At 42.0% G+C, this 144,179-nt stretch overlaps 1 protein-coding gene across 1 annotated transcript; it reads left to right on the forward strand.

The window, feature by feature from the left end:
- The first annotated feature begins 29,014 nt into the window (after positions 1-29,014).
- gfra3 (GDNF family receptor alpha 3) lies at positions 29,015-109,136 on the forward strand. Its single transcript, XM_085467791.1, has 8 exons — positions 29,015-29,540; positions 69,777-70,073; positions 79,202-79,273; positions 84,274-84,628; positions 90,563-90,672; positions 93,303-93,437; positions 94,499-94,635; positions 108,645-109,136. The coding sequence occupies exons 1-8, from the start codon at positions 29,477-29,479 to the stop codon at positions 108,864-108,866; spliced, it is 1,392 nt and encodes a 463-aa protein (XP_085323917.1). The 5' UTR covers positions 29,015-29,476; the 3' UTR covers positions 108,867-109,136.
- Positions 109,137-144,179: the final 35,043 nt, after the last annotated feature.

Below are 144,179 nucleotides of genomic sequence, written 5' to 3' on the forward strand. Positions count from 1 at the left end.
TGGTTATTCCTTCTTAACGGGTCAGAATTTTACTGGCCTGAGGAATACACAGGCCTGTGAAAAAAAATAAAATAAAGACAAACAAACAAAAACACCACTGCTTTAATTTTACATTTTAAAATATTATGTGAGGGCATCCAAAACAGTGTAGAGCAAACCACGGAAGCCCCAGAAAAGTGCAATCAAACGTTGAGTTTATTAAATGGTAAATATAAATGGTCTGTATTTATATAACGCTTTTCTAGTCCCTAAGGACCCCAAAGCGCTTTACACAACCAGTCCTCCACCCATTCACACACACATTCACACACTGGTGATGGCAGCTACATTGTAGCCACAGCCACCCTGGGGCGCACAGCTCAGCCGGCAAGGCTGCCGGACACTGGCGCCACCGGGCCCTCTGACCACCACCAGTAGGCAACGGGTGAAGTGTCTTGCCCAAGGACACAACGACCGGGACTGTCCAAGCCAGGGCTCGAACCGGCAACCTTCCAATTACAAGGCGAACTCCCAACTCTTGAGCCACGATCGCCCTACACACAGGAGAAAACATCAACATACGTCCTCTGACCAAAATACATGTTGTGGATACTTATAAAGCAGTGGGGTACACGCCCCCCCCCATGGCGTCAATTACAGATTAAAATAGGTTCCAGACATTAGTCACCATTAATCGTACATTTTTAATAGCTATAAGCAGACGTAGAACTTCTCTTTTCTATAACACCTTCCATTGCAGTTATCCTTCTATGCACTAGTCCTTTCACAATAGACTGTCTGGACTCGCGCCAGACAGAGCTTGAGACCCTCTGTAGACTGATGCAACAACTCTCAATGAGCACAAATATTTATGCAATGTGTATAAAATACTTCTGGCTGTACCTGTAATAAAAGTAAACATAATAAAAGGATCCTTAAATGAAGATCTTCAATAAACAACTTTAATGCAATCTCAATACTGTGAGAAATATTATTAAATGGAATAATGCTGTAAAGAATGTTATTAATGCAGGTATAATGATGCAGATTATATGGCAGCAATAAAAGAATTTCTGTATCTCCACAATATTGAAGCACCCGGAAAAGATCTCAAGATTCCTGTATTTGGCTAATAACTGGTGTCATAGCCCATCACCACTGTTCAGTGATGGTCATTTGCAGTGGACATAGATAGCCTCCTTTACCGCTCCTATGTCTTCTTGGTCCAGAAAGAGTGTCCTTTGTCTTTTAAGTGCAGGTGTACAGCTGAGTCTTGTCCCGTGAAGGTGGCTCTCTTGTGCTTTGCCATGAACTTTGGCACAGCACAAGGTCTGGGCACTCTGACCAGCCCAAGTATGATAATCCAGTTTAGACTTAAGAACAGCCTTAGACAAAAACTGGTTCATCCCGAGGCCAGAACTCCTAACAGCGTTAGGAGCGTTAGGAAACAGCGTTCCCTTTGCCTCCTTGCATTTTGCACATATGCCCATTATATTTTTATTATAAAAAAGAGTTACTTTTGTTAGTATGAGGTGAACTGGACTAATTTGTAAAAACCTTTCAGAGACCTTTCTAACGTGTAAATCAATAATTGTCTTTCTTAGATCTTCATTAAATTCCTCCATTTGTTGTTCTAGTGGTTAATACAATGAGTGCAATGAAAGTCCTGAAATAAATCCAAACTTGTGCACCCAATTCTTTTTCAAAGTGCATACAGATATATAGACAGTATGCTCTACAATAGTCCCACTTTGGACTTTCAATGATTTCTTGAAACAGTTCCTTTTCCAAAGTTACTATGACATTCATGCCCATGTATGTAAGCTTCACAACTGTATACACAATGGATCACACAAAAACTTTTTAAATGAATTATTAACTATATTAATTGAGAAATGTTGTTGCATAGCTGCTTCCCTAAACAGACTCAGCTCCCTTACCGTTTGCCACGACCCCCGTAAGTCCAATATGCCTTCATGTGTCTACCTGCACTGACATGCAAACACCACACAGATGTTGGAGTAAGAGGAAGCCCATCTTTTGGTGCTTCCTCTTCTGAGGAGCTCCGAGGAATTGATGGGGGAAAACCATTTTATGGGCTGGACACAAACCCTGACATCGAGTCAGTCAAGTGTTTTAAATCATGTGAAGTTGTTGATTTTTTTTATGTTTGTTTTTTGGTAGATTCTGTTTTTTAATTACGATTCAAGATCTCTAAATAGACTAGCCTGTGCCATCAGTTACCACAGGCCAGTCTATGATGAACCTGGCTATTAAGGGCAGTTCACTTGAAGCACCTAACACCTAGCCCATGATTAACCTGTGTTGGGTTCATAATGTGCAACATGAGCAATAGCAAGTCCTCAAAAATACCATGCATCTGTTGCTCTGTGTCATTGTTGTAGGTACATCTGATAGAAGCATGAGAAATCATTTAAAATTAATCTATTTCAAAAAGATCAGAGTCCAGTCACCGAACACATTGGTGAGGCAAGAAAAAATAACCGTTGTTCATCTTATAATGGGTCTTGTTGGAGACTTTCAGTTTATCCAATACAGAGTCTTCAGATTTTTGACTCCTCTTGCCTTCCTCTTAAATTTAATTTCTTACAACTTGCTACCTTTCATTAAAAGAAGGTATGAACAGCAGGTGGATGGGGTGCTTTGATTCAGTTCAGTTACATTCAGTTCTATTTATATAACGGCAATTCACAACAACAGCTGCCTTGAGGTTTTTTAATTGGGTAAGGTAAAGACCTTACAACAATGAGTATGACGGCTGAGAAAGTGCACGTTGGAAAAAGGTTTGAAAACATTGCAAACGTTTGCAATGAAAAATATTTTTTCCCTTTCGCTTCCAAATCCAGGCCTGATTTTAGGGAAATATTACATGCAATACTTAAAAAAAACCACATGAATATATGTGATGTAATACTTCAAAACAATGTTTAAAAAAATACAATAAAAACAGCGGTTCCACTGGCTCCTGGCATACTGATCTAACTAAGAACCCTTCATTGGGTTCTTTTGTTTCTTTGTAATGTACTGTTATGTTAAATCTTTTAAAATACAATTAAGCATCAGGAGCCATGTGCACACCTCGGTGTTCCTCCTCGTTAATGATTTATGGGCGATCGTGGCTCAAGAGTTGGGAGTTCGCCTTGTAATCGGAAGGTTGCCGGTTCGAGCCCCGGCTTGGACAGTCTCGGTCGTTGTGTCCTTGGGCAAGACACTTCACCCGTTGCCTACTGGTGGTGGTCAGAGGGCCAGGTGGCGCCAGTGTCCGGCAGCCTCGCCTCTGTCAGTGCGCCCCAGGGTGGCTGTGGCTGCAATGTAGCTGCCATCACCAGTGTGTGAATGTGTGGATGACTGGATATGTAAAGCGCTTTGGGGTCCTTAGGGACTAGAAAAGCGCTATACAAATACAGGCCATTTACCATTTATCAATTTCTTCTGCTGTCATTTGAACAAAAACATATACCTGCTCCCCTTGTGTTTTACTTAAGCTTATTAATCAGTAAAGGTAAACATATGGTATATTGTAAGAATGTGTCTTTATGGTTTCACCATAACAAACTATATTTGTTTCATATTTCTTCATTCTCATCTTCGCCTTTGCCTGCTTGATTTCAGAGATCTTCCTTCCTTCGTTTAGTCATCCGTGCACCGAGTTATTTGTCTCTTACTGAGACACGTCTTGCTCTATTCCATTAGCAACATTAATGAACTCAGTAAATCCACTGAAGGGACTCGTTGTGAATAACAAAACCTTTAACACACTCTGCATTTTGATGTGAATGAAGTTCTTCTTCAACCACATCAACATCAAACTGTGGGGACAATTACTTTTTACTACATCATGCTATGGGACAGTGCAAATTCTGTTTAGGGATGATTTGCCAGTTGTTTTTAATTCCACCTACAATAAAGGAGTATAGGTGTTCCACTAGCTGTTTACCTTATCATGCCAGTGATCGCTGATACTCCTGACAAAGGCTCTAACCATGACCCTAAACTAGATAAGTAGTTATGAAAGTGGGTTGGATGTTAGATTTAAATGCTTCTGTTCCACTGGAAAGATGAAATGATGTAGAAAATGTAACAATGTCCATGTCGATACATGAAACTACTATTTCCAACCTACTTATTTTCAGGGTTTCACTTGTGCTCATTTTGTGTGTGTGCGTGTATTTTGTGTGTGTTGTGTTGTGCTGTGCTGTATGTAGTGCCGACGCGTGACAGTTTCTAATTTCATTGTACTATGACTGTGCAATGACAGTAAAGAGCTATAACAGACAGAGCAATGTTTCGTACGGAGCAACCGATTGAGACAGTGGTCATAAAAAGACAAGGAGCTCAACATAATCAGAACGGTCCTCTGCATGAATGTTGACGTCCCCAACAGTGATGATCTTGCCCAACTTGTCTTCTCCTCCAGAAATCTGAGGTGTTGAGAGAAAAGAACAGTCTGCAAAATCCAGCTTCTCTGTACAGAACAAGTCATTTCAAATATATAAGACTTGTTTGCAATTGAGTGAGCATTAATTATCACCATTTTAACGTTGAGACCCACTGGGAAAGGTGTCTCAATGTGAAGGGCCTGGAACAGAACCCAGACTGAGGAGCAGGTTGCACAGCAAATCAGAGTTCCTGCTGGGATGAGCACTGGCTTTACAGACTTTCAGATGACAGGTAAACACAAGCGGACATGGAGATCAGTCTCAGGCGAATCTACCCGCCAGCAGCCCAGGAATGAAGCTCCTGCAGATCTGTTTCTCTCTGAAGCCAATAAAGCAGTTCAAGAAAACCAGCTCTCCTCCCCTGATTCCTCCGATGAGTGTTTTTTGTTTTTGTGTTGAATTAAAATTAAAAGTTTGATTAAAAAATTAAATAAAAGCAAGAATGCCTGCTTTTGTAACAGAACAAATACACAGGCAGTTATAAGGCTTCTCATAAAAAGGGTTTATCAACACACACAGCATTCATATTTGCCAAGTAAAGCTAAAATATGAGACGATAAATGATAATAAATTAAGAGCCATTTGGGAGTCAAAAGAGCAAGCTCTTCTTTGGGAGCCGTGGCACTAGCTCCCAAAGTGCCAAGAGCTAAACTTCCCATCACTAGTGCCGGGAGGCCCCTGTTTTCACTCTAGCGAGCCTTTACCTCCCGGTCTGCTATCGAGCTGGTGGGGCAGCCGACGTCTCTGAAAACGTCAGAGCACTTTTGCACATGTGATGGCATTCACCAAGGAGCAAATACAGAATTTGGTGCTACTGCTCATTAAGTGTGGCCCACTTATTAACCATTTAAAATGGCAGAAAGTTGTGTCCCAGGTGCAGGGAGCTTCAATGTAGAAATGGTTATTTATTTACTTATTTTTTTATCTTGAATGGCTAGATGATGATGTCATATGACATGAAAGTCCTCTTTTCTAAGTCTTGCTATCTCTGACCCTCCCCAAATGGAAATAAACAACGTTTGACACACAACAGAAGCCACATATATGTCTCTCCTGCCAGCTGCAGCATCTATATTTAAAACTTGTATTCACCCCAGTCTCCACCTCCCTCTGGGGTGTTGTGTGGGTGATCAGTCTGACAGACGGTGGCTAATTCACCAGGTGATAAGACATGTCATTGGGTTTTTGTGCTCCATGGCCGTTGCTACCGTGCATAATCTGACCTCCTGCATGTTGCCATGAGTGCTGCTGGTCAATATTAGCTCTGCAGTCGCTGACTCACAAGGACATGTTTGTTCACCCTACACCCCCCTCCCCACCCCCACCACCACAGAAAACAAATACACATGGTGGTGAGGGTTCTGATAGTAGCGTTGAAACAGTCACTCACAACACCTGTGGAAGCAATAAAACACAGTAGCAGCAGATGTTTGACAAAAGAAAAGTAGTGTTGGAGTCAACTGTCTCTCTCTCTGTCATACATGTGTGTTTGTTGTTATAATGTGTGCATTAAGAAAACAAATTTCATATGAGAATTTAGGAAGCTGGAAGGGGTGGGCTGGGTGAGTGTTTCAGCTCATATCCTGTTTGTGCAGTTCTACAAGGGCAGCAAAGTAGCAGCTCGCTGGCTTTAGATTGTTTGTCATTTGACATCTCAAGTGGAACTAACAAGCCCATAAAACGGTAACAAGAGGAAGATGGAAAGGGGTGGGGGGGGGCAACCTGGGAATCAGAGGGAGACACTGGTGGAGCTGACACTGGTGGATGGCTGGGTAGAACCAAAAAATATGAGAGAAAATTAGATGTGTAGGTGTGAGATATAAGACGTGGCTGAGTGGGAGTGGGAGGGAGGGAGGGAGGAGGAGAAATCTGTTAAATTGTTTTCTGAGATTTAGTAGCAATATCGGCATGAAACAACCAGATATTATTCTGATCATTTTGTCCCTTTCTCTTACCACAGCAGCAATAGAAAACAGATAGAGCAGGTGTGTTGAAATGAACACTGACCACTTAGTGTTTGCTTCAGTAGGGGAGACGGGGGTAGTTGTAACATTTTTGACATTTCTGTCTGTAAATTGGAGCTCTTTTAAGGTAGTGGATTCAAAATGTAATCCAAAGTATTTACATGTCTCTGCTATTAAATAGTGCAGCTATTTTCTCTGCAGCACAATTACCCATTGCATGGTATGGCCTCAAACACAAAGAGTGAAATGTTACAATTAACCCCATAGTCTGGGTTAGTTGTAACATATCCTGGGGTGAAATGTAACACAATGAAATAAGGGTACTAACGAAACATTAACATGTAATCTTTGTTTATTCAACACATGAATGCACTTACATCCATTTATGTAGCTGTGTGTGTGTGTGTGTGTGTGTGTGTGTGTGTGTGTGTGTGTGTGTGTGTGTGTGTGTGAGACAGAATGCAGAAATCTAGCTTTTGAACATATTCCAACCCCCCCAAAAAAGACAAATTATAAAATTTTCTGCAACTGAATATTTCCTTAATTTTGGTTGGTCTTCCTTGAGTTTGGCCTCATTGGCTCAGTGGGCATTATAACCTACAACTCTTGCACCGATTTTAAACATAACAATGAAGCTGAAAAAATGTAGCTGTTCACCAGCATCGCAATTCCATTACTTTTTATCCTGGCTTACCTTGGTGTGGTTTGCAGAGTGCTTCAGAAAGATGAGGAAATCTGTTTCTTGCACCCATCCTGATTTATTTCCACTACCAGTACTTCCTACTGGTCCATCTCTGACACAGTGGTCAGCATAATGTATGTGTGGGAACACAAACAGTGGAGGAATTGTGTTGCCAATGGCATTAACCGCATATACAAATGCGACCAGTGAACCTCTCTCTGCTGATGTCGTTGCCCCAACTTGTTTAATATAAGTTAAAGTAATAGTGTGGTAAGTTGTAACATCTGCATTATTGTTACAACTAACCCAGACTGTTGCTGTTACAACTGACCCAGACTCCTATAGCCATGAACTAGCTAACATTACAGCCAACGGCTAAACATTAGCACTAAAGACCTACACAGAATATATCCCCATAGACATACAAATAACATAATTTAAGTTTGATGAGTTTAAGTGCAAAGCAGATAATGCTATTAGAAATTGAAATAAAGTAGAAAAACTTACTTTTTTTCGTGTTAAATTGTCTGTGTTTGACAAAATGTGCTGATTTTTCACATGTGATAGCAGAACTGAGTTGGGCATGCACAGGATGAGTCACATCATTTGAAACTTAGCCCTGATTGGAGAAATTGGAAGTGTTACAACTGACCCACGTTACAACTATCCCCGGTCTCCCCTACATCAGCTGTAGTTTTTATGTAGTTCCACAACTTCCATGAAGCCCTGAGACCCTGTGTGGATCACAACTTTACCACGTTCTACCAAAGTGGACATAATAGTGTGAAACACTATTACTAATGCTCTATTAAAAATATTTAAGCAGTAGTTTGATATTAAGAGCATTACATCAGATCCATGCATTTTAAATGGTGGATCCAGGTGTGTGGTTTTGTGCAGGTTTATGCCTCTTGGCACATTGTTTGGATTGCAGTGTATGACTGCATTGAGTCCTGTCTCCCTACAATCGGTGAGATTTCTCTCTAACTCTGAAGGTATGAAGTCTCCAGTGAGCTTAGCTTAACAGTGGTCAAGACTAAACACATATCACTGATCTCTCTCTTTTTTGTAAATGTGTAAGCTTTCTTTTTCAATGTCAAGTTTATATTATTGTATGCTTAAATACTGGACTTCACAGTTTTGGATGTGTCTGTCCCAAATTACACATCTCGATTAATTTTCACAAGAAAGAAAGTCTGGTGAAAATTCCAAGCAAATATTATCTTTAACAGTTTTTGTGATAGTCATGTTCAAACAGTGTGTAAGGAAGAATGGCATGAAAGTGGATGAACTGTGTAGAAAAAACTGAATATCTAAAACCACGTTTGATATATGAAACTTAAATTAACAGTAATTATCATATATTCTATGTTCAAAATTTGGACCACAAAATATTAATGAGCAGAAAAATGTTTTCTTATGATTTTCTGATTTAAGGTGGATAGACTCAGTTGTTGGAAGTTTCCAAGTTATAATTGAAGAACCATCTGGAAACTCCAGAATTTTGTTTTATGTGGGTATGTACTGATATTTCTGTTTTTATGGTTTATGCTTGTCATGTTTACTCAATCCAGCATGTGGCTCCATCGGGCCCCTTCGGGGGGGTGCCCTCAACCTCTGGGCCTGGGGTTCGGTCCACTCTGGCACATCTGGCTACCGGCGGAGCTCACGGGCACGTTACTGCAACCTCCTCTGGCTTCTGCTCCGTGGCTGCTTGGTGACCCTCATCTGGGGCTCTCCTCAGCTCTTTCCGGGAGGGTGGCACAGCTGCCCCTCCGCTGGTCTTCCTTGGACTCTTGTGCTCTGGGGGTCTCTGGATGTCTGGAGCCTAATCTCCTTCTTAGCTGCTTCATGGACAGGCTATGGCTCGCACACCCTCTAGCAGATCATTACATGAAGGAACCTTTTTTAAATACAAGCGTGCTCATGCTCACAGGTGTACACACGGGTGCTCACACACACAAACCCTCTAGCAGATCTTCTACCGTGTTACTTATAACAGAGATGCATCTCTGCTTGTGGTGCAGCGGGTTGGGTTACGGTCTGATATTCTTTGGTTTTTCTATAGTCTCAGGTGGAATGGTTGGCTGGCTTCCCTTACTGGGCTCGCCTCAGGTGGTGTCCCCCATGATTTCATCCTTTCTAAACCTGCTTTTTACAGTTGAGTGCTGGGCTGCAGTGGTTCTTTGTCAGATCATTGTTGGCAATGAAATCATGGCAATTGGAAAATCCCTCATCAGGAGCATCTGGCAACTCCCAACCAAGGCTGCTTCTTTCTTCATCCAGCTTGTCAAAGGAAGGATTTCCCCTCCTCACCAGCCTGCACACTCTCTTCTTGGAACTCTCATGGATTTTTAGTGCGCCACCAGCCAGCCACACACTCCCTCCACCCCTTCTGTTGCATGCAAATCAAGTACGACTGACTTTGTAAATTCCATCTCTCTTTGCCAGCACAGTATCTCTACTGGACATCTGTTAATTCTGTTTCTTCTTTGGCAGCGCTCCTATGTCTGCATAACCTCGCCTTTGCTTACCCACTAGTCACTTTCCATTCCCTCATTGTAAATAAACAATGACAGGGGACTTGATCCTTGAGCTGTACCAGTTTTTGGCACAGCGTGTTTTGGGGTTTGAAAGTCACAGAGACACCATGTTTAGTGTTTCCTCATGTGTCAGGAGTATCGGAAGAGCTGAGACTGATTTTCTCTCAAGGTTTTCACTTGGGCAGCAGTTGTCCTTCTCTCCTGGATCGTGCAGAGCTTTTTTTAGGAGCCTTCCCAGCTTTGACAAATGTTCAGCTGGGATCACCACATTTACTCAGGGGTTTCTTGATATGAGCTTCTGTCAAGAAGCCAATATGATAACCTTATGTGGAGGTCCAGCTTTTCAGATCCAATCCAAATCAAATCACTCAAAGAGATCCTGGAAAAGAGTAGGATTCTTAAAACAGAGTTTATTATACAGTGTCATACAGGGCCTTGCAGAGACGTTTAAACGGGCGGGTGCTCAAGCTCCTCTGCAGGTGCCTGGTGTCATATGAACAGCAAAAACAGTACAAACACAGTGAGACAACACATAGCAAGCAAGCATAGCAAAGTGAACCCCGGGGTGTAGAGCCTTTAAGCACAAACAGCAGAGACACACAAAATGACAGACAGGAAAGTGCCGGTCGGGGCATATCTGACCCTCCTCCTGCTGCTGGGTAACTTTCCATTCCTTGCTTTTTACTTGGACGGTATTAATTTTAAACTAATAAGTATTTTCTCAACTCTACAAATGTCAATATTATCTCAATTATCCATGCAATATGTTTGTCAATACTTTCCCCAATCAGTTATCAATCCTGCTTGCGCTTTGATCCTTTCTTAATCTCCAACACTTGTGCTACTACTCCATAACTTTCCAGGCGCTATTCCCAGCATCCATCATTTTAATTGGGTCCCTTTCACAGTTTTATGGTCAGAGCAACTCCAAGAGTCCGCAAAACTACAGACATCAAACCGACTGCAGAGCAAAAACATTTAATCCCCCTGCCAACTTTGTCAGGTTTGCTCTCAGCGGTCGGCTACTGTATCCGTCAAGGAAGGGTTTTTCACAACTTTGGGCAACGGAGAGCGCCAGGTGCAACCTTCTGGCAGCAAAGACGGGCGGAGAGGCTCCCAGGTGCATCTTAGCAGGGCCACGTTTATTTAACCCTGTGTTTGGACTTGTCACCATTGGCCATAACACAATCAAAGGTTACTTATTATTATCTTACTATTCATCTCTGATTGAAGAAAACAAGAACAACTCTCTTCAGCACTGTAGACAGCTTAAGAAAAGGTCAGAGCTCCGTTGAGCCAAACATTCCTTTAACCTTGAGTAGTAATCTCTTCACAGTGCTTCTGTATCACTATATACATATGAACAAACAGAAAAAATATATGTATCATATGTGTATGAGTTCAGGGTGGTCATGGCTTTTGGGAAGAAAGTGTTCTTGATTCTGCTGTGCCTCCTGAAGTCAACAATCACCTCTTCGGTTTTGTTAGTGTTCAGCACCAGGTTGTTCTCTGAACACCAGGCTGCCAACTTCAGGACCTCCTCTCTGTAGTCTTCCTCGTCTCCCTTTGAGATGAGTCCGAGTACCGTGGTATCATGAGTAAACTTGATGATGAGATTATTGTTGTGGGTCGAACTGCAGTCGTGGGTGTAGAGAGGATACAGGAGGGGGCTCAGCACACAGCTGTGTGGGGAGCCGTGCACAGTGTGCAAGTGGAGGAGAGATGAGGGCCGAGTCTTACAGTCTGGGGCTGGTTTGTGAGAAAGTCCTTTATCCAGGCACATGTGAGAGGGGGGAGGCCAAAAGTGACCAGTTTGGTGATGAGGATGCCCGGAATGATTGTGCTGATGGCTGAGCTGTAGTCCACAAAGAGCATTCGGACGTAGCTTTGCCACTATTCCAGGTGGCTCAGCACAGAGTGGAGGGCTATGGCGATGGCGTCTTGTGTGGATCTGTTCATGCGATATACAAACTGGTGGGGGTCAAGGTCTCGGGGGAGGTAGTCCTTGATGTGCTGGAGGAATAGTCTCTCGAAGCATTTCATGATTACTGGTGTGAGGGCCACAGGGCGGTAATCATTCAGGCTACTGATGGGAGACGTCTTCGGCACTGGGATGATTGTGGCTGATTTTAGACAGGATGGGATGGCTGCCTGATCCAGTGAGAGGTTGAAGATGAGGGTGAGCTGGTGTGTGCATGCTCTTAGTAGCTTGCTAGGTACTCCGTCTGGACTGGAAGCCTTCCTGGGGTATCACACACTGACATCGTGTTCTGTTACAGCCATGTACCACAGGCCTTCAAGCTGGCATTAATTAAACCATCACTTAAATAATCAGAATCAGATACTTTATTGATCCCCAGGGGAAATTATGTTGGTTACAGTGCTCCAATACAAACAGTAAGAAAATCAGACAATACAAGAAGTATGAAATAGAACAATATATACATATAAGTCACTTACTAATAAATGTCTGAATATGAAAGAATTACAGTTTACAGTGTGTTAGGTGGATGAGTTGTACAGGGAGATGGCCGTACAGTACAGTGGTGCTTTTTGGTCATCTCCATGGCTAGCCAGCACGTGATGGAGTGGGTGGGAGGTATTATCCAACACTGTCTTTATCCTGGACAACATTCGCCTCTCTGACACCACCCTAAGAGAGTCCAGCTCCGTGATCAAATGATCTTCTAATGTCCTCTGGTCGTGGACTCATCTCTGTGCTTGTCCAGCGTTCGATACTGTTGACTGTTGAAATGGTAAATAAACTGGTTCTTATATAGAGCTTTTCTACTCTATCGGAGAACTCAAAGCTGTTTAATGCAATTTGCCTCATTCACCCTGTTGTGATATTTTGATATCATGGTAGCATTTACAGGATATTGTTTTATAGTGATATTATACAGGAAAACTGTTACTCAATAAGGCCCATTTACTAGTTGTTTTTCTCTTTCTCTGTGATCCAAGAATTAATGTGTAAGAATCACAGGCTGGTACCAAGGTCGAAAATACCACAGAGACCACTTCCTTATTCCCATCCTCCCTTCTTTATCTCTTAGAAAAAGGCTTGTTAAAGGCCAGGTGGTTTGTTTCAGAATTCACTAATGAAAGAACTCTGTATTCTATGTCTAGGAGTGTATTTTGCTGGGATAATCATAAATTGTAGCTGAACTGATAAACTATACAAAGGATACTTCTTTGCTCAGAGGGCAGGAAGACGCTTCCTTATTTGGTCTGTACCGGTTTGAACTGAGAATCTGCTGACACACGAACCTTTTTCCTCTATATAAGCTGTTGTCTGATGAATAAACCTTTGAGTTGATTTTGGGAAAGCAACCTGAAGCAGTCTGTGTTTCCTTGTTCTCCCAAGCTACTCCCGACGCTGTAACTAACCTGCTGAACGGCATACTTGAGTGTTACTTTGAATAATTTTGAATCTTATAGGGTAAAGACTGTTAGGATGCCTGGGTCGTCGACCCAGGGTTTTTGAGTTTATGATATTATTTAAACTGTCTAGTTTTTGGTTTCTTTGAGTTCTGTCTTATGGCTTAGGTCTCTGTCTTCTTTAGTTGCTCTGTCTCCCCTATCACCTGCATCCCCTTGTCTAGTTCGCGTCTATGTGTATCTTAAGTTCCTATATCCCCGTGTTCAGTCAGTGTTTGTGTCTGCCCTGATCCCACGTCTCTGTTCCCTCTGTAGTGCCTGCATGTGAGTCTGTGTCTTTGTTCAGTCTGTGTTATGTGTTTCCTGTTTTACTTTGAAGGTCTCCGTCTTTTCTCAGTGTGTTCAGTTTACGCTTCTTTGGTCTCGTCAGTTCTGATTTGCCCCAGCTGTGCTTCCCTCCTGTTACTCATTTCCTGATTGCTCCCTCTGTGTATTTAAGCCCTGTGTTTCTTAGTGTCTGTGTCGTGATCTACCGTTTATTTTGCTGTGTGTTTTGTCAATCCGCCGGTGTTAGTTTATTTTGGACCTTTTTTCCCCAGTTATGTTATGTTTGAGTTCAGCATTAAAGCTGTTTTGGTTTAAGTTCTGTCTCCGGAGTCTGCACCTTGGGTCCTATTCCTGTCTGCACACAGCCACACCTAACAGAAGATCGCGACCAGAACATGGACCCAGCAGACTCCGTGTGGTATCAGCGACCCGCAGTTTCTGCCTTCCTCAAGGAGATCGTGAGGGAGGAAGCTGAGCATGCCCAGGAGCTCCAGTCACCCTTCTATGGGTCACGTTTGGCTTTGGGAGGGCCCCGCAGCCTCCAAACTGCCATGGCTACGGCCGAGCCAGCGTCTATGCCTCGGGCGATCAGGTTGAGCACGTGCTCCTTCTCTCCAGTCGCTACACCTCCGCCTTCACCCCTGGATTACCAGTCCGACAAGAGAGTTAAGCGGCGGAGGAAGAGAGATTATGTGACACCGGACGTTAGACTCACTCCGCTGCAGTCCTTCGCTCTGTTTTTGGGTCTGCCGCGTTCTGAGCTTCACAAACTCTCTGCTTCCTCATCGCAGCCCGGTCCTTTGGAGGATTTGCAGCCCAGTTCGCCACCTCCCACTTCCCGGAGGAGGCGACGCTCACACCGTCACCACTCTTTTTCTGCGGAGCAACGCCCGGTGGTGAGTTGTGATTGCTGTCGTTCCTCGGAGCCGGAAAAAAAACAATCATATGAACACTGCTAAGACTGAGACTATTAAGACTGTTAGACGTGGTGGTGGTAGGAAGTTAAAAAACGTTTTAGAAGAGTCTGTGTTTGCTGAGCCTGCTCCTTCGCACCATTGTGTTCCTGCTCCCAGGGCAGCTCAGGCCCAGCATTCCCCTGCACCTGTTTCAGTGCTTCAGGTGAGGGAGGCTGAGGTCCAGCTGGTCCCTGCTCAGGTGTCTAGGCTGGCTGAGCCTCTGCCTGTCGCTGCACCCGTACCAGCTCCTCGGGTGGGGACTGCAGCTGCCCAGCCGTTGACTGTGCCTGTCCCGGCTCCCAGGGTGAGGATGACCGGGAACCAGTTAGCTCCTGCACCCGTACCTTCTCCTCGGGTGGGAGTGGCTGGTGTCCGGCAGGTACTTGCACCTGTTTCTGTCCTCGCTGGAGGCTCGGGTGAGCCGAGGAGCCCGTTCAGCCTCACGCCTCGTCAGCTGGAGGGCCCGAGGAGCCCGTTCAGCCACCACCGGCTCCACCGCCTGGTCCGGCCTCCGAGTCTGCAGCTCCGCCTGGTCCGGCCTCAGCCTCTGCAGCTCCGCCTGGTCCGGCCTCCGAGTGTTCAGCTTCGTCTGCTCCTGAGGTCTCCATGCTGTCTGTTCCTGCACGTCCTGTCCGGCCTGCACGTCCTGTCCGGCCTGCACGTCCTGTCCGGCCTGCACGTCCTGCACATCTTGCCCGGCCTGCACGTCCTGCTCGTCCCGTCCGGTCTGCTCGTCCTGCACGTCCTGCTCGTCCTGCACGGCCTGCTCGTCCCGCACGTCCTGCTCGTCCCGTCCGGCCTGCTCGTCCTGCACGTCCTGTCCGGCCGATGACTGGACGTCATTGCTGTCATGGACGGCCCCCTGAACTACGTCGCCGTCGGTGCCTCCCACCCGGCCGGCCTCCTGACCTGTTTTCTGGGCTCTTGGACCATCAGCCTCCGGGCTGCCCCCCTGACCTGCCCGGGTTTGGACTGTTGTGCCGTTAGCCTCCGGGCCGGCCCCCCTGAACTTTTTTGAGACTATTGCCTGGGCCTCTGCGCTTTTCGTGAGCTCTTTTGTTTGTTTGCTTTTGGACTATGCCTGGGCCTTGGTGCTGTTGTTTTGGACTTTGTTCCTGTGTTTTCTTCTGTTGCTTTCCAGGCTCCGTTGTTTGTTCTTTCTTTTTTTGTTTTGGCTCCTTGTTTTGTTTCCACGCCTCGGAGGAAACCCGATCCACGGAGAAACCCGGGACGGAGATTTCTTTCACACCCTTTCACACCCATTTGGACAAGCACTTCTTTCTATGCTCTTTCTATGTAAGTGCTTTCTATCTAAGCGGTATTCATACTCCTATGGTTAGATATGAGAGCCACCTTAGCATCTTGCCCAAGCAGTAGTAAGCGACCTGCTCTACCACCTGAGCTACATCAACCCGTATTGAAGTATTGAAGGTACTGCACTGCAGTGGTTTGAAATGTATCTATCTAAATAGACTCCAGTTAGTGTGTTAGGAGGTGTCTCCATTTACGTTAGTGTCATGGTCCTGTGGCCATGACTGAGTGACTTTATGTTTATGTTCTTTATTGTTATTACTTTCATTATTATTCGTGGCTGTTTTGGGATGGTTTGTGTTTTGGGATTTTAGATACTGGGTTCTGGGTTTGTGCTCCCTCTATTGGTCCCTGGTGTTAGTGTTCCCCTGTCTCGTCAGGTTAATCAGGTCCAGCTGTTTCCCCCACCTGTGTGTGATTTCCCAGTGTCTCTCTGTGTACTTATAGTGTGTGATTTCCTCTGCTCCTCGTCGCGTCGTCTGTGTTCATACCCTGTGAAATCCCCTGCGTGCTCTCTCTGCTGTTCTCCCTTCATGTTCAGGTTTGCCACTCCTTTGTGTAGTTTATCCCAGTTTAGTTCGTCCTTAGTTCTGTTTGCCATCTCCACTTTATGTTCAGTATTGTCAATAAATCACCTTCACATCTAAGGAAGCGCTGCGTTTGAGTCCTCCTTTCCACTCTTCACACGGCCGCTGCCCTGAGCCGTGACAGTTAGCGTCATTTATGGAGATCCACAGGTTTCCACACTAGGACCAATTCTCTTTATATTATACATGCAGGGTATGTATAATATAAACAGGGTATGCATTGATTATGCAGTGTGGGTAGACATAGCATACATTTTCACTGATATGCCCTGTCTACCCAACTTTATCTGTCCATGAAGCCAGGTAACACACACCAGTTAGTTAAACTGCAGACCCGTCTTTGCTGCCAGAAGGTTGCACCTGGCACTCTCCGACCAGGACTTAAAGACCTGGACGACCTCTAATTTTCTACTTCTAAATTCAGATAAGTTACTGTACTCATACCTAAAAATCGTAGAAATATGGTTTTTATCCAAAAGCTTACTCTGGATGAAATCACCTTGTCCTGCAGTAAAATTCTGAGAAAGCTTCAAGTCATTTTTGACCAGGATATGTCCTTCAGTGCATATATTAAACAATTTGTATTACAGCTTTCTTTCATTTGCATAATATCTCCAAAATTAGAAAACATCCCAACATCAAAAACAACAGAGCGATGCTGCAAAAGTACTGACAGGGACTAGAAAGAGAGAGCAGATTTCTCCCAGAATGGTTTCCCGTAATTTGGTTAAATCCAGAATCAAATTTAAAATCCTGCTCCTCACATGCAAGGTCTTGAATGATCAGCCCCCATCTTGTCTTAATGACCTTATAGCACCATATCACCCCATTAGAGCACTTCGCTCTCAGACTGTGGGCTTACTTGTTCTTCCTAGAGTATTTAAAAGTAGAATGGGAGGCAGAGCCTTCAGCTTTCAGGCTTGTCTTCTACAACAGTGTTTCCCAACCACTGTGCCTCGGTGTGCCATGAGATATGATCAGGTGTGCTGTGAGAAATCGAATTGAGCCAATTCCACTATACCTGGTGTGTGGGGAAAATGATCAATATTCTTTTTGTAACATTTTTGTTTGGTTGTGTGCCGTGTAATTTTTCTAATGTTAAATATATGATGTGGCTCCAAAAGGTTGGGAAACACTGGTCTCCATAACCAGCTGCCAGTTTGGATTTAGGAGACAGACACCCTCTCTACGTTTGAGATTAGGCTTAAAATGTTCCTTTTCCCTAAAGCATACAGTTAGGGCTGGACCAGATGGACCTGAACCAGGGTTTGCTGGAGATTTCTTCCTGTTAAAAGGGAGTTTTTCCTTCCCACTGTCACCAGAGCACTTGCTCAAAAGGGGTCATATGATTGTTGGGGGATTGATGGGGTTTGCTCTGTTTGCCTTGTATTATTGTAGGGTTTTTACCTACCAATATAAAGTACCTTGAAGCAACTGTGGTTGTGATTTGGCAATATATAAATACAACTGAACTGAATTAAACCTATCTGAATTAAACTGAAACCAAAAACCATAGAGAAGGTCAGAGTTTCACTGTGTTTGTAGATCTAGAGAAAGCATGTGATAGGGTGCCAAGAGAGGAAATCTGGGTATTGTTCATTAGTGGAGCTGAGTGTCACGGGTGATTTGTGACAGAAGAATAGAAACAAGAGTGAATGAGTAGGCTTTGTAAGATGGTTGTGAGATGTGCTGTAGATGGTGAAACTGACAAGAAGACAGGAAGCGGAGCATGTTCACTTTGTGCAGAGGTGAAGATGAAGATGAAGATTTTCATTGGAATGGAGAAAATAATTTTTCTGCTGCCAACCCTTCCAAAAAAGCCAGACCTGTTCAGCATCTTTCTAACTGCACTGTGTTTTTGCAAATCCTTTGAGCACTCCACAGTGTGACCTGGGGGGAAGTTGCTAAGACGTCCACTCCTGGGAAGATTGTAGCACACAGCTGAATGCTGCAGACCAGGACACAGGCAGAACTTATTGGAAGCAATAAGGATATACTTAGTTTTTTTATATATATATATTATAAATACTACAGTGACTGATGCTTAATTGCCATTATAAATTATTATGTAAGTGTTTAGAGTTTAGCAGTATCAGTACTTTAGTGTTTAGTGATAAACCACTTTAAATGAACATTAACAAGTAGGCCAAAGTGGTTTTGTTATCCCTCGTACCACAGTCAAGTTGATACAGATGAAGTTACAGTAAGATTGTTCTTATCTTAAAAAATAATCCACTATCCAACTAATAATCCACTTCGTGAAACACAGACTCCTCAGAGATTAGTAACACCTGGACTATGGAGTCTTAAACTAAAGCATTTAGGATTAACTTAAAACCACTAGTGCTAGTGTGGTTTAACCAAACTGTGGAATCAAAATAGCTTACATTTCTATGAAACTGGAGAAGAAAATCCAACTGTACCAATGGCAGCAGAAAAGAGACAGCGGTCAAACAACCTCACTGAGGATGAGAAAACTCTTTTGAAGACAAAAGTCTCCAGATTTTGTAGAACAATGTAAAAAATGTGTAAAAAAAGATTGTTGCAGAAGCCAGAAGGAGGGGTTGACAACTGGTGAAGGACCTGCAAACAAGGACTCGGAGCAGTTGGATGAATTTCTGACAGGAATAATGGAGAACCAACCACCAACAACCTTTAGAGAACATATCAGACGATGACCATCTAGACAGTTCAGGCGAGGGATCACGCACACCTGAAGTGAGCATATTAAGCCCTGATTTAGCCTTTCTCTCATTTCAGACTACTGTTTGTCACCAACAGCTCTCCCATGTGTTCATTTGATCATATGAACTGTTCTTGTCTGTAGATGGAATTCAAATGGACAGAACGGCAGAGTTAGAAGACAGTTTACCCTCCACACCCTCAGAAGCTATGATGTCTGCCAGCACTGCTCACAGGAACAGAAGACTCACAATGAAAAGCTGGCAACTGAATTTCATGAAGCTGAAGTATCTAAAGGACGAGCATGAAATGAAAATTAAGATGCTCAAAGTAGAAAGTAGCAATCTAGATGAAGTAGAGCAAGATGCAACGGTCTCATTATAACAGCAATGAATAAATTCTTTTCAGTACATCATATTGTGTGACTCATTAATATACCAGACACAAATACACTTTAGAATAATTTGATCATGACTTGTGAAACTGTATATTCCAGTGGAACAATGAAAATGTAAAATGAAAAAATTACACAATGCAAAAGTTTCTCTGTAAGTAAGTCTTCTCTGCGGTTTACATGAGGGAACATCTGGATTGTCATCTTCTAGTATTGGAGGGTCTGGGCATTCATGCTGTTTGAGGTAGTTATGAAGAACAGCTGTTGCATTAATGACAATGCAGCAGCTTCTTGGCGTGAATCGAAGTGTACTCTGAAAAAGTCTCTTCCAAACACCAAACATGTGCTCCACTAGACTCCTAGTGTGCATATGAGCTTGGTTGTAGCACCTTTGCTCAGGTGTAATTGGGTGCAAGTGTGGTGTAAACAAAAAAGCAAACCCACTGTCACCGAGCAATAATCCAGTATGATCTCCTCACACGAGTCACATGAACTGAGCATACAGTGATGAGTTAAGTAAAACCTGTGTGTCAACTTTCAGCATTTACTTTATGCACTCCAGAACCGATGTGGGCAAGACTGTAGCACTTCTGTTTGTGAGTGTGTGTAAAACGGTATTCCTGATTGCGGGTTGTAAGTGAAGCTGTTAAAGCTGTTGATATCTGAAGAGGAGCAGCGTTCTGTCATTGTCTTCTTGGCCTCAACATTCAGTTCAATTGAATTCAATTCAGCTTCATTTACACAGCACCAAATCACAAAAAGATTTGCCTCAAGGTGCTTCATATTGGTATGTAAAGACCCCGTACAATAATACAAAGAAGATAGAGAAACCCCTCTAAGCAAGCGCTTTGTCAAAAGCTTTTGAATGAACACTTTGCAGAAGCTTTTCCCTGAAATCAGGGTGCCTCATCAGTTTCTTTCATAAAATCAATTATGGGAATTGCATGTGAAGATATGTAAGCACACATGGTGGCAGACCATCTGCATGCATGTGTACATGAAAATGTCTCCTTTACTTCCCACTACTGAATTAGGAACATAGAACTGTGGTAAGGACCAGAACAGTCACAGCACTCGTCTCTGCACCAGGTAGTCATTTACATTTAGTGCTGAAACTACAAAAAAACAATATATGTAATAGACAAGCACTAGTCCAGTGCTCAGCTCAGAAATGAACACTTCTCCAAACCCATCGATGTGTTAAACAATTTTTACCATTTATATTATTAACACTTTTCTTCCACTTTTAAACATTTTTTTCCTGCTGTTAAAAAATTTACATGCTTCCTGATTTTTTAGTTTTTGTGCATATTTGTCACACTTCCATATTACAGATGATTAAACAAATTTTAATATCAGACCGAGATATAGAGTCAAAATGTTTGGAGCCAGAACAGCAACATCTGGTTTTGAAACAAAGAAAAATGGCAATGACAACCAACCATAGATATAAAAAAAATGTGGTCATTGAAAAATTAAATAAGCTGGCCTCTAACTCCGAAGAAAAGTCAGCTAGCTAACACAAGTTATCAAACACGAGTGCAACTAATAAGGTACGAGTGAACTGCTTTAAACCTATATGAATCCTCGTGCTGACGAGCAAGACCAAAGAAAAATCCTTACATGATTTTAAGGACCTCAACCTGAACCTGACATGCACTCCACCAGGTCCTGTGCCCGGTAACGTCCAGATGAGAAAACAGTAGAAAGTCTTCCAGCTCCTTTGAGACTATAATCCAATATATGGCATGATGTGTTTCTTTCTGAGATCTTTTATCCTCGTTCACACTCTCAGACAGGTTCTGACTGGTGACTTCGTGATTCAACAGATTGAGTGTGGGCTAGCGACATTGAAATCAGCTTTCCACAGGGGGAGAGGTTATTCCCCCCTAATAATTAAATAATCATGTAACAACAGAGTTTTATATTTACTCAGTTGTGTTTGTGTCTCATTAGAATTTATTTGAAGATCTGAACAGATATGCATATATACGACATGTATACAAAAATTAAATCAGCAACGGAACAAATTTATAATTAATTTATTATATTAATATTAATTTACAGCAGTGTACTTCACAGAACCCTGGACTGAAAGTACATTGCTGGTCAATAAATAAGCCCATAGCTGGTAAGCTCATAATTGAAATCAATTACTTTACAAATTGTAAAACGCATTTTCTAAAATAAAAAAACACGTCATCAGCATTGCCCTTAGATATAATAATTTTGACTGATATTCTGATATCAGAGTACTATTGTAATTTGTAGTTTGACCTGATGATAGCAGTGTTGTCTCATTTAAATTTCCTAAATTCAGATGGACACAATACAGAAACGTATCTATTTTCTTACTGAAAGTGTAATGTGATAATGCTGTATTTAAGTGCAATTTTATTTGGGAACCCAATTTTCCTCTAATTTTCCCATTTGACTCCAATGAGGACCATAATGTAAAAATCCTCATCAGGCCACATATAAGAGGACTTAAAATTAGCAACTGAGATCATAATCTTATCAGGAAAGCATTACTGAGGCACAAGGAAGCAACAATAGAAGTGTGTGTGTGTGTTTATAATAGGGCTGCAACTAAAGATTATTTTGGTTGTCGACTAATCTGCCAGTTTTTCTTTCATTAGTTGATTAGTCTTGTGCCACAGCAAATTAAAATAATGACCCAATAAATAATCAAATGTATTTCAATATTACTCAATAGGACTATCAGAATAAAAATGAAATAAATACAAACATTAAGTAATACCAATTAAAATGCTGGTAGTATTTAAACAAAAAACAATAATGTGAAAATATCAAACTTAAAATGGCTTCTGTCCTTAAATTCAAAATAAATCAAAAAGATTTTATTTTACAATCCAAAATAACAAGTTTCCAAAGTTTACACATGATTCAGTCCATAAATTCACAATTGCAATGGCCATCATTAGCAGCCTTTAGCAGATGATAGAGGTGATATTGTCCCTATAGCGTCCTGTAGTGCATTGCAGTTACAAAAACACATTTACGTGGTATATAACGGGTCGACAATAATGCTCTGCACTGAATTTTTATAGTTGACATCATTGAAAAACAAGCTACAAAGCTACACAGAATAAAAATAGCTTGATCCTACAGAAGGAAGTGCTTGCAACTGAAAACTGCAGTCAGTTATATTGGTTAAGAACGGAGCCATATACTATGAAGGGAATTCAGCATACTTATGGTAGTTTTGAGTTATCTGGATTCACTTATCCAAACACTGGCGATCAGGATAAGCAGTCACATGAAGCTGGTTATCAACTCACCAAGTGAAGCAGGGTTTCTCCTGCACCTTCACACGATAGGGGTGGTGTTGGCAGCATCTGATTAGCCGCAAATAGACATTTCACAGATCATACGACTTTTCTTACACAGAAAATGATTGCTATACTCCAGAGATGCAATCAAATGGTGACAAAAATTGCTGCAGGACCAGCACCTCAGTACAGGAAGTCTGGGTTCGGCTCTCTGTTTAAAAAGTCCTAATCTCTGATACTATGAGTGTTACCCAGCAGACAATGCAGAGTTCAGATGGAGGACTCACCCAGTTCTAATTGCCTCAAGATCCAGGTGTCTTCCCTGATCCCTCTGATAAGAAAAAAGACTGAATGCCTTAGGTCCAATCTCTCATTTCACAGGACAAAACAGAAGAATCCTGCATCACTTCTTCACTTAACTTTTATACCTGCTCAGCCTTTCTTCCCTCTCCATCACTGGAGGTCACATCTTCTGAGATGACATCTGGCCTCACGCGTTGTGACATCCAATCATGTTAACACATTTCTGTGTTGTTCATAACAACAGTCACAGCTGGAGAACTTGGTTTAAATAAGAGATCATTTGTAAGTGATTTGTTGAGCTATGGAATCATTCTTTTATTTGTTTTATTTTATTGTTACAATAAGTGATCGCGTGAAACAACTGGTTTTGGTTACTCCACTTCCTGCTGTGCCTAGCAGGAGGTTTTATTATGAAGATCTACAGGAAGTTGTTCATTAACATTTGTTGTTAGGAGTAACTAAAAACAAAAAACCTCCAAAAACCAAAAATAAGCCTTTTGCTTGATTAGTCTCTGTTACTGAAGCAAAGCTTAATAAAAGTTGTTTAAAACAAACAAACAAACAAACAAACAAACAAACAAACAAACAAACAAACAAACAAACAAACAAACAAACAAACAAACACAATTCCAGACATTATCAGGTGAAGTCACAACAGTGAGATGAATGTTAGGCAGAGCTGCCAAAATCCGGCTAAATTAAAGTTGTTCCACGCGTCTCCACTGCAAACTTACCCTCTGTGTAAAATGTTTGCAGCGAGAGTGATTACTTATTGTACTCATGTTCATTTTCTTCATGGGTTATAGATGTTTACTTTTGAGGATGCTAATCACAGTATTTGATGCATAAAATATTGTTTTATTAATTGCTTGCTCATCACGCTAAGTCACAATTTTGTCATGATTTATGTTCAGTGGGTGAGAGTTAGTGTTATGAGAACACAAACATAATTTACTGAAGAGTACTGCACATTATCAGGATGTTTAATAATTCCAAATTGTAGTTGTTGTTTAATTGTTGAATTTTATGATTCACTTGAATGCTTGAAAGGGAATCTAAAATAAAACCTAGAAATGTGTGAGAGTACGGTAATAGTTCAGATACTTCTGAGTTTTAGAATCATTATCTTTTATATTTTCTTTTTTGTTATGTTGGTTAAACTTAGACATACTTATATTTATATACTTGATTATATTTTGATCAGCATTAAGCATAACTGACTGTCAGGAAAATATGAATTATTGTTTTGTGTTCAACACTTGAATGCTTAATATCATTACTCTTATTCAAAATCATGTATAATGATGGGTTGGCGACACATCTTCTCCATCCCTGCACTTTATTTCTTATTTAACATATTAATCAGACTTATATTTTGATTACATGTTTGATTAAGAATAAACACAATTTACTATCAGCAAACAGAAAGAGAAAATTCTTCAGTAAATCTGGTCATTCAGCACACACAATAAACATTTAAACTCCAGTTAAAAGTTTTTGCCCTGAGCAGATTTTGCTGTTTATTTCTAAGGTAATGGCTGCACATTAGAGCTCTGAAACTTTAAACGGGATCTAGTTAAACATTAAAGCTTATTGTCCCATAGGCTAATAAAGGAGACATGGACATTCCTTCAATATTGTTATAAATAAGAGTGAAATTCATTGCATTGATTGAACTGGTATTCCTGGGGTTTGTTCTGTGTTTCTAGCAGAGTAAAAGAGACTTTACAGCAGATTGGTTTTTTGTTTATTTATTTTTTATCTGAAAGTTAATTCAGATCCTCAAAGACTGGTAGCTTTAGTGGGTTAGTTGGTTAGTGCAAAATCTGTTATGGGTCTTGGCCTAGTTATGGCAGCAATACTTGACTCTACAATCATGTACATGCATAAATATATATTTGAATCATACATAATTTATAGGAGCAAATGGTTTGACTTTTATCTTAGGGTGCCTCATTTACCACTGGGTAAATTTATCTATAATAACACAATATTATATGTGATGAACTCCATCCATCCATCCACCCATCCATCCATCCATCCATCCATCCATCCATCTGTCCACCCATCCATACATACATCCATACATCCCCTTATTCAATTCAGGGTTGGGTTTGAAGCAGCAACTTCTGGTCCAGGTTGTTCTTCCCCAAGACACGTGGGAAGGGTCTTCTTTACCTGGGCGTGGCATTGTGGGTCTAGGTGAGATCGGTGGTGATATGGCTGCCTGGAAACCTGAAGGTGTTGATGGATTTCATCCATTCTCCATTTATAATGAGAGAAGAGTGAACCTGTCTGCACCTCCTTATGTCACGGCCCAGCGGCACGAGGGAACAAAGATGGACACAGGTGCAGAAACCAACCCGGAAGCGAGACGGTAGGGAACAAATGATTTATTTCCGCCCACAGGCAAACAAAAGCAAAAGCAAAGCGGCGCCACCACACTCGTGGCGCGTAGGATTATCTACGATAATGAGGGCGACCTAGACACCTCTAGGAGACGGCTGAACAGCAGAGGCAGCGGGGAGGTAGAAACAGGACTAGGTAGGGGCCGGGGCACTGGAATAAGAGGAGATCACGGTCAGTGGGATCCAGCAGACAATCAACTATCCTCCACAGTTGAATTGAGTTGCCTTACTTGGTTTCAGGTGGAGGTGACAGGTGGGGCGGAAGCCCGGAAGCGGTCGAAGCGTGGGGAGGCAGGCAAGTGAGTGGTGGGCCGGCAGGCCACGTCGTGTTAGCAGCAGGCGGCCCAGGTCCAGGAAGGCGGGAGTGAGGGAGACAAGATCTCCACTCCAGGTGCTACCTCTGAGGACAAGAAAAACAAGTAAGACATCACACAGCGTCTGACAGAGTTATGATGCTCCACTCGACTGACATGGGGATAGCAGATACTCAGGCGATGAATGGTTGAGAGCGCAGGTCTGATATACTGCTGGCATGATTGCTCACAGGTGGTCAGCCAGGGAGGAGCAACCGAACTCCGCCCAAAGGAGGAGGGGCCGCTGTCGGAGACCTGCAGGTGCCCACCCAGACCATGACACCTTAAGTCCATGGTGAGTTCTTTTGTTTTGAGGGCATTCAGTTTCAGGTTATTTTCTGAGTGCGACAGTGGGACAGATTCTCTACCTCTGCCCTGTAAGCTGTCTTGTCTCCATCAGAGATGAGACCAGTCAAAGTGGTATCACTGGCATACTTACCGATGATTGATTGATTGATTGATTGGTAATTTTATTTCAACATGTGAACAATATACAAGTACATTTAGATGATGATGGTTGAGTGGGATGGTGTACAGTATGAGAGTGGAGCTGAGAGATGGGTGCCGAGCTTAATGGATTGAGGCCGGTTTGTGAAGAAATCTTTGATCCTTTGAGGCGGTTGCGAGGGGATCTGAAGGTGATCTACAGGGTGGGCCATTTATATGGATACACCGTAATAAAGTCCTGTTTGTGGCACATTAGTATATGTGAGGGGGCAAACTCCTCAAGATGGGCGGTGACCATGGTGGCCATTTAGAAGTCGGCCATCTTGGATACAACTTTTGTTTTTTCAATAGGAAGAGGGTCATGTGACACATCAGACTTATTGGTAATGTCACAAGAACAACAATGGTGTGCTTGGTTTCAACGTAACTTTATTCTTTCATGAGTTATTTGCAAGTTTCTGACCACTCATAAAATGTGTTCAATGTGCTGCCCATTGTGTTGGATTGTCAATGCAACCCTCTTCTCCCACTCTTCACACACTGATAGCAACACCGCAGGAGAAATGCCAGCACAGGCATCCAGTATCCGTAGTTTCAGGTGCTTCACACCATAGACAATTGCCTTCAGATGACCGGTGCAGGCGAAGCTCTGCAGTTAATGGCCCGGAAAATGGCCAGTGATTGTGTGGTGTGGTAGAAAAGTGTGAAGATGCAGACTGTGCAGGCGCGCTGGCCTCTGACCTCTGCCAGAGGTGCGCTGGCGGAAATTGCTGTTAATAAATTTACTAACAGCAATTAGTAAATTTAATAAGTTTTGGTGTGTTGTTTGCCAGTCGTTTGTTTAGTTGTATTGTATCTGCGACGCTCTCTCCAGTTAGCATAGGGGAGTGCCTAGCTGAGCGTAAGCTCCTCCTTCAGGCATTCATTTTTTATTTAACAGAATTGGTAAAAGTACTCACCTGTCCTGGTTGCTTCTTGCAGAATGTGGAGCTAAAGAGTAAGAGCAGCTCAATCACCTGCTTGTGAGCTCCTGGAGCAGACCAGTGTGCCCAGGTTAGGGGAGTATGGTTAAGAAGGGTTTTAATTTACATAGAAATGGCTGAAGCTTATGTTATTGATTTGTTTATAGTATGTGTTGGAAATATGTATATGTTTGTTATGTGCTCTAATGTTGTTGTATGTTTGTTTGTGTGGAGAGTTGTGTTTTCGCTTTCATTAGTTAGTCTGGATGCTCACCTGAATAGGTAGAGTATAAAGCTTTTTTTTGCTTTTAGCTGGTGTTGGTGTTTGGGCTGTGTTAACATATATCTTCTTTAATAATGTTTTCTAGTCCATGGATACATTTTATTCCAGTTTTGCGTCATATTATTGGAAGGGACCTATGACCGCTGGCCAAAACTGACACCTGACATTAGACTGACATCTGGGGCTGAAACCAGCATAGGACCACCAGTGTTTCTGCAACTGGCCTTGTGCTGGCCCATGTGTGGGCCACCTCTGGCAAACCAGATCTGGGCCACCAAAGGGCCGTCATTCTTTGCGGTATGTGGGCCATGTGTAAGCACATTGTGTGGGCCAGATCTAGGCCATACCAATTTTGCTATGTGGGAAGTAGAAGCTAAGAACTAAAACACTAGAAATGGACAATAACTTGAACCTGGTATTCAATATCATGACACAATCCACTTCGTATTGGCTCTGTCCTGTTTTTGTTTATCGTACATTTAGTATTGTATAGTTATCATTATAGTATTGTATAGTTAGTCATTAGTACCTTTGTGTCTGTTAATTTTACTGAAATTTGGCATGTTATTTATTTGTAATTTCTAGTTTTATATCTCTTGGAGATATATATTTTATATACTTATAAATGCACCATGGGGAGCTTAGGGTGAAACAGAATTCCGGCACATTGTATACTGTGTATACTGCTGTATACATGTATGTATGTAACAGAAACACTAGGAAAGAAGGCGCACAGAACTAGGAATGATGGAAATCAAAAACAGAAAACTTCATGGTGTGTGAATTAAGAATCTAAGTGTAAGTGTAAGAATTGAACCGAAACAATAATAATCGAAACAGCACAAATAGTGAAAAAGAACATAAACATAATACAGAATAATACCAAAAAAACTCAACATCCTGGGGCAAAAAGGGCCAGAACTGGGACAAATAAAGGCTAAGAGAAACCCTGAGGGAGGAGGAACTAATATCGCTGAGAACTTAAGAAACAAAGATAACCAGAACCAGAAATAACAAAAGTCAAAAATATGAATTAACCAACAAATGCAAAACACTGGGTCACAGATCCAGTACCATGGCAGGTGTGGATCAAGAACAGCTGGTGGGTGAAGAAGGTTTTTTTATTGCTTGTTTGTTTTGTTTTGTTTACATTTAAATTCTTTTCTTTTAACATTTTCTTTAAAACTGTAAGACCCAGCACTGGCTTTGGCGATTAATTTTCTCTCTCTAGTCTATAGATTGTTGCTACCACGGCACTGAGGCTGTTAGTGTTGTGATGATGTCCTTGTAGTCATTACAGGATGCAAAACCGTTTCCGTGATCTAATTCTACAGAACTAATTCTGATGGTCGAAAGTTGCATCAATTGTCTTTTTTTTTGTTTTTTTGGTGTGTAGATATTCTAGCATCCAAATTATTAAACGGTCGAATATTTGACTACTTCAGTGATGTTAGTGTAAATGCGCATGTTTGTGATTTTATAATTAGAACTGAGAATAAATGTCGCTGGGCCAAAGTGAGTTGAGGCTGTGCGCAGTGTTTGGTGGTTACAGAAATAGGAAAAGCAGTTTACAGCGTGACTACCCTCTTTACAATGACCTAAGTAAAGGACTGTTTTCATCCGCCAGTTCCTAAAGGTGGTGGTGGTGATGATGATGATGATGATCTCAGGGGGTGTAGGAGGAGGGATATCACCAGTTTATAACCCCAACATCCGCCGTTTGTCAGCATTGTGATCGCAGAATGCACCGGGACCAAACGAAGCCGCGTTATGACTGTCTGTGTGCACAGCTGTAGCCCAGTCACATTTGCTCCATCCAGTTGAATTCTCCGAGCAGAGCTGCGTGAAAGCGAACCTTTGGCACAACAGCAGTCACAATCTCCCTCTCGGAGCGTTCTCGCTGGCGCGTACTTTGCACCGAGACCTTCCTCCGAGGCTTCTCCTTTCTTTTCTCTGGAGACTGAAACTTAAAGGACTTTCTCGTCGCAGGGCAGAGAACAGGGGACGCACGGATAGTGTCAGTGCGGTAAATGTAGCAGCGGGCTGTGTGTCTTACTGAGCGGTGCTGTTGGACTAGCCGAGAACGCACCACGGACTAGCCGAGAACGCACCGCGTCCCGTCCCACATCCTCCTTTTTAATTCCCCCCTCCCCGTCCGCCAATGGGTGGCCCGAACAAGACCACCATGATTCTGAACGGATTTGCGCTCGTTCTTTACCTCTCAGGTAGGTCCAGTGGTTTAATTATTGTCACAAGAGAGAGAACTCTTCAGGGAAACACCTGAAGAAAAACACAACAGTCTTTGTCTAGATGCTCTTTGTCACCAAAGTGAAATGGAGAAGAGAATGGAGAGTGAAAAGTCATTTCATAGCCTCACATTTTGGTTCGGCGAGCCTCTGTTGTTTTGTTTTAATGATTATTATGCATTTGCATAACTTCGATGCGAAGATTTGGGTTCGCTTGGTCAGGTTCATTGTTTTGAACATCAGCGATGGAAAGACTGTCTGAATATGGATGCGGATGCTGCCCACTACTTAATCCTCAATACTAGTTCGCTTTTATTTTTCTTAAAAAACTCAGTTTTTGGCTTTGTTTCTGTTCTCTTAGCTCAAGCAAGAAATTGAAGTTTCATAGAGGCGTTTTGAAAGGCAAAAAATACCTGATAGTCACAGTATTGACCCGTAAACCCACAGACTGATATACATCAGACTCCTATAAGGATCAAATTAGAATGAAATTTATTTATATTATAAGAGATATAGAGGTTCAAATTATAGTGTCATATTAAATCTTATATATGTAAGATTTTAAAGTTGGTCTTTAGTTTTTAGCTTTGGATATTGTGATATACTTTTATCAAAATGAAAAAAGCCATAGATAGCACATAATGAATAATTTAACTACATTTTACACAAATGCATCCAGCAGAAACTATGCGTGTAGGTAAAGTTAAAATCACATGTAGCTAAACAGTAGTTTAGTTTAGGGAAAGCGGAGAAGCCTGCATAGAACAAAGGTGTAAATACACTGCCTGTCTTCACTGGGTAACAGTGCAGAAGAGCTTTCTAAACACGTTCTATATCATGCTTTTTGTATAGAACTTGGTTGTTGTTTCATCAGATTGTGAAAATGTGAACTTCTGTGAGCACCTCCGTGTGAATGAGCCCATATTTGGCTGTTAGCGGGACAAGATTTGAACAGTTAATTGCTGTAAGATAACACTAAAGGTGGGAAATTCCTGACATCATCTAGAAGGTAACAGGATGACGAATCAGTTTCAGTTAGACGTTAGAGTTCAGTTGAATTTCACCTCACAGTGTAAAATGCTTTAATTGGCTCTATAAATAAAAACTGCTTAAACTGAACTGAGCATTCTGCTGAACTGCTTCAATGAATGAAGGTCCAATATGCACAAATAATTTGAAGCTTTAGTTTGTGTATCTTTCCAGTCACATTTTAAAATTTCTTAACATTTTTTGCAGGATAGTTGCATTTCTGGCTATATGAGTGGTTTCTATTCATATTTTTGTCATAGTAATCCATAGTTTTAAATAGTTGTTGTTTACATAGTTGTTATATATAGTCAATATATATGTCAGAAATGCGCATATGTGTGTGTGCACCCAGATATGTGTGTTTGTGTGCATTTTATTTTTTTTAATAGTAGGAGGGTGTATGACAGGGCCCACATACACTGCTGGTATGTTTTTTCTTGAAGGCATAAACTGATACGGATACTTTTTTTAAATGAAGCTCTCATCAGGAAATACTTGGAGAATTTTTAACCCCTCGATACTGCAGAACAACAGGGCTTTGTGCTGCTTTAGAATATCTTACATTTGTAGGCGGTGCTAGATTACTGCTGTATCAAACGGAAATACTGAATGTTTATAACCTTTTGCACATGGTGTGGACATATAATGATTTTAGTCAACCTCTGTAATGTTATAATCTTTTGTTTTCACAAAGTTTTCACAAAATTCATCAGAATATCTTTGTGGAATATTATCCCTGTAAGACTCAACCCATCAAAAAATAGCCTGAAAATTCAGATTTTTTGGAACTGAGATGTTTATTAACCTTTAATAACAAAATCCACATTTTTTGTTGCTATATTATGTTGTGTATGATATATTTTTATTATATATTTATTATATAATTTGTGTATCGCATTTGATACATTTTGTATTTTTGGCAACTTTTATTTAACAACAATGTTAATTTTAGACAAAAAAAAAAAAGAGTTTAGTCCATAAAATTTTGAAATGATGGAAAGTATTGATCATGCTGATGAAACAGGTCTCAGAAACTCGTGTATCAAATATGATACTGAGGGTATTATAGGGTTAGAAACACATTTGAAGAGGGTGTCCTTTCAGATATGAGAAATGTCAAGTTATTTTATTTATATCAATTATAAATAAAATTACTTGTTATTATGTCGAGTTATGTTTTTTTTAAATCAGTTTAGTGCAGGAAAGATGAGCGAGCGATGGAGTTATGTAGAGAAAATATATCTCAGTTGTTTTAGGATGAAGTGATTGGTAGTGTACACGTATATACACTAAATGTTTGAACACACCTTCTCATTTAATGGTTTTTCTTTACTTTCATGGCATCATTATAGATTCTCACTGAAGGCATCAAAACTATGAATGGACAAATATGGAATTATGCAGCAAACATAAAAGTGTGAAATAACTTTTATATTTTAGATTCTTCGTAGCAGCCCCCTTTGCTTTGATTGCTGCTTTGCACACTCTTGGCATTTTCTCCATGAGCTTCATGAGGTCGTCACCTGAAATGGCTTTCCAGCAGTCTCGATGGAGTTCCCAGAGATGCTGAGCACTGGTTGGTACTTTTGCCTTCACTCTGTGGTCCATCTCATCCCAAAACTATCTCAGTTGGATTTAAGTCAGGTGACTTTGGAGGTCTGGCCATCTGGTGCAGCACTCCATCACTCTCCTTCTTGATCAAATAGCCCTTACACAGCCTGGAGGTATGTTTGTGACTCTTGGACTTCCTTTCCGGGGGCGGTCCTCATGTGAGCCAGTTTCATTATATCACTTGATGGTGTTTGCGGCTGCACATTCAAAGTTTCAGCAATTTTCCAGACTGACTGACCTTCAGTTCCTAAAGTAATGATGGAGTGTTGTTGTCTTCTTAATAGGGTTGATGCTCCCAATCTCATTAGGAAGGCAAGAAATTCCACAAATGAACCCTGACACCTTCACACCTGTGAAGTGAAACCATTTCAGGTGACTACATCATCAAGCTCATTGAGAGAAGGCCGAGGGTCACTAACAGCACTGTCAACCAAGCAAAGTGTGGCTACTTTCACGAATCTAAAATATAAGACCTACTTACAACTATTTATCATTTTTCTCTGCTACATAATTCCATATTTTTGTAGTATTTTCAGTGTTGTAAGGAACAATACATTATTATTGTTATTTTATTTTTAAAAAATTAAGGATTTCATTAATTTGCATAGGTTATATTTAAAAATCACGAGCTGTAGCACAATCAACATATCACAGATGTTACAGGCCATGGAGAAGAAGGGTTTTAAGAAGAGGTTTAAAAACCGACAAGACTTGTAAAAAGCTCGATTTAATCAGGGCCATGATCTGACTCTCAAACTGAAGTTCAGCGTCCACTTTAACCCCATGGTTTGTGACAGTTGGCTTCATGTACTGAGACCCCAGATCAACAAATGGGGTCTGACTGTTATCACCACACACCATCACCTTTTCTCATCAACATTTAAAACTTAAAAAAACATGGTTTAAATAATAATACTTTCACTGGGTAAACTATTTTCAGTCAGTTATGTGTGAGTTTGATCCACACAATTTGTTAACTCCAGTAGATGACAGTAGGCACTTTCCCAAGCAGAGAGCAGAGAGCAGTGGCAGCTGGCGCAAAACCTAAAGCAATGTACTTCTGTGGCGCCCCGAAGTAACCTAAAAGAGTCATCATGACTTGAGCACTGTATATAAGACATTTTCACTTCTTGATCTGCTTCTTTTTAACAAGGAAGTGAAGCTGCTACAGTTCACCAGACTTAATTGACAAAAACACCAACTTTACGTTGCAAAACAGGGGAGTTGTTTCTTTACTGTTGCCTCGTTGGGTTGCTTAGTTTGTGTTATTGGACTGTACAAAAACAAAACAAAACAAACATTCATTAGTTTCTTTCCCTCCTTTAGCTGTCACATCACATAGCACCACTATGGAGGGGCAGGCACACAGCCCCCCCCCCCACTAGCAGTTAAAGATTTGACCAGTAGTTGATGTTCAGAACACTTAGCAAGACTTTACTGAACTGTCAAAACACCTCATAAAGGCTCATTCCATCTCAGATCACCAGGAGCTTTACGCTCCACCGTCCCCAAGGTTTGTGACAGTCGACTCTACGTACTGAACAAAGGAACCCAGGTTGAGTGTTATCACCAAACACCATCACTTCTGACTTTTTCTCATTAAAATTTTAAAAGTTGAGAGCCATCCAGGCCTTTATGTTTTCAAGACACTTGAGCAGCAATCTAGCAGAATATGCTTCTTTCTTTTTAAGAAGGACAAAAATCTGGGTTCATGAAAATAATCAAACTGAGCCCTGAAAAGGAGTGGAGGAGTATTTGTAGTCACCAAGGCGACCACAGAAAGTTCAATCTGCTAAGTCGGATCTAAATAACTCCAGGGCTATGCCCTTGATGTTCATGCACTGGTTCAATTCAATTCAATTTTATTTATACAGCCCAACAAAAACCCAACAATCATATGACCCCCTATGAGCAGCACTTTGGTGACAGTGGGAAGGAAAAACTCCCTTTTAACAGGAAGAAACCTCCAGCAGAACCAGGCTCAGGGAGGGGCGGGGCCATCTGCTGTGATTGGTTGGGGTGAGAGAAGGAAGACAGGATAAAAGACATGCTGTGGAAGAGAGACAGAGGTTAATAACAGATATGATTCAATGCAGAGAGGTCTGTTAATACATAGTGAGTGAAGAAGAAACAGCCAGTGCATCATGGGAATCCCCCGGCAGCCTACACCTATTGCAGCATAACTAAGGGAGGATTCAGGGTCACCTGGTCCAGCCCTAACTATATGCTTTAGCAAAAAGGAAAGTTTGAAGCCTAATCTTGAAAGTAGAGATAGTGTCTGTCTCCTGAATCCAAACTGGAAGCTGGTTCCACAGAAGAGGGGCCTGAAAACTGAAGGCTCTGCCTCCCATTCTACTTTTAAATACTCTAGGAACAACAAGTAGGCCTGCAGAGCGAGAGCGAAGTGCTCTAATAGGGTGATATGGTACTACAAGGTCATTAAGATAAGATGGGGCCTGATTATTTAAGACCTTGTATGTGAGGAGCAGGATTTTGAATTCTGGATTTAACAGGAAGCCAAAACAGGAGAAATCTGCTCTCGCTTTCTAGTCCCTGTCAGGACTCTTGCTGCAGCATTTTGGATTAGCTGAAGGCTTTTCAGGGAGTTTTTAGGACTTCCTGATAATAATGATCTGGTCCCAACAAGAGAGTAAAATTTCAAGATCCACTGTGTCAAATGCAACAGTTAAATTTAAAAGGTTAAGAACAACACAATCGCCAGAGTCAGTAGCAGTTGTTAAAACTCGTAAAAGAGCGGTTTCAGTGCTGTATTAAGTTCTGAAACCAGAGTGGAAAACCTCTAGAATGTTATTCCAAAAAGGCAGACTGCTATTGACCACTGCTAGAACAGACGGCCCTACAGTGGGAAACACCTCTTTAAATAGATAAGAAGGTACAGCATCATTTAATGAACCGAATGGTTTCAAGTGATCATCAATCTCCTGTAAAGAGAACGAAGTCACAGGCTTAAACTTGTTGATAACAACAGGACAGGGGACAGACACTGAGGGGTCATCAGCAGATGATCTGAGTCTTTGTGGAAATGACTTCACCAATAAAAAAAGAGAAGCTTTCACAAACAGCAGGAGAGGATTCAATGCAAACTCTCCGTGAGGCATTCGTCTTAAATAAAACGTGAGGTTTGTCACAGTTTGACAGAATAATAGCAGATAACTATTTTCTTTTGCCATCTTTCACTGGTTGCTGATAATGATTTCAGCAATCCCTTTGAAGTGACACCTGCAGATTGTCCTTTTTGTACTTGCACTCAGCTCTGCGGCACTCGTGTCTGACAGCCAGGGTTCAGATTTAGTTTCAGGCCTCCTGGTTTTCAGCGGAGCCACAGTGTGGCAGTTGGAGTGAAAACATGAGCTAAGCTCCTCAGTGAGATTGCACATAGACAGAGGAATGACACAGTTCTGACTGAAAATGGCAGAAAACTGAGCGGGTTAATAGGGCATTTCTGATTGTTGGCTAACTTCCCCCCATGCTGTTTTGCTCTTGGCCTCTAGTCTTCTTCTCCATGGAGGGTCCTGCTCTTTGTGGCTGTTCATCCTGTAGCCAACCATGTCAACGACTACTCTTGCCGTGGTGTAGATCAGCTGGTTGGTTGGTTTGATTTTTGCAGTACAGACTGTCTGTAATGCTGCATTCACTAGTAGATTTTCAGCAGTTACTTCACGTAGTATGGTAGTCGTGTATCCAGACTTTGAACACTAATTTTTTATGCCAAATGGAGGTTTAACAAAAAATCTTCTAAAAATTTGATTTGATGATTTGAGATATCCTAGTGCTTGAAAGCGAAAAATCTGCACATATTTAATAACAATTATTTTCTATTTTCTAATTAGAGTGCCATGTAGAAAGTCCAGAATTTAGTTTTATTTGGATTTGACAATCTATTAATATTTTTCTTGTTATGCAATTTATCCTATATCCTTAATCCAGCATTGAAGTTGAATGAAAATAGCTTTTTCTTTATTTATGTTACTAAGAAATTAATGTTGAAAAGTATTCTACATGCTTTATTTTGCATCATTGTGAAATATAACTACATACAATTCAGAAATTGCCAGTAGCTGTCTTTTCCAATGTGAAATGCGTATTGTTTTTTTTGTAGGAGGGCTTGAAGGATTTCCCCTCATATTTTAACTAGCAAATATGAGGAAAAATAATTCGTATTTGTTTGTTGCACCTGTACCAAATCAATTCGTTAACAATTTCAGGGTTTTAACTAATATTTTGATATACAAAAGAATGATTTGAAAGTGAGTCAACGGACCATTTTTTCAAAAGGAAAAAAAAAATCTCTATATATATACAGCACTGTGCAAAATTTTTAGGCAGGTGTGAAAAAATGCTGTAAACAAAGAAAGCTTTCACAAATATAAATGATTGTTTATTGGGCCCAAATGTACGACCCCAAACACACAGCCAAAGTCATTAAGAACTATCTTCAGCATAAAGAAGTACTGGAAGTGATGGTTTGGCTCCCACACAGCCCTGATTTCAACATCATTGAGTGTGTCTGGGATTAAGTGAAGAGACCGAAGGATGTGAGGAAGCCTACATCCACATTCAGGAAAAGGACTAGATGTTGTAGTCCCTGACAATGCTTTGCTTTACATGGTGAGAATCTTGAGGGATGGTTGTTATGAGGAAAGGCAGCCCGGAAACTTTACCAGCAGCGCACATCATGGTGTGCCTCAACGTTGGGTCTTTTACCCAAGCTCATCTGCCATTTTTTGGGGGGATTAGAGATCTGATCTAGGTTATCATATTAACATTTGGGACACATCATCAGTAGTGGACCTTGGATTCATCGGGTGTTTTGGCCATTATCACCAGACACCCTCATCCAAGGAGGCTCTGCCAGGGTTGATCAGGCCCTGGAGTGTGTCACTGGTTTATCTTAGATTGTTATTTCTCTTATTCTTTCTAATCTATTCACTGCAACTGAGAAATAATACTCACCCCTTTAGCATTTATGGAGCCTCACTTCCTCAAAGGGACAGAAAAGGTGACAGAGAGAAGTAAGACAAGAGGGACAAGATAGAAGAGCGCAGAGCCGGAAGGGGGGCGCCCGATCCGGCTTCCCACACCTCCCCCACTGCCTCCCAGAAAAGGGAAGAAGAGCAGAGCAGAGAAGAGCAGAATATTTTCTTTTTTCTCGCGGTTAGCTGACTGCCGTAGCTGCCCAAGTGATGTCAGCCATTTTTAACCATAGCCAGTGACTGGTCCTCTCAGCAGTGTTAGCTAGTTCTCTTATAGCCTGCCGTTGCGCCTGTCCTCTGATCCCATTCTCTCTAAGCAGTTCTGCTGTTGTACTGGCAACAAAGCCCCTGCACCCCACTTCCACCGGGCCCACCCTCTGCCAGCCAATTTGAGGCAGAAATTGTTTCCTCCTATGGTACCACCAGCTCAACGACACAGAGGATCTGTGGATAGGACACTTCCACTTTTGAAAGCGTTCTTTGTTTACAGCAGTTTTTCCCCTCACCTGCCTAAAACTTTTGCACACATTTGTTATGTGAAGCGAATATTTTACAGTGCTATTTCACAGCGCTCATATGTACGCTTTTTATGTAGGTCCGAGCAGAAAATGTGCTAAAGATGTTACAAATGGTCTAATTTCAGATGAAACCCCTATTTCAATAGCATTGAAGTTTTAAACAACTATCATAAATGTTAACCTGCCTGTTGAACACGTAACTTTAACCAGTTAGCATTTATCAACTAAAACGTGCAATTTGTGGAGGAATTGCAGCAGGATTTTTCTACCGACTCGCTGTTGGTGGCAGTAAAAAGTTGCAGGTAAACAGGTTGTTGCTGTAGAGTGAAAACAGGTGTACCTAATAAAGTGTTGACCATTGATGTCTTTATGTTACTCATAATGTTAGTTCATATTGAGAAGAATGTCATGGTACACAAACTGGCGACCTTCAGCAGACAACAGTAACAGATGGTCAGAGTAACTGTGTCACTGAGCCAGTAAATGACACGAAGTAATTGCTTCTAAACCCCCTTAAAAACAATAGAGCCATCACAGAGCATAAACTTTAGACATGTCAAAATTATCCTAAGTTCAGCAATTTCTTCACATGCAACTAAAAAGTGTACTTAATACAATGGCAGAGACTGTGAATGTTACCCATACTGTATGATCATACTGAGAAACAGAGAAAGACAGTAAAAATTATGTGAACATAAGAGTTGAAGCATGTAAGAAACCTAAACCGGCAGCCTGCAGTCTGATTAGGTTCAGCAAAAAGTTTGTTACTGTAGAATGAATACAGCTGTACCTAATGAAGTGGCAGTGCACTGTCACTGTAAGTAACATTACTGTAGTATCATTTCATACAGCACATATCCCAAAAGGTTGATTCTGTTCATCTGGACGTTTTCAGTGGGAGAAACATTTCATCATCATCCAGGTGACGTCTTCAGTCTCAGCTGACTGCAGGTTTCCAACCTTATAAACAGGACATTTGCACAATACCTAAACCTCACCCACCGAATGGACAATGGTCTGGGAGGTCAGTTCCTTGATCATTAATGTGCTGTGTCACTGTAGCAGCAAAAAAAGTGGAAGATTTCAGAAACTGTACAAAATTTAAAAAATCAGAATCGAAGCACAATCAAGATGGTTGTTTTGCCTCGCAGCTGTGGTTCAGAATACCACACTAATATTAATGGAGTAGGTAGGCAGTAAATATTATCATTCCTGCCTGTCTGTAATATTAATAGACAGGGTTAAGAGGATAATACAGTTTTTGTGTATTTTTAAGAGCCCCAGATTGAAGCTGAGTAAGGTCTGCCAGGAAGTAGACAGGAACAGTGAAAGTCAATCTAACACTCTTTTCAGCATGGTCCAAACTCACCAGAAGCTCGGCACTACCTGTTGTTTTAATTTTTGTTGTGCACTACCTTTTTTTGTCCTATGTATACTTTGCAGTTTCTATATTTTTTGCACTGCATCAGACGAGTTAAAATTGTGTTGTGATGTTTAGAAACTGTTGGTGTTAAAGAGAGAGCAACTCCTTTCTTAGTGTCATTTGCACAAATTGTCAGACTTGGTCGTCTGTTGCTGTGCACGCAATTTTAACGTAAAATGAATGTTAAACCTTTAATTATTGTTTATTGTAGAAGCAGCACTGGGTGCTGCACAAGTGAGATATTTCAAATGCTGGTATTGCTGTGCTGTAGACTTCTATAATTTGCACATGTGCACGCACACACTTAGTGTCAGGTGTTTTTCACCTATCGTTGATGATTTCCCAGCACTGCAGGGGTGTGTTCTTTGAGCAACAGGAGTCCTTCCAGTAGGCACAGAGCAAGAGAGAGACACGGAGAGAATTTCTTATCAGTATTGATCTCTAGTGACAGATGATGACGTCTATGAAGAGCAATGAGGCCAGTGAAATGTGCATCGTAAACCTGCTTTGATGATAAGTGTGAAAAAAAAGCAGCTCAGAGCAGGAAGGAAAGGAGATCATCCCAGGTCAGAGGAGGGAGAGAGATGAAGAGGATTAGAAATGTGTGAGGTGAATGAACTTTGTGAAAGAAGTAAGAAAACCCATCTCACTTCTTCTGTCACATTTAATGAAAAATGAGCAACTTACCTGGACTCCATCCGCCTGGTTCCATCTGATCTGGATGCAGAGGTGTGTGTGCAGTGTGCGCATATGTGACTGTGTGTGAGAGTTCTTCTTCTGGTCTATCCAAGGGAATAGTTTGGAGGTCTTCTGTGTGTTTTGTTGATAACTGGGATTTGGAACTCAAACACAGGGGCGGCAGATGGTGTGTTGGCTTCTGCTTGGTTGTGTGTGTGTGTGTGTGTCTGTGCATGAAGTGTGTAAACAGCAGTAGCTTCAGTGCTGTGAATTTGTGTGTGTGTGTGTGTGTGTGTGTGGGGGGGTCCTTACCCAAACTCAATGTCGAACGTGAGTTAGTGCTCCCTGAAGGGATTGCTGCTCTCTGTGGTTGGAGAGCTGGGCTGATCCCAGGTCAGCTACGGTCTGACCTCCAGCCCATCTGCTATCACAATAACAGATGCGTTAGAGCCTGGCTTAAGACCTGTGGATGGACCCACAATCTCTAGTTAGTCTCAGTTAAACACAGTTAGTTTGGTGGAAACACAACTTTTTATCATCTCCACCTTTTTCCTAGCCGCATGAAGCACAAAACCCTAAGACATCAATAGCCCTAAGGCAACTCACAGAATAAACACAGGAAGAATGGGAATAATTCTGCAGTTTACTGTTAATTGGATGAGGCCTTGCAAAGCCAGCCTGCACATACAAGTTTTGCATATGTTAATTCTAAAAGGATATATGTGGAACTGACATTAAATTAAAATTCATTCAGCTAAAATCTGTTTGTGTAAATGTCTGTTTATTATTTGCATCACTGAAACTCACCTACCAGCCTGAGCTTAGCAGCATAACTAAGGGATGGTTCAGGCTCACTGGATCCAATCCTAAGTATATGCTTTATCAAAAAGGAATCTTTCGAGACACACTTGAAAATCAAGTTGCTAAGTTGGTGCAGGCAAAGTTAGCTCAGCCACTGTAAGCTCTCCCTGAGCAAATTGTCCGAGTGCAGATGGTGACTGCAAGGAGGAAGGGGAGCCCTACACAAAAGCCTTTAGAAACATGGTATCTAACCAGATGCTTCCTCTGGCATTACATTGTCATCCAGTAACACTTTGAGGAATCTTGGAATCATTTTTGACCAAGATATGTCCTTCGACATGCAAACTAAACAAATATGTAGGACTGCTTTCTTTCATTTGTACAATACCTCTAAAATTAGAAACATCCTGTCTCAGATTGATGCTGAAAAATTAGTTCCATGAATGTATTACTTTTATGAAGGACTATTGTATTTTATTTTTTATTTTTTTGGCCTGTCCCGTTTGGCTCTTTTGCCATCAGAATTATTGTCTAAAGGCAAAGAAAGATGCCCAACGGATTTACTTTACCAAATTGATTCACCTTTTATTGTTTATTTTATTTTATTTTCACTTGTTAGATACGGGACAGACTTGACTGGGGAAAAGAAAGGGGAGAAAGAAAGAGGGAAAGAAAAACAGCGGGGAAGAGGGACGGGGATAAAGGACAAAAAACAAACAAAATAAGCAGACAAAAAAATCCATCTATCAATCACCTGGATCACCTGTTGAGAAAGAAAAAAAAGAAAACAAGCAGAAGAAAAAAAAGAGCAACATAATAAACAACATCACGATCTATGGGAATATGACAGTAAATACTAAATATTATTGTGCAGCACGTAAGATCGACAGCGCACAGTGTGCTTTGAGGTAGGAGCCAAAAAGGGTGTAGTTTGTGTGTGTGAGCACCCGTGTGTACACCTGTGAGCATGGACGCGCTTGTTTTTAAAACGTTCCTTCATGTAATGATCTGCTAGAGGGTGTGGGGGGGCCACAGCCCCGTCCTCCAGGGCATGAAGCAGGTGTGGAGGAGATCAAAACTCCAGACATCCAGAGGCCCCCAGAACACAAGAGACCAAGGAAGACCAACAGAGGGGCAGCTGCGCCACTGTTCCAGAAAGAGCTGAGGAGAGTCCCAGATGTGGGGTCGCACACCCCCGAAGTAGCCCGAGCGACCCCCAGGCCAGGGGTGAGGTTGTACCCCCTGATGGTCTTTTGGATTCCGTGTAGCGTGCCCACCCCCAAGATCCTATATGTATGTGTAATGAGAGTGTGAGTAATGTGAATGTCTAAGTTGTGGGATAAAATTGAGGCACAGGCAGCCAGAAGGGGACAGAGGGGGGGATGCCTCCCCTGCACCCTAGTGACCCCAAGGCCCTGCATGTGTGGGTGATTGTGGTGGAGCGGGAAGAGGGAGGCAGCTGGAGATGGGGAGGGAAGGAAGGGAGGGGCAAGTGACCCCTCCCTGGGGCCAGCTCCCCCGCTGACCCCAGTAGGCACCCCCACACTGCCAGGGAAAGGGGGCCCAGGCCCATCCAGACCGGGGCCCATCATAGCAGCGCCGCCTGGCCCCACAGAGCCCGGGACAGCCCACCCGACCCCACCACAGAGAAAACTGCACCCACCCCACCATCCACTCATCTTCCAGACTACACAAGACAATAGACGCCCAGGCTGAGATCTTCCTCCACCTCTCCTGTATCTCCCCCACCTGCAGAGTGAGTTCCTGAAGAGAGGAAAGCTCCTGCAAGATGTAACAGCCTCCCCCACCAGTTGAAGAGCCCCCCAGGTGGCTCGATGCACTGGCAGCACCCTGCACCAGGGCTGGGCCCCCATACACCCACCCGCCCACAACCTCGGCAACACACCAACCAGGACCCAAGCCCCCGAGGCCCAGCCAGGGCCCCAGCCCAGAGACGGAGCACCCCCAGAACCTCACGCCCGTCCCGGACCCACCCAGGGGCAGCCAGGCTACCAGGTCAGTAACCCACGCAGCCACGAGGAAACAGTCACCTAAGAGCCAACAGAGCCCTTAATAGGCCATGACTGCTACCCCGGGTTGAGCCCTCCAAGGAAGATGCTCCTCGGGAGTATTGTATTTCTTTATTAGGATGCGGTGAAAAACTCCCTGAAAAGCCTTCAGTTGATCCAGAATGTTGCAGTGAGAGCACTGACAGGGACTAGAAGAGAGTCCCCCATGTTGGCTTCTCTTCATTGGCTCCCTGTTAAACCCAGAGTCCAGACAGACTGCCACTTTAATTTTAAGATTGAGCTTAAAACGTTCCTTTTTGATACAGCTTGTTAGGGCTGGACCAGGTGACTCTGAACCCTTCCCTTGGTTAAACTGCAATAAACTACTTCTGAGGTCAACTCAATGCAATGAGGCATTCTTCTTCGCACACCTGTTTTCACTCTCTCTATTTTCATACACCACTCTGCATTTAATCATCATTATTGCTTTCTGGCTCTCTTCCACATTGTTTCTTTTATTCTCTCTTCCTGCTGTCATGAACCAATAGAATGATGGACTCACTTGCAGGACAGTGAGAGACAGTTAGTACACGTCCATTTAAATGGTAAATGGACTGGTTCTTATTTAGCGGTTTTCTACTCTATTTGAGCATATTAAATGGCGCAACTACAGGAATTACAGGAACAGAAACTCCACCCTATGTAGTGACATCTTCACAGACTCCCCAACGCACAAACTCAACAGAATTATCTGATCTGCTGTCTGCCATCATGCTGAGCGAGAGGATGGTGTGTGTAGTGGGCTTCAAAGCCAAGGCTAGGAGAGGGGCGGGGGATGGAGGGGCTTGTGTGGAACATATGTGCACATGTACAGACACATACACTAGGATGGTTTGGCTGAAGGTGAAAACAAACACTGAAAGTTCTTACATTTTAGTCCTTGTCTGATTTCCCAGCTTGAGTATTATAAATCACTCTCAGGCAACTGCTCAGTTTTCAAACATGGAAACATAGATAGACATAGATAGAAGGCAAGAGCATAAACCAGCCCTGCTCCACTGAGCTATCCAAGCTGTGCTCTCAGTGGCAGGGGAACAATATGAGAACAGCACCACCAAGGCTTGAAATGGAGCAATACTGGAAGAGCATATGTGAGAAGGACCCAACCTATAACGACAATGCTCAGTGGTTAGTGGATCTAAGAGTAGACCACACCAACCTCCCTGAACAGGATCCAGTGAACATCACAGTGGCAAAGATCCGAGAAAGGGTCTCCAGCAGTGAAGAGTTGGACAGCATCAGGCTCTGACATGATTCACACCAACTGGCTGAAGAAGCTGACTGCACTCTGTGAGTGTCTGGCAGCACAAATGAACCAGCTGGTAATGGATGAGACACACCTGGAATGGATAACTGAAGGCTGGACAGTCCTGAGTCCCAAGGATCCCCAAAAGGTATAACCTGCCTCAGTACCACATGGAAGCTCTTGTCAGGCATCGTAGCAGCTAAGAAGAACAGGCACATGACTCAATACATGAGCGTGGTACAGAAAGGAATTGCCAGGAATACCAGAGGAGTTTAACACCAGCAGCTGGCAGACAGAGCAGTCGCCCGAGACTGCAAGACCAATCTGTGGATTGACTACAGGAAGGCCTATGACTCAATGCCCCACACCTGGATCCTGGAATGCCTAGAAGTGTACAAGATCAACAGGACCCTAAGAGCCTTCATCAGGAATTAAATGAAGATGTGGTGAACAATACTAGAGGCCAACTTCAAGCCAGTAGCACAAGTCACCATCAAGTGTGGGATCTACCAAGGAGATGTTCTGTCCTCAAATTCAAATTCAAATTTTATTTGTCACGTACACAGTCATACACAGTACGATATGTAGTGAAATGCTTGGACAACTGCTCGTGACCTAAAGAAAACAAAAAAGGAAAAGGCTATGAATAAGAAAGGAAATAAATATGAAAAATTAAAAAGGGTAAATTTAACTAGGAAGGAATAGAATATAAATTAAGGTTAAAAATGAAATAACTGTACAACACAAATTAGAATGAAGGGTAAATTTAACTGGGAAGAATAAGATAAAGATAAATATATAAATTAAAGTTGAAAATAAAATAACTGTACAACAAAATACACAATATAGAACTATATAAGAATGTATGAAGAAATCTAAATAAATATATACACAATAACAGCAGCTGTACAAGTATTAACCGGAAATGAAGAATATAGTGACCAGTGTTGTGCAAAACCAAAGTCCAGAAAGTCCAGTGTGTGTGTAAGAACCATATGTGTGGGTCAGTACTGTGTGGTGGTGTGATTGAGAGACCGTATCGCCTGCAGGAAGAAGCTCCTCCTCAGTCTCTCTGTGTTGGTCTTCAGGGAGCGGAATCGCTTTCCTGACCTCAGCAGAGAGAACAGTCTGTTGTTGGGATGGCTGAGGTCCTTCACGATCTTCCTGGCCTTGGTCCAGCACCGCCTGCTGTAGATTGAGTGCAGGTCAGGGAGCTCGGAGCGGATGGTGCGCTCAGCTGACCGCACAACCCTCTGTAGAGCTCGTCTGTCCTGCATGGTGCTGTTCCCGAACCAGGTTAAGATGTTTCCCGTCAGGATGTTCTCTATGGTGCACGAGTAAAAGTTCCTGAGCACCTTGGAGGGCAGTTGGAAGTCTCTCAAGCATCTGAGGTGGTAGAGACGCTGTCGGGCCTTTTTCACCACGGTGTTGATGTGACAGGACCATGACAGGTCCTGCGTGATGTGAACTCCGAGGTATTTGAAGCTGTCCACTCTCTCCACTGGGCACTCGTTGATGACGGGGGTCTGGTAGTTCCTCTCACTGATGTTCAGCATATCCCTGAACACCCTCAGTGACATTACTGACAGGATTAGCTATGTATACTGACTACGAATGGCGCAATTGACATTGGAATGTCATTCGGACTGGAGAAATGTAGTCGGATGCTAGCAAAGGAAGGGAAGGTAGTCAGAACTGAGGTGCTCACAATACCAGAAGGCAACATTGCAGATATTGAGGACAGCTACAAGTTTTGCCTGTGGGATTCCCACAGGCAAAACTTGTAGCTGTAACTTGTAACTGTAAGACCCCAGGTGCAGGCTGTGTAAAGATGCCCCCTGACACTCCAGCACATAAAAGCAGGGTGCAAGATGCTACCAGGCAGGGCATACATGGAACGCCATAACCAATTCCAGCATAATATACAGGAATATCTGTGCCGAGTATGGCCTAGATGTCCAATGTAAAAATGGGAAAATCCCCCTAGGGTGGCTAAGTATGATGGAGCTAAGATCCTGTGGCACTTCTAAGTACAGACAGATAAACTGATGATGGCTAACCAACCGGACATAGTAGTGGTCGACAAGCAGAGGAAGATGGCTGTAGTGATAGATGTAGATGTAGCAACATCAGGAAAAACTAACAGGAGAAGCTGGAGAAGTACCAAGGGTTGAGAGAAGAGCTCGAGAAGATGTGGAGGGTGAAGGTAACAGTGGTCCTAGTGCTAATTGGAACACTTGGTGCAGTGAGCTCCAAGCAAGTCGAGTGGGAGGACCCAGACCTCTGGTAGAGGACCTGGGCTTGAAGAGTAGACCGCCTGCAGGGGCGAGAGGGGAATTTTAAGTACCTGTGTGTGTGTAAGTCATACAAAACACACAAAGGCTCTGTTTACGAAATCCTCTTGCATTGTGTTGTCTAAAAGTTACCAACCAACGGGCCAAAATGACCCATTTGTAATGTTTACGCACCTGTAACACAATACAAAAGCAACAGTAATGTTGCAACAGCAATGTTTAATTCATATCCACAAAATGTGAATTATACACAGAATCTTTTGAAGTCATAATGTAACGTATCAATTACTTTATAAAATACTAAGTTACATGGTCAATACACAAGACATTACCACTGGTTTTCTAAATGGTTTCATCGTCCACTTCACAAGGTGATATTATCACTATCACGCATCAGCCAAGAATCCGTCACACATCCACCATGGTCCTGTCAGCGAAGAGGCAGCTATTTTAAATGGCTGTATCTGTACAGAGGAGAATAGTGGATGTATAGGGCAAGGTAGGTGGAGCAGCCGGGCAGAAGGAAAATAGGAAGTGTAGTGAAGGAGAGTGTCGGTGTAATAATGATAGTGTGAGATGGACTAAGATGATATGTTGTGGTGATCTCATCAAGGGAGCAGTTAAAATAGGAAAAAGAAGGTTATAATACAAGACTTAAAACTGTCAAATTACAAAATAATAATAATAACTAGAAAGCGAAAATTTCTGAAGAAATTTTAAGTGTGCCTATGCCGCCGCTAATCAGTATAGTTTGCCATTCAAACGGCTACAGAGAGCAAAACTCAGCAGAGCAGCCATTCTCCACCATGAACTATGGTAAAACCAAACACCGCTCGCGCCTCACAGATGACAGCTTACAGTTTTGTGTAAAGATGAGGTGACTTCGTACAGCCCCAATTTGTAGACGCTGTGCGCAGAGGTTCATAAGCAGACCCGACAATGTTTGCATGAACACACTTTGAAGCATTACGTTATGGACCACTTTTCACACATAGTTGCTGTACCCACACAGCCGGCTGTAGCTTTTCATCTCACAGCCCGACACATACAAAAAAAAAAAAAAAAAAAAAAAAAAAAGCAGAGAGAGCACAGACTTTACACCTGAGAGGCGTGATTGCAGATATCACTGAGGTGGGTCCACCTCCCCTGCAGCGGCACTGCAGACCACGCCCTGCCACACACATCAAACACGTAAAATAAATATTTATGCACTTTTCATTCACTTTTTGTGTTTTTTTTTTTTTTCCACAGTTTTCTGAATGATTAACAATGGTCTACAGCCAATCTTGTGTATTATTATACAAACTTTGGTTGTAAGATTCAGATAACTATTTAATAAAAGCTAAATATTTTATATGAGAGTAAGAAAGAAAAGTATATCTTTGTCTCATACTCTCATCAGACAATACATGAACCTCTCAATAAACAAAATATATGCTCGGCTTAAATGACAAACCGCTATTTTACACAGTGGAACACTTATTTTTAAACAAAACCAATGCAGTTCGCCACTGACAGTGCTTACCTTTGCGCATCACAGTAAACACTGAACCAAGATGGCGCCCACGCGAACGAGAAATCTGAACTACGGTGTCCTGCAGAGGACAAATGGTCAAAATTGCTAAAATTTACAACATATATGCAGCTCAACAGCGACACCTTGTGACTTATTCCAGTCACTACCTTAAATATACATAACGTCTTACCTGACATTCAGTTCACCGGACACTCATACCGAATCACCAGCCCATATAAATGAAAAATAAGTCCAGCAGTCAACCAAGAGTCATCACGAAAGACTAGGGGTGACACGAGAGCGTGAGCGGGCCTGGGTGTCAGCCAGCCCAGCCTGGGTGTCAGCCAGCCCGACCTGGGTGGCAGCCAAGCCGCGCTAGCCAGCTAGCTGCCATGCGGCGGTGAAACGAGAGCGTGAGCCGGCCTGGGTATCAGTCAGCCCGGCCTGGGTGGCAGCCAAGCCGCCCTAGCCAGCTAGCCGACTAGCTGCCATGCGGCGCTAGCAGTAACATCGTGAGAGATATGGGACTTCTTGATAAAATATGGGACTTCTTGATAAAACGAGCAGATATTTTAAGTTTACACCCCTACATTATCGCCTGAAAATAGGGGAGGCTGTCATAAAGTTCAACATCAGTAACTTAGCGCGCACAGCTGTATAGAAACTCCGTGGTGCTAGCTAGCACGCAGTACAGTTATTGTAACTGTCAGCACAACGAAAATAAACTACACCTAAACTCGGTTTATATCTGACCCAAATAGAGTGCAGTTAATAACGTCTTACCTGAAATTACCTGCTTCTCCTGCATTGGGTTCCCCTTATCCACGATTGAGCTCCGCGTTAGCCACCACCGGTCGATCGGTGGCCGCCTCGCATGTTTCTTTCCCCGCATACGAGGGGAAGAGACATATACCGGTGGCTAACGCGGAGCTAGCTAGCCACCGGTATATGAACAACTCAGTTATTTTTTCCACATCGACCAGCATCATCGGCCCATATAAACGAAAAATAAGTCCAGCTAATACAAAGACTGTTTGCGGAGCGATCGGGGGTGAAAGGAGTTAGAGACGCCTCACTGAAAGCCAAGCCTGGGTGCTTTTGAGCGAAGCGGCGCTAGCTAGCCGAGCTAGCTAGCCGGCTAGCAGCAACATCGTGAGAAATCTGTTGCTAATATGGGATGTTTTGACAAAACGAGCAGATATTTGACGTTTACACACCTACATTCTCACCTGAAAACCGGTCGATCGGCGGCCGCCTCGCATGTTTCTTTCCCCACATATGAGGGGAAAGAGACACATACCGGTGGCTAGCTAGCTCCGCGTTAGCCACCACCAAACAACTCAGTTAGTTTTTCCTCATCGACCAGCATCATCGGCCCATATAAACGAAAAATAAGTCCAGCTAAGACAAAGACTGTTTGCGGAGCTATCGGGGATGAAAGGAGTTAGAGACGCCTCACTGAAAGCCAAGCCTGGGTGCTTTTGAGTGAAGCGGCGCAACATCGTGAAAAATCTGTTGCCAATATGGGATGTTTTGACAAAACGAGCAGATATTTGACGTTTACACACCCACATTCTCACCTGAAAATATCTCAAAAGTTTACTTTGTGACCTAGAAACACAAATAAGAGGAATATATTAAACCAAGTGGCAGCCGCCATTGTTTGACTGGTAGAGGCGTGCTTTGAATTGTGGGATATGCAGTTTTCCACCAAGCATACACCCTTGCCGTTACCGTAACTATTCAATGCTTCGTGCAACCTTAAGAATTCCAATGGTTCCTGAAAGCACCGACGCTGTGCGCGCCGTTGATATTGTCGTCATTATGGTAATCCAAATACGGGGACATACCACTAGAGTGAGCCAACACACCACAAATTAAGTGAGTGAGCAAACACACCACAAAGTAAGTTAAGTTTCACTTTCGTTCGTTCCCATTCATTCCAATGGGCAAAAACTTGCATTAAAATATTCATATTTAAAAAACTATAGAAGTAATAAACACCAAAAGGCATAGCAACTCATTCCTGATCCAGCCGCACAAAATGATATAACATATATGAAGCTTGTGTCAAAACTGTGGGATGAGTTACGGTCCAAAATTTCAGGCGGAAAAAGAATAATAATAATAATAAATCCGAGCAATAGTAATAAGTGTGCCTTCGCATAGGCACACTTAATAATGGATTGGATTTATATAGCGCTTTTCAAGGCACCCAAAGCGCTTTACAATGCCACTATTCATTCACTCTCACATTCACACACTGGTGGAGGCAGCTACAGTTATGTGCTTTATGTAAAATAGTTTACATAAAGCCTGTCATCATATTACTTTTGTTATGTAAAAATAATAATCCGTCTCTCATTGACAGCTGTAATTTTTTGACTGCCAATATTACTCCTTGCCTCATCTCTGTAAATAACAATTTTAAGATAACTGGCACTGAGTATGTCATAGGATTGGTAATAAGCTAAATAATTATGCAAATATTTGCAGTACTGCGCTGACGGACAGTATGGAGTGGAGAGAGAGTGGACCCAAATGCAGATGCTAGAGACCGAACTTTAACTGAAAGCGAGCCTTTATTTATGGCTGTATGAAACACAAACCAAAAGCAAATGGGAGACAAAGACTAAACTATCAAAACCTAAACTGGGAAAAACAACTAAGCACTAAGTACATGGAGCGTAAAGATCTAAAACCTGAGACATGAGATCTAAAACATAGGTTTTTAATGTTCCAGGTTTCATGTTCTGAGACTTAGAAACAGAAGGGAAGATGAGCAATCTGACAACAGGCAGCGGAAGACAGAGGACTAAATACATAGAGGATAAAGAGGGGGTGGGAAACAGCTGGGAAACACAGCTGGACTAATCAGACAAGCAAAACTGAATACACTGAACACTGGACAAGGGACTATCAAAATAAAACAGGATAGACATGACAGACCAAATGCAGGGAACACAGGAAGGAGCGACATCTAAAGGACAAATGCAAACGGAACTAAATGATCTAATCAGAACTAACAAGCACAAGAAAAACTCAGAGAATTTAACTAAATTTAGAATATAAGTTCAACCAGATTCAAAATGTCCAAATGCAGAAACACTGGGTCACAGACCCAGCACCACAACGCTCGCCGTGGTGAGTGATGCCACAAATCTCTTGGGCAGCTGTTTCAGGAAAGGCGTCTGGAATAAAAATCTGCCAAACATCACACAAACATGCTCAGCCAACTGCTGCAGCACCTCATACATAAAACAAACATACATAAAAGTCCAATTTCGAGGAAAAACAAATCAGTGTTAAGTAGAAAGTATACAATTGATCCTGGATCTGCCAATACAAGAAATCTCAAACACCCTTCGGACAGACACAAAGGGTTTGTTTTCTGGCAAATACAGTACCTACACATTCCAATAAACTCGGTTTAACATGTAACTCAAAACTGAGTGCATTGATATGTAAATCTCATAAACCCATATTTTAGTCACAGTAGGACCTGGAAAACACATCACATGTTTAAAGTGAGAAAAATGTTTCAGAATTGTAAGAAAAGTTTAGAAAAAATATTAACTGGTTTTGCATTTGATGGCACCAAAATGTCTCAGAAAAGTTAGGAAAGGGCCCATCTTTCCACTGTAGCATCCCCATCTAACAATTCTCCTTAAACATCTACAAACTGAGGAGACCAGTTGCTGGACTTTTGGAAGAGGAATGTCTCCCATTCTAGTCTCATATAGTCATACTTCCTTTATTGTCCTTCATCCAGGTGAAAAGTTTCATTGAGATTTAAATGTCATTAACAAGAGAGACCTGGCCAGGATTCATTTTCAGTTGATTTGTTTTAATGACAGAATAATAGCCCTTGTCCACTACTACCTACCAGGCTTGATTTTCTTTTCCAACTATTTATTTATGAGTGACTTATGTATGTATGTATGTATATATATGTATATATTGTACTATTCTTAGTTAGCGTATTGTCTGTCTTGTCTTAATGTTGGTTTAAAATGGAGCACTGTAACAAAAAATAATTTCCCCCAGGGATCAATAAAGTATTCTGATTCTGATTCTGATTCTGATGCAATGCAACCTGGCTTAACTCAACACGACTCAACGTTTTCTATTTCAGTTTTCATTACAATATTATTTTAAGTAGTATTGTTATTATATTATTATTATATTATCATTATAGCATTGTGGTCTAAAGTCCCACGACGTCCTTTGTATGTGAGCCGAGCTGACCCTGTAAGCATGAGTGAAAAAGAGCTATAAATTGAATCAGTTGGTTAAAGATGAATCTATTCTATTCTACTGGATGCAGTATGCAGTTTAGTGTTTTTTTTACTTTGACTGGTCAGTTTTGAAAAACTCTATGTTAGTTGATTTAACTGATACTATTACTACTAAAAAGAATATTCTTATTAATTAGTAAACTCCCATTGGATAATAATCAGTCACTGCTGTCTTCATTGTGAATAAAGCTTTGGTTGATTTCAAATTTGATCTGTGACAGCGCATTCATATTTCAGCAGTTTATTAAATTATGATTGTACAAAATTAACGGCAACAGAAACGAGCTTGTATTTCATTTTTAAGCACATTTACATAGTTGAGGAACAACTGGTGTTTTTTTCACAGGAATTCAAGAGTTTTTCCCTATTTTTCATCTGTTATTTTACTCTCGACTTTCTTTTCGTCTCTTGCTGCCTCTTGATTCTCTAAGGAATGGTGATCGTTGTCAGCATGAGTTTTTAGTTTCAATTCAGTGTGACTGACATCCTGTCGCTCATTCACAGTATAGGTTTAATATAGGTTTAGCGGAGTATTACTCACTTAAAGCTTGCTATCACAACCTCCCCAGCAGTCGTTTCATTGGCCGCGAGTGACTCACCCCTTTCCAGCTTTTTTTCTTGTGAAAACCACAGTCCATCAACATTCATGCTTTTATGAAACACAAACTGGGATCAGTAGCGACACAGTGGGACTTCCTTTGCAGAATGGAAAGAAAAAGGCATTCATCACTGTCTGCGAACTTTGCAACCATTCACACATTATCCATTATTTTGTGCTCAGATCATAATTACACTAATTACAGCTCCCCTGTTAAGTTATTCATAAACAAGGAGTGAAGGGAAATGAGAATGTATAGGGTTGGTTATTCAGTCTCTCCAAGTCTCTTTAAAATGTGATCTTTCAGGTGACATATTGAGTTCTGTAAGACTAATTCTGGTTCATGTAAAATGAGGATAGAGTTGGGATGGTGAGAGGAACCAAAGGAGAACTAGAGCTCAGCTCATTTTGTTGATTTTCTGCAAACTACTCTTTCTCCCACAGATACGATAGATATGTTGACCCACTCTCGTGCTGCAGAACTAATTTTACAAATATGGTAAAGTTTTTGCTTTCTTAAACGGTCAGACTACAGTTATTGGTCTTCAGCTTAAGCTGTTACTAAGGAAGCACAGAACAGGGAGCCAAAGTCCACGCAGCGATTCTTAGATGTTCTCTTATCACAAGCTGAAAACAGTCTTTCTTTGCTCCTTTCCATCTTCCATCAGCTATGACTGGGCCTTTTCGTTATGCATGAGGGAGAACTGATTATTGTTTGAAAGGCTAATAGAGAGTTTTGATTGGTATCATTTTGCCAAAGTCATGGGATGCATCGATATAAGGATATATTTTTAGGTCTTTATTGGTTGCAGTATTTTATTAAAGTGGACCATAATGGAAGATTATGCCAACTTTCATCCATCCATCGTCTTCCATTCATCCGGGGCCTGGTCACGGGGGCAGCAGCCTAAGCAGAGAAGCCCGGACCTCCCTCTCCCCGGTCACCTCCTCCAGCCTTTCCAGGAGGAACACCAAGGCGTTCCCAGGACAGCTGAGAGAGATCATTTCTCCAGCATGTCCTGGGTTTGCCTCAGGGCCTCCTCCTGGTCAAAACACCATATTTTCATTTTTTTTCAGCAGACCTGATTGAAACAAGAGAAAAATAATTTAACTGAAATAGCATATTCCCAACTTTGGGGACAATGCTTCACTTGGTTTTTTGGAAGCTCTAGAAAAGCTGGAAACCTTGAAAGTTGAATTAACACTTTAAGGATGACTAGAAAAAGAACTGTGATATATCACAAGGTTGGAATTTAATTTGAAAAAGTCAAAATGGTTAAGCAAATCAAATTTGGAGAGAACTAAAACTTATTAAAACTTATATACTGAAACCTGCTGCAGAGTTCCTGCTAATAAATTATAAGGCAAGCAGCTGCAATTCTTCGTTAGGACTCTGAGTGGTACCAAAGGAATATATTGCTGTGCAAAAGTCTGAGCCTCTTATAATTTTTTAATATTTTGTTAGGAATATAGTCAATGGGGCAGCCATTTATTAAATTAAATTAGATACAATTCTAACAAACTTAAAAGTCAATATTAGACACGAGAAACTTTATTGTTTAGCACAACCTAAACTCTCTAATGCAAGCTTTCTTTTAATTCCTTTAAGAATGCTTCAGGAATAGTTCTCTCGTCTTCTTCGAGAACACGCCACAGCTCTTCTTTGGATGTTGGCTGCCTTTTGTTCTATTGTCTGTCAGGATAATTCCATTCTGGTTCAATAATGTGTCGACCGCAGCTCAGGGAGACCAGTCGATCACTGGTAATACCCCACTATGTTTTTTTTCTGCAGGTATTTTATTTGACCTGCATTGGCAGTGGGTTTTGGATCATTGTCATGCTGAAAAATTAAGACAATCAGATGCTTTCCAAATTATTTTCTTCTTTCCCATCCTCCATTCATATCATAATTGTTTTACTTGCTGATAGTCTATCAAAATAGCATGTAAATGTAATGAGTACCACAGGCCTCAGCTGTATCTAAAGATGCTTCTAAAGATAAAGGTCACTCTTTCGAGGATACTAATGTTTACATTTTGGACAGATGATACAGTGAGGCAAGGTCTCGCAATCGTTTTACCTGAAAACAGTGCAGATAAGGACTCACGTCCTTTTTCACATCTTGGCTCGTGTGATGAAGCACATGATCAATAGTGGGTCAATGACTCTCTCTAAAATTTCTGCTTGTGCTTGTTTGTGTTGAGTTAAGAATTATAAATGGCTTCAAGCGCGCATATTCAAGCCTGTGAAATGCATTTAGACACTGAGCCATGGCTCTGTGCTACATACAGACATTTCTGCATCTCTGCCAATCAAAGACACTTTGTATGTACAGTGGTCCCTCATTTATCGCGGGAGTTACGTTCTAAAATTAATCGGCGAAGTAGCCAACTTTATTTTTTACAGTCATTATAGATGTTTTAAGGCTGTAAAACCCCATCACTACACACTTTACACACTTTTGTCAGACAGGCATGAACATTTTCACACTTTTCTCTCTTGTTTAAACACCCTCAAACTTCAAACCTTCGTAGAAGTCCAGTATTATAGAATGAAACCAACGGTCAAACCCTGTTTTCGGGTCCAGAATCAATGGTACAGAAGTAAAAGAAGCAAGAAGAATGAGTTGAGTAAAGTTTGACTTATCTGACTGTTTTGTTTCACTTAATGCGCCTTATAATCTGAAAAATACGCTAACTTCTACCTTACTTTAGCCTGTCCAGAAGTCCAACTTTTTGTGCGGTGGTTATCATCTTCCTCTGCCTTTTGGGTGCAACCACAGGTGCCTTTGACAGTGCAAAAGGTTTCGTCGACATTGTTGTGTTTGTTGGAGGAATCTTACAAACATACAGTGCAGCACTTCAGAGTCACACTGCTAGCGATTGAAGATTTATGTAAATTTGACAAGATGAACGCATTCGGTACTAAACAGGAAACACGGCACGAGATTGATTGACAATGGTCTACAGCCAATCAGGATGCAGAACACAATGGGCTATAAACAAACAAAAAAAAGCATGCAAAAAAGAAAAGTGAAGAAAAGTGAAGCGTGTTATAGCGAGGGCCCCACAAAGACTTTAGAAGACCACCGACTCCCCGCCTCTCTGCACACCTGACCTGCACCACTACATTTGCTGTCTTTGGAACATCTGTCCCCTTCATTCTTTCACATAACAGTGTGAGCCCAGTCTGTATTTTAATGTGATTGACCACATAGTGGGCCCATCAAAACATAGTCCCACCTCTGCCTGCATGAATTCTCAGCAGGGCTAAAGATTGATGTCCCACATACTGGAGGGGCCATTAATAACTGACGCATGAAATTATCTCACAGGCTGGATATAATTGCATCTGGTCTACATGATACAGAGAAAGCTGCTGCTAAGAGAGAAATTTGTCAGCACGACTCTTTGGACTCTTTGGAATTGTAAGAAAAGTGTCCTGCTTGACCTCGTCTATACCATGTTGCCAAAAGTAATTATTCACATTCACTTACATTATTGAATCTAGGTGTTCAAATCATATCCATGAACACAGGTGTATAAAATCAACAACCTAGGCATGCAGACTGCTCTTACAAACATTTGTGAAAGAATGGGTTTCACAGATGGTGCAAAATGCAGCTACTTGCATTTTAACAAGAACTAGAAAATTTGAGCACAATACCCATGCACTGAGATCTCTTCATTGGCTACCTTGTCAGGTTCAAGCAGATTTTAAGGTCCTGCTGCTCACCTACAAGGCTTTAAACGGCACCTTCATACCTCTCCAACCTTTTACACCTTTATGTTCCATCCCGTGCTCTACGATCTCAGGACTCTGGCCTTCTAAAGGTTCCTAGGTCAGAAAAAAAGACAAATGGAGAGCGTGCTTTTTCTTTTTGTGTCTGTGGAACAACCTCCCTCAAGATATTAGGCAGGCATGCTCTGCGGAGGTTTTTAAAACTAAGTTGAAGACACAGTTGTTCACCCCATCCTACATGTCTTAATTCTATGGCTCTTAGTTTTTAAATTTTTACCATTTTTAAATTGTATTGTGTTTTTTACTTGTATTGCTATGTATCACTTTTATTTTATTTATCTCTTTAGGTTCAAATAGTTGTACAGCACTTTGTTTGAAGGCGCTTTATAAATAAAGTTATTATTATTATTAGTAGTAGTTTTATTATTATTAAGGAGCTCAGTGAATTTCAGCATGGTGCCGATAGGATACCATCTGTGCAACAATGCCTTTCCTCACTACTAAATATTCCCCAATCAATTGTTAGTGGTATTATAACAATGTGGATCAAGTGGGAATGACAATTAGTCAGCACAAAGCGGTAGCTAACCTAATATTACAGAAAAGGATCAGCAGATGCTGAGGTACGTAGTGCACAGAGGCACCAACTTTCAGTCAATATTTACATGCCTAAAAACTGCATGTGGCCTAAGTGTTATTAACTCAATAACACTGATAGAGAACTTCATGGGATTTAGTTTCATTCACTTCCTGTTTTGGCCAGGAAAATAACGGCTATGCGATAGTTCGCGCTGACGTCTATTCCAACGTAGGATGTGTTTTGAACAGCTGATCGGATCGGCAAAGCGTGTTTCTGGAATATTATGTTTTTGTTGCTGCAAGCGCGATATTTTTGCAAAGTTTTATGTGGAAGGAAACTGTGACCTAGGGCAAGCTGATGGCACAAGATGTAAGTACGACTCCTCCGGTTTCATATGCAAAAAAAAATTATTGCTTAAGTGGTTCCGGTTCTACGGGGACTTAAAAATAGTTACGCAAAACGGAGCGTGCCCGCTCCGACTGGCTTTAAAGAGTTAAATAATTCATTTAATGTTTCATTAATTAATTAAAATTGGAATTAATTAAAGAAATATATCAATATTTAAATGCCCACTCATTTTATTTAAAACATTTATAAAATTATTTATTTCCTGTTTTATTTAAATAATGACACATTTAATAAATTAATTATTTATTTAATAAATTACTTATTGACACATTTAGCTAGTTATTTAATGACCTTTTATTTAATTCATTTTGGCACTCCTGGCCTCGGGGCTGTGTTCATGAATTAATTTTATTTGTCAGTCTCAGTCATCAAAGCCAGGGAGCAGGGCTAGCGATGATCGAGTCAAAACCATTGCTTTGGCCTGATGGCCATTCTTTCATTGGGTATTTCTCAGCACCAACAATAGAAATGTTGAAACTAACTAAGCTGTAGTTCGAAATATACCCTGTTTGTGTGTCACTAAATGCACTTAATGGAGTGGTTGAATCTTCAAATATGTGTTTGGTTTTTAAAATAAAGCCTATTTGCAAAAGTGCTTTGATGATTTTGGAGATGTCTTTTTTTTTTTCTTTTTTTTTTTTTGCCTGTCCCGTTTGGCTCTTTTGCCATCAGAATTGTTGTCTAAAGGCAAAGAAAGATGCCCAACGGATTTACTTTACCAAACTGACCATCCCAGCCTTGCCGTAATGGTCCATTTGATTCACCTTTTATTGTTTATTTTATTTTCACTTACTGAATACGGGACAGACTTGACTGGGGGAAAGAAGGGGAGAAAGAAAGAGGGAAAGAGAAACAGCTGAGAAGAGGGACGGGGGAGAAGGGCAAAAGACAAAAACCAACAGAATGAGCAGAAAAAAAATGCATATATCAATCACCTGGATCACCTGCTGAGAAAGAAAAAAGAAAACAAGCAGAAGAGAACAAGAGTAATAGAATAAACAACATCACAATGATATATGGGAATATGACAGTAAATACTAAATGTTAAACATTATTGTGCAGCACATAAGATCAACAGAACACAGTGTGCTTTGAGGTAGGAGCCAAAAAGGGTGTAGTTTGTGGGTGTGAGCACCCGTGTGTACACCTGTGAGCATGGACGCGCTTGTTTTTTGTTTTTTAAAAGGTTCCTTCATGTAATGATCTGCTAGAGGGTGTGGGGGGGCCACAGCCCCGTCCTCCAGGGCATGAAGCAGGTATGGAGGAGATCAAAACTCCAGACATCCAGAGGCCCCCAGAACACAAGAGACCAAGGAAGACCAACAGAGGGGCAGCTGCGCCACTGTCCCGGAAAGAGCTGAGGAGAGTCCCAGATGAGGGCTCACTCAGCAGCCGCGGAGCAGAAGCCAGGGGAGTTGCAGTGACGCGCCCGTGATCTCCGCCGGCAGCCAGCCGTGCCTGAGTGACCAAGCCCCAGGCCGAGAGGCTGGGGGCACCCCACCTCCGAAGTGGCCCGAGCGAGCCCCAGGCTCCAGGCCCCGATAAGCGGCCGCCAAGGAGTGAGCCGGTGTGTACCTGGACGCCCATCCCCGGACACAAAGAACCACCAACGCACCGATGTCTGAGGGAGTCCGCCACTGGCAGGGGAAGTGGTGGTAGGGGGAGATAGGCCTCCAAACCTTGGAGGGCCTGAGATGTCCCCAGAGAGGTGGCGCCTGACACCCAACCTGACATATAGACACAGACATACAGGCACACACATATACAAACATCCATTCCCACCCTCATGCTCTCATATGCACTTACTCTACACTCAACCAACGTGGAGACAGACATAAAGAGACGTTGTACACACGATCACACTCCCCAAGCGTACTCTACAAACCGGGTCTAGGTACCCCCGCCCCTGGAGGGGGGGAACTGCACCCAGACCCAGGTGGTGTTACCCTTTTCCCTGCGGTGGGGAGAGGCAGACCGCCCCGACTCCGCAGCAGCAGGGACGCCCCACACTCCGGACCGCAGTCGGACGGCCAACTCCTCCTCCTAGCCCCCCCGCTCCAGCAGGTCGCAGAGAATGGGGGTGAGAGAAGACTCCAAACCTCCCTCCACCCGCTCATTGTAGTGTTGATGCATGTGTGTTCTAAGGTGCATTTAAAACCCAGGAGGGCTTGGAGCTACCTGCCAGAGAGCAGCAGGTAAGCGCATAGCCCCTCCTGCTAGCCCTCAATGTCTACGTGTATTTAACATTGAGAGGTGGGCAACGACGCTGGGGGTGAGGTGTACACCCTGATGGTAATTTGGATTCCGTGCATCGTGCCCACCCCCAAGATCCTATATGTATGTGTAATGAGAGTGTGAGTGATGTGAATGTCTAAGTTGTGGGATAAAATTGAGGCACAGGCAGCCAGAAGGGGACGGGGGGGGGGGGGGTAGCCTCCTCTTCACCCTGGTGACATAACCCTACTCCAAGGTCCTGCATGTGTGGGTGGTTGTGGTGGAGCGGGAAGAGGGAGGCAACTGGAGATGGGGAGGGAAGGAAGGGAGGGGCAAGTGACCCCTCCCTGGGGCCAGCTCCCCCGCTGACCCCAGTAGGCACCCCCATACTCCGCGACCCAGGCCCATCCAGCCCATCCAGATTTTGGAGATGTCTGCCCAGCCCAGTATCATAGCAAGCAAGCAGTCGGGCTCAGGTGCAGCCGATAAAGCGTGGGTGCCACCATAACTTGCATAACCTCCGCTGACTTTCACCTCTCAGAGGGCGAACACCAACTTCATTTACCCTCCACCCAGGTGTCATTATGGATGATAACATCGTCCAAGTAGGGGGCAGCAATGCATTGTGTGGCTGCAGCACTCGGCTGGGGCTCTGAACGAGCTGAACGCAAGTGTGACAGATTGGTACAAACCGTGGAGAAGGCTGTTTTTTCCTTGGGTTCTGCAGATAAGGGACTCTGCCAGTAGCCCTTGGTTAAATCCAGCGTTGTGAAAAACTGGGCCATGCCCAACCGGTCCAGGAGTTCTTCGACCCGGGGCATGGGGTAAGCAACAAAATGTGACACTTTATTTATTTTGCGATAGTCCACACAGAACCGTATAGACCCATCTTTCTTCACCACAAGAACTATGGGGCTACCTATCTTCTGCATTTCAGCCAATTCCCTCTGAACAATTTGCCTTTTATGTTCAGGAAGCCTGTCGGGTCATGAACGCACCGTCACTCCAAGCTGCGTTTCAAAATGGTGCTCGATGAGAGTCGTACAGCCAAGCAGGAGGGGGGAACGTCTGGAAAGCGCTGTTGCAATGCAGCAACATCCGCTCTCTGTGCCTGTGTGAGATGGTCATCACAATGGAGGGAGGCGGGAATGCCCCAACTAATGTCTTTCCTTCACCAGGCTCACCAGAGAAGTGGTTTCAGCCTCTCTCCACGCTCGAGGAGGTTGAGGTTATAAACCTGTGTGGCCCCTACCCTGTCTGACCCTGCAACCTTACGCTGGCGTAAGAGACTCAGCAGCCGATTAGAATCAACCAGAACAACATTTACTGTATATATTTAATAAATAACCAAATTAATGCACGCATCTTCCTGTGACAATGTGACCGTTTGCTCTTCAGTACAAAGGGCTTCACATGCAGCTCATATAAAAGATTCCCCCATCATATAATCTCTTAACACATGCTTTAAATAAAAGAGTGAGTGAAAATGTGGAGTTTCCAGCCGATTTTTAATCAAAATGATCAAACCTGCTCCGACAGTTTTTTATTCTCTCCGCTGCAGTTTAAAGGTTTGAGAGTAAAGATCAGGTATACAAACAAACTTCAAGCATAGACTCAGCAATTAAAGTGTCTGCGTCCTGTTATAAGAGCATATATGTAAAACAGTTTTCAGCCAACATGAAAAAGGAATAAAGTTGTGTCTGTGATTAATTACTGATGCTCATTAGGGAAACACAAAGACTTGAGGCAGACCTGCTATTTCCATCATCAACATGTTTCCATGTGTTTTGCAGTTTTTCAGCAGGACCCTGCTGTAAGACTAGCTGCACAGCTGATGAACGAAGAAACAAAGCAAAATATAAGAATAGGAATTCAAGAATTATAAGAATAAATATATGTACAGATATAATATAAATAAAATATAATAGAAAGATAATATAATAGGGTGGCACGGTGGTTAGCACTGTTGCCGCACAGCAAGAAGGTCCTGAGTTCAATTCCACCATCAGGCCGGGGCCTTTCTGTGTGGAGTTTGCATGTTCTCCCCGTGTTCGTGTGGGTTCCCTCCGGGTACTCCGGCTTCCTCCCACCGTCCAAAGACATGCACTTAGTGGGGATAGGTTAATTGGATAATCCAAATTGTCACTAGGTGTGAATGTGCGAGTGAATGTGAGTGTGAATGGTTGTCTGTCCCTGTGTGTTGGCCCTGCGACAGACTGGCGACCTGTCCAGGGTGTACCCCGCCTCTCGCCCCATGACAGCTGAGATAGGCTCCAGCGCCCCCCGCGACCCTGAAAAGGATAAGCGGACGCGAATGAATGGATAATATAATATAAATCTCGGGGTGCTATCAACATTGCTATTAACATGTTCATAAATAAAGGCCGACTTTCTGCCTTTAGTCTTATTCATGAGAATTATTAGTTGTCTTCTAACATCCAGAAGTCTGCACGATGTGTTTCATAGTTTCTAACAAGCCTTGTTAAATAATTGGCCTCCAGCTCGCTCTGGAACGGTTCGCAGCCAAGTGGGAAGCGGTAGTATGAGAATCAGCCCCTTCCAATCTGAGGCCATGGTCCTTAGCTGGAAAAGGGTGGAGTACCTACTCTGGGCCAGGGACGAGTTCTTGCCCCAAGTGGAATAATTTAAGTATCTCTTGTTGACGAGTGATGGGAGTAGGGAGCGGGGGGGAGTGAGAAGTTTAGCCATGGGCTCAGGGTAGAGCCGCTGCTCCTCCACATCGAAAGGAGCCAGTTGATGTGGTCCTGGGCGTGTAAGGTGTGTCCCACCGGGAGGAGGCCTCGGGGCAGACCCAGGACACGTTGGAGAGATTATATTTCTCGGCGTGTCTGGGAACGCCTCGGTGTTCCTCTGGACAAGCTGGAGGAGATGGCTGGGGAGAGGGAGGTCTGGGCTTCTCTGCTTAGGCTGCTGCCCCCGTGACCATGCCCCGGATGAGCGGAAGAAGATGGATGGTTGTTTTTTATTTTTATTTTTGTGAACTCTGAAAATTCTAACAGTCAGCTTGTGCTTAGAATACAGTTGAATAAATATTAAGAACCAGATGATGTAATCATTTCTGGACAGGCTGGAGCATGCTGGTTCAGACGCTGCTCCTCCCAGTGGAAACGCACCTTCTGTAGGGCTTTTTATGAGAGAGAAGGCAAATATGCTCCAGTTATAAGTTTTCACAATTTATTATCCAAACAGTTGGAATTTCAAATTAGTTTTACATGGCACCATGGACCTTCTCTCTCTGGCTCAGAGACAAAAGGCTGCCGCACCCAGGAAGTAAACACTCTTTTATTGCATGTCACAAAAACGTGGTATTAATATGATTGGTCAGAACAGTTTAGAGTGGCCTTAGGTGTGATGTCGGCTCAGGTTTCCTCTTCTGCAGCTTTCTAAGCGTCTCCATTACCATGGCAACCATCTCTTGTCGTCCAGTGTAAAGACGGAGCTTGCATTCTGTAAGAGAAGCTTTATGATCGAGGCTCCGTTCCTGTGAGGGGTCTGGTGTCTGTTACTATTAGGGTAGCAGTCTACTTCCAAACTCTCTACAATTCACTGTGTGCAGTAAAAAATAAAACACAAATATGTTATTCTATTTATGAGACATTAGTTTTATAGATAAACATAAATCCCAACACTTCTCTTTCCTCCTTGTATAAAAAAGATTGTTAATGCTAGTTTTGATTCAAAATTCAATTCCGTTAAAAAAAAATCCAACACATATGAACACCAAATAATAAAGAACAGCAAATGGTTCAGTTTAAACGTCTAACAGCAGTTATGAGACTTAACTTTAATCTGAGCCAAACTGATTTTCTAAGTTGTAAATACAGTAAACGCCCCCCGTCAGACAGTGTTTAACCTCCACTGAGTCAGCAGGTCTTAAAAGTTGTCAGTGTTGAGCAAGTAATTAGTTATAGTTACTAGCTACTTCTTCAAGTAATTGAGTTAGTAACTAAGTTACAATATTATACAAGTTACTAATTACTACGAAAAGTAACTATTGCGTTACTTTAAAAAATGTTTATCCGTTTACACTGCTGTCTGCTTATGGTGGCTTTTTGGCAGCGATTGCAGCAGTTACCTCATTGTTCTGACACACAACACAAAACTATCCACAACACTACACACTAACTACACAAGACAAAACATTAACTACACACTCCAAACACGCTAAACGTCACAAATCTCTCACATCTCAAAACTCCCTCCCTCTCTCGCTCTGTCTCTTGCTGCCACCCTTCCTAAAACTTCCCTCAACAAAAGAATAAAAAAAAAAATCTTCCTGAACAACCAATGCCATGTTGCCATGTCGTTTTTTTTTTGATTGGTCAACACGGTACATTTTTCCACCAATAGGAAAGGGTTTATTGGCTTTTGTTTTTGCTTTTGAGGGCTTTCTTTAGACAACGCAGTTTCTTCCCGTAGTCATTTTTGCTATGTCACTTTAAATTGGTCATGTGATTGGTTTGCCATGATTACTTATTTCTTCCTCAGCCAATCAGCAGCACTTGTGCAATTGTTTTGCCCTCTGGCTCCCAGTAAGCTGAAGACAGCTTCAATCGTATGTGTGTTGAAAAATAGTAACGCATCTGCATCGCATTTTCTTGTTAGTAACGGTAACGGCATTGTAACGATAGAAAGTAATTAGAATTAGATAGTAATGTGTTAGATTACTAATTACTGAAAAAAGTACTGTGTATGTGATAAGTCTCTCATTACGGCTGTTTATGCTGTCCCAACCACAATATTCTTACTCAAAGGTATGTGTGCATGAGTGTGTGTGTTGTAAACCCTCCCCTGTGGTTATACAATATTGTGTTCTCCCATGCATGCGCGTGTGCCTGTGGTGCTGCTGATTGTGCTTCATGCTGTGCACGTGTCCAACCCATCAAGGTTCACACTGGTATGCTCGCTCACAATCTTCTACATCCTTTGCTCTCTGCACTGCCATCTCTCCCTTTTTCTATCTCTGCATTCCCCCGTCCACCTCCCCATATGACATTTCTGCCATCATTATAGGATGGCAGAGGGTCGCACTTCCCGTGTGTCAGTTATTGGATTTTAGCAGTGGATCATCAAGGTTTTTGTTTTTGTTTATTTTATTTTTTTTGCTATTGCAAATTGAAGCAATCTTACTTCAGAAGGCAACAATTTCTTTCTGGAAAAACTTTGGATTCAACAGAATTTAAGAGCAATTTGAAAATAATACATAAAGGAAAGACTGACTTTGGAGAGCATCCATTCCTACCTACATTTATTGTACACTTCTTCAAGTAGGTAAGAAAACAAAAGAGGGGGTGGAATGTTGCAATGACAGAAAAATCTATTCTTTAGTTATTAAAAGTCAGATGAGTGAAATTGTCACTGTGTGCTTAGTCCATGACAACTGGCATCATGCCTATTACACAAATGCAGACCAAACAACCACACAGAGAATTCTTCTCAGCACGCTTTCAGTTTGACTGTGGTGTGGTTTGTCTTAGATGTTAAAGCACAGCAGACAGAATTTGTGCTAGTTCACTTTTAGACTGCATTCCAAAGCCAAAATTATTATGCAGAATATTCTTTACCCACGTGGAGCACCCAGAAAAGCAGTCAACTCAGAAATAAAAGCCTCAAACGTTGCAACAACATTAATATAAAAAACAAACCAAAAACTAGAAACTAAACTGGGCACTGGAACCTGGAGACTAAGAAACTTGAGGAAGGAAACCAACCAGGACCAGGAGCTAGAATATTTTCAGGAACATGAGAGGAGAAAACATAGCACGATGCAACAAGCAGGGGAAGACTGAGGACTAAAATACACAGGTAGGATCACGGGAGCATGGGGAACAGCAGGAAACACAGCTGGGACAAATCAAACATAATGAGATGAGGGAAGGCAAAACTAGATACACTGACCAAGCGCACAAGACTGTCAAAGTGAAACAGGAAATACGACATGTACGCACAGACACAGACTCAGAGACATCAGAAACACTATGACATAGCTGACATGGTGACAGAGGGAACATACACCAAGTTCCAAATTATTATGTAAGTGATATTTTCCTCTGATTTTCCTAAATAGTCGATTCAAATGACAGTCAGCATAATTTTTGAGTCATCAACCATTAGAGTATAATTCAAATGTTACTGAACAAACCTCCCAATGATAACAGTGTTTTTCACAAATAAAAATCGTAAAACGCACTGTTCCAAATTATTACGCACAACAGAGTTTCAAAACATTTTATAGGTTGTAGAGAATTGAAAATGGTCATTTGTTGAATTTGCAGCATCAGAAGATCATATTTACTGAAATCAAAAGCTATTTCAATCAAAAACATCTTAACAGGTCAAGTTACATATTAATATAGAACTGCTTATTTGATAGCAGTTTCACAATTCTTCCACAATGCTTCCCCGTGTTTTTAACACTGCAGGCGTAATTGCGGATGCCATGCAGGTGCGTCCACACGGCACTGCCGACCACGCCTCACCACATCTGTCTTCCTCCAACAGTCCAACGAAATGCATGTGGTCAGGTTAATTGGTCATTTTAAATTGCTGGCAAGTGTGAGTCTTAGCCCAGACTGGCAACCGGTCCTAAATTTGTAAAAGTTTTATCACTACCAATACTAGTGCAGAATTAATGTACAACATATATGTTAAAGGGTTAACTAGGCAACTGGAACCCGGAATTTCCACAACTGACCAACTATCAGCTTAAAATAACCAAATTGCTTCCAGTTTTTGCGGTGTATAGGTTTTATACTTATTTTTGTATAGTAATTCATATTTTCTTTGTTTCCTGGGTTCTAAAACTTTGGAGGAGAGTGGCATAAAAATGGCTAGGGTCAGCCTTTTCAATATTGAAATAATCAAAACTGAAATATTCCTACCTGGCAGCATGGTGCAAACAGTAAGAAGGTTCTGAGTTCGACCCTGCCATCTTGCTGTGGCTATCTGCATCTCTGGTATTCTGGCTTCCTCCCACAGTCCAAAGACATGCAGTTACTAGGGTTACAATTGCATTTGTCCCTAACCATCGGGAACCCCCACGTTAACTTTTATCAAGTGGAAAAAAGCTGGCGTTCATCCTCCAGCTTCACTGTGTTGATGTTATGCTAACATAGCTGCATTGCTAGTGATCACGTCGACATCATTTTATACCAGCTAGCCCAACTTCAGTAACCCTACAAACGTCATGCTGTTTAGTTTTCTGTCGTCATTTATGTTGGAAGTGATAACAGAGCTGTACGTTTGAATTTTTCGGAAAACTCTCAGTCAGAACATGCTATATCATGTTTAGGTGGAAGCTAGCGAGCTAACTTCTTGCTAACTCCTAACTCCGTTAAATTTAATAAATTCTGTCTTCATGGTTGCCTGGATGTTAAACTTAATTGTTACAACTGGTAAAGCAGGAACGCTGATCATTTTATTAAAGATGAAAGAATTTAGACAGTTTTTAACTCTCAGTGATGCTGCAGTGTTCGTTTGATGTTGAGACCTGAGGTGAACGGAGTTTAGGACCCAGATTACTCAGCAAGACCCATGACTACAGTAGCTGTAATGCTCCAGCAATCCATGAAGCGATGCGGCTTTGTAGCTTACCAAAGTCGTACTAAAACATTTTTGACAGATTTTTGAGCACCGTGTACCACATAAAATTGGTTCAAGGTCAGTAAGCCAGTGTTGCCAACTTAGCGACTTTGTCGCTATATTTAGCGAGTTTTCAGACCCCCTTAGCGACTTTTTTTCTAAAAAGCGACTAGCGACAAATCTGGCGACTTTTTCTGGTGTTATTGGAGACTTATTTATGACGACTTTTGACGTGAAAGCGGGTATCGCTCTTACTCTCAACAAGCAGCGGGTGCTGCCGTGGGTACCTCGCCCGTTCCAAAGTGCTCACGGGCGGAGGATAGTCCACCCCCAGCTGCTGTCAGGGCAGAAGATGTTCACACCTATGCGTCCGAACTGCAAATGAATCGCACATGAGCGAAGCCGCTGCTCCCGCACTGACTGTAACGCAGTCAGTTCTTCTTTTACTCTTGTGCTGTTTTGTGGATCACGAGGTTTAAAACTACTTATAAACACACACACACAAAGTAACTCCACCAGAGCGCCAATTTCGGGTTACTTTTACCGGTCCATGCCCAGATAAGGAGCAGGGTTGGAATTGTGACATTAAAAAACAATAATTGCTAAAAGAAATTTAATTTGTAGTTCTAAATAAATTCTAAATGCATTTAGGACGTTTTTTACTCACTTTATGTCTCTTCCACGATGTTATTTCTCTCTCCAACAACACAGGTTACAATTAGATTAGCATGACCAATTATGCAAATGACGTCATTTAGCGACTTCTAGCGACTTTTAGGACAGCCAATAGCGATTTTCCTTACTGAGGAGTTGGCAACACTGCAGTAAGCACAACCAGAATTCATACACAAGGCGCACTGGATTATAAGGCGCACTGATGCACTAATATGAAAGTGAAAGCATACGCCTTATAGTGCGGAAAATACAGTTCTAACTTGAGAGTATGAACCTATGAGGGTGCAGAAAGCCAGTGACTGAGTCCAGAAGAAGGTGCTGTTGCTTATTAGCTGTGGTGCGCCACTCAACATTTTATTCTCTATCAGAAAAAATTGTGCTCCACAAAAGAGTAAACATACACTCAACAAAAATATAAACGCAACACCTTTGTTACTGCTCCCATTCCCCATGGGATGGACGTAGAGACCTAAAATTCATTCCAGATACACAATATAACCATCCCTCCCAAACAGTGGTCACAAATCAGTCCAAATGTGTGGTAGTGGGCACATCTGCTATATTGAGATAATCCATCCCACCTCACAGGTGTGCCACATCAGGATGCTGATCTGACATCATGAGTAGTGCACAGGTGTACCTCAGACTGCCCACAACAAAAGGCCACCCTGGAATGTGCAGTTTTGTCTCACAGCAAAATGCCACAGATGCCACAAGCAATGAGGGAGCGTGCAATTGGCATGCTGACAGCAGGAATGTCAACCAGATCTGTCGCCCGTGCATTGAATGTTCATTTCTCAACCATAAGCCGTCTCCACAGGCGTTTCAGAGAATATGGCAGCACATCCAACCGGCCTCACAACCGCAGACCTCGTGTAACCACACCAGCCCAGGACCTCCACATCCAGCAGGTTCACCTCCAAGATCGTCTGAGACCAGCCACCCAGACAGCTGCTGGAACAATTGGTTTGCACAACCAAACAATTTCTGCAAAAACTGTCAGAAACCGTCTCAGGGACGCTCAACTGCATGCCCGTCGTCCTCATCGGGGTCTTGACCTGACTCCAGCTCGTCGCCGTAACAGACTTGTGTGGGCAAATGCTCACATTCGATGGCGTCTGGCACGTTGGAGAGGTGTGCGCTTCACGGATGAATCATGGTTCACATTGTTCAGGGCAGATGGCAGCTGAGAATGTCCCAGTTCTTGCATGGCCAGCATACTCACCGGACATGTCACCCATTGAGCATGTTCGGGATGTGCTTGACCGGCGTATACGACAGCGTGTACCAGTTCCCACGAATATCCAACAACCTCGCACAGCCATTGAAGTGGAGTGGACCAACATTCCACAGGCCACAATTGACAATCTGATAGACTCCATGCGACGATGTGTTGCACTGCATGAGGCAAATGGTGGTCACACCAGATACTGACCGGTTCTGGGTCCCCAGACCCCCAATAGCGCAAAAAACTGCACATTCCAGGGTGGCCTTTTGTTGTGGGCAGTCTGAGGTACACCTGTGCACTACTCATGATGTCAGATCAGCATCCTGATGTGGCACACCTGTGAGGTGGGATGGATTATCTCAATATAGCAGATGTGCCCACTACCACACATTTGGACTGATTTGTGACCACTGTTTGGGAGGGATGGTTATATTGTGTATCTGGAATGAATTTTAGGTCTCTACGTCCATCCCATGGGGAATGGGAGCAGTAACAAAGGTGTTGCGTTTATATTTTTGTTGAGTGTATAACAGTGCAAACAGTAAAGCTAACATTTAGCTTATCTTATCTTAGCTGCAATAGTTTGCTGGCTATTCAAGTCACTATATGTATACGCTGTAAGTATTTTCTCTAAGACCTTGTCACGGCATAGTAATGCAGTGTATCTGATGTTAACTTTTTTGCTTTCCTAGGTGTGTTGCCATCCTCAGCATCCATCTTTAACTTCCCTGCCCCCACCATCGACTGTGTTGAAGCTCATCGTGTGTGCTCCGTTGAACCCACGTGCGAGGCATTGTATCGAGGCTTGGAGCTATGTGCAGAAGATGCAGCGGTGTCCCCGCAGGCAGAACAGTTGGCATCTGAGTGCGTGGAGAGGCGGGATGCCCTGCTAGCCAAACACCCCTCTCTACTGACCTGCAAATGTCAGCGTGGTTTCCGTAAGGAGGAGCTGTGCCTGCGCATATACTGGAGGGTTCGTCTGCTGCCAGGTCAGTGTGGTTGGATCGTGTTGGAGGTGTATATCTAAAGCTCAACTAAACTCTTTGGATAGCATAAGGTTTAAAATTAGGGGTGTGGTCATTTCAGTTTAACAGTATGCTGACTAATCCAGCTGAAGCTGATAGTGTTGAGTGACACTACGTATTTTGGTATCAATAGCAAGTAAATACAGGACCAGTACTGCAGATACCAACAGCGATACTTATAGTTCTAACTGTTTAGAGGAGAAGATTTATGAGATGAATCATTACCACTTAATTTAAAATTTAATGACCTGAATGTATTTTAAATAATTTAAAAAATACCTTTTAGATTTTCAAATATTTTGGGTTTTTCTGAGACCTGGAACTTAAAATTACTTGGTATTATACCAGTTTAAATGTATTTTATAAATAAGATAAACAGTCAACATAAAGGGTTAATATATTCAGACATGATTCATGGTTCATATTTGAGGTATATATTTTCAAATCCAATAAATTAATTTTATTAGATTTAATAAAAAATATAAGGAGCAGGCTGAGGTGGTTCGGGTATCTCACAAGGATACCTCCTGGGCTCCTCTTGGGTGAGGTTTTCCGGGCATGTCCCACTGGGAGGAGGCCCTAGGGCAGACCCAAGACACGCTGGAATAAAGTAACTTATTTAACACAATTCAGTGGGCTGAATATATAATTTAAATGTCTCAATATAGGGCACCATGGTGGTGTAGTGTTTAGCACTGTTGCTCACAGCAATGGTCCTGAGTTTGACTCCAGGCCTTTTTACATGTCCTCCCTGTGTTTATGTGGGTTCTCTCCTGGTACTCTGCCTTCCTCCTACAATCCAAAGACATGCAGTTAATGGGGTTAGGCTATTTGGTGATTCTATATTATCCGCTGGGGTAGGCTTCAGCCCCCCCATGACCCTGATAAGGACAAGTGGAAACGAATAGATGGATGGGTCTGTGAATATAGTCTAAATCAGTTATCAGTTTGTTAAAGTAACAGCTGTGATGATCAGTGACACTAAGTAATGTTGAAAGAACAACCTGAATCATGACTAATGTCCCAGCAGTGCCCTCAGATGAGTTAATGGGATGGCTGTAGCTCAGGAGGTAGAGCAGGTCATCTACTGATTGGAAGGTTGGTGGTTTGATCCCTGACTCCCCCAGTCTGCATGGGGGAGCCAGGGATCCTTGGAGAGGGCATTAACCCCAAGTTGCTCTTTGATGCATCCATCGGAATGCTTCAGAAATGAATGTGTGTGAATGTTAGCTAGTAAGCCCTTAAAGCATAGAAGAAAGCGCTTGTGTGAGTGTGGCATGTCGTATAAAGCGTGACAAGTGCTCTGGGAGAGTAGAAAAGTGCTATAAAAGCATCAGTTCATTTACTAAGAGATTACTTTGACCACTATATGAGCTACCTGGATATTCTTTGCATTTCTGGAAGGACTGGAACAGTGGCATCTGTCTCTACGCTGGCGGTCGGGGTCTGTCTGTGGAATTTCTTGTTATTGTTTCTTTTCCTGCTGTTTCCAAGAAAAAGCTTTTTTTTTTTTTTCTGGCCTTTCATGTATTTATATAGGTTTGTTTTGTTGCCACAGTAGAGAATTGCCTCTGCATGCACATTACTGTTTGCAACGTTTCCATTCACATTCATAAAATATAATATGTACTGTTTTGAAGGCTATCTTTATACTTCAAAAGTCTCAAGTACATTTAAAGCTTGTGCTTTATTATTTTTGTATGACATATATATTAGGTATAGTGGAGGCATGCCAGTGTGGAAGGTAAATGTGATATAGAAGCTACTATTATATCACATTCGCTACACATTTTGTATGTAATGATTGAATCTACATTGTAGGTATAATTGTCAGATATTACAGTGTTTTCAATATATCTGTGTGTGAGTCTACTCATCAACATCATGCCTCAAGATTTTATGCTCACTAACCAAATAACAGCACCTACATCCTTGTTTCTGACAGGTTACATAGAAGATCATTAGCAGCAGTATTTTGACACACTGTTGATACTTTTTTTTTCTTTTTTTACTCAGGCAACCATATGCATCGATGTACTTTCTTATGTTATAAAAAGACTTTCTAGCGACTACTCTATATTCAGTCATTGCTAATTTTAGCCCTTTTATTCAAGACAGAATCTCTTTTTTAACCAACAAACTTGTCATAATCCCAAACCAGTCTTGTGTACAAATGAAGCCCTGCTAAAGACTCCTCAGTCTGAACACACAGACTCACAGGAGTCTATCTTCTATGCTGGTGGGATTTGTGCATCAGTAAGTGAGCTAACACAAGCCTACGGACTCCACCTCCCCTGTGGCCTATTAGTCAGTGGAGCATTAGTGTAATTACACACTCTTCAGTTCCCTATGCTACTAGGCTGCTCTAGCATGTCATTACCATAAATATATAGCCTGGAAAAGGATTTACATACATAAACACTTTACATGCCATTACATTTTTGATTGAACTTGTACTTTGGAATGCGCTTAAATAATTTGCAGGAACAAGCGCCTGGTCCACTAGTCAATTACAGCTCTGCTAATGGCTTTTACAAGTGGACAGAAGTAGCTTTTAATAACATGGGCTCATGATCACTTTGGATGTGGTATCCTGTCGGTCATATCTTGTCATTTATTTTGTCCATATTGATGAGATTTTATATGACAGAGGGATGTGTTATTGGCTGATTTCAATAAAAGGTTAAGTGTACAATATGATTTGCAATTCAGTACAAGAAACATCAAGAAGACCTAAAGAGCAGTAATATGATGAAGGGAAATGACTTTCATGGTTGTGCTTCTATAGTCGTTAAAATAATGGATGCATAGACCACACATGTTGAGTGATGTGTTGTATGTGGGGTAAGATGAGAACACCAATTAGTATATGTGTCAACCCTAAAGGGACATCTGAGGTGTCATCACTAAATTTGCTGGTGACTCTGACTGCTCAGCAGGGCACACAGTCTCCTTGGGCTTGCACAGTTCCTGTAGAGGAACCATTCAAAGTCTCTGAGCTTCCATAGCAAAGTAGGTAGAGGGTCAGCAGATGTGACCACTCAAAACAAACACACAAACAAAAAAACCCAACTAAGAATTTTACCTCAGTTACCTTCAATGTTAATGTCAAATCATTTCAAGTTTCCACAATATTCAAATTTCTCATTGAACAAACTATGTCTTCATAAAATATTATAATTAATTTGAAATTATATACATCACATTGCATTATATTATATAATCTTTCACCACCTGTTGTGTTTGTGGCCACAGGAATTATTCCATTTTAGTTTTATTTATACAGCGCCAAATCACAACAACAGTCGCCTCAAGGTGCTTTATATTGTAAGGTAGAGCCTACATACAGAGAAAAGCCCAACAACTATAGCACTAGCCCTAGCACTTTGGCGACAGTGGGAAGGAAAAACTCCCTTTTAACAGGAAGAAACCTCCGGCAGAACCAGGCTCAGGGAGGGGCGGGGCCATCTGCTGTGATTGGTTGGGGTGAGAGAAGGAAGACAGATGGAACCAGTCTTTATATTAACAGGCTGAAAATTCACTTTTTATATCTGCTGCTCGGGAAAGTAAATGGACTGGTTCTTATTTAGCGCTTTTCTACTCTGACCACTCAAAGCACTTTACTTGTACATTCACCCATGGATGACTGAAGTATGTCCAAAGTACGCTGTTTCTAAGTGGTTCCTATCTAAGATTCACATGCATTCATACTCTGATGGATGCATTGGAGAGTAGCATGGTTAGTATTTTACCCAAGGACACTTGGCATGTAGACTGGAGCATACTGGGATCGAACCACCAAGCTTACTGAAGACTCATAAACAGAAAACTCAGCATCATTAGCACCTTGATGTCCTCAGACTTAGGTGAAGAGGCAGGTTCTGACCAGGGTGAGAAGCAGAGAGACAGTAGCCCTCTTCCGCCTGAAAAGGCGAAATAGCAAAGGATTGGCGATGTCCCGTCTGCATCAGGATGCAGATGATTGGCTGGGTAGCAAAGTGTCTGTGAGCCCCAGAGCCAGGTCCAAAATGTGGTGAGAAGCATACTGTGGTGATAGGGCTTAGAAGCAGGTCTGCTGATACAGCAACAGGAACATTAGAGGCATGTCTTTGAGTGTGAACTGTGACCAATGAGGAAATTCAGATTTCAATTTCTTTAGCTGCATTTCCATGACAGTTTTTCAGTGACATATGTCCAAAATTGTTGGGGACAAGCATTTCTAGAATTTTGCCTTCTGGTATGTTTCTCAGAGACGTTTCACCTTCATCCTAGAAGGCTCTTAAGTTTTAAAACCAATCGATCATACATGTGAAGCACATAGTCAATCACAATACACAAAAATGAATAATAAACAGAACTATCATCTATCATGTATCATATAGTCTGAATGCTGTCAGGACGCGATAGCACTGTGGCTCTAACAGTCTCGTGCCAGGAGTTAGAGGTGTTGTCCATAATGCACGTTAGCTCGGCTAACATCCTCCTCCACACATCTGCTATTTAGAGTTTTGGGAGCTGGCCAGACAGAGCTGCCCTTCTGCACCAATCTTCTTCTCTCAGTCAGGAGCCGCACAAGCCTTTTCCTTTACCCCTTTGTGCTGCCACTTGCCCAGCAGGCAACCATCAAAGTCTCTTGGGGTGTGCAAGACATTACTGAAGACTTGTTACGACACAGTGAACTGCCCATGGGTGTCATGTGACCAGTGCCGTTCACTGTTAAGGTGAACACCCAGGAATTCATACCTGTTCATGACCTTGATGTCCAAACCAGGGATGTTAACCAGTGCGATAGGTGTTGGTTTTCTCTGGAGGTTAACCACTTCTCTGAATCAAATCATTGTTGTCCTGGGCACCTGTCCCTAATTCCCTCTCCAGACATCCCTGCTTTTGTTCTGAGATTGAGTCTAATTCACTGTCAGATGATCTCTATAGACTCTAGAGTGTTTCTTTAGGCTCTTCTTGTTTGTGTTCTTCTTTTTCTTCAACCAAAATAAAAAACATCATTTTGGTAAAATTTGGTAAAATTAAACCATGTGGATTGGTCTCCACATGTCCTCTGCCAGAATGTCTGAACAATTACAGTATTTTGATAAACGTTCTTAGAATAAAATAATAAAGTTTCTGTCTTCAATAACATATCCTAGATTTTTTTATCCTCTTTGTTTGTTTTATGATACAAATGTCAGATGTTTGTCTGTCTTACTACACTGTATTGCCAAAAGTATTCGCTCGTCTACCTTTACATGCATATGAACTCAAGTTAACCTATTCTTGGAAAAATGGAAATGGAAAAGTCTCTTTTTTAAACTTGTTTTATTAGGTTTAATCTTTTAACTTTTTGCATCAAGCAAATATTAAATTATATGCAATATTCTCTGACTGGAAGAAATTAGTTTAACATTTAAACCTATTTTCTGCACATTCCAGCACATAAAATAAAATATTTTTTGTGTTTACACTCAGTCTTTCAAATAGATGCAAGTAAAACACAGCAGAAAATAAATAAAGTCACAGACTCAGCGGTCCTGTTGCTCTATTTTCACCTGTAAAGCAGGAGTGGGGCAGGCGGAGGGTTACCCTGGTGCAGGTGATCCGCAGCAGTCAGTGGAAGAATCCGCGAGTTTCTCTGTGAGTTTCCCATTACGTCGTAGCTACTCGGTGCTTGTTGGAAGTTTAGGGTTTTTTTCGCTGTAAAAAGAAGTTTTCTTCCCACGCACAGCGGACACTAATGTTTTTGTCACTTTTTATGGAATCAAACTCAAAGTAAGGTCAGTGCTTCCACGCTTTAAACGCTGCACGCTCATACTCTCTCTGCACTCATATATGATCCACTGTTGATCTGCACACAGCTGTTGTCACTAACGTCGCACTCGCTTACGTCACTGTCGTGAGACATTCTCGCAAAAAAATCACAGTTTTAGTAACGCAGTAATGTAGCGTTCTTACGGGAAAGTAACAGTAATCTAATTACCTTTTTTGCAATAGTAATCCCTTACTTTACTCGATACTTGAATAAAGTTATCAGATTACAGTAACGCGTTACTGCCCATCTCTGGTTGTGATACCCGTTATTTTCAGCTGGGGTATTAGCTTTTATCAGGCAGGACTCGCATGTCTTGCCTCCTCGTGATGATAGCGTGTACTTCTATGCTTGCAACTCTGTAACAGTCCACCAAAAGTTCTTTATAGTTGAGCCCATGGAGCAGACAAGCAATCTGTGCTAGCTGCTTAGGTCTCACCTGGAAACAGTTCTCCACTGCAGTACGGTTCTCTGAAGTGGGACTTAACCAGTGTTGGGAAGGTTACTTTTAAAATGTATTCCATTACAGAATACAGATTACATGCCCCAAAATGTATTCTGTAACGTATTCCGTTACGTTACTCAATGACAGTAACGTATTCTGAATACTTTGGATTACTTAATATATTATCATGCTTTTTACAACAACGTGAATGTACTATTGCTGTGTGATTTATTACTATTACTGAAGGTCCGCGACTCCGAACTGTAGTAAAGGGACCTCTGACTAATACGGCGGGGTCCCTGTCGGCTCGTAGCTGAAAAATAGCTTTACTTTGTTGTGTGGGTCAACTTTTTTTTTTTTGTGATCAACATTTTATTGATTTAAAACGGGGTTGGGGGGGGGGGGGGGTACAGACATATACAGCACAACTGTAAACTGCAGTAGCAAAGCAAACATTAGCAAACAAGGCATAGGGACAGCAAAGAAAAGACACAAAAACACAAAGTTAAAACCAATTATTGCCTCTTCCAGGAGATAACTCTGGATGAGAAGATTTTCCAAGCGTCAACAGTTGTGGGTCGAGCTTTATTTAATTTTGCTGTGGTATGTTCAAAACCAATAACACGGATAAGACATCGTCTCCAGAATGATTCCATACAAATGTCAGGACAGAACCATTGCTTTGTAATAGTCTTCTTTGCGGATGTAAATCCAGCGAACAACATTTTGCATTGCATTTGTTTTAAGGAGATTTGTGTGGGTCAACTTTTCTTGCGAAAGAGAGAGAGAGGCGTTGAAAGACTGCTCCAACGGAACTTATTGTTTTCGGAGGAAAACAGGAACACGGTGTACAGTCGAGTCTTAATAGCTTACTTACAACTGGGCTCGTCAGGCACTCTTCTTGGCTGCAGTGGTTATTATTATATTTACATGCTTCCAGCTCCCGTTTCTCCTCGATGACAACTCGTACCTTTCCACTCCCCTTTTTCTCCCTCCTCGCTCACAGACCCATAACGTGTATGGCAGTCCATTCTCCCTGCAACACGGACTACACTGCCCATGATGCTACATTCTTTAGAGCTATGCTTGTAGCATTCTGCCTGTTAGCTTAGCACAACAACAACAACAACGAAAAGGCGCTCTCTCACCCAGGAAACACACAGTCGCAGAGAGAGAGAGAGAGCGTCGCCCTGTAACCATGGCAACCGTAACGCTGCCGCCTGGAACAACAGAACGTAGCTGTCAAACAAAACCCAAACAGTCCTGACCCGCGACAATATGAAACAGGAAAGTACCGCAGTGTAATCCATTTATTTCAACAAAGTAACTGTATTCTGAATACCACCTTTTTAAACGGTAACTGTAACGGAATACAGTTACTCATATTTTGTATTCTAAATACGTAACGGCGGTACATGTATTCCGTTACTCCCCAACACTGGACTTAACAAACATTCACACACATTGATAATTGTTATAAGTTACCCCTCTTAAACCAAGCGAATTGTGTCAACATCTTCAGAAGCTGTTGTGTTCTTCTTCCCTTCCTTCCTATTCATTTCCCCCCTCACATCCCAGCCAATTGCAACAGGGAGACCAACAGTCTAAAAAAAGCCCTTCAGTGTTACTTAATATGAAACCGTCATTTTGTATTTCTTAAGTGAACCATCTACATCCTCATGAAACATTATAATGCATATTATATGTACATTACATTACACCACATTATGTCATATTGCCTTTCATTGCCTTGTGTTACCATTCTGTTTGTGTCAAATATGTTTATTTCATCCCCATATTATCATCAGGCCTACAATTGTTAATATCAACCAGCTGCCTGATACAGAGTAAACTGGCTTCCATCCTGGAACCAGGCCTGGTGAGGGAGTACGTGGGAAAGCGCCCAATGGCTCGTTCTTTTGGCCGAGCCTGAAAAGGAAAAATGGGCCTGCCCTCCTGCAGGCTCACAGTAGGTGCCACAGGGGTTGGCTGTGATGTGCGTTAGACAGCAGTCAAAGGTGGAGGCCCTGGTGGCCCACACCCTGGCTTTTCAGACTTTGCCATTAGGAGTCCATGTGTAGACTCATGACAAACCGGTCAGATCTCTCAGCTGGCATGAGAATAATGAATTGGATGGATGAGCGTGAGCTGGAGAAGGTGGCTGGAAAGGGCGAGTCTAGGTTTTTCTGCTTCTGTGACCTGGCCCTGGATAAACATCATGGTTATTGGTGTTCCCAGTTCAGTGGGTCTCTTTTTGACTTAGGACTTTTTCTAAGTGAATTAGAAGTAAAGGTGTAGGACTGTGGCACTTCAGTTAAACTGAACAACCTCAGAGTTAACCTAAAACCAATCAGTAAGCATGAGCCAATTTCTTTCCTCGGGAATCTGTAATTAATTAAAACCTTTAATAATGAAAACAGATGTATGAATATAAGTGGGGAATTCCGATATCATTTCCATGCATTACCTAAGTTTTTCTTTTAACCTCCTAAGACCCCAACTCTTCCACAGCAGCATTTTTAATTTCTCTCTGATATTTGGGCTGATTGGGGCCCGATGAATGTAAAAACAAAGAATTACCAGATTTTTACCCAATTTTTGTTTCTAAGAAAAATGAGAGCCACAAATGAGGATATTCGTTTAAAATTTTGATAGAACAGTGGTAGTATAATGTCCTCGTAAGTGGACATCAGGCCCTTGTAGAGCAAAATTGAGTATTTGGGTCTAAATAAACAAAAATGTGATGTCCACATATGTGGACGCCAGGTCCTAGGAGGTTAAATATGTTTGCCTTATCATAAACAGACAGATAGGTTTGCTAATGTTTGTGTGTTCCTTTGTCTCCAGGGGAGGAGGAGCTGGAAACATCTCCATATGACGACATGCTTGTGGATACACACATGGCTTCGTTAGTGGCAGGTAAAACACACACTGATAAGCACATGGTCACTTGTGCAGTCTTTTTTTCACGATTAACCACATTGAGTTTGTGGACTTGCACATTGAGTTTTTAATGACATAGATGTCTATAGCAGTGAAGCAGATCAATGGCTCACTAAGCCTCAGAGATGTTGTTAAGTATATATCAATCAATATCATGTAGTGACACTGATCTTTTACTGTTTTTTTCTAATCTCTGCTTTTCTAAGTCCATTTACATCAACAATATTTTCACCATCAGGGTTTTCAGTGTGCACTCACATTAGTGGTGTTAGGTCGGTTTCCTTTGTTCAGCTGCATATTTTCTTTTATCCAGAAATGTCCCAGCATCTACTTATCTGAATGGAACAGACATGCAACAGGCATTTATTGTTATGAAAAACATATCCTAAAAAAACTGGTGATTACTTTTGGACATATCCAAAAGAGCATAAACTGTCAAATGTCTCAAGCTAATAGGTAGCTATAACACTGATAAGAAACATACTCAAGGTTCCCAGGGGAGGAATCCCAGCCTACTCCGGGTAAAATAAGTATTGAACATGTTCCAAGTAAATATATTTCTAAAGGTGCTATGAAATCTGATGTTGGTAACAGCCCATCCAATCCACACATTCAAAGAAATCAAACCATAGAGGTCCATAAATTAAATGAAGTGCTATAGTGAGAAATGAACATGCTTACGGAGAGTTGTTTAATACTCCGTACAAAAGCCTTTATTGGTAATCAATTCAAGACGCCTTTTATATGGGGAAACTAGGTGCAAACATTGCTCAGGTCTGAGTTTGGCCCATTCTTCCACCTTAACAGTCTCCAAAGCCTGAAAGTTCGGTGGGTCCCTTCTATGACCTCAGTTCTTCAGTTCTTTCCATAGATTTTGAATTGGATTCAGGTCATATGTTTGGCTGGGCCATTCTAGGAGCTTTATCTTCTTTCTCTGAAACCAATTGAAACCACATTTTTCATCTTCATGGTAGATGGCATCAGATTTTTTATCAAGAATGTCTTGGTACATTTTTACATTCATCTTTCCTTCACTTATATGAAGTGTCAGGTGGTGGAAAACAGCCCCACACTTTGATGTACCTACTTCCAAACATCACTGTTCATATGGTGTTATAAAGTGCCTTTTGACCAGCAAGTGCCTCAGATATGGTGTATTTTATGGCATTCAAAGAGTTAAATTTAAAACTTAAAAAAAGGTTCAATATGTTTTTTTCAGAAAGTGAATCTTGTGTGGTGACACCCTGGAGGTTTACCTGTTTTCTTTGAGATTATTGGACCTGCCGATTCCAAGTCTTTCTGTAGCTTTCTACAAGTGGTCCTTGGATCTTGGACAACTCTTCTGATAATTCTTTTCTCTCTGTCTGAAATCTTGCTAGGAGCGCCAGGTTGTGGTTGGTTTTTGGTGAAATTATGTTCTTTCCACATCTGGATTATGGCCCCAAGAATGCTTACTGGAAGCTTCATTAGTTTAGAAATTATTTTATAACCAATGCCATCAGTATATTTTAGAACGATAAGGTTGCGAAGGTCTTGAAATCAATCAGTCTTGAAATTTTTCTGTTTTTTCTGTTTTCTTTGTGTTAGTGTAGGTCTTTATTTACTTTGTTATCGACATCTGATGAGAATTTCATGTCAGTAGTATCGTTAGAAATATATTATTAACTATATTATGTTATTTATCTACTTATTTTACCTGCTGTAGATTCAGAGGGTAATTTTTTTAAAGAGTACTAGTACTCGGTGAGAAGAATTACTGTGATTAATTTTACACCTTTAAAAAAAAAAAACTGTATCCCATAATTTACAGCATAGGACAATCTTATATACATGACAAATGAGTAATACTTACCCCACATTTGGGAAATTCTTTTGCTACAGTAGTTGTAACCACACCAACTTACACAGAACACATTACACATCGTTTAGCTGCACACACTGAAGCACCTGCTTATCCCCTTTTGTGTACAGCCTCTCTGTTGTTCTTCCAGTTCAGCCTGTGGATACAAGCTGTTTGTTTGTGACAGAGCTTAAGATAAACTTTATTGTTCAACTTGCCATGTAGATCAGTAAGAGACCAAACCGCTACTCCTGAATGATTGATGTCGTTCACATTCTCACTTCACAAAATCTTTCCCCAGATTTCCCCCAAATATATTTATTTCTCATCTGAACTAGCTAAATTAAATTTCCCTCATCACAAAAATGAACTTTGGGCCAGTTTTCCTCCATAAAAACAACATACTACTTAGAAATTTCTGCAGCGACCGAGCATCGCAAAAGAGAAACAACAGGTTAGACTGAAATGTTGTAAATGTTCCCAAGCAGCATTACGCTGCATGCTGATATCGACCCATTCAAAAGTCCATATCCTGTATCCAAACCAAAAATGTTACCAGAAAATTGAAGAACTTTGGATCACAGGCAAGATTCGTGCCAATAACAGATGTTATAGTGTTCTCTAGCTGTAAATGTAATTTTATTTTTATTTATTAATTTTAGATACCACTTCATTCATTTGAATCAAATTAGAAAAACTTTAATGTAGGAAAGTAATAAGTATTATTTATATGGTATGAGTATATATATATAGGGTATTATCATTTATTTTGTGTATATGCAGGAGTTAAAATAACCCAGAATGATCTAGATTGGGATTCAGGCACCTTCATTTAATGAGCAATTAAATCTGACTGGCAGTTTAATACAAAATATTGTCAAGCAATTTTAATTTTTATGAGCTCCATTCTCATTTTCTTTGTCTCTGATACCACAGAGACAGTTAAGCCACCACACGATCCTGCCTGCAATTGTGTTTTCATCACATATGATATGTTCAGATATGAAGTTGTGCTTAAGGTATTTCAGCATCTAGATAGTTTTACAGAAGTGGAGCATATTCACAGTAACCTTTAAACAAATTAATGTGTGCATTCTTTGAAGATTATTTTCTAAGTTAAAGACTGCTCAGCAAGTTTGATAAGCTAAACATTTGAAGCTTATATATAATGTTCTAATCTATCCAAGGTTTTAAATCGGATATTGGATATGTACATGAGATGTTGCTGAATTTATCTGGATGTTTCTTATTCTAAAATGTCTTCAAAAGCACATTAGATGAGAATAATTTAAGGTTTATATTAGACAACAGTTATATTACAAACTGGGTAGTTTGCTGTACTGAAATTGTAGTATGTTTAACTGGTGAAGAGCAGAATGTGGTACCCTTGGTCGCTTCTAGCTTAGCTCCTGACAAACTTGCTGCAGATGGGTTCCCCCATCTGCTAAATCTCAGAATTCAAGACATGGTGAAGACACATTGAAACACCACGACTCGGATGAACTCGGATCAACTGGTTTTCCATTACAACCCAGAGTGAATGCTTGTTGTCATAGCCTGGGTGCCTCGTGATTTAATTAATATGCAACACGAACGGTACAACAAAGGTGGCACGAATGAGGCAAGAATGTGCCTGCTGCTTGTTCTGTGGCTTTTCCTCCAATTCCTCAGGTAATCACTGCGATTTTTCTGTAGCCATTTCCCTCGTTCCCAGGTTTCAAAAATGGCGTTTTTAATTATTGTGAACGAGATGCTCTCATGACTCATCGAGTGACCAGGAAATCGTTGGCATGTCACATTTTAGTTCCTGGTTGGATTGCTTGGAACCCCGGCCGAGCAGGTACTAAAAATGTACCTGGTACCAGGTAATATGACATAAAGGAAAACCCTGGCGAGTCAATCTGAGTAGTTACGAATGGAAAAGGGGCTTAACTGCAAGTTTTTGGACTGTGGGTGGAAGCCGGAGTACCCGGAGAGAACCCACGCAATCACAGGGAGACCATGCAAACTCCACACAGAAAGGCGAACACTGAATATAGGACCTTCTTACTGTGAGGCAACAGTGTGCCACAGTGCTTTCTATTATTATTATTATTATTATTATTATTATTATTATTATTAAAGTCTTGAACACATGAAGAAAGGGAGGTATAAAAAGGCATGGAAAGTCATGACACAGCTGAAATCTGTCAGCAAACAGAGAACAAAACAATGGCTCTCTCAAGGCCTACAGAAGGACTTCTAAACTCCTGAAGGTTCCAGCGAGCAGTCTTGGACCATATCCCAGACGTGGAAAGAACATAATTTCACCATAAACTGGTCACAACCAGTAGCCAAGGTTTTAGACAGAAGAGTGAAAAGAATTATCAAAAGAATTGTTCACGAGCCAAGGACCACTTGTGGAGAGGTACAGAAAAATCTGGAATCACCAGTTACAATTGTTTTAAAGAAAACAATAAGTAATGTATTCAACTGCCATGGCCTGGATGCACACTTACCATGCAAAATTCCATTCATTCATTCATTCATTCATTTCATTTCATTTCATTTCATTCCTGAGCAATGAAAACACTTTCACTTTGAAAATTGATAACATGTTCAATATGCATTTTACCCACTGTATTATTTCATTTTGTAATGTCAATCTAAAACTGCTATTTTTTTCCTTTCCCCACTTTACTTTTAAGTGTTTTACCATCACATATGATTAAGCAAAAGCAACATGCATGCACCAGTTGCTGCTATTAACAAGCCTGGCCAATGCAGACATGCTGACTGTTTCAATGGGGAACCGCCTATAAAATTCAGCTCAGTAGCACACAAAACTTTGAGAATGTCTGAGAATGGCCTAAATGTGTGATCACTAATGGCCGGGCTTGGATTATAGTTTCAGGTAATGGTTTTGCTTCTGTACTGAATCAAGCTTGTTAAAACTGTGCAGGACTCTGATATTTGTTCTCTAATAGAAATGATATAGCCTTCATGTTTTTGCAAAAAGTGCTTGGAAGCCAGATCCAATTACATGCTGATTTAAAATCCCAGGTATGAACTGATGTGTTGAGGAATGTAGTCAAAGAGTATGCTAATCCTAGGAATGAATATCTTCTCTTGGTCTATTCTTCTGACACCCCCCCAGCCTCATCTTTCATGCAACTGGGTGGTGAGAACCAGTGCTTGAAGGCAGCACAAGACTGTGGCTTGTACGAAAAGTGTGGTAACCTACGATCAGAATACGTGCTAGCCTGCACAAAGCCGATGCCTGGTACCAACAGATGTAACCAACACAAATGCCACCGATCATTACGTCGCTTTCTGGAGCGGGTGCCAGAAGAGTACAGCCTGGGTGTCCTGTTCTGCCGCTGCACTGATACCTTGTGTGGTGAGAGGAGAAGGAAAACCATTGTACCCTCCTGCTCCTACCACGACAAAGAAGGTCTGCAACTGAACTGCCTCCACCAGCAAAGCTTCTGTCGCCGAGACGACCTTTGCAGGTTAGACATAAAGTGTAGAGGCAGATGAACAGTACTGTGAGCCATCCCTACTTTCTTTATATTTTGCTTTCAGTGAGCCAGAATATTTTGTAATTTTTAAAGTGATCTTGAGCAATATTTCCCCAGGCTTTCTGAAGCTTTTCTTTGGACATCCATTGATGTATTTGCATATTTCTGTCCAGTACTTGAACCTGACCATTTTCAGAGGAAAGTATTTTTCAGTTTTTGCCACTTAATGCTAACCTCTGTATTTTTCAAACAAAAACAGTCACCAAAGAAAAGGAACGAGCCAGTGATGTCTATACATAACAAATGATTACCAAAGAAACATTTTAGTTAGTGTCTTTGAGCACTTCAATACATTTCTTCACCAACTAAATGATTCCCAAAGCGCTATTAGCCCAAAACTCAGTGTATCTTAGCACAGTGTGCAGATTGACCTTAATAAAATCTGAGGAACCTTGACAAGTAGAGGACAAAAACAGCAGCAGATGTAAAACAACCTATCTAGAGTAGATAGGCAGTATATGAAATGTCCTTAGGAAAAAAAAAAAGGGGGGGGGGGGGGAATCCTGCAAAGATCTGACATAGGACCTGAGAGATGCATCTGGGTCTTAAGTTGATCTGTCTACTCTCGGATCCAACCTCGTCAGTAATGCTCTCAGTGGAAGAGTTGCAGTTAATAAGCCATTCTTAAGGAAAGAAACCCAAAAGAAATACCAAATTACATACGATTTCAACGTAAAGAGTTAAACCAAAAAACAAAAACTTGGGATTGAAGACCTGTTGCCAATTTTATCAGTATATCAGTATGAAGTATATGAAGTAGGTCAGGAGAGGTTTAACAGTGAGCGCTTACAGTTATCTGTAAAACTTGATGGAGGCTTTGTTTGGGGCTATATTTCAGCCAATGAAATATTTTGCTTCCAGTGCCAAACACTTTATTCAGCAATTGACTCTTGTTTCATTTTGTTTAATGGTTTGGATAATTTAAATCTGAAGGAGCAAGACATACTAGCAGTTTAACAAATTATGATCCCTGTGTCCTCCTTCTATAAATTGACTCCTTATTGCAATAGAGTGGTTGGTGTGTCCCATTGATCCCAGGAGTTATGTTGTCAGGGCCCCTGGTAGGGTCTCCGTGGCAGATCCTGGGTGAGCAGTGATTCATACAATCTCTATGCAGCATAACAATTCAAGGGTTCTGCAAACTTTGTCCAGAATGGGGTGGCAGTCATAGGTGGTGATGTTGGTGCTTCAATCCCCAGCTTCCAAAACTGACTTGTGTTACACGGAATGCCATCTCGCTGGTGGGGAAGGAGGCTGAGCGAGGTTCGGAGAAACCAATTAGATATAGTCTGGCTTACCTGATCTGGAACCAGTTTTCTAGAGAGGGGTTGGACTCTGTTCCACTCTGGAGTTACCCTTAGCGAGAGGTGGCAGGCAGCAGTGGGTATACTTGTATGTATAAAGACAAGTGGGTTGCTTTGGGTCTGGGAACAGGTCTTGTCTGTCATCTTCATCCAGTCACTGAAGTTAGGGTTCTAGTAGAGCAGAACAGCTGCTGATTTTGTAATCGTATCATCAGATCTGCCGCCGCATGTTTTGGATACTTGGGTGAAGAGAGGTGCTGAGCTGTCAACTGATCACTACCTGATAGTGAGTTGGATCAGGTGGTGGGAGGAAATGTTGGACAGACCTGGTGTACCAGTGCACTGGGAATGTCTGCCACAGTCATCAAGATCTTCTGTTTTCATCTCTGGCTTCAATTGCATTTCAAGGGAGGCCGGCAACATTAAGTCTGAGTGGACCATGTTCTGCACCTCCACTGCTAAGGCTGCTGCAAACAGCTGCAACTGAAAGATTGTTGGTTGTTAGTGTCCGTGACAGCAATCCCAGAACCAGATGGTCGATATCAGAGGTGAAGGGAGCCATCAGGTTGAAGGAATTTTATTGGGCTTAAAGACTGTGACTGTGTTAGACTGTGGGACTCCAGTGGTAGCTGACAGGTACTGGCAGGCCAACGGAGTGCGGCACTGATGCAGAGGAGGAGGGGGACAACTCGCTAATCACTGGGGTGAAGTCACTCACGTAGTTAAACAACTGCATAGTGGCAGGCCCCCTGGAGTGGATGAAAGTTCTTGAAGAGTGTTGATGTAGGGCTGTCCTAGCTGACACATCTTTGCATTGTCATGTGGAGGTCTCAAATGGTTCCTCTGAATATGCAGGCTCAGGTGGTGGCTCCTATCTTTAAGAAGGGGGGCTGGAGGGTGTGCTCCAACTACAGTGGGATTCTTTGGCCTTCTTGAGAAGGTTTATGCAAGAGTAATGAAAAGGCAAGTCCATCTGTTAGTTGAGCCTTGGATTCAGAGGGAACAATGCTGTTTTCATCCTGGTCGTGGAACACAGGACCAACTCTTTATCCTCTTAAGGATATTAGAAGGGTTTATGTTTGCCCAAGTGGTCTATATGCATTTTGTGGACTTAGAAAAGGCATTTGCCCAGGTCCCTTGTGGGGGGTGCTTTGGGAGTATGGGGTGTAAGTAGGACTCATTTCCGGTGGTTGCTGGACTCCCCCTGAGCTGCCCTTTGTCACTGATTTTGTTCAAAGTTTTTATGGATAGAACAGCATGTAAAGGGCAGCCAAGTAGTGGAGTTTCTCCACTTTGGTGGCCTGAGAATTTAGAATTAGCACCCCCAAGTCTGATCTGGAAAAAGTTGGCATACACACTCTGGATCAGGGACAACTTACTGGCCTAAGTGGAGGGGTTCGAGTATCTCGGGGTCTTGTTCATGAGTTAGAGTGGAACATAAGGCAGATGGATCGGGGAGGTGTCTGCACTGATGCAGGTGCTGTACTAATCTGTTGTGGTGAAGTGAAAGCTGAGTGTTAAAGCATAGCTATTCATTCACCAGATAATCTAGGCTCCTACCCTCACCTATGGTCATGAGCTCTGATTAGTGACTGAAAGAATGAGGTTGTGAATACAAGTGTAGAAAGAGAGCCCAGCCACAGCCCAGCCAAAGGGTGAGGAGCTCAGTCATTCAAGAGGGACTGAGTAGCTGCTGCTCGTCTACGCAGTTGAGGTGATTCAGGAATCTAACTAAAATGTCTTCTGTACACCTTCTAGGTGAGGTGTTCTGGGCATGTTGCACCAGGAGGGGGGCCCAGGACAGACCCAAGACTTCCTGGAGAGATATTATCTCTCAGCTGTCTTGAGAATGTCCGTATTACCTGAAAAGGGTGGCTGGGTGAGGGATGTCATGGCTTCTGTGCTGAGACTGCTGCCTGAACTCAGATAAGCATCAGGAAATGGATGGCTGATGGATGGAACAAACAGGGGCCTCAGTAGCATGTGAAAAAACCATAGACAATGACAACAGCCTGGCACTTCTAATGCTCAACTCCTCCTGGTCCCCAACTTGGTTACACATGGTTCTGTTTGAAGACATGTGAAGCTAGAGAGACCAACACCCATAGTGAATTGTCTTCCAGGGGCCAGAGCAGGGGACATTAAGGGAAATTTAAAACTGCTGGCTGAGGGTAAAATTAAATTCCAGAAAATTATAATTCATGTCAGCAGTAATGACACCTGGTCATGTCAATCAAAGTTGACTGAAATTAATCTTGGATCGTGTGTAACTTTAGCAAAACAATTTCAGACACTGTAGTTTTCTTATGCGTACCTTATGCTGTCCGATAATGACTGACACATTTAGCTGCATGTTCTCCTTATATTGCTGGATGTCTGAGTGGTGTTCAAAAAAGGATGTGGGCATTATAGCTAATTGGTAAACTTTCTGGGGGAAATCTGGTCTGTTTAGGAGAGATGGCATCCATCCACTTTGGAGCAACTTGCATTTCTAGGAAGATTAAATGTAATTGTCACAGGACGGGGGTGCAGAAGTTTTGCACTCCAGCTTGTTAATCAAGCAAAGACCCAGACAGTTTACATTCATTCATTTATTCCTAATGTTTAGCCTTGTCCACCCTAGCTGGAAAACTTAAAAAGCAATTTCATTTGTTGTCACCACCTGAGCCTTATTCAGAGTTTTTGTCTGAATTCAAACTTTTTATCTGATTTAATGCTCATTTCAGATAAAACAATTATTGTGGGTGGTTTCAACCTCCTTATAGAGACTAAAACTAGCAGCTGCGCAAAGAAGTCCTACTATTGATTAATGCTTCAGTCTTAAACATGATCAGCCTCTCTTTTAATCAGCTATGTACAACAGGCATAACAGCTTATAGCTAATTATAGGCCAATCTCCAACCTTCCTTTAATATCAAAAATCCTTGAAAGAGTAGTTGTCAAACAGCTAACAGATCATCTGCAGAGGAATGGCTTATTTGAAGAGTTTCAGTCAGGTTTCAGAGCTCATCACAGCACAGAAACAGCTTTAGTGAAGGTTACAAATGATCTTCTTCTGGCCTCTGACAGTGGACTCATCTCTGTGCTTGTCCTGCTAGACCTCAGTGCAGCGTTCGATACTGTCGACCATAATATCCTATTAGAGCGATTAGAACATGCTGTAGGTATTACAGGTACTGTGCTGCAGTGGTTTGTATCATATCTATCTAATAGACTCCAATTTGTGCATGTAAATGGAGAGTCCTCTTCACACACTGAGGTTCCACAGGGTTCAGTGCTAGGACCAATTCTGTTTAGATTATACATGCTTCCCTTAGGGACTATCATCAGAAGGCATAGCATACATTTTCACTGCTATGCATCCAATGATTGAAACCCTTGTTTTTCTTTAGTGAGGGAGATGCACTATTACACTGCCTGCACCAACAGTGGTTACCATATTGTTCCAGCAGTCAATATAGCATTCTCTGCATCGTCTCTGCCATTGGCAGAATCTGGACTCATCACGCCACATAAAATTTCTCCACATGTTCACTTTCCAGTGCGCACGTTGCCAACACCAGCACAAATTGTGTGTGTGTTAGTCCCCATAGGGAAATTGCTCCTCTGCATTTAACCCATTCACCCAGTGAAGCAGTGGGCAGCCACCAATGCAGCGCCCGGGGAGCAGTGTGTAGGGACGGTACCTTGCTCAGGGGTACCTCAGGGTAACCGTTCAGTGGAGTCGAACCCCCGACCTTCCGATCATGGGGCCACCACTCCACCTACTGAACTATCCCTGCCTTGTGAAGGTCAATCAGCAGGCCTCCTGGCACCCTTTTGAAATCACAGATTGGCTGTGTGCAATTAGAGAGAAATCAGTCATGTTGTCCTGCAAACCTTGACTGTAAATCTGTAGAAGGTCCTAGGTGGTGAGAGTTGACAATCTTGGCTTTGTCTTCTTGGGAGTGGCCCACTTTGCAGCGTGTCTCTGACATCCCCCATATATATGGACGTGAAACTTCTATTTGGAGATGGTATTAGGGCTCACTCCAAATAAAATTGAAGCTTGGTGTTGTGGAACACCTGCTTGAAATTGCCCTACGCATGGGCCCTGTCCACGTCTATCAAACATGGCATGTTTGAAGGAGACACCAACTGACTGCTGTAGCAGGGTCCACGTTCAGAGGTGCTATTACTGAGGTGCCAATCAAACACCTGATCATCAGCTGGTGTCTACAGTAACAGAGGATCAAAACAAGAGTCAATAACAGAATAAGCTGTTTAGTATTTGGCAGATAATATTTGGCAAACTTTTCATGGGTGCAACCCATATACTCAACTGCTCAAACCATAAATGCATTTTCTTTACAAATGTGACGCCATTTAATGGGAAATGAACAGGCTTCCTAAAGACAGATGATTTTTTGCTAAGAAGTATTGCTACAGCAAAGAAATAATCAGCCAAAGAAAAATTTTCTTATTTTTTGTGCTAAGTTTATTATACATAAGAAGGTGTTGTGTAAGTTAGTCTTGCCTGCTTTTAATGTTGATATTGACTGTTTGTTTGTGTTGTTGCCAGGTCCAGACTGGCTGATTTCCTCAATAACTGCCAGCCGTCTCATCTGACAGCCAGCGGCTGCCTGAAAGATTCAGCGGGCCTCTGTCTCCGAGCCTATGCCGGACTCATAGGTACTAAACACACGGGGAAGGAGGGAAAAAAGACGAAAAAGCCTACTGCCTTACCAAAAAATAGAAGGCTGCAAGTGTCGGATTTGGCTCGTTTGTCATTTTTATTACAGTTTCAGAGAAATTTAGAAAACATAGAGCCCTTAGTTACTTTTGAAGTGTAACAAACAAGAATCATGAAACACACAGTATGGACAAAACAATGAAAAAGAGGAAAAAGAAAAGGTAACGAGTCTGAGTGTGAGTGTTTTAACCTGTCCCATCCGACACTTTAAAAACATGTGCATTCTACAGTCCCTCTCTTGATGTTGTAATCTATCTCATCAATAGTGATTGAAACATTAAAATTTACAGACATTTATTTACTTGCTTATCCATGCCGGATCACAGGGCAGCAGCTGCACAGAAGCTTAGACCTCCCTCTCCACAGCCACCTTCTTCAGCTTATCCGGGGGAAGCATCAAGGCCGTCCCATCCCAGCTGAGACATGTAATCTCTCCAGCATGTTCTAGGTCTTCCCATGGGCCTCCTTCCAGTGGGACATGCCCAGAACACCACATCCAGGAGGCACCTTGTAGGCATCTTTGTCAGATGCCCAAACCACATCAACTGGCTCCTTTCGATACGGAGGAATAGCAGCTCTACCCTGAGCCCCTCTCAAATGTCTCAACTCCTCACTCTAACCAGCCACCCTTAGAAACCTCATCTGCTGCAATCTCATTCTTTCAGTCACTACCATAAGCTTGTGACCATAGGTGAGGTTGATGGCGTAGATTGATCGGTAAATCGAGATCTTCGCTTTTACAGTAAGCTCTCTCTTCACCACAACAGAGTAGTACAGTGTCCCCATCACTTCTCAACCCGTCTGTCAATCTGTTGCCACCATATTCCGTCACATGTGACCCCGAGATACCTAAGCTCCTCCAACTGGGGCGCCAACCTGTCCCCAATCCAAAGTGGGATCTTCATCCTTTTCTAGCTGAGGACCATGGCTTCAGATTTGGAGGTCCTGATTCACATTCCCGCTGCTTCAAACTTGGCTGCAAACTGCTCCAGTGTGAGCTGGAGGTCACCCCCAGATAAAGACAACATAACCACATCATCTGCAAAAAGCAGAGATGAAAATCTGGGACCATTAAAGTTGAAGCATTTTACATATTTAAATTGGACACTGGCGCAGGCTGTCATGCATGTTTCTCACGTAGTACAATGGTGTTGTCAGCTTCCTCGTCGTTGCTATTGGTTGCAACCAATCTGCTTCTCCTGGGCTTTGTTATGATGTTTGTGTTCTGGTGATTTGGGCGAGCTTGAGGGGGGCAGAGATGTTCTTACAGCACAAATTATCACACAACCTGGTGTTATCTACGCTAGTGTACTCACCGTTGCTTGAAAGTTCGGTTTCCGGGTCTCATCATCACTTTTAGGGGTTTGGTTATTATGCTGATTAGTAGCACAACGTCACAAATGTGCATGTTGTTAAATACCCCAACTCTTTCATCTTTGGACTGAAGGAAGAACAACACTCGGCATTTAATGCTCAATCAACAATCTCTTTAATCAATATTCCATACAATACAGTGTCTGACTGTTTCTCACATTCTTATAGCTTCGGCCTCCCTCCAAACTAAGCATTCACATTCTTTCTCTCTCAGTAAGCCTAAGTTATGACCTTGGCTTCCTGTTCAGTAGGTTTTGTTCTTTCTAATCAGAGAAATAAGGCCATGATTCTACATAAACAGCAGTCCCAGGCACAAACACATACAAAGAGCTCACTCTTTAATCCTTTTCTGACACATCAGTACTATGGCCATGCTGGCTTGAACAGACACTAGTTTATGATCGTTCTCAAAGTCTCATGGCACAAACCGAGCTAGCCTGCCAGCGGTACAAACCCACACTTACAGATTGGTTTCCTTTAAAAAGAAGATATACATCGAAAGAGCAGTATCAAATAAGTTACATTTGTTATTAATCTTACAGTATTGTGCCAGTTTTAACATGATCCCAGAAAACTACATCTGAATCGTAGACACGTGTTACAATATTTGTTCACGTGTCTGTAGTGAAGACCTTATTGTATTCTAAACTGAGGGATGGATACTAGCTTCTGTTATTTCTATCCATGTTCTATTCCAAAGTAGTTTATATTTGCCTGTTAAGTAACTTACACGAGGCCTCCAAAAATGTTGATATTAAATGTATTAAGATATCTATCAGAACAAATGGAAAGTAATGTATCACATGTTGAAATGTTCTTTGTGTGTGTGTTTTGCACTGAGTTGTGTTTTTTACTGCCTGTTAAAGTGCTAGCTAACTTCCAAAATGCAAAATTGTGGCTTAAAAATTGACAAGGTAGTGCCAGAAAACTCTAGGATCTGCAGAACTTCAATATCCCTTGGTCCTTTAAATGAAGGTCATTAAGTGGTTGTTATGTTGTTCTGCAGAAGACAAAACCAGTTTCAATTTCGTGCTCAATCGTTCTAAGTAAAACTTTATGTAGAAGCCAATAAATGCATAAAGTATCTTAGAACATAGTCTCAAAGATTGATAATCATTAAAATGTAAAATCCAGAACCTTTGATCTGCCCACAGCGAAGTTTCTGTGACAACACCTTGACCTTTTAAAACCACAGGTACCATCATGACGCCCAACTACATCAGTAACAGCTCTGCAGATGTGTCGCTGTGGTGCAACTGTGAAGGCAGTGGCAACCAGTGGCAGGAATGTCTGAAACTGCAGCGCATCTTCACCCACAACAGCTGCCTGCGTGAGTCTACAGTACATACGTTTCATATACAGCAGTCATTTTTCATTCCAAATAGCAGGATGTAACAAGTTTGACTAACTTGTTTGTTACCCCTCGTCTAAACTGTTTACAATATAATTCTTTAATTTTTGTTTTTAAAATGTTTGACAGCCATGATACATAAATTAAATATTTTACATGAAATAAAATGAAAATGCAACAGCAAAAAATGCTGTTTATCAAATAAATGAATGAAAACTAGGCCAGTCCAATGCATACCTACTTGTCAGAAAGAAAACGACTGCTTTGATGAATCTTACTTTAAAAACATTTCCTCATGAGGTAGCATAAGCTACACTTTGCAGCCAATTTTTCTAATGTAGCCTAAAAATATATAAAAAGTAACAGCTTATGGTTTAATGGTGTCCCATGATGCTCTGCATGCAAATGCAGATGTCTTTTACACTAAATCATGCAAGTGTTTATATTTCTGGGATGGTTTGAAAATAGACACACTTTAAAGACTTGACACACAATTTATTTTGATAATGTCTGCTTTAAATAATGCATCTGAGGAATTGTGAAAACAGCATTAATGTGTGTTACTATCAAAGATATATCAAGATTCAGATCAAAGGAAATAAAGGGAAAAATGACTGTGACACTGTCTGCTGGATCAGTCTGGGTGGTTGTCTCCAGCAGTGGCTTACTCAGCATGAACTGAGCTCTACCTTTTTTAAAAAGGCAGCTACATGCTGCAACCTTAGCAGTCAGGAGAGTTTTACAGATTGTCTCTGCAGGTTTGTAGGGTGTGAAAAGCCCCGTCAGCTGTCATTCAATCACAAGAACTCTCAATAATGGTGTCCATACACAATGGCCATAAACATCTAAACACTAAAGCCTGGATCTATAAATCAATGTATTGTCCTTAAATCATTGTAATTTATCTATCTGCCAACTGCTCTAACAATAAAGCTGCCAAATAGATGTTTTTTCATGCCTACACAGATGGAGTGTTGCAGACCTGTGCACGCGCACACACACACAAACAGAGGGAGTGATGTGCTTGTTTCTCCAAGCAGGTAATTCCATCAGCTGGATGGGGAGCCTCGGCTTGCTGCCTGCAGACATCACCCAACCTCCTGCGCCTAGACCCTCCCCGCTGGTTCAGAAGGATGAGCTGCTGAAGAATAACCACCTGCCTGAGCACAACAACATTGTGAGTACGCTAAAGCTCATCACCGCTCATCACTGCTGCCACATTTTAAATTACCTTTCAGACTTATCCTAAAGCCTTCTTGCTATCTTTGGTCTAAGCCCATCAAATCACTGTCACGCTTTTATTTATTATGTGGTTATCTCTGTTGCTGGGCTTTTATACCTCAGTTATTGTGTTAGTCCTCCATTTTTACTGGTTTAAAACTATTGGCCTGTAAAAATCAAGCTAATATCCTTTCAGTATTTATTAAATCTTTCAATTTAGCACAAGAAAAACCATCATGGGGGTCCTCAAAATGGGTGAGCTACACTGTTGTGCCACTTGTATCTCAAATAATACTCTCACACGTATCTATATATAAATATATTTAGATATCTATAGAAATCTTGGCTCATGAGGTCAAATGTGTCTTTGAGATATTGGAAGCTTATGAGTAATTGTGCTGTAATCCCCTTTAGTGCCAACCATTTAAGCTGGAGTCTAATTTTCCTGGTATGAATGTGTTGTCGTATAATATCCATTTTAATAGTAATAAATCCATTTCCAGCTTTAGAAGTTTTACTACCGTGTACCATTTTTCTAGAGTAAATCTGACTATAGGATTAGAATTTTCTTCTATTGAAACTTTGATCTTACTCTCCCCAATACTTCTTTGGATTGGAAAATTGAATATGGAGGTCTCTATTTCTATTTGGTGTATTCTGTATTACATTAATATACCAGAATGTGTAACTGAGCTGCATCAAAATAGTTTTTTAAATAGGGAAGAGCCATCCCTCCTTCAGTCTTAGTTAGCAGTGATGTTGTAATGAATCCTGGGTTTCCTTCCTTCCCAAATAAATCTAGAAATTTATCCCATCTATGAAAATGTGCTTGTGGTGCTTGGCATGGTTAAACATAAATATAATAATTGTGCTGCTAGATTCACAGGATATGTATTCCACCTATCAAGATCTTTTTGTATGTCTGAGTCAATTGGAACGTAGTTGGTATAAGGACGCTAAGTTTTCAGTTATGTTTATAACTAAAAACTTAGATATTGTTTGTTTGCATTCCAGTTTATTTTCAATTCTTGGAGCTTTTGGTCTTGGATACAATTGAATAATAGAAGTTGAATCTTTTTAATATTTATCTTGTAACCTGAGTATTTTCCTAATGTGTTTAATGCTTGCCTTAATTTAAAAAAGGAATTAACTGGGTCTGTTAAACATATCATGATATTGTCTGTGAATAAACTAATAGTACTTGGTTATTGATTTTGATCCCTGAGTTATCTTGCCTAATCATCTGAGCCAGTGGTTTAATATATAGGGATGGAAACTGATAAGACTTTAGTAATTCCAATTCCATTATCGATATCAATTATTGATTTGATTCCTTATCGATTCTCATTGACTCCACTTTGAGAGTCACCACCATCCCTAAGCAGCATATCAAAGACATTACATTCATGCAAATTAATTACATGCTGTGTGGTCAAATGTTTGTGCACGTTGGAGGTGTTTCCCCTCTTTGTTATGGTCAGTGTGGTCATTACTCAAGAAAGTAATTGCACATATTACACATATTACACAGAATACATGTCTTAAAACTTTTCACTTTTCTTGCAGTACGTTACTTAATTACACCCCGAAAAAAGACATTCGTTATACTACTCGTTATGTTACTCTCATGTTACTCTGTGAAATTATCTGAAACACACTATTGAGGACACGCAGGATTTTTCACTTAGTATTTAGATATGAACACAAAGCCGACAGCACACAGGAAAGATGGAAACCAGCACAAAGACACTTTAGAGTGATAGTCACGGTGATTCTGCTTTAGAAACATGAACAGGCAGGAGGCTGCGGCCTGACTCCTCATCAGCATGTTACCTGTTGAAGTTCAGCACTTTGTCACGATGCTGGGTTTGGGGTCTGCGTTTACTCTGCATTCTTGGCTAGCTTAGCGTTAGCATGCTGTCTGTGCCAGTGTTTGCGAAGAGCTTGTGAAGTTGCATTAATAGCATAATGCAGTTGTTCCTGACCTGGAGCAGTCTCCACTTTACCAGCGCACTTTCATTCTTTTGTGCAATAAAAATAAAAGTAATGTCCATATCCTCGCTGGATAGTGCTCCACTATTTTCCTCCTCCAGCACACAAACTGAAATCAGCTGTTTGTAGCGAGCGTGCGAGAACTGATAAGTGGGACTGATACCCAGGCAGACTAACAATGCCGGAGAATTGGGCTGCTGGAACCGGTTCTCGACTCCCTTCCCTATTACAGGTGAAACTTGAAAAATTGAGAATATCATGCAAAAGTCCATTTATTTCAACTTAAAAGGTGAAACTAATATATGATATAGACTCATTACATGCAACACTAGATATTTCAACCCTTTATTTGTTATAATTTTGTTCATCATGGCTTACAGCTTTTGTAAACCTCAACTTCAAAAGCTCAGAAAATTACAATATTACATGAAATCAATAAAACAACGATGTTAAATGTCGGACCTCTGAAAAGTGCAATCATGCATATGTACTCAGTACTTGGTTTGGGCCCCTTTTGCATGAATTACTGCCTCAATGCAGCGTGGCATGGATGCTATCAGCCTGTGGCACTGCTGAGGTGTTATGGAAGACCAGGATACTTCGATAGCGGCCTTCAGCACTTCTGTTCGGTCTCATGTCTCGCCTCTTCCTCTTGGCAATGCCCCATAGATTCTTTATGGGGCTCAGGTCAGGAGAGTTTGCTGGCCAATCAAGCACAGTAATCCCGTGGTCACTGAACCAGGTTTTGGTACTTTTGGCGGTGTGGGCAGGTGCCAAGTCCTGCTATAAAAGTCTGCATCTCCATAAAGCTTGTCTACAGAAGGAAACATGAAGTGCTCCAAAATGTGCTGGTAGACGGCTGTGTTGACTCTGGACTTAATAAAGCACAGTCGACCAACACCAGCAGATGACATGACTCCCCAAATCAGCACAGACTGTGGAAACTGGACTTCAAGTGTCTTGGATTATGCGCCTCTCCATTCTTCCTCCAGACTCTGAGACCTTGGTTTACAAATGAGATGCAAAATTTGCTCTCATTGGAAAAGAGGACATTGAGTCAGTGAGCAACAGTCCAGTTATTTTTTTCTTCTTTAGATTTGTGTCGAAGTTGATAATGTGGTGTTGTTAATGTTGTTAATTGCCAGTAGTTTTGTGGCTTTTGGTCCTAATTTATCATCATCATCATTTTCTTCTACATATTGTTTTATCTCCCCCTTGATTTCTTTAAATATCTCTGGATTGTTCAATATTCTGACATCAACCCTCCAAATTGTATTTCTGTTTGCACTTTTCAACCTAAGCTTTAAGCACATGGTACTATGATTTGAATCATCCGATACCCCGATGACGCACTCTCGAATTTTATCCCTATTCTGTCTTTGTGTAAAAAAGTAGTCTATTCTAGAATTAACAGAAGGGGTTACTAAGTAGTGGGTGTAATTCTTTTGGAGAGGGTGGCAATTTCTCCACCCATCGATAAATCATTTCTTCCTGTCATGCTGACTGAACGCACTCCAGTGTAGACGGAAAGATTCAACTTAACAGTCTCTTGTTTTTAAGCAGCACGGTGGCACGGTGGTTGGCACTGTTGCTGCACAACAATTCCTGAGTTCAATTCCACCATCTGTTCTGTGTGGAGTTTGCATGTTCTCCCCGTGTTTGCGTGGGTTCTCGCCGGGTACTCCGGCTTCCTCTCACAGTCCAAAGTCATGCAGTTAGTGGGGACAGGTTAACTGGAAACTCTAAATTGCCCATTGGTTTGATTGTGAATGTTTGTCTGTCTCTCTGTGTTAGCCCTGCCACAGACTGGCGACATGTCCAGGCTGTACCCTGCCTCTTGCCATATGACAGCTCGCGACGCTGAAAAGGATAAGCAGAAGCAGATGGATGGAGTGTTTTATTTACAAACACCAAATGAACTATATACAAAGTGTTGGGAGTGAATTGGGACTCCGGGGATCCGAGGGTAGGGAGGAAAGGGGGCTCTGCACTCTTGCTCTGCTCACGTACTCCAACACGCTCCATGCAACACTCGCCACACTGCCAGGGAAATACTCCAGGGAATAAAGGAAATGCCCAAGAGACAGGTCTAGGGAAATCTGTTTACAGACAGACGAAGTAGAATCAACACTAAATAACGCTTGGAAAACACAAGAGAAACTCAAATCAAATCAAATCAAAATTTATTTATATAGCACATATTAAAACAACAGTGTTGACCATAGTGCTTCACAGTCAATAAAAACATGAGACAGTTAAAACAAACAATAAAAGAGGACAACAAACAATAGGTAACAACACAACAAGCTAAAACAGCCAACTAGACAGAATCAAAAACCAAAGTAAAAAAATAAGTTCTAAGACGTGATTTAAAAGACTGGATCGACTCGGCAGTGCGAATATGAACGGGGAGGTTATTCCAGAGTCTGGGTGCCACGGATGCAAAGGCCCGGTCGCCTCTCGACTTCATTCGAGTCCTAGGTTGTGCTAGGAGCCTGTGATTGGACGATCTAAGTGCTCTGTTGGGATTGTATGAATGGAGTAAATCAGAAAGATAACTGGGCGCTAAATTATTCAAAATATTAAAAGTGAACAAAAGCATTTTAAAATCTATACGATATTTAACAGGGAGCCAATGTAATTTGGCTAAAATTGGAGTTATGTGTTCATGAATTCTCGTACCTGTTAAAAGACGCGCAGCTGCATTTTGAATTAACTGGAGCCGGCAAAGAGAGGAGTGTTGGAGGCCCGAGTAGAGGGAGTTACAGTAGTCCAATCTGGATGTAATAAATGCGTGGATAAGCTTTTCAAGGTCCTTTAAAGGAAGGAACGGCTTTGCTTTGGAAATCTGACGCAACTGGTAAAAGCTGTTTTTTACCACAGTGGAGACGTGTTTCTCGAGTTTAAAAGAGCCCCCCAGGAACACTCCGAGGTTTCTTACAGTGGACGAAAGATGGCTAGCGAGAGGGCCTAGGGCATCAGCTAACTGGTCTAGCGGAGTGTGACTACCAAAGACTATGATTTCAGTCTTATTCTCGTTCAATGTAAGAAAATTATGTGATAACCAAATTTTAACTTCATGCAAACAGTTGAACAGAGGTTGCAAAGAAGCAGTCACATCGGATTTCAGAGGTGAATAAATCTGGATATCATCGGCATAACAGTGAAAGGAGATGTTGTATTTACTAAAAATGAATCCCAAGGGCAACATGTACAAAGAGAAAAGAGCAGGACCGAGCACGGACCCTTGAGGCACACCACAATAAATAGGGGTGGAAGCCGAGGAGTGTTGCCCCATAGCAACAGAGAACGACCTCTCTGAGAGGTAGGATTTAAACCAAGATAAAACCGTACCTTTGAGACCAACAACATGTTCCTGTCTTGATAGAAGAATGTTGTGGTTAACCGTGTCAAAAGCAGCAGACAAGTCAAGTAAAACTAAGACCACAGAATATCCAGAGTCAACAGTTAAAAGAAGATCATTAAAAACTCTAAGTAAGGCTGTCTCTGTGCTGGGGCGAGGTTTCAAACCAGACTGAAACTTGTCATTAATACCATTTGCATCTAAAAAGGCCTGAAGTTGTTTTAGAACTACCTTTTCCAATATTTTGGAAATAAAAGGGAGTTTGGAGATCGGCCTGTAGTTAGTGAGACCATTAGGGTCAAGATTTTTCTTTTTCATAATAGGTTGCACAACAGCATGCTTAAAGACAGACGGTACACAACCTGATGACAATGATGCATTCAGCAGAGATAAGATACAAGGACCAATAACATGTAAAGCTTCCTTAAAGAAACGAGAAGGAAGAATATCGTGCGGGGAACCAGAGATTTTGAGATGATCAATTATATCTTTTAAAGCAGAATAAGACACTGGCTCAAACTGTTGAAAGACAGTCAAGCATTCAGAGGCTGGAACTGGGTCTAAAACTGATGATGGGTGAGATGGATGAGAAGCCCTTAGTAGTGTTCATGCTAGAAATGTGTTTTGGAGTTTGTACGTGTTTTGTCTCTAGGGGCCACCGCATATATTTATATATAAACATATATAAATAAAACCACTTGTTTTTATGTTAGTAATTCCTTTTGTGCATAATTTTATATTATTGTTAATAATAAATAAATTAAAGCAACAAAACAACCTGAAGAGCCGGTTCGGGGCCGAAAGAGCCGGCTCTTTTTAGTGAGCCGAACCGAAAGAGCCGGATCTCTAAAAAGAGCCGGAAATCCCATCACTAGCCCTTAGAGCTGAGATTTTATCAGAGAAATACTTTAAGAATTTATCACAAAGAGCAGGGGAAGCATCCCTATAAGTGGTAGTGCAAGGGTTTACCACAGAGTTAAAAGTATTAAAAAGTGCTCGGGGGTTGTGGCTATTAGTCATAATAATGCTAGACAAAAAGGCAGATTTGGCAGCTTTAACAGACTTTTGATACTTAGATAGACAATTATGGAGGATGTCCAGAGAGACGTGGAGTTTGTCTTTCCTCCATTTTCTTTCAGCACGACGACATTCACGCCTGAGGGCGCGAGTAGTATCATTTAGCCAGGGTTGTGAGGATTTGGCACGTTTAATCCTCAGAGGTGCCACAGAGTTAAGGATGTCAGCGCATGTAGTATAAAAGAGGTTAGCAAGCTCATCCGCTGATAAAACCCAGGGTTACACTAACGTGAGTCTTTACAACAGTCCAGCGACGAGAAACTCTGAGCCACCACCTTAAGTAGTGGCCAGGAAACTGCTGGATAATGAGCCTCAGGTGTGTAATTGCCTGCAGGTGCGTGGGCCAAAGGCGAGAGCCCGTGGTGAGCTCTGCCCAGGCAGAGGTAGAGAGAGCGTGAGCAAAAACGAAAGCGAAAACACATGAAGCCTTGCAGAGTGAGCCGGACAGCCACAGGGACCACGACCATCACCACACATTTCTAATTAATTTAGCAACAGGTTCCTGTAGCTAGTTGTGTCCATATTACTATTCATTATTACGTTCAGATCCCCCACATATACAGATTCCTTCATTTTCCACTGATACAGCGTCAAACAGAGATTTAAAAGATTCTGTCCACTTTCAGGTGGTGCATACACGTTCACCAGTGTAACAATGTTTGGTCCATCAGTCCTTTAACTATGAAGTATCTGCCTTCATCGTGTTTAATTTCCTTTCCACACACAAAATGAATAGTATTAGAGATTAATATTGCTTCTCCTCTTTTACGTGAATTTCTATGTGAACAATAAAAAGTATTATTGAAGACAGATCTTTTGGGTTTTTCATCTTCCACAATCAACAGATGGGTTTCTCCATCTGTGCCTTTTCCTTTTTACATTTGGTAATTATTCTAGATCTTTTCACTGGAATTCCCAGAACATTTACATTAAGGAACATAATTCTAACATTTCCTTTGTTTTATGTTCACAATGGTTAAATGCCACGGTTGGCAGAAGAGCTTTAGTGAGACATATTTAAATAACAAAGAAGTGTATTTAGAACTGCTGCCTTCCACCCAGACAGGTCAGCTACACACCTGTCAAGTGCTGGCCCCTTCATGCTTTGAGCTGGGACACCTCTCGTAAAGAGGGGACGCCACTCTGGTGTTGATTCCCAACCCTTTGTGGGTTAATTCATCATTACCTTCCCCCATCAACATGTATAGGTATTTTTGTCACCAGCTAAAACTCATGACTCCCTTAAGATATCTCTCTTTCTGTCGTGTTTTGCAGCTTACTTAGTTTGACTCAAGTGTGGGACTTCGGCAAGACAGCGAGATGCAGAATAAACTTTGTGATACTTTTTTCACTTTAACACAAAACTGAGGAAAATAATGATTGCTTAAATATGTGCAAAAGGAAACTAAGGGTAACTCAGAACATAGACGTTGGTGGACCGAGAGAACTGGTACTTCTCCAAGGCTGGGATCAGGGGTGGTTCATAGCCAAAAGCAACCTCAACAGGGGAAATACCAGTGGCTGAGGAGGTTAGTGTATTCTTATGGTCAGTCAGTACAACAAATGGATGTTTGGCTCCCTCATTAGCAAACACCAAGAATCACTGAAGCTGCTTTCAGGTGGTGTGAGTGGGCCAATCCGCCATGGTTTTTACTCTTTCCAGATAAGTCTTCATCCTGAAACACGAAGCCAAGGAAAGATACTGTAGTTACATGAAACTCACATTTTTCTGCTTTCACATACAATCTGTTCTCAAGGAGCCGATGCAAAACTTGATGCACATGGACCTGGTGCTCCCCCATACTCTTAGAAAAAATAAGAATTTCTTCTAAATAAACAAACAAGTTTAAGAAATCCCGGAGTACATCATTGATAAGTGCCTGGAAGACAGCTGGGGCATTAGTAAGGCCGGACGGCATCACTAAAGACTTGAAGTGACCGAGGCGTGTATTAAATGCCATTTTCCATTCATCTCCCTCACGAATTCGAACCACATGGTAAGGATTTCGTAGGTTCAGTTTAGTGAAGACGGAGGCCCCCTGGAGGAGTTTGAAGACAGAATTACTGGGGTGAAGAGGATATTTAATTTTCACTGTGATCTGATTAAGTCCACGGTACTCAGTGAGGGTCTTATCTTTCTCGGCCACAAAAAACAACCCAGCCCTTATGTGGGAGGCAGATGGTCAAATTATCCCAGCGGTGAGGGAATCCATAATGTATTTCTCCATAGACTCCCTCTCAGGGCGGGAGAGATTGTATAATTTGCTGGTAGGTAATGGAGCTCAGGACAAGGCCTGTGCAGCTGTCTTATAGCCTGTAGGGAGGTAGTGAAGGAGCCATCTCCTTGCTGAAGACTGTCGTGATAGACCCTAGGAAGTTGAGTCAAATCGGGAGAACACGGGGTGACAACTCGGGGAGTCATGTTTACCGTTTACCATTCTAAAATAATATCCCGGAGTCTGGATGGCCGCACTGGTCTGGATGGCTGCACTGGTCCTTAAGTATTACAGTTGATTAAAGATGAGCAGCAGGTGAACAGATTAGGAGAGAAGGATGCTTTGCCCAGGTAAGGCAGGGAGGACGACTGCCTTTTACCCACAGATCAAGGCTTCCTATAACACTTTCCCTGGTTTAAGAGTACCAACATTTATTTACAATAATTAAGCCTAGCAATTACATGAAAAATATAATAGTACTGTGTGCATATACATATATACTCACACCCACTTACACACTCAGGTGCATCTCTACTCAAATCAAACATTTCAAACAGTTTGGTAAACTGGAACATATTAAACTAAACTCTTTCAGGGAAAACATTAAAGCTGTTCATCATCTAGGCTTTTTCTGTCAAGTGCCATTTGTAGTTCAAGTAAATAATAATAATAATGGATTGGATTTATATAGCGCTTTTCAAGGCACCCAAAGCGCTTTACAATGCCACTATTCATTCACTCTCACATTCACACACTGGTGGAGGCAGCTACGGTTGTAGCCACAGCTGCCCTGGGGCAGACTGACAGAAGCCAGGCTGCCATATCGCGCCATCGGCCCCTCTGGCCATCACCAGTAGGCGGTAGGTGAAGTGTCTTGCCCAAGGACACAACGACCAGGACAGAGAGCCCGGGGATCAAACCGGCAACTTTCCGGTTACAGATACGCTTCCCAACCCCCTGAGCCACGGTCAGGGGGTTACACAATTACACAAACCAAAAAGTAATTTGGTTTGTGTTCACCCATTGATGTTAGCCTGCTGTTGGAACTCCAGCAGTCGTCCTCGGGCTCATGCAAGTTGCCCCAATCCTGTTATTTCTGCCTGCTTCCCAATTCACAGTTCTGGTGTTCTTCTGCAGCTTCTTGATGAGGGCTTGATGAGCACTTAAAGTACTTTCTACAACTACTAAGCCTTTTCACCCAATGTTTCTTTTATGCTGTGGCAGGCAAGATGTAGGACCCAAATGCAGGACTTGAAACACAAGAGGGGTGAACTGAGAGAGGCAGCTTGTGGCAACAACTCAGACATCTCAAACATGGAAAAACAAAACCTAAACTGGAAACTAGGAAGCTAGGGACACAGAATTAATAAAATAGAAAATGGGAAAAAAAGAAGCTAGGAGTTACAAGGAGACTTGAGGAGAACAGAGATAACACACAGGACATAGAGGTAGTTAACGACACAACAATGGACAAACGAAATTACAGGGCTTAAATACACAAGGGAGTAATGGAGGGCGACATATATGAACCTAATCTGACATGATGAAACAAAGGGGAAGCAAAAGTGAAAACACTGAACGAAGGACATGAGACTATCAAAGTAAAACAGGAAACACAAGACAGGCACGGTGACGTAGACTTGACAAGGAGATACGGCTGAAACAGAGACAAGACTATCAAACAACGACACGGAGACATAACTGACTGGGGAGACACAGGAGATACACAAATATAGAGACCGGGAAAGAACAGACAACAAAACAGAACTGATTTGACGTGACACACAGAACAAAACCTGAGATCTAAAAATCACTGAAATATAACCAGAAACTAACTGAAACAACGAATATTAATAATCAAAACACTGAGTCACCAGGCTCAGGAACATGACACTTTATCCAGCATTCATACCACGTTGGGGGCAACTCAAACTTTGTACACTACCCTAAACCCAATACAGTTAATCTGGATTGGCTCTCTATTTAAAGAGTCTATTCTCTGATCCAATGAGTATGGCCCAGTCAGCAGTGCAGAGCTAGAATGTAAGCGAGGAACAGGGGACTGAGGGAACCGCCGCTATTCTCCGGATGTCTACCCTGCCTATACTGATGAAAAACTGGTGGCCCCGAGTAGCCCTGCAGGCGTCATCTACCACACCAGTTCCAGCAGGTCCGTTCTAGATTTAGTTTAGTGGCCTGAACAGTGAGCCCCGGAGGTATGTTACTGTTAAAAGGCTGGAGTGATCTGTAAGAGCTATTTATGAGATGTAACGCACCTATTTCTTCTGTGTAGGTATAACTCAATAGGAGAGGAGCCAAGTCCAATAGGAAACAATGAAAATCTTCTAACACAGGAAAAAACGAGCAGAGAAAAGTCAGATATAACAAATCCCATTTCTGGGTCCAGAAGTGATACATGAAGTCAGACATCTAAACATTTGCTTTCTTTCTAACCAAGCACTAAAGGCCTCAGACAAGACCTGGGCTGTGCGCCATGTTTGCATTCTCCACTGCTACAAATAATCCGCACAGAAGCACACACACTCCAACACACACACACACACACAGTTGGCCAAGGTGTTGACCAAGAGGACAATAATCTACAGTGCGGACCACTGACGTTTATTTACTCGCTAATGCTTTGTTTCCACACAAAGTACTTATTGTAACTGACCTCAGAGCCAGCACACGCTGCTCGCCCATCATTTTTCTATCCACAGTGCTCATGTGCAAACCGTGAGAAAAAAAGTGCCGCCCCGTCAGAATATATGCTTGTAAAATGGGTTTCATCTGTTTGAGACGAAATTACACAGATTGCATTACCTACTTACTGCTTCATTTTAATTTATGTCTATTTTTAGATTTGACCAAACACTGTTTACCTTCCTTGTCCTGACAGATTGTTACTGACACACTATTTCTGTCACTAAACACACACACACACACACACACACGCACACGCACACACCCTCCCCTCCCCCACCCCACACATACACATGCACATGCACACACACACACACACACACACACACACACACACACACACACACCCTCCCCTCCCCCACCCCACACATACACATGCACATGCACATGCACACACACACACACGCACACGCACACGCACACACCCTCCCCTCCCCCACCCCACACATACACATGCACATGCACACACACACGCACACACCCTCCCCCACCCACCCCACACATACACATGCACATGCACACACACACACACACACACACACCCTCCCCTCCCCCACCCCACACATACACATGCACATGCACACACACACACACACACACACACACACGCACACGCACACACCCTCCCCTCCCCCACCCCACACATACACATGCACATGCACACACACACGCACACACCCTCCCCCACCCACCCCACACACACACACACACACACACACACACGCACACGCACACACCCTCCCCTCCCCCACCCCACACATACACATGCACATGCACACACACACACACACACCCTCCCCCACCCACCCCACACATACACATGCACACACATAAACACACTCTCTGAAATGTGGTGAGAACACATCTTTTGAGAACCATGGTTCCTGGCTGCTCTTGTCCGTCACTGACCAATAAATGTGGTCCAAGCCAATTGTGGCCCTGCCTAATGTAACCTTGGAAAGGCCACAATCTGCCACGGCTGTGGCTCTCTAGCTTCCAGCATGCATCTACTGCCAGAGATAATCTGGGCCAGTGGACAAGAGGGGATTCCAACTCTCTCTCTCTCTGTCTTGGTTGTCCTCCTCTGCTCGCTCGCTCTCTGTGTTTGCCTGTCTCTCTTCCAGTGAACAGATTAGTTGAGGTGTTGGTTGGAAGCAGTGCATCGCTTAGGCTTTATTAGCATGAATTTATTCATGCTCTGTGTCTTCCCCTTCCTACTTCTTCCCCCAAATCCTCTTCCTTTCCTCCTCCTTTTTTCTTTGTGTCCTTTCATCATTTCCTCTACTCACTAATATGTTATTTGTCTTATTTCATCACATCATGTCGCTCCTCGGCTCATTCCGTCTTGCATCCTCAAAGCATTACAGCACCCACCTTAACTAGAGCTGTTCGATATAACGATATATATCGGATGACGATATAAAAACATCTATCGTTTCCTATCATGCTATCATTTGTTTCGTGGTGTCGTGAAATTGAAACTGTTTACAGCAATATTTTTTCATGGTTTTGATGTCACTGTAGTGGCTATATTCATTTCTTAAAGTTCTCTCTTTCTCTTATGTTTAATATCACCACACTACTGATGGACAAGTGTCTGTTTTTATGTGTTGTCATTAGCAACAATGATGGTAAAACCATTGCGTGGCTCGTTTCACAATAAAGCTCAAGATCCTGTTGAGGCTTTTCAAAATAAACTGAATCACGTGAAAAAGTATGCGGAGAGTTTAGGGATGAGAAGCAAAAAGAGCCGTCAGGTGCTAAAAAAATAAACCTTAGACTCAAACGTTAGAACAGGCTTTTCCCCGCAGCACGCTGTGTAATAAATACTCACAAAGAAAACGGCAGCCGTTACAACTTATGTCTTAAAATGTATTGTTTCATTCATCGGTTAAAACACTCGACTACAGCACGCCCAGCTCAATACATGTCAGGAAAGTCGAGCTGCCCGAGATTCACAGAATTTACAGAAAATGTTACATTTTTGTGATTTATATCGTTGTCAGGACGATAAATGTCTTATATCAGGATATGAGATTTTGGTCATATCGCACAGCCCTAACCTTAACTCACTTCATTTCTCTCAGTTTATACCTGCTGCACATCTCAGCCCTATTTGGAGCTTCTGATTTTCACACTAGATAATCAAATGTTAAAAAAGACTCAAACAATCCCAGTCAGATATATATAAATACATACAACAGGCCAGGATCAGTAGCAGTTTCATCTGAAGGCTCGTGGCATATTATGAGTAAAGCAACTTTACATAGGTCTTAGATTTAACCAGCAGCACTAGCACCCATATCACTGCAATGACTCAGGGCGCTGCTCAAAAGACGTTTTTGGTTGCACATGGCAAAAAACAAACAAACAAAACAGAACAACACACAATGTAATTAGGCATGTGCTAATAGCTTAAATAGTTAATATAGATTCAGTTCTTGAGTTTCAAATTCTATTTTCGTACCTCAAGAGAACACATAAAAGCTTTGACACGTTCCCCTCCTCACCAGGACCCAGAGAGTGGCACTGTTTTCAACACTGTGAAATGTGAAAATGTCCAAGCAGAAAAAATGCAACAATAACTTTCACTCACACTTTGTTCCCCGACAGGTGTTGGACAGTAAGGAAGAGGAGGAATTGACACAAACAGAAGATGAGCAGGAGGGTGCAGATGGTGGCCAGTTTGATGTCATCCCGCTCTACTCAGAGAGGGCTACTGTCTCCAACCTAGGCTCTTCTGGGACTGGGGGGTCCACATCTCTGACCACTGGCCCATCTAAAGCCATGCTACTCCTGCTTCTTCTCCTGTCATTTTCCCTCAGCTGGCTGTAAAACAGAGGATGGAAAGAAATTACATACACACAACTATTTTAGATTCATTGCTGTAAAATTATAATTCCAAAATTGAAAAAGTTGACTTTGCCATTTGTCTGTAGAACCCCTCGATCCCCACGCTCTGCCCTCTAACCTAAACATGCCTCTTTTTTCTTTCTGAATGTGACTGAAGGTAAAAGGTCTGACGAGCACAGAAATCCCAGTTGTGGTAGGGTGTTCATATAATGCATTTATTAATACGCATAATAAAGCTGTTCATATCACCGGTCTAGAGAAAAATTGAAAGTGGCTTGTTGTAGTCTCAGCAAATACTTTCTGGCAGCGGTTTTTCGTCCTTTTGTACACACCCAATTGTAAAGTTTAGACAATATTTTGAACTGGTATATAAAAGGCATACTTAGTACATACCAAAATGCCTGAAACAAAATTCTTAGCCCACAATCACCACTCCACCCCCACCTCATAAAATGTAACATTTTGTCCAAATTTTCCCAAGTGCTTTTTTAACAGAGCAATGGAATTTCAACATAGCATTCCTTACTAGTTTTCTTTAGAAAGCATAAAGTATTTCTTTTTGCATATAATAACATAATTACTACCGGAAAAAATCAAGTTAATATTGAGGATTATCTGCAAATGTATATGTTGTACTTTAACAAGAGTTGTCACTTGAGAAATTATGATACCAAAACCAAAAAACAATTCACTTTAGACTGTTGATGCCCATAAAGCATGAGATGGATATGCAGAGTTTTGAGTGCTTGACAGTGTTGAGAACTGTACTGAAAAGTGTAATGAAGAAATTTAAAGAGAGCCACACGGTACAGAATAAGCCTGTCAATTAAGCAAAAGATTTCAAAGACTCTAGAAAGAAAACTAGTGAGAGATGCGTCTAAAACAACTTATTGTAGTCTCAAAGTAGACAATCACTAGAACACTGCAGAAGAATGGAGCGCAAGGTTAGAGGCCAAGAAAAACTTCACTACTACAGAACACACAGTTACAAGCAAGACTGACCTATGCTAAAGATCATGCATGCTGGAATTGTGCCCAGAGAGACGCTGCTTATGTTTGGAAAAAGAAGGGAGTGGCTTACAACCCAAAGAACAGTCTCTGCAGTATGTTGCTGTGGGAATGCTTCAGTGCTTCTGGATCTGGGGAATTTTGTGACAGTGGAAATAATTATGAAGAAAGAAGGATTTATGAAGATTCTGAAAACTTCAAGCTGTCAGCAGTAAAACGGGAACTGGTTCATACATCATCTCATTCTTCCAACAAAACAAAGACCCAAAACTGGCCTGTGCAAAGCCCTGACCTGAATCCCATTGATACTCCTATAGGGTGGACCTAAGGCCCAGGTCCATACCAGAAGAACATCAAATCTGGAGGACCCCAAGCGATCTGCCAAAGGAGAATGGGTTGGGATTGCTCATAGATGTTTGTGAGATCAGTTCAAAACTACTACTAAGGAATGGTTGCAGGCTCTTATCCAGCAAAAAGGACACACAACTGACTATTAGCATCAGAAGGGTTAATAATTTTGTCCCTGGTAAAAAACAAAGAAACCAAAAAATGTTGAAAAATGATTTTGTAAAATACTTTTGTTTCTGTGTCCAAAGTAAAATAATGTAAGCATCCAAAATAAACGAGGATGTTTTGAACAGCTGTGTTAAAAATTCCTTGCTTGGTTTAACAGTGCTTGGGAAATACTCTTCACAGGGGCTCTAATAGTTCTCCCCTTATGTAAGAAAACTGTTAAAAATATTAATTTAATATGCTACACAAATATTACTAAAATATTTACTTCTAAATTACAGCAGGTCATAAATCAATTAATTATATTTTTATCATGATAACATCTGTTTTGTTGTTGTCACTTGTTTAGTTTTTTAACTTTATGAATAATGATTAGTGTCACTGGTTGTGGCTTACCTGTCTAAGGGTCATCCTGACAATGACTGAAGGGAAAAGAGGTCTTCATATACAACTCACAAGTCAAACTTTATCACAGTGATGAATGGAGCCTTCCCAGTAGCTCTGCCACTGTCTCTGCTTTCCAGCCATAGTGAATGATAAATTACACGCTTGTCTCTCAGTTCAAGTGCCAAGTATGTGTGTGTTTGTGCATACAAGTGCAGGGATCAAGCAAGGACTGCATTTTGTCAAAAATTGTCATTATACTTTGACAATTGCACTGTAATGTTGCCACCCTCATCAGCACAGCCTTGGATGCTTGGACAGACGTCCCCCCCCAATTTGCACACATGCTGCCTGCCATATATCAAGACCACGCAGCTCTCTCTTTCTTTATCGCTCCATCCCCTTTGCCCTGCCACAGGCAGTAATATGAATAAAGCAGTGCTAATAAAAACAACACACCAGAAACAATATGATCTCTAAAACAGCAGAACAAATCAAAAAGCTCCCTGGCAGGTTCATGAACACGGACAAACATGAAGAGAGTGGGAAAGAGAGAAATGTATGTTAGAGAAATAAGGCCGAGTCCCCGTGTGGTCTTTGTGTTTGATGTTTGTCTTGTTTTTAGTTGCTGATGATCAGTTTGCAACAACATCTTTTTATCATCTGACCTCCTGGGGAGGAGCTGTGTGTGTGTGTGTGTGTGTGTGTGTGTGTGTGTGTGTGTGTGTGTGTGTGTGTGTGTGTGTGTGTGTGTGTCCTATCACTGCTACCAGGCAGTGATAGCTAAATCACTGGCCCTGGAGCACAAACATGGTAGAGAATTGCCAGCTCTCGATTTTCTGTGTCTTATAAATCTCTTGCTGGCATGACTTTTTTCCTCTCTCATTTCCTATTTTTGTGGAACATGTAAAATTAGCTTCCATCTGCAGGGGCGCCACTGATGGGGCAGAGCTAAGAAAGGAGACAGGAGAGGGGGAAAGATGGTTGGGAAGATGGAGACAAGATGAGAGAAAGAAAACAGAAGGAAGAAGTAATGAAAGAAACAGTAAGTTTGAAGAAAAGAAAAAACAAGGAAGAAGAATAGACGTCAAAGAAGTAAAGGCGATAAAAAGGAAACAGCAAAAGGGAAGACAAGAGGAGTGGAAGGAAGAGGAAACAAAAGAGATAAAGACAGTCTAAAGGAAGGAAGGAAAAAAGGGAGAGGGAAGGATTAAAAACAGAAAAGGACACTAAAAGAGAATCACAGAGAAGGAAGAGCAAAGAATAAAGTCCATGAAAGATGCAAGATGGAATTGAAAAGAGAGACGTGGAATGGGGAAGAGGGGAAGGAAAAAAATGAAGTAGGGTAAAAAAGCCAAAAGTAGGGAGATAAAAATCAGAAGGATAAACTAGGAGAATAAAGGAAAATTGAGGACAGACAAAAGAATAAGACTCAACAGGAAATGAAGGGAAAGAGAAATAAGAAAAGAAAGAAAAGAGCAACTGGAATAAAGCGGGAAAAGAATAAGACAGGAATCAAGAATTCTATATAATAAAGTAAACAGGAGAAGGGTAATGCAAGAGCAGAAAACAAGAGCTTTTCTTGTTTTCTTCTTCTGCAGAATGTTAAAGGAAACACAGAGAAGAGGAGGAGGAAGAGGTTTGTTTTGTAAAGTCGCCAAGGAAACAGACTACAAAGAGAATGAAGGGTTTAGGGCAGACATAGTGAGAGGTGACAGGTCTGCGGGGTACTGTAACCTCTCCGTTTCCTCAGGCACTGCTGTTAGATGCAACTGTTAGGAATCATACACACAATCTCAAAGGCCTAATGAAGGTCTTAGACAAAGCATGTGTCAATCAGTGAAATATGATAAGAGACTGAGTAAAGCTCTTATCTTTAAATACTGAGGAGGTCTGCACAGCAACTACTGATGTTCTGTGAGAAGGCAATAAAAACAGCAATACAGGAGAGGATGCCATACACATATACAAGCTTGACAAAGACAATGTGCCACTCATTTTGGACATTTTTGAAGCGTTATTGTTAATGATGTTGGGTTCACGTTTTCAGGCCTGCAGTTTGGTGGATACTAAAAGTAATAAAACATTTATCCTCCCAGTCACTGTCTCAGTTATGCATTTTCATGAAGCTTTAACACAGGTTTGCTGTGTCACTGCAGAGTATAAAGACAACTTGGCACGTTGTACCACTGAAATGTTCACAAGGTGTCCTTTTATAGAGTAAAACATCTCTGTCATCTAGTAATCAAAATGTTCTGTATGAATATTAGATAGAAAACACAGGTGCTTATATGCATGTCGGTGAAGGAGGCATGCTGTACGGCGTGCTTGAATAGAAAAGTGCAATGTAAGAAACAGTCCATCATAAAGTATGTTAGAGTTAAATTAATAAGGAAAAGTGATGGGATTATTGTTAATTAACTTCTCAAACACTCACAGCCTGGTCAGTCTTTCTCATGAAGCTGCTGTGTCAGCTGTACAGGGAGTGCAGAATTATTAGGCAAGTTGTATTTTTGAGGACTAATTTTATTATTGAACAACAACCATGTTCTCAATGAACCCAAAAAACTCATTAATATCAAAGCTGAATGTTTGTGGAAGTAGTTTTTAGTTTTAGTTACATTTCTGACATTCAAAAACAAAAGAAAAACAAATCAGCGACCAATATAGCCACCTTTCTTTGCAAGGACACTCAAAAGCCTGCCATCCATGGATTCTGTCAGTGTTTTGATCTGTTCACCATCAACATTGCGTGCAGCAGCAACCACAGCCTCCCAGACACTGTTCAGAGAGGTGTACTGTTTTCCCTCCTTGTAAATCTCACATTTGATGATGGACCACAGGTTCTCAATGGGGTTCAGATCAGGTGAACAAGGAGGCCATGTCATTAGTTTTTCTTCTTTTATACCCTTTCTTGCAGCCACGCTGTGGAGTACTTGGACGCGTGTGATGGAGCATTGTCCTGCATGAAAATCATGTTTTTCTTGAAGGATGCAGACTTCTTCCTGTACCACTGCTTGAAGAAGGTGTCTTCCAGAAACTGGCAGTAGGACTGGGAGTTGAGTTAGTTCATGGGCAGTTATTTTGCGCCTTGGTTTTTCCACACGCTTCTTGCGACCCTGTTGACTATTTTGAATGAAACGCTTGATTGTTCGACGATCACGCCTCAGAAGCTTTGCAATTTTGAGACTGCTGCATCCCTCTGCAAGATATCTCACTATTTTTGACTTTCCTGAGCCTGTCAAGTCCTTCTTTTGACCCATTTTGCCAAAGGAAAGGACGTTGCCTAATAATTATGCACACCTGATATAGGGTGTTGATGTCATTAGACCACACCCCTTCTCATTACAGAGATGCACATCACCTAATATGCTCAATTGGTAGTAGGCTTTCGAGCCTATACAGCTTGGAGTAAGACAACATGCATGAAGAGGATGATGTGGACAAAATACTCATTTGCCTAATAATTCTGCACTCCCTGTATATATACTGTTCTGACTCAAATATGGATTCATCCACACCCTAACAAATGCTAAAATTACCTAATTAAACATTAAAAGCTCCCCAGGTGATTAGACAAAAACATTCAATAAAAGTTTGACCATGTTAGATTTAAAATAAAGAAAAATGACAGTGTAAATTTGAGGCTGGAATTTCAGAATTTATATGCTCAGTAAGAGTTTATTCTCCAAGATGAGTAACAGGCCAGCATCAGCTTTCTGCTTAAACTGAATCTGCTGTGATATAAATGAACAATTCACAGCACATTTTCCTTTTTTCATGTGTAGTCTCAGCAAGTTCTTAAGTTGAAATCACTATAGAAGACGCAGAATTTGTTACCTGTATGTGATGATTTTTAGCAAACATTGTTTCGAATTTACAGCTTAAGCACTGAGAATATAACAAATCTGCAACCTTTGTAAGTTGTCAATGCTACCTTGGTCAAAAGGTTTAATGTAGAAGGGGTGTTTTTACAGTTAACTCTGATGGGGTCCTTCCTTGTCTTCGGCCTCCAGGCTGTTCAACACTTTAAACGTTTCCCTTAAACAACTGGCTTATTTGAAGTGTAATTGTTCAGGTGAGGGAACTGATAGAAACCTTTGTGGGGGTCAAAAACAGACCAGCCCATTAATTTTGTTTGATGTGGGTTCAGATGTGTGAGTCAAAATGTAGACTCAAAAAATTAAAATTTCTTCATGTGAGACATCAGATCTAACATATAATGTAATATAGAAGCTGGCTAATATAAAATCAGTGTCTTGAGATCAAATACTGGGAATGGACTGAAGCAAATCATTTTTATGTAAAGATGACATTTAAACCAACACATGGAGAGAATGACAAGCAACAAAAAACAGAAAAAAAATCCATCTGACCTGACAACTTAGCAAGGTTAATTTCTTTCTAAGTTAGCTTAAATAGTCATTTGGCTACTATATAGTTCAGTAACACATTACTTAAGCAACGTCCACACTGGCAAGGAGACCTGTGAGCTACTACCGGTGAAATAATCACTGACAGTGCAAAGTGGATGGGCCCCAAGAAAAACTTTGCTGAACTTTGAGGTAAATGCCTGAAATGAGAGTGGAGGATATCAGTGACTGACATATAGCTTAGGGGTAAATACATTAGGTAACTCAGGTAACAGGAACCTAAAATTTCTGGTATTATCAGCTGTCATCTTTAAGATGATGTGTGACGACCGCAGCCTTTTTATCTCACTGAGTTTTTTTAATCTTACTCAGTTATATCTTAGCTCCTCATCTGTGCTTTCCATTAACAGAACAGTCTGATAAATATTTGAATCCTAGATCAACTGTTTGATTTCCCAAAAAAGGCGAATGCAATATTGCTCAAACCCTCTGTTCTTAGCTAACTTGCTCACATCAGCCACCGGTGGCAGCTAGTTTTCTTTGGCGTTAAACCTGTAAAGCTAAGTAAGCAGTAAACGTTACATTACTTGTTCAGAAATAAGTAACAAGCAGTTGTTTCCAGGGTGGACTTGGTAAAATGATAAAAGAAAAAAAAAGTCTCATAGCAAAATTTGTAATGATCACACAAAGCATTTATTCACTCATCAAAAAACTGTTGTTTGACCCTATTTTTAATTGCAGTCAACACAACTTTAAATTTAACCATTTAAACATGATTTGTTTCATGTGTGCAGACTTAACATGTATTTTGTACGCCTTTACAGAAGCACACGTTACCCTAGTAACCAATTCAAGTATAATTTACATGTAATTCACAATAACAGCTAATTCAATGTGTTTAATATTTTAAGGTAAAGACCCTACAATATTATTAAGAAACCCCAATAATAACATGATGAGCAATCACAAAAAAATTAAGATTTGAAAAATGTGCCAATTGTTGTGATTTAATACAAACAATCCTCTTGTTTAAGCCTTTTTATTGCCTAAATGTCACAGGGTAGTTTTTTCTAGTCCTAACCAAGAAGTTGTCCAGAAGCACCGATGAATAGATACAATTCTGTTACAGTTTCATAAATTGTTGTGAGACTATGTTCTTACTTTGGAGTGGTAAAAGAGCCCTAATGGCAAATACTCTCTTGTCCTGAACGCCTCCACAACCAAAGGTCTGCTGCTCTACTATTGTGATTCTACAGAAAATCATCGATATGGCAGTGCAGTTGAGCTGTCAGTGTTCTGTTCACTCCATGTATCTGCCACCTGAAAACACTGCTGCTCCTATTTCCATGGGTGGATGTCTCATTTCCCACTCCCTGCTGCGCTGAGCTTGATGTTTCTTTCTTGGGGCTGGGTAGCAAAAATAACTTCTCCAAACACCAAATTTCTTCCACATGGGTTTAAAAATACTAGAAGAGGATATTGTTGCCTTGGTCAAAGACAACATCAGTCTTTGATTACACTTACCAGATGTTCCTTTTCAAATTGACAACACTGAGCATGTGGTTTAAAGCAAATTACTTCAAAAGTCAATGAACTGTCTCCTTTGACCTCACAGCCACTCCACTCCATTTTCCTCTGCATTACCTGATAGCAGGGGTTAATTGAGATCAGCTTGGGGGGGAGCAGGTGTCTGAATTATGTGGCTAGCAGAGGCTGGAGCAGTATCCTTTTACTGGAACCCATTGTTCATTTTAATTGTTGTTCCGGCTGTTTGTTGTGAAGATAGATACCTGATGATGGAATGACAAGAGGGAGAAAGAGAGGCAGAGGATGGACTGGACACTGGTGATTTACAATAATATGTACTAAACAAGCAGAGAAGTCATGCGTTAAATCACCTTTGAGAGGAAGAGAGAGAGCAATACGACACAAGCCTCCAGGGTGAGAGAGGACTAGAGGAGGATGTGTTCATGGAAAGGAGCGCTTTTTTTTATTGTTCTATTACCAAGCAGTAGATTTGCATGGACAAATGTGTGTGCACACACAGACACACACCATGTCAGATTTGAGTTTCTAGTGTGCCTGCTTTCTCTCTTCAGTATTTTAGTATTCTAATCCATCATTGGCCTGACATGGGGATGCTGTCTCTCTCTCTCTCTTTCTCTCTCTTCATTTATGCCTCTCTCTCTCTCTCTCTCTTTCTCTGCTTCTGCAAATACACAGCATTCAAATGAAAGATAAAGGCAGAGCAGAGAGCAAAACAAACTCCAGAGCAGAGAAAGCTTTATCCAGTGAGATAAAGCGGTGGCATAAAGTGGGTGAAAAAGAGATACAGTGGAAGTGCAAAAGACGAAAGGAACGAAGGTAAGGGGAAGAAGGAGCAGAAAAACGATGAGGAGGAGTGGAATATGATGAAGGCAGACAGGGAGAAAAACGTGAGTGAGAGATGGGACTGGCAAGGTGTGCCTGTGCGTGACTGTCAAGCCTGAACCCTCCTGTTTCACTTAACACACACATGCATCAGAGCACTCAAACACACACACACACACACACACACACACGCTTCTTGCATTTCTCAGTCACACACACACACATAAACAAAGATGCATCAACACAGTAACACCCTAACTGAGATTCCTTTTGCCCACAGTTCTTCCTCTTTTTAATATCTGTTACACTGACTTCAGGAGTGCCCTGAAAAACAGAAGTCACTTTGGAGATTTCACATAGAGCATCTTTCCAGAGGTGATATTTTTCAACAGCTAGCTGTGGTTAGGGTTTGGGATTCTTGTCTCTTGAAGATCTCATGTTAAAACCAGTTATGCTGCAATGAAAACAGAATGTTGATTCTTAGACACTGGAAAACTTGAAAATGAAAATGGTAAACCCACACACACAAAAGATTCATTAAGTTGTTTTTTTTTTAATTTAGGCCACCTTAGTCAAAATGTGTTGAAGTGAGAAACATTTTAGCTTAATCTAGCAAAACCTGAAAGACCATCAGCAAAAAGCTGTGTTATTCAATCTATAAATGTAATGTAAATACATGTAAAACTCATTGTGCTCTTTGGAGCAGTGAGCAATAATATGTGGCAATAGTAAGTTCAACTTCTCAGCCATATGTTCTGCGTAACTAGATTACCAGATTGCTTGAATCGACGTAAATGCTCAGACATGTTTAGTGAATGTCATTAAATCCAGTTCTCTATAGTGTACCCAATGAGAAAAAATATTATTATCACATTTACATACAAAGTCCTCCCATAGGAGTAAATTTAATCAAATTAACCAAATCATGCAGTGGAAGTCTCAGATTCTTATGCAAACTATGGAAACATACACAGATGCCACTGACAATCACAAACAGCTAAAGTTTCTTTGTTTTTACTGCTAAGCTGTATTCACCGCCTGGTTCAAAAAGTTAAACATTAAATAATCACAAACTCTTGAATTCTTACCATCCACCAGTTCACCAGTGATGTCAGGGGTAGCGTTAGGTTTGCCACTATGGTGTTTTTTAGCCCTTGGTATTTCTCGAGCTTCTCGTGTTCCTTCTTCCTGATGTTGCTGTCATTCGGTATCACTACATCGATCACTACGGCCATCTACTTCTGCTTGTCTACCACCACCATGTTCGGTTGGTTAGCCACCACCATTTTGTCCGTCTGTATCTGGAAGTCCCACAGGATCTTAGCTCGGTCATTCTCCACCATCTTTGGGGGCGTCTCCCATTTTGACCTCGGGACTTCCAGGTTATACTCGGCACAGATGTTTCTGTACACTATGCCGGCCACTTGGTTATGGCGTTCCACGCATGCCCTGCTGCTAGCATCTTACACCCTGCTGTTATGTGCTGGATTGTCTCATCTTTACACAGCCTGCACCTGGGGTCTAGCCTGGTGTGATAGAACCCAGCCTCTATCAATGTCATGCTTAGAGCTTGTTCCTGTGCTGCCATGATTAGTGCCTCTGTGCTGTCTTTCAGTCCAGCTTTGTTCAGCCACTGGTAAGATTTCTGGATATCAGCGACCTCCTCTATCTGCCGGTGGTACATACCATGCAGGGGCCTATCCTGCCATGATGATTCCTTCTCTTTTCTTGGTTTCTGCTGCCTGAGGTATTCACTGAGCATGCGGTCGGTTGAGGCCATCTTCCTAATGTACTCGTGGATGTTCGTTGCCTCTTCCTGGACTATGGTGCTGACACTCACCAGTCCCCGGCCTCCTTCCTTCCGCTTAGCGTACAGCATCAGGGTGCTGGACTTGGGGTGAAACCCTCCATGCATGGTCAGGAGCTTCCTTGTCTTGATGTCAGTGGCTTCTATCTCCTCCTTTGGCCATCTTATTATCCCAGCAGGATACCTGATCACGGGCAGGGCGTACGTGTTGATGGCCAGAATCTTGTTCTTAGCGTTCAGCTGACTCCTCAGGACTTGCCTGACCCTCTGCAGGTACTTGGTGGTTGCAGCCTTTCTAGCGGCCTCTTCATGGTTTCCATTTGCCTGCGGGATCCCCAAGTACTTGTAACTGTCCTCTATGTCTGCAATGTTGCCTTCTGGTAGTTTGATCCCCTCAGTTCAGACTACCTTCCCTCTCTTTGTTATCATCCGACTACATTTCTCCAGTCCGAATGACATTCCGATGTCATTGCTGTATAGCCTGGTAGTGTGGATCAGTGAATCGATGTCTCGTTCACTCTTGGCATACAGCTTGATGTCATCCATGTACAGGAGGTGGCTGACAACTGCTCCGTTCCGTAGTCGGTATCCGTAGCCAGTCTTGTCAATGATCTCACTGAGGGGTTCAGGCCTATGCAGAACAGCAGTGGGGACAGAGCATCTGCTTGGTAGATCCCGCACTTGATGGTGACTTGTGCTATGGGCTTGGAGTTGGCCTCTAGTGTTGTATGCCACATCCCCATTGAGTACCTGATGAAGGCTCTTAGGGTCCTGTTGATCTTGTACAATTCTAGGCATTCCAGTATCCAGCTGTGGGGCATTGAGTCATAGGCCTTTTTGTAATCAATCCAGGCAGTGCACAGGTTGGTCACTCTGGTCTTGCAGTCTCAGCTGACTGCTCAGTCTGCCAGTAGGTGGTGTTTTGCCCCTCTGGTATTCTTGCCAGTTGCTTTCAGGGCCCCACTCATGTATTGAGTGAAGATGAACAAGGCCACCCATGTGCCTGTTCATCTTAGCCTCTATGATGCCTGACAGGAGCGTCCATTTGGTACTGAGGCAGGTTATTGGCCCATAGTTGGATAGGACCAATCCCTTCTGGGTGTCCTCGGGGACCAGGACTGTCTGGCCTTCAGTTAGCCATTCTGGGTGTCTCTCATCGACTAGTAGCTGGTTCATTTGTGCTGCTAGTAGGAACCATGTCAGCACTCTTCATACTGGAGACCCTTTCTTGGGTGTCTGCCACTGTGATGGTTACTGGACCCTGTTCAGGGAGGTTGCTGTGGTCTGCTCTTACATCCACTAGCCACTGAGCATTGCCATTATGGTTTGTGTCCTTCTCCTGTATTGCTCTGTCTCCAGCCTTGGTGGTGCTGTTCTCATATTGTTCCCCTGCCACTGAGAGTACACCTTGGCTGGTTCTGTGCAGAACAGATGGTTTATTGTCCTGCCTTCTATCTCTGTGGTGTACCTCTTCAAGCGGCTGGTCAAGGCTGTGAGTCTTTGCTTGGCATTTTCCAAGGCCTCAGGTATGGACAGCTTGCTGTACTTTTTAGGCACCTTCTGCATTGCACCTTTCTGCAGCTTCGATATTTGGCTAACCTCCCTCTGTGCTACCTTGATTTTGGCCTCTAGTCTCCTTCTCCGTGGAGGGTACTACTCCTTGTGGCTGTTCAACTTGTAGCTAAGCATCTCAGTGATCACTGCTGCCGTGGTGTAGATCAGCTTGTTAGTCTCAGTAATGGTGGCGGTAGGTGGCCTGGAAATAAGTCAGTTGGATATTCAAGAGTTAAAATGTGTTGAGTGTTGGCATGTTCCCAGCAACACATCCACTTTTGTGTAAAGGTTGGAGGTTTATATGGTCTTATTTCCATCATCTCAACTATGATTATTTCCTAAACCAAGCCAAATAGTTGAAATGCTTTAACCTTTAAATGCAAATTAAAGTACAAATTACTTGCCTAAACCTTACCAAATCAAGACTGATCACTCATGGATCACTCAGATCCTCAATAAAAGACATACTAGTTAGTATCCTTGAAGTAAGAGTAGGTTACTTATTTCTTAATAATATGTACCAATGTTAAAAAGCTAAAAATGAACTCTGCTAAAGTAGCCGTATCCACTCATACTGCATAATATGGTTTCAGCAAAACCACTAAGCATTTAGGGTATGTTCTATTGCAGCGGTCCCCAACCCCCGGGCCTCGGACCTGTACCGGTCCGTGAGTCGTTTGGTACCGGGCCGTGAGAGTTGAGGGTCAGGTATGAAATGTATGGTTTTCAGGGTTTTTCTCGGTTTTCAGCGTTATTTTGTTATCGTTTTTATCGTTAACTCGGTTTTCCTGGGTCTTTTCACGTGTGTTATGAATAAATCTTCTTTTTTTCGGTACCGGTACTAGTTTTATTTTGTTGTATTTATCCGCGACACCTAAAAGGCCGGTCCGTGAAAATATTGTCGGGCATAAACCGGTCCATGGCACAAAAAAGTTTGGGGACTGCTGTTCTATTGTCTTGTGTAACCCAACTTACGAATTATTATTAAGAATGACCGAACTCCCACTAGACAATATCAGATAATCTAGGATCGACAGGAGCCCAAGGTATAAACACCAATAAAGAGAGACCACACCACAGTAGACTGTTCACAAATTTGTTATATTTGACACACAGCAGCTGCAACAAATGTAATGAAAGCAATGAAATATAATACAAAATATTTCCCCCCAAAATAACAAACTAAATAAAAGTGCGCGCATACAGCTTTCTCTGAGTCAAATGTATGAGTGAATAATGTCTGGTAACTGATGGATCGTTGGGGCCCGTTCAGTTTGTTTAATGTTTGTCCTACCACACTCCGATGAAGGAAGAAAGTTCGTAGTCCTGCAGGTATCTGAAGCTTCAATGGGAACGAAACTTTGGCTTGAAATAAAACCTCAGCAAATCCTGTTCACTTTTGGGTTGGCTCGCCATCCAATTAACTGGAACTGTGGAATCGCTGCTCCTCAATGAGGGCTTGCTTCAGACTGGTTCCGTCTGTCGAGTCATCCTTTTACCAGATAACAAAAAAACCTGTCCTATAAACAGGTCACAGGTCCATATAGGCACATACACCGTTGTGAAACTTCCCTGCATCACAGATAAATTGATGTTTGTGATGTTTTCTGTAGTGGTATTGTCTCTTAAGCATGATGTTTATTTTCCCATTCAACACAGCTGCACAATCTGGTCACTGTCTGCAATGTGTTGCCATGGCTACTGCAGTTTCTGCACCCTGGGTGACTTCAAGGGGTAAATTTAGCTGAATGAATTTTTGGAAGTTTGATCCTTTTCAGTATACCAACACCTGGTGAGGGTGGGGTGGCCATTTTGATGCTTTTTTTCCCTGGTTGACTGACTGAACTCCTCCACACTCACCTCTTATCCTGGCAGGTGCCTAGCTGAATAGGATATCATTGTCATGGAGATTGAGGCGATGATGCTCACATGCACGCACACACACACACACACGCACGCACGCACACACACACGCACGCACGCACGCACGCACACGCACGCGCACAGTGACAACCCTAAGTTGTCACTCCGAGAAGAGGCAGCAGCATGAAGGCAATCAGAATCAGAATCAGAATCAGAATACTTTATTGATCCCTGGGGGAAATTATTTTTTGTTACAGTGCTCCATTTTAAACCAAATTAGATGGATCGGTCTTTCTCTCTCATTTTGTCAAATGTAAACCTTTTCTGTGGATAATTCCAAACTAAAGCTTGGACCCTGGAGATGAGCAGGTAGTGATAAACATACTTTATTTAAAGAACATCGATGAGGGCTAAGAACACTCCACACAAACTGACATTTCCTCCCTACCTAAAGTAAAGTGCCAGAATAAAGGAGGTGCATTACCACAGGGCTTTCCCAACTCTCAAGCATTTTAGTGTTGATCGTCCTGATACTTCCTGTGCTTTTCAAATGTTTGGACTGTTACTGACCGTTTCATAGGCACATGAATTCCAAGCAGGCTTTCCTGCATACAGATAAGAAAAAGGCAAATAAACAGAAGTAAACACCAGTTTATAGAGATCTATAGACTGATAGTGACAGAAGTTTCAAACTGTGTTGGTGAAAAAGTGTTTCTGACCTGGGGCATTTATGTGTCCCTGCATGAAGGATTTCTATTTCTGATTAGTCACTGACATTTTGCCTTGCTGAATGTGCCGAATGTGTGGTATGAACTCCTCCACGCCTCTGCTGTGTTCACCTGTGAATAATAAATAAACAACATGACATTTCCTTATCTTGACTGCCAATGTGTCCGGTCTTTCATAATGACTTCTAATAGAATTCTGGTTCAATTCAATTTTACTTATGTAGCACCAAATCACAACAACAGTTGCCTCAATGTGTTTTATATTGCAAGGCAAAGATCCTACAATGATACAAAAAACCCCAGAGAAAATCCCAATAATTAAATTATCCCCTCTGAGCAAGTGCTTTGGTGACAGCGGGAAAAACTTCCTTTTAATAGAGATTGAAAATGTGACGTCACTCAGGGGTAAAACCGCAAAGAATTCTGGGAACTCGTGGCAAGAGGTACTAGCGCACGTAGGCTTTCAATTGAAATCAGTTATACAGCAATAAAAAGAAACACAAAAATGACAAGAAGCTGTTGTATTGTTGTAACTGTGGAAGCCGACGGGTAAAGAGATCGGTTGTTATCGGATTACGTCGTTGAAGAGAAATTGTTCGAGCCATGTTTCCGAAGTAACAAAGACGGCCTGGATCCATCCTCAACCCGAAAAGGCCCCACAAGCTCATCTTTGATGATACCAGCCCAAACCAGTACTCCACCTCCACCTTGCTGGCGTCTGAGTGGGACTGGAGCTCTCTGCCCTTTACCAATCCAGCCACAGGCCCATCCATCTGGCCCATCAAGACTCACTCTCATTTCATCAGTCCATAAAACCTTAGAAAAACCAGTCTTGAGATATTTCTTGGCCCAGTCTTGACGTTTCAGCTTGTGTGTCTTGTTCAGTGGTGGTCGTCTTTCAGCCTTTCTTACCTTGGCCATGTCTCTGAGTATTGCACACCTTGTGCTTTTGGGCACTCCAGTGATGTTGCAGCTCTGAAATATGGCCAAACTGGTGGCAAGTGGCATCTTGGCAGCTGCACGCTTGACTTTTCTCAGTTCATGGGCAGTTATTTTGCGCCTTGGTTTTTCCACACGCTTCTTGCGACCCTGTTGACTATTTTGAATGAAACGCTTGATTGTTCGATGATCACGCTTCAGAAGCTTTGCAATTTTGAGACTGCTGCATCCCTCTGCAAGATATCTCACTATTTTTGACTTTTCTGAGCCTGTCAAGTCCTTCTTTTGACCCATTTTGCCAACGGAAAGGAAGTTGCCTAATAATTATGCACACCTGATATAGGGTGTTGATGTCATTAGACCACACCCCTTCTCATTACAGAGATGCACATCACCTAATATGCTTAATTGGTAGTAGGCTTTCAAGCCTAAACAGCTTGGAGTAAGACAACATGCATGAAGAGGATGATGTGGACAAAATACTCATTTGCCTAATAATTCTGCACTCCCTGTAGTTATGCAAGGTGGCACGGTGGTTAGCACTGTTGCCGCACAGCAAGAAGGTCCTGAGTTCAATTCCACCATCAGGCCGGGGTCTTTCTGTGTGGAGTTTGCATGTTCTCCCCATGTTTGCGTGGGTTCTCTCCGGGTACTCCGGCTTCCTCCCACCGTCCAAAGACATGCACCTTGTGGGGATAGGTTAAGTGGATAATCCAAATTGTCAATAGGTATGAATGTGAGTGCGAATGGTTGTCTGTCCCTGTATGTTAGCCCTGCGACAGACTGGCGACCTGTCCAGGGTGTACCCCGCCTCTCGCCCTATGACAGCTAGGCTCCAGCGACCCTGAAAAGGATAAGCGGGTGGATGGATAATAATAATAATACATTTTATTTAAAAGCGCCTTTCAGGACACTCAAGGACACTGTACAGAGCAAAGTAGTAAAAATAGGCATAAGAGCAGGGATTATACACAATAATGAGAAACATAATAGAAGGAACAGGGTTTTTTCAATTTTTGTTTTTGTTTTTTAGGTTTTGTTTTGTTTTTTATTTACTTTTTTTTTTTTACTTACATGAACCGTTGCTATCAGAACTGTTCACTGGTGACAGAATAATTGTTGATCTATCACTTGAGTCTGGATCATAATTTCCTCCTTGGTTAATTGGTGAGAACCTGATGTGTGGTCTTTTGTTTGAACAGCCCCGCCCTGATGTGGGCCCCTGCCTCTTTCATGGGGACTTAACATTCAGCATCCTCTGATAACTGCACGCACTTATCTACAGTGTATAAAAAAACAAACAGCAACTGAAAGAAGCCGGACTAAGGGCCTGGCAGAGCCTTAAAAAGGTGGAAACCCAGCATTTGGTGATGTCCATGAGTTCAAGATTTCAGGTTGTCATTGCCAGCAAATGGCTTTCAGCCAAATATTAGGAATGAACATTTTCTTTTGAGTTATTTAATTTGTCCAATTACTTTTAGCCCCTGAAATGGAGGAGGGATTGAGTTAAAAATGTTTTAGTTCCATGCACTTTTGGGGCCTGATTATTTAAGATCTGCTACTGTATGTGAGGAGCATAATTTAACTCAGGATTTAACAGGGAGCCAGTAAAGAGAAGCCAGTATAGGAGAAACATGCTCCCCCTTTCTAGTCCCCATAAGTACTCTTGAAAAAAACATTGCTTTTATGATTTTTTTTCCATGCGTTTTTACCACGTTACAGTACAACTCAAAGAAGATTTGGATCTTCATTGTTTCCTACCAGAGTTGACTCCTTTCCGATTGGGTTGTACCTAAACCAGCAGATGTGCATCTTCAGGCCTGGATGTGCCCGTTCTCCTCTCCAATCTCTGTAACACTGTAACAATCCAAAGACTACAACCAATATTTGGTTCTCACTCTGAGCAAATGCTAAGTAAAATTTAGGTGACTTGATTATTATGATGCGATTATTAATATTTGATTATGCTTTTTCTTTGCTCCTGTTAAACTGCTTTAATAACATATCCTGCATTAAAGAAGTTTAAATTCAGGATATTCCTTTTTTGCCCTTTACGAAAAGTTAAAAACCTTTTAAAAGTGTTAATCCATTTTAGTGTGAATAGCTCTTGCTTCGGGAGAATAAAAAACATTATATAAGAATGAGTCCTACTTACTGGGTAAGACTCAGGATCAGAGGTTAGGACTTTTTAAACAGAGAGCTGATTTAGACTTCCTGTACTAGGGTCCTGACCAGAAAATCTGGTAGAATTTTGTGTGTCCTCTCAGGTGCAGTGGTTTGCCTCAGCCTGAGTGTCAGTTTGAGGTAACAAACCCAGGAGGTGAAGCTTCCTCTCCCACTAAACTGTGAGGAGCAAAAACAGAAGCCAGCACACCCTGATGGAGAACTCAGTTGCCTAACTAACTGATCACTCTTCCCTTACACAGAAGGTGCCACAAGAGGGTCTGAGAAGTCCACGACTCAAGCTGACAAAAACTGTGGCAAGAAGTGACAGTGAAGGCTTCTGTTGAAGAGGGAACCCTCTCAAAAGACAGGAGATAAGTTCCGTTTGAGGATCAGAATAAAGAAACATGGCAACCTCCACAGAATCAAAACGGACGAGCAGGACCCATCAATCGAGGGTCACTTTTCTACTCTATCTGAGCTCTCAAAGCACTTTGCACAACTTCCCTGATTCACCTACTCACACCTATTCAGAAAAGTGCTTTTTTCTATGCTCCTCTAAGTAAGTGCTTTCTATCTAACATGCACACGCATTCATACTCCAATGCATTGGAGAGGAACTTGGGGTTAGTATCTTGCCCAAGGATATTTGGCTTGCAAAGACTGGAGAGATTGAATCACCAACCTTCTGATTAGCAGAGAGCAACTTGAGTTAGTATCCTGGATATTTGACATGGATCAAACCACCAACCTTCTGATTAGTAAATGATCTGCTCTAGCTCCTGAGCTACAGCTACAGCAGTGATGTGGGTGTTGTAGCTGCTCCAATTGCTCCATAGCCTTGTTTCGTTCCTGGGAGCTTAAATTGAGCTTTCCAGCTCTGGATGTGGGAATCACGTAGAATCATTGCTAACTGCTGTTTTTACATCACTTTGAGTCAATAAATCGATAATCAGTCTTAGGTAGGAGCTTATTAGTTTAGTTAGGGCAGGGTAAATTAGACATTTAGAGAGAGAACAATGTTTATTTATTATTATTGAATTGAATTAAATGTTTCCTTATTATTTCTTCATTGCCTTACAACTAACTAAGGCAAGAAACTTCGCGATCGTGGCTCAAGAGTTGGCAGTTTGTCTTATAATTGGAAGGTTCCCGGTTTGAGCCCCGGCTCCGACAGTCTCGGTTGTTGTGTCGTCGGGCAAGACACTTCACCCTCTGCCTACTGGTGGTCAGAGGGCCCGGTGGCGTCAGTGTCCAGCACCCTCGCCTCTGTCAGTGCGCCCCAGGGCAGCTGTGGCTACAATGTAGCTGCCATCACCAGTGCGTGAATGTGTGTGTGACTGAATCTAGTGTTCCTTAGGGAACCCCAAAGCGCTTTACAAATACAGGCCATTTTAAACTCCCATAAGTTGATTCTGTTCATCTGTGGGAGAAACGTTTCATCACTCATCCAAGTGACTTCTTCTTCTTGGATGAGTGACAAAATGTTTCTACTACTCAAAATGCTGTAGAGAGTTCTGGGATTTTCTTAGCTGGAGGGCTGAGCATGCCTCAAGATATCTGTAATGCTGTGATTCTGTGTGTGATAGCTACACTGCCAGGTAATGTTATTATGCTGCAGATGTTTTAAAAACTCTTCTTCAGCTACACTGTAAACCCGAACAAGTTGACTGAACTTAAAACTTTTGTGGAAACTGATTACCTCAAAAGATTTAAGTACAAAAACTCATATCTTCTAAGTATGGGGTACTCAAAATTTGTATTTATTGTTAACCTAAAAATTTTAAATTATATTTTATATTTTATTAATTGAGCTTTACTCAAAGACTGTATACTTTAATTTCAATATTTTTGTGTTTCTTGTAGTTTATTATTTTGATGCAACACAATGCAATTATATTACAACCTAAACTCAAATTATCTGATTATTAATTAAAAGATATTTATGTTGTGAGTGTAGACTACTAAAAAAAAAAAAGTACGGAAATTCAGTTACTTTACATTTTGTTTATTTAACATTTTTTCATGAAAATTTAAAAACATCACAAATGTTTTTATAAAACAACTAACATGGACATCGGCACCATAAAGTGAGCATTATAAATTCTGTGTAGAACATTTATCTTTTTATAAACTCACAAAGGACGACATCAGTCCTAATTGCATCTTTCTCAAAATACACAAAAATGCAAAACAAAAAGTCAAATACTAATCACTTTTTTTTAAATAGAAATGAAAAACAATTTTTTAAAATGGGTACAAAGACGATCAGCTTCCAAATAACCAGATAAGGCAGTCAAGTATAGGAAAATTAGGTAAACTGATGGAGTTAAATCCACCCAAAGCCTGTAGTAAACTTAAAGTGCTTAAAGTGCTTCAAACAAAGTGCTCAGTAACAGAGTGCATGTCCTAACAAACATTGCCTTATATTCCTTAAGAGCATGTAGGCAGGGGTTTCAGGGGTTTGCCGTCATCAAGGGGTTTGCCGTCATCAAGCCCCATGAAGATATTTTGGACTAAGGCAAATGTGTGAACCAGCTTCCTGGGGTAGTCTAAATGCAGAGCATAGATCAAGCCAAACAATAAAGCAAATGCATTTGCAAATCTAACTCTCTCTTATTCAACGCCTACAATTAGTCCAGAATGCCGCAGCACGCCTTTTAAGCGGCGCTAGAAGACAGGATCATATTACTCCCATTCTAGCTGACCTCCACTGGCTTCCTGTCAAATACCGTATTGTTTTTAAAATTCTTTTATATACTTTTAAAATCTTAAATAACTTGGCACCCAGTTATTTGATTGACCTTCTTAATCTATATATCCCTACAAGGGCACTCAGATCCTCTAATCAGGGGCTTCTAATGCAACCAATGTCTCGATTAAAGACGAAGGGGGATCGGGCCTTTGCTTTCGCTGCACCAAAACTCTGGAACAGCCTACCGGTTGATGTCCGTGTGTCGGAAACTATCCAATCTTTTAAATCTCGGTTAAAAACCCATCTATTTAAGCTCGCTTTTCAAACTACTTAGCTTAATTTTCCCTGATTCATGCCTGTTCTTATATTATTATTTTATAATTTTATTCTTTGTTAACTGTTTTCTCCTGTTGTAAATTGCAAGTATGGTTCGTTTGTGAAGCACTTTGTTGTACTTGTGACTTTTAAATGTGCTATAGAAATAAAATTGAAATTGAAATTGAAAATCTGGGAATATCACGCATCACCTAGTCGCCTTTCACCAAAACAGCCATGCTTGAGGAAGTAAAATGGACTGGACTGGGAAGCGCCGTCGGTAACCACTGTGAGAAGGGCAACTGGAGTGTCAATGAGGGTCGACTCATCCAATGCGTCCGCCTGGAATAGACACAGTATCAATGGTAAATGGCCTGTATTTGTATAGCGCTTTACACATTCAGTCATCCACCCATTCACACACACATCCACACACTGGTGATGGCAGCTACATTGTAGCCACAGCCACCCTGGGGCGCACTGACAGAGGCGAGGCTGCCGGACACTGGCACCAGCGGGCCCTCTGACCACCACCAGTAGGCAACGGGTGAAGTGTCTTGCCCAAGGACACAACGACTGAGACTGTCGGAGCCAGGGCTCGAACCGGCAACCTTCTGATTACAAGGCGAACTCCCAACTCTTGAGCCACGATCGCCCCAATTAAATAAGTAAGGTTGGTTTGAGAGAATGTGACAAGCATGACCTGTAATCTAGCAAAACATTCAGCAGTGTAGTGGGTTACTTTGTAACGAGTTAGGGTACTCTACTTTTTTTGAAAAATGTACATTAACGTGTTAGCTTCTTGCATTACATAATTTGTATTTTTATTATTTTTCTAAAAAAAAAAGTAATTTTTTATTTCATGACTTTATCTCAAAAAGAAACTAAATCTTGACTTCAGCCTGGTTTTTGGGCCACCTGCAGCATAGCCATAGTGCTGTGATACGCCTGTGCCCTGCTCCTGACCTGTGTGTGTGTGGGTTTTCTACAGAGAGGGTATTTTGTTTGTACAATTTGGTAGCTGCTAGGGTATTAAATTGTATTTAAAAAAATCCATAGCATTTTATCTTACTGGCAGAATTTAAGTAATGCAAAAATACTGTACTGCAGTGCGTTTCACGTTGATATCAGGCGCCTCCTAAAAAGGGAAAAGAAAAGTTAATTTAACGCAAAGTTTTCAGGTGTCATTCTTTGGGGAGAATACATGTTTATGAAACTGCATGACATCAGACTCTACTAAATTTTGGAGACTTTTCTTTTAAGACACAACCTTTCTGTCTCTTGTGACAGAGAGTATGTTTCTTAATCATTTGACAAAAACCCTACACAGTATTTTAAAATAGTGTTCTCCAGATCAGAGCTGTGATCTATATAGAACATGGGGTTCAAAGCAAGGAAACATTGTGTGTTTATCAGTGAAACTTTTAATTTGTGTTAATTTTATCATTATCAATATATGAAATCTTCACCTTAAGGGACTTAATGAATGGTTTCTTCAATAGATCTTTCAACTCACCTATGTTTACTGTCTCCACCTGAAATTAATTGCAGTCTGAATTTTTTTTTCTTCTGTCTTTTTGTCTTTGGCCTTCAGCCTTGGAAGAAAAAATAAAAATATTGAAAACCTTATCAGCACACTAAATATACAACACCTTGCTATATTTCAATTGTTTTAGATAGAAGTTGCCACTGCTAGCTAAGTCACTTTTGAATGATGCTAATGAGAAGAAGAAAAAAAAAAACCTGCCGAACAATGAGGCTGCTGTTGTAAAAACGCCAACTTTCTTGCGTTGGCAAGGGGTCGTTAAAATATCACTAAGACCCTTTCTTTATGTGTGATTCTTCGTAAAACTGTGTTTTAATCGGTTAAAACTGTAAAACTGACGACATAATCTATGTTTGAAAAAGAGCGCGAACAACCGCGAACAACTATTCACCACCTGGGTCTGTGCTTTTTAACACAACAGCGCATTCGAAAACAAGTTATTGGCTGCAACATATTAATATACTTGCTTTTTTACGGAAAAAATAAACATAACGAAGGTTCCGTTTTACTTACAAGTTTCTCCAAATGTGTTCTCCAGTCGCTCGAGAAGGGCAGCCATATTGAACAGAATTTTCTGTCAACGTCGTTCAGGTTAGAGAGAAGACGTCATGACGTCATGACGTCCACATGCGGAGCTCGGAAAAAAACATTTACTCAAAAATCATAATTAAGAAAGCAGTATTTACTCTTAACTTCTAAGCCATGTACAATTATAACTGTTTGAATCGTTAACCGAACAGAAAAGTTTTAAGTTGTTTCAACTTTGTGAGGAATTTTAATTGTTATATCCACAAACTTTATAAGTCAGGTAGACTGTTGGGGTTTACAGTGTATAATTAACTAACAATTATGCTAGACATAGATTATTCTGTAAGAACCGTCGACAGTCAGGCCTGTGTTTGCACCTGAAATGCGCCACACAGATTTTTTGTCATTCATCCTTGCTGTTTTCTCATAAAGGAGGGGCTGTGGGTACAGCTTGTTTGGTGTTAGAGTAGGTTTGGCAGTGTGGGAGCATTAAAATGAAAGTGAATGTATGTGTCACACTTTATCAGGTTAAACTTAAACTCCCAGAGAGCAGCCATTTGGCAACATTGATTTATGTTTAAAGTGTCTAGCATCACGTAAAATGAGCTCACAGTGTTGTTAGTTGTTTTTTGCCATAATTTGCAGCTGAGTTATGTCAAAGAACATCGCAGCACTGAAATATGTCATTCAGCATGGATGACATGAGGTGCTTTATCTCAGCATTAACAGCTGAAGAGTGTTTGACAATAGAAGTACGAGCTTTGGAAATGAAACAAACTGCATGTGATTTCAGTGTTTTCAGGTTCAGAAATCGTACAGTGTAAATATATTACGTCTGAAAATGCTTAATGATGTGGCGACATGAGGATTTCAGTGAACATGGGCAATACATAACCCCTGGGGGATAAAAAGATTGACAACCACACTAACTTGCAAAATGTGAGGCTACACGCAGAGCATACAGATGGATGATGATGAAATAACATTTTTATGCATCTGAAAAAATGCGCATTGATCAAAACTCCAAACAAAGAGTGATACAAAGTTGCTAGTTGGCACATTTGCTCAGCCATATGGCCACAGTAATAAGAATGCACATACATTATGATGCACAAGCGCAGCATGCGGGGATTGCTGTTATTTCAATCGACTTTAGATGCATCTAGATTTTCCTTCAGGCTATAGTTTTAAGTACAGGACAGATTGCAGCCACCACAAATGGCCTGATACAGCAAGCTCCAAACCTCAGTTACAATACCTTTATTAGGGCATTCAACTAACTGAAATATTGTCTTCACCAACAATGAGAGACACTGCTGAGCTCAACCCAAAGCTGTGAATGATTTGTACTGAAGCTGCTATTTACAAGCTAAGATTTTACATGTTTATATGGCTTTGATGCAGCAAGTAACTACATTTTTTTTCTTCAGTAGGAAAAAAGACATTAAAATGTTTAAATTAAGTTGTGTCTGCATTCCATCTCTTCATCCTGCATGCCACGGAAATTACTCCTGTCAAACTGTGATCAGAATGAATCCAAGGGTGTTTTTAATAGAAGCTGTCAGTGTGGGACTGATGAAAACACTCGTCTGTCTAAAAACTCATTTGATCTCGGCATAAATGAAAACAAGCACATATGCAAACACTGAAAGTAATATAGTAGTATTGTTATACTCGCACCGACTTTCCAAGGATCACATGAAGTCTCTTATTCTTTAACTATGCCTTCAAAACAATAGTCTGTGTAAAACTGGGCGTAGCCACCATGACATAATTTTATTTTTCTTCCTCCTTTTTAAATCCCGTCTTGTCTGACAGCTTTTGAAAAACACTTTTTGCTTTTTTCAGATGAGCTCTATAAATTCTCTGTAGACTCCCCTTGACTCTTGTGTCTTTATTTTATTAATTTCTATTAGTGTTATTTCAGTTATTACAGTATATCTGTAGTGTGACAATACTAAGCTGATGGGCAGGGGGAAAAAGTTAGGGGGAGGAAAAAGGATGATGTATCGCCAACTGCTGCACAAAGAAAAAAAAACAGTACTGGGAACAGAAAAATATGAAAATGCAGAGATGGATAAATCAATCTTCATCTGCTCTGTGTGTGTGTGTGTGTGTGTGTGTGTGTGTGTGTGTGTGTGTGTGTGTGTGTGTGTGTGTGTGTGTGTGTGTGTAAGTGTCTGTTTATGTGTCTTTCTCACAAAATATACTTGATAATGAAAGTGAGAAGCTGTATTGATGCCCCCTCAGGGATAGACCCAGGAGATCCGGGCCATCCAATCCACAACAGCATTGAAGATGTGAGACCACACATCATGGTGACAACTGTGTGTCCATCCCAGCAGGAAAAAGGAGAAAGGCCCCAGATGGGGTGCCCACGGCCAAAGGACGAGAGTCCTAGGAAAGCAGAGGCGACGGGCATCTGGCCCCGCCAGAGGCCGGTCACCCTGGGACGAGCTGAGAACAGGGACCTAGGCACCCAAGAACCGCCTGGCACCCAGCAGAGCCAGGAAACGCTGGAGCGTTTACATGGGAGCCTGGAGTGACTATTTGTTCAAAACCATCGTGTATAATATACCTTGATTTTTTTTAGAAGAAATAAATGATACTTTCTTTCAGAGCAATAACTCCATAAGAAGGAAGATCAAAAATTATTGCATATAATACATAGCAGATGTCAGTCAAGCTTGGAGCCGGGCAAAAATCTGCTCTCACAGACATAGTTGAGGAGGAGGGCAACAGCAGCCCCCAACTCAACAAACCACAGCCACCTCACTCCTGTAAGATTTCAGTGAGGCTAAATCTGTCTCATTAAAAATAATCATTCTGATATGAATAAAAAGAAAGAAAGAAAGAACTTTTAAGACGTGATAGTGACATCACTCATATATTCAGGAAGCCACATACCTATATGTATATGGTGTAAATTACTTTCATCCACAATACACTCTCATTAAATGTACAGAGTCAAATATAATTCATTCACCTCCTACATCGTTCCCTCGCTCACCTGGAGACCGCTGGAAGCACTGTGAGAATCATGTTCTTTGATTTCTCCAGTGCCTTCAACACCATTCTTCCCTCGGTTCTAAAGGACAAGCTGGTGAACTCTGGAGTGGACCATCACCTCACTACCTGGATCCTGGACTACCTCACCGACCGACCACAGTATGTGAGGACTCAGGGCTGTGTGTCGGACAGGGTCGTCTGCAGTACGGGGGCCCCACAGGGAACGGTTCTGGCTCCGTTCCTCTTCACCATCTACACTGCAGACTTCTCCCACAATTCCACCCAGTGCTTTCTGCAGAAGTTCTCTGATGACTCTGCAATAGTCGGCCTCATCACTGATGGGGACGACAAGGAGTACAGAGGTCTGACCCAAGACTTTGTGGACTGGTGCCAGCTGAACTACCTCCAGATCAACGCCAGTAAAACCAAGGAGCTGGTGGTAGACTTCCGCAGGCACAAGCATTCTCCACTGCAACCACTGAACATCCAGGGTATGGACATTGAGGCTGTGGACAGCTACAGGTACCTTGGTGTTCATCTGAACAACAGACTGGACTGGACTCATAACTCAGACGCCCTCTACAGGAAAGGGCAGAGCAGGCTGTACCTGCTGCGGAGACTCAGGTCGTTTGGAGTGGAGGGCCCACTCCTGAAGAAATTCTATGACTCTGTTGTGGCTTCTGCTATCTTTTATGGTGTGGTCTGCTGGGGCGGCAGCATCTCTGCTGGGGACAGGAAGAGACTGAACAGGGTGATCCGAAGGGCCAGCTCTGTTCTAGGATGCCCTCTGGACCCAGTGGAGGTGGTGAGTGACAGGAGAACGGCGGCTAAGCTGTCATCCCTGTTGGACAACATCTCCCACCCCATGCAGCAGACTGTGACAGCACTGAGCAGCTCCTTCAGTGGGAGACTGCGGCACCCACGGTGTGGGACGTAGAGATTTCGCAGGTCTTTCCTCCCCACTGCTGTCAGACTCCACAATAAAGACTTTAACTGATCAAGCACACACATCCATACATGTGCAATAACACTAAGTGCAATAATCCTTTCTGTCATCGTTGTATTTTTACTCAGTTGTATATAGTATTTGTATTTGTATTCTATTTTTATCTTATTGTATATTTATTTTATTTTATTCTACTGTATATAGTATTTTATTCTATTCTGTACAGTTGTGTACTGTATTTATTCTTATTGTATTCTAATTTTTGCCTCATAACTTTTGCACTGTCCACTTCCTGCTGTGACAAAACAAATTTCCCACGTGTGGGACTAATAAAGGTTATCTTATCTTATCTTATCTTATCTTATAAAAGATAATTAAATGTCTTTAATGCACTCGGACGATGTCAGGTAGCTTCATTTTATAAGTTGTGTGGTGATGACCAGTCGTATCATCACTTTCTCCCGCCTATAAAAGCAAAACCCATCAATGCATTATCACTGCATCTCATGCTGTTTGCAACACTGTGCACCTCAGGTCATAAAAATGACCACAAATCACTTGCCATGCCCTGTGCGTCTGTGCCATGCGCCATTGATTCACAACGATAGAACCCCAGATGTTTGGAAGAGGAAATATAAAAGCTTTCATAAAGTGGGTTTCAGCTGAATAAATACTGTCTTGTAGTCATTTGTGATACAAAGTAGAAAAGTGAGCATTTATTTGTGTCATGGGTGGTTAACTTAACTTTCAGCCCTAAACACCCAAACAAGCTTTTGAACATCAAACTAATAAGTTGCCGTTTGTCTGGGTCAGAAACATAAGCAGTCCTTACACCAATACAACTACCAGAACAAACACACAAAGCTCCGTGTCCATTGTTAGGCTTATTAAATAATCAGGTGGGTTTCTTTGCTGAGGAGCAGCCAGTCGGTTCTGATTTTTGCTAGTGACAAGCTGCTGACAGAAAGACTGGACTCTGAACACAGGCAAGATTCTTTATATGTTAGTGAGTAGGAGACTCAAATACAGACCTCTAATCTTGTTTGTCTGCATGTGCATGCATGCGTGTATGTCATGTCTGCTCCAAAGTTGTCATTCTGAGCAGCAGCTCTAGAATTAGTGCTGCTGCAGCTACACTTTGAAATGGTTTTGCGTTCCAGTAAAATTTCCAGAGTGGAGATCTTTACACTAAGGTCACCATTAAATGTTTGATCCTTGGACACTGGAATAACTTCTGTGTACATGTAATAAACATTACAGAAAAAAGGCTGATTCGAATGGCAAAAAGAAATGTAAAAGGAGTGTCATTTAAACTGTGCATTTTTAGTCTTATTAACCTTTCAAACAATGTGTGTAAAGAGGAGTTTAACTGTCAGCTGATTATCACCTTTTGTGGTGGTAATCCTAAAACCAAATGATGGACACTAGGCAGGCCACATGGAGCATGACTTTTGCCTTCCTGTATACAGTCAGGATATATATCTGCAACTGAGAATATAATAAGGTTGAGTACTTCAAAGACTCCAGTCCCACTGACATGCCCTCTGTAGGACGAGGATCTGGGAACAAGTGATATCACAGTTTTTGTCCAGGTTGTGAAACACTGATGCCTTTTTTATCCTCTCTAGGATATTTGAACCGAGTGCTGGACTCCACCAGTGCTGCCTTTTGTCTGTTCATAATTTTTTATGAATAAAATATTTAGGCTAGCCCCAGGTACAAAGTGTACTGGATTTGATCATTTTAGGGTCATGCCTTTTGCAGATGATGTGACTCCTCTGATAAGTTCAAACGGCGACTTCCAGCTTTCATTGTGGCTGTTTGCAGCACCGTGTGAAGTGGCTGGGATGAAAATTATTACTTGAAAGCCTGAGGCCATAGACTGCCCACTCTAAATGGGGAAAAAATTGCTGGCCCAAGTAAAATAGTTTAATTATGATATATTCTTAGTTACAAGTAAGGGAAGAAAGGAGCAGTAGACTGAAAGATGCAGCATCTGCAGTTGCAGCTGATGTTCCAGGTTTGTTAGAGAGAGCTAAGTGTTATAGCAAAGCTTGGTGGTTGATTTACATTCCAGCCCTTGCCTACGGCAACAATAAAAAATAAAATAAAAGTGCACATGCAAACGGTAGAAATGAGTTTGCTCCCAAAGGTGTCTGATACTGGATGTGGAGCTCAGTCAGTTGGACCAGGATGCCGACTTCAACTGAATTCAGTTCAATTCAGTTCAAATAGCACAAATAATAATAATAATAATGGATTGCATTTATACAGCGCTTTTCAAGACCATCAAAGCGCTTTACAATGCCACTATTCATTCACTCTCACATTCACACACTGGTGGAGGCAGCTACAGTTGTAGCCACAGCTGCCCTGGGGCAGACTGACACAACAAATCACAACAATAGTTGCCTCAAGGCACTTTAAAAAGACCCTGAAATAATATCTCCTGGATGACACCAGGATGAGGTCTTTCAGGAATGTCTACCTGGGAAACGACTCAAGGCAGACTCAGGACCCACTGGAGAGATGATGTCTCAGCAGGCTTGGGAACACCTCAGTGTTATCCCAGCAGAGCTAGACGAGGTGGCTGAGCCGACGGAAGTCTTGGCATCTCAGCTTAGACTGCTGCTCCTAACACAGATAAGCAGGAGAAAATGTATAGACAACAATTTCCAAGCACAGCAGTCATAATGCATTGTGCCTGTAATATTATTTGGCATGCTCCTTCCATAATTCCTCTTCTACACCACTGCAATCGGGAAATATAAAATATTTAGGTATTAATGTTTCTCCCAAGCTTGCAGATCTAACTAAATTAAACCATATCCCACTTTTAAAGAAGGTAGAAGATGATCTGGCTAGATGGAAATGTCTACCCATATCACTCATGGGAAGGGTTGCCGCTATAAAAATGATGGTCTTACCAAAAATAAATTATTTATTCTCAATGATCCCAACTAAACCGCCACAAGATTGGTTCAGATCTCTAGATTCATGTATGTCCAAATTCCTTTGGAAAAATAAACCCCCACGTATAAGCTTAAAAACACTACAAAAGACCAAGGATAAAGGAGGACTAGAACTGCCTAACTTTCAGCACTACTTCTTAGCCAACAGGCTTCAGTTTATCTCAGGATGGCTAAAACATACCCTCTTAGATGAACCTTGGCTAGATGTAGAACAAGCACTCTGCAATAATCTAGAGATCTCAGACCTACCATTTATCAGCTCAAACATCCAACGACCCTGGGTGGGTCCGGGATGGGCGTGAGGTTCTGGGGGCGCTCCGTCTCTGGGCTGGGACCCGGACCGGGCCTCGGGGGCTTGGGTTCTGGTTGGTGTGTTGCCGGGGTTGTGGGCGGGTGGGTGCATGGGGGCCCAGCCCTGGAGCAGGGTGCCGCCGGTGCGTCGAGCCACCTGGGGGGCTCTTCAACTGGTGGGGGAGATTGTCACATCTTGCAGGAGCTTTCCTCTCCTCAGGAGCTCCCTCTGCAGGAGGGGGAGATACAGGAGAGGTGGAGGAAGATCTCAGCCTGGGTGTTTATTGTCTTATGTAGTCTGGAAGATGAGTGGATGGTGGGGTGGGTGCAGTTTTCTCTGTGGTGGGGTTGGGTGGACTGTCCCGGGCTCTGTGGGGCCGGGCGGCGCTGCTGCACTGGGCCCGGTCTGGATGGGCCTGGGCCCCCTTTCCCTGGCGGGTCGCGGAGTATGGGGGTGCCTACTGGGGTCAGCGGGGGAGCTGGCCCCAGGGAGGGGTCACTTGCCCCTCCCTTCCTTCCCTCCCCATCTCCAGCTGCCTCCCTCTTCCCGCTCCACCACAACCACCCACACATGCAGGGCCTTGGAGTAGGGGTATGTCACCAGGGTGCAGAGGAGGCTACCCCCCCCCCCCCCCCCTCTGTGCCCTTCTGGCTGCCTCTGCCTCAATTTTATCCCACAACTTAGACATTCACATTACTCACACTCTCATTACACATACATATAGGATCTTGGGGGTGGGCACGATACACGGAGTCCAAAGTACCATCAGGGTGTACACCCCACCCCTGGCATCGTTGCCCACCTCTCAATTTTAAATACACGTAGACATTGAGGGCTAGCAGGAGGGACTATGCGCTTACCTGCTGCTCTCTGGCAGGTAGCTCCATGCCCTCCTGGGTTTTAAATGCACCTTAGAACACACATGCATCAACATTACAATGAGCGGGTGGAGGGAGGTTCGGAGTCTTCTCTCACCCCCGTTCTCTGCGACCTGCTGGAGCGGGGGGGCTAGGACTAGGAGGAGGAGTTGGCCGTCCGACTGCGGTCTGGAGTGTGGAGCCTTCCTGCTGCTGCGGAGTCGGGGCGGTCTGCCTCCCCCCACCGCAGGGAAAAGGGTAACACCACCTGGGTCTGGGTGCAGTTCCCCCCTCCAGGGGCGGGGGCACCTAGACCCGGTTTGTAGAGTACGCTTGGGGAGTGTGATCGTGTGTACAATGTCTCTTTATGTCTGTCTCCACGTTGGTTGAGTGTGGAGTAAGTGCATATGAGAGCATGAGGGTGGGAATGGATGTTTGTATCTGTGTGTGCCTGTATGTCTGTGTCTATATGTCAGGTTGGGTGTCAGGCGCCACCTCTCTGGGGACATCTCAGGCCCTCCAAGGTTTGGAGGCCTATCTCCCCCTACCACCACTTCCCCTGCCAGTGGCGGACCCCCTCAGACATCGGTGCGTTGGTGGTTCTTTGTGTCCGGGGATGGGCGTCCAGGTACACACCGGCTCACTCCTTGCCGGCCGCTTATCGGGGCCTGGAGCCTGGGGCTCGCTCGGGCCACTTCGGAGGTGGGGTGCCCCCAGCCTCTCGGCCTGGGGCTCGGTCACTCAGGCGCAGCTGGCTGCCGGCGGAGATCACGGGCGCGTCACTGCAACCCCCCCTGGCTTCTGCTCCGCGGCTGCTGAGTGAGCCCTCATCTGGGACTCTCCTCAGCTCTTTCCGGGACAGTGGTGCAGCTGCCCCTCTGTTGGTCTTCCTTGGTCTCTTGTGTTCTGGAGGCCTCTGGATGTCTGGAGTTTTGATCTCCTCCATACCTGCTTAACGCCCTGGAGGACGGGGCTGTGGCCCCCCCCACACCCTCTAGCAGATCATTACATGAAGGAACCTTTTAAAAAACAAATAACAAGCGCGTCCATGCTCACAGGTGTACACACGGGTGATCACACCCACAAACTACACCCTTTTTGGCTCCTACTTTCCTCTCCTCTTTCCCTCTTTCTTTCTCCCCTTCTTTCCCCCAGTCAAGTCTGTCCCGTATTCAGTAAGTGAAAATAAAATAAACAATAAAAGGTGAATCAAATGGACCATTACGGCAAGGCTGGGACGGTCAGTTTGGTAAAGTAAATCCGTTGGGCATCTTTCTTTGCCTTTAGACAACAATTCTGATGGCAAAAGAGCCAAACGGGACAGGCAAGAAAAAAAAAAAAAAAAAAAAAAAAAAAAAAAAAAATATATATATATATATATATATATATATATATATATTATTTGGCATGATAGATCCACTCATAATAAAATGATTTTATCTCATTTGAAATGCTAATCACATTTTACTGAATCTTTTATACACTTATCTTCCTCTTTTTTCCTCCATACCTTTCTACTTGGCTTCGTCACTGCCATTATCTCCACATCACTTAGACATCACCTACAAAAATAAATCTCCAGAATTCAGATGGCAAAGGAAGAGAGAGGGATGATGATGATGATGATGAGTAAAGATGAGTAGCAGGCAGAAGAAACAAAGTAAAGCTTTTAATCTCTAAAGGGAAGAGAGAAACGGTCGTGTAAGCATTAAGATATCCCCTCTGTCCAGCTGGTCTGTTTGTGTCTCCTTAATGCTCTTTAAACATTTATGAAGGATGATAACAAAGAAAGACTGTAGCTGCACAGAGTAATCAAATCAATGTTGTTACACGACTCTACTGAGAAAAGGGAGGAGGAGCGAGAAAGAGAATGGAGAAGGGGCGGGTGGGGGTTGAAGTTGAAAGAAGCGAAGACAAAGAAAAATATGTTAGTCCTCAAACCAGACTGCTGGCAGTGTGCAAATAAACTGCAGCATGTTGCTGTCAAATTGAATATTCCACAACGTTTATTACATTTTCCCTAAACACATCTCTCTGTTTGTGAAGGGTTCTTTCTCACGACAGATCAGGTTGACATTCCTGCTGTCAGCATGCCAATTGCACGCTCCCTCATTGCTTGTGGCATCTGTGGCATTTTGCTGTGAGACAAAACTGCACATTCCAGGGTGGCCTTTTGTTGTGGGCAGTCTGAGGTACACCTGTGCACTACTCATGATGTCAGATCAGCATCCTGATGTGGCACACCTGTGAGGTGGGATGGATTATCTCAATATAGCAGATGTGCCCACTACCACACATTTGGACTGATTTGTGACCACTGTTTGGGAGGGATGGTTATATTGTGTATCTGGAATGAATTTTAGGTCTCTACGTCCATCCCATGGGGAATGGGAGCAGTAACAAAGGTGTTGCGTTTATATTTTTGTTGAGTGTAGGTGACCATGATGAGACAGACAGAGTCTGGCTCAGATGCTGGCAGTTCTCGCTGCAGTCTACCGGTAGCGTCTCCTTTCAGGCCAGGACAGACGAATGTCACCCAGCAGTGACTCAGTTTGTGGTAAAAGGCTTGCACCTATTTGCCACAGCAGATGATTTTCAGCAAGTGAATGTGTTTAATTGTAGGCAGGGACATTACTGGATATTCTTGTGTAATTGCTACAGAATAATTTATGTTATACTTTGTTATTGCTACAGAAGAATATTTATTTTATTATTTTACATTTACAATTTTTTTTCCTGGGGACCCAGTGACACCCCATTGAAGAGCCGTAGGCTGGATTGTCACGGTTCTGGGTCCGTTGGACCCAGTATTTTGAGTTTATTATATTTCGGTTTAATTCTGCTTCATGGATTGTTTTCTTATTCTCGTAGTAATGATGATGATTATTATTAGTTTCTTGTTTCTGTTTAAGGATTTGTTCTCGGTTATATCTCACGTTTAGTTTAGTTCACGTTCCATGTGTCATTCTGTCTGTCTGTCTCTCAGTGTCAAGTCTGCGTGCTTGTTTAGTAATTCATATTTCCTGTTTTATTGTGAAAGTCTTTGTCTTATGTTAGTGTGTGCAGCTTGGTTCCCCCCGTCTCGTTAACCCTGATCTCTCCCAGCTGTGTCTCCCTCCTGTTGCCCATTCGCTGATTACCACCCTGTGTATATTAGCCCTGTGTTTTCCTGTGCTCAGTGTCGTGTCGTACCCTCAGATTATGCCTGTGTGTTTCTTTGGTTTCTGTATGCACGTCACTTCACGTTTGGTTTTCATGTCAGCAATAAAAGCTGAGGTTCTGATTTATAATTCTGTGTTCGAGTCCTGCGCTTGGATCCTCCTCTCCGCCTGCCCGCACACAGAGCCCTGACATGGATCTCTTAAGATCTCACTGCTGGGTTTGTAAGGCCATGTTACTCCTAAATTTCTATCTTGTTCAAAGAGAAGATGTAAAACATAGTTCTAAGCTAATCGACCTTAGTGTTCTCCTTTTTAAAAAAGAATCGATATCGAATCGTTAAACAGAATCGAAAATGGAATCGGAATCGTGAAAATCTTATCAATACCCATCCCTAAGTAGCATCGAGTATCCTTACCAATAACTCTAGTATCAAGATGGATGTAAAAAACAAAAGAACTCACCTCCTAGGGCAGTTATTATGGCCCCATCCACCAGTTGTCAATATGCAGCTAGTCATGGATGTTCCATTGAAATCTGTCTAAAACCATAATTGTTTCTATGGCAAGCAGAGCTGAATTTAAATGTTATCATGATACCATTATGTTTTCTGCCCTCTGGCTGTGAGCATATTTTTGATAGATTTTAAAATGGAATCCCTTTCTTTTTGGGACCATTTAAAATTTTGCTACGAATGATCAGTTCAGCATGACGAATGTTTAATCACCCACATTCCCTGGGATATTAAGCCACTATGAATATGATTGCTGACGGTACAGGGTACTCTACGTATAGGGGAAAAAAATCCACCTTATCAGATCATGATTTCTTGCTCATGGCACTATTGAATGGCTCTGCAGCATACCACACCTGTCTCTTTCCAGTATTTCACTTTTTTAGCCTAGGTGTTAAATGTTTATGATGCCATATGTGTTACTGAGATTCATATGGACAAATTTCCCCACTTGATAGATCTGTGTAATGTTACAAGTTGGAATCTTTTCTTAGCTTCTATTTCTGCTGCTCCTTTCCCTTTCTTCCTCTATGCTCCACTTATCCAACTCTCCCTCTGTGTGACCTATGATGGGTTCTGGTTTGTGCTGATTTGTAGCAGATGTGGCTGACACAGCATGGTCGGGTAACAGTGAATGGGTGAGGACAGATAAAAATGAATATCTGCTCAAAAGCAGGTTGAGATAACTGCAAAAGTATGCTTCCTAATATACAATCTGTTTAGCCTATAGGTTGGCAGCAGCTCAGACAGTGATCCACCT

The sequence above is a fragment of the Copadichromis virginalis genome, linkage group LG2 (assembly GCF_057382275.1).
Source record: "Copadichromis virginalis isolate Kocher_CV1m ecotype Utaka linkage group LG2, C_Virginalis_male_GT1.1, whole genome shotgun sequence".
Classification (NCBI taxonomy): domain Eukaryota; kingdom Metazoa; phylum Chordata; class Actinopteri; order Cichliformes; family Cichlidae; genus Copadichromis; species Copadichromis virginalis.

Excerpts from the sequence above, each read along its gene's own strand:
- gfra3 (XM_085467791.1), top strand. The coding sequence starts at position 29,477 with ATGGGTGGCCCGAACAAGACCACCATGATTCTGAACGGATTTGCGCTC. Across the intron at positions 84,629-90,562 it reads CGCCGAGACGACCTTTGCAG|GTCCAGACTGGCTGATTTCC; the intron begins GTTAGACATAAA and ends TGTTGTTGCCAG. Across the intron at positions 94,636-108,644 it reads TGCCTGAGCACAACAACATT|GTGTTGGACAGTAAGGAAGA; the intron begins GTGAGTACGCTA and ends GTTCCCCGACAG.